At 38.2% G+C, this 144179-nt stretch overlaps 1 long non-coding RNA gene across 1 annotated transcript; it reads right to left on the bottom strand.

Annotated features, from left to right (window-relative positions):
* Positions 1-11925: 11925 nt before the first annotated feature.
* Positions 11926-56359, bottom strand: LOC127490341 (uncharacterized). The gene is made up of 3 exons (XR_016229693.1): positions 56156-56359; positions 14026-14189; positions 11926-12791 (listed from the first exon to the last, which is right to left on the bottom strand). It is a non-coding gene; the product is annotated as an uncharacterized LOC127490341 (long non-coding RNA).
* Positions 56360-144179: the final 87820 nt, after the last annotated feature.

Below are 144179 nucleotides of genomic sequence, written 5' to 3' on the forward strand. Positions count from 1 at the left end.
TTAAATAGTTAAAAGGATAAATACATTTTTCCTAATTAGATATTACACTAATATACATGGAATGAAGCATCATGTATTACCTCATAAACATGTGCAAGTTTTGTATCTGTTAAATTTTTAAATAAAAATTATAAATGAATATATATTATATTTATTTTTTAGGGAAACATAAAGTTTGATTTGGAGCTCTGAGAAATCTGGCAATAAAATAAAAACTAAAGAAACACATCATCAAACTAGTATTTATTTATTTAAAAATTATTTTTATTTGAAAGGCAGAGAGCGAGAAAGAGGTAGACATGGGTAGACAGACGGATCTTTCATCCATCAGTCTATACTCAAATGTCTGCAATAGCCAAGACTGGGCCAGGCCAAACTCAGGAGGCTTGAACTCTGTTCAGATCTCCCACAAGGATGGCAGGAATCAAAGTGCTGCTGCCTCTACAAGTACATACTAGCAAAAACCTGGAATCATGAGCACAGCCAGGACTCAAACCCTGGCACCCGGATATAGAATGCAGGAGGCTCAAGTAGAACCTAAGCATTGTACCAAATTCCCAACCAACCAATTTGTTTTAATGTTCTTTAATCTACTTCTCCAAATTTATTTAACAATAATGTCCCCTTACACTTTGAAATATCTGTTAACATCTTATTGAGTAGTAATATTCAATGGAGCACGATTTAGGAAATGTTTGTGTGTACATTCTTCATCTCTGAAGGGTGAAAAAAAACTACAATGGTTATTAAGAACTCAGAAGGTGAACACTCAGCTTGCATTATGATAGGGGTTGCCTTATTATTAGAATTGGCCAAATAATAAGTGAATGATAATAATGGATCAAAATATAACAAATTTTTCAGCACCATGTGAGCTATGAATTTACAATAAAGTGTTAGCAATGGAAATTATATAGACTTAAAGCCAAGTCCATGCAATTGCTGGTTACTTTTAAAATTCAGGACAGGTTTAAGAAATGAATTTGGGCCGGCACCGCAGCTCACTAGGCTAATCCTCTGCCTTGCGGCACCGGCACACGGGGTTCTAGTCCCGGTCGGGGCGCCGGATTCTGTCCCAGTTGCCCCTCTTCCAGGCCAGCTCTCTGCTGTGGCCCGGGAGTGCAGTGGAGGATGGCCCAGGTGCTTGGGCCCTGCACCCCATGGGAGACCAGGAAAAGCACCTGGCTCCTGGCTCCTGCCATCGGATCAGCGCGGTGCGCCGGCCGCAGCGCAACGGCAACGGTGGCCGTTGGAGGGTGAACCAACGGCAAAAGGAAGACCTTTCTCTCTCTCTCTCTGTCTCTCACTGTCCACTCTGCCTGTCAAAAAAAAAAAAAAAAAAAAAAAGAAGAAGAAGAAGAAATGAATTTGCAATAGAATATATAACACAAAATTTAAACTGATTATACATAGGTAAGAATTTAGAAAAATAATAAAAGCTAAATTTTCAAATGGTGAATAGTATCTTCATTAAATTTGGGGACAATTAACTTCCATTCAGAATAGTAGAAATGCCTAATGTGCACACAAAAATTAATTAGTGATTATTGATTAAAATGTAACAAGAAAATCAAAATCATAACAAGAAGAATAAGAAGATGAGCATATTTCCACAATTTGGTGCTAAAGTCTTCCCAAGCAGACTAATGTGATCAGAAGATCAACAAAACAATTCACAGGTATATATCCACTGTACTTAAATAGAACAGATGAGTGAAGTCATAAAAAACAAAATTTGTAGAGAAATAGAAATCTTTAAAAATATCTGCAACAGGAGCTGGTGTTGTAGCACAGTAAGTTAAGTTGTTGCCTACAATGCTGGCATCCCATTTGATGCCAGTTCGAGTCCTGACTGCTCCACTCTGATCCAGCTCATTGTTAATGCACTTGGGAAAGCAGTGGAAGATGGCCCAAGTGCTTGGGCCCCTGCTACCCATGTGGGAGACATGGATGGAATTCAAGGTTCCTGGCTTCAGCCTGGCCCAACACAGCCACTGTGGTCATTTGGGGAGCGAACCGGTGGACAGAAGATCTCTCTCTCTCTCTCCCTCCCTTCCTCTCTCTCTCTAAATACACACACACACACACACACACACACACACACAAGTATATCCCCCTATATAACGCTACCTTTCAAAGAAATACATAAATCTTTAAAAAATATTTGCGGCTGGTGCCACGGCTCAATAGGCTAATCCTCTGCCTGCGGCGCTGGCACACAGGTTCTAGTCCCAGTCGGGGTGCCAGATTCTGTCTTGGTCACTCCTCTTCATGTCCAGCTCTCTGCTGTGGCCCGGGAGTGCAGTGGAGGATGGCCCAAGTGCTTGGGCCCTGCACCCCATGGAAGACCAGGAGAAGCACCTGGCTCCTGGCTTCGGATCAGCGCGGTGCGCCGGCTGCAGGGTGCCTGCTGCAGTGGCCATTGTGGGGTGAACCAACGGAAAAAAGGAAGACCTTTCTCTCTATCTCTCTCTCTCACTGTCCACTCTGCCTGTCAAAAAATAAATAAATAAAAATTTTAAAAAAGAAAAAAAAATTTTGCAACAAATATAACTAATGGTTGTGCAAAACTTCTTAGAAATTTTCCAATTTCATAAGAATGAAGAACTCTCAAATTCATGATTTGTCTTTATAAAGGAAACTCAAGCATGCATTAGCATTTTGAAAAGAGGCTTGAGTCCTTTTAATTCGCATCTATTAGTTTGTCTTAATTAACAAGATACATGATTCTTAGAAATAGCAAGCATTTAAGAAAATAGGAACTCTCAAATATAACATTGGAAAAAGACTGTTTCTTATACAAAAAGATCAGAATTTAAATAATTCTTTCACTATAACACTCTACTACTAGAAATTTTCTCAAAAGAAAGAATTGGAAATATGCAGAATTGTATGTCTATATTCAATGAAGTCTTTAATTTTTAATTGAGAAAATGATAATTAATATGTGGGAGAATTTGTCCCACAGTTAAAATAACGTAGGTTTTGCTAACAAGGTCCAGCTGTACTCAATACTGAGGTCTCAGGCAGTGTGTTAATGTATCATGTGACCAAAGATACCCTAATAGTAGATATTGACCAAGTTGTTACAAGAGTTAAATTAGTTAATACATGTCAAATGCTTTCCAACTGCTAGAAACAGATGCACACACACATACATTTCATACATTCATACATTGACTCAGTGGAAAATTGTATAGTTCTACAGGCTAACTACATAAACCATTCTTTAATATGGAAAATGTTCATGATAGCTTTGTAAACCAAAAACAACTAGGTACATTAGGTACATTAAATATGCCACATTTATATTGTGTGCCCAACTATATATTATATAATTATGCTATATTTTGAAAACATGCTTATCAAACTACTTGTGATGATCATCTTAAATAGAGAGAAGGGAGGTGTTAGGTCAAGGAAAAGGACTAGGAACAAGAGACTCTCCTTTTCTACTTTATATACTCTATAATGTTTAAGGAAACAAATGTGTGCTATTTTATGAATCAGTAACAACAACAAAAGAATACTTAACATTGGAAAACGGATCAATGCCAAGCAACCCTATTTGGTGTATGTTCATGTAACAGCCCACAGTGCTCCCCATGAAGGTAGCACAGACTCCCCATGAAGGTAGCACAGATTATTGATATTGTGCCATATCTCCTCCATTTCAGATTTAAAAAATTTTTAGAGTGCACCCCTACACTCAAAGTTGAGTAAACCTAAGTTCACAGATCCCCACCTAGTAATCATTTTATTTAAAAAACTTCCAACAATTTTATTTCTCAATCTTAAGAACTGAATTCCACATGACTTAATTAATGCTATTACAGGATTAGAATAACATTTAATGACAAACTCAGGGGATGCCATTTAAAAATCATTTTTAAATCTCTTCTGACAAGTAAGACACTGGGTTGAGATACAAAGAGCTAGCTAATCTCAAAGCTGGAGGTTAATCCTAGGATTATGTGTTGTATGTTAATTTCATCATTTGACGAAAAAGACTTAAATGATGTTTCCATGTTTGCTTAAATAATCTCTCACTGAAGCCTTTCATTGAAATTTAATTACAACTGGATGATAATTCTCCTGTCAAGCCTGGAAAATTAATGTGGTCTTATTCAATTTCTGTTTTAAAAAGAAATGCAACTCCAATACTACCCACACCACTGAGGAGAAAGAACACCATATTGCACTTTGTGATTTCAGTACATTAAAAGGAGTAGCACTATGGGAATATCTCCTAGGGATGATTATTTGCTTGAAAAGGGAGTTTTCCATTCATTTAATAACAAAAATTTTCTAAAACTGGACCAATATTTTTGGAGTTCATAAAATAAAACCCTGATATTATTAGAACTAGTTTCTTTTCTGAGAAAAATCTTTCTAATGTTATATAAACTCTCATACTAACTTATTTAAAATGGATCATAATTCAGAGAAACTACTATATTTGAACTGTATCATTGAAATACATTTTGAATTAAAAATTTCTGTTTCATATCTGAAGAAGTAGCCTTTTGTACTGTACCGGACAAAATGATCTGAAGCCACTAGGTTAAGATAAGATTCTAGAACTACTGAAGTCCACTTTGAGATTTTATTTAAGTTGTCCCTAAGGTTTCTGCTTTCAATTCACTCTCTACTTTCTAAATATAATATAAGCATTTGATCAAAATACTTTTTATACTAGCCCTTTGTTCACCACCATTCTTGCCACTACTCTTCAATCAAAACCACCAACATCTCACAACTGAATTTGTGCTATTGTGTTCTTCAATACTTCCCTCCTTTCTGCAGTACTTGCTTCCTGTAGTCTATTTCAAAATTGATTCTTTTAAAATTTAAACTTGGGGCCAATATTGTAGGGCAGCCTGTAAAGCCACCACCTGCAATGCCAGCATCCCATATAAGCAATGGTTCAAGTCAGGCTGCTTCACTTCTGATCCAGCTCTCTGCTAACATTCTTGGGAAAGTAGCAGAAGATGGCTCAAGTGCTTAGGTTCCTGAACCCTTGTGGGAGACCCAGAAGAAACTCTTAGCTTCTGAGTTCAGTCAAGCCCAGCCATGGCCATTGTGGCCATCTGGAGAGTGAACCAGGAGATGGAAGATTTCTGTGTGTGTATCTCTCCCTCTCTAGTTAGCGCTGCCTTTCAAATAAATAAAATAAATCTTTAAAAATAAATAAAATTTAAACCATCATGATACTCTCCTGCACAAAATCACCCAAAGAGCACACTCCTCCCATGACAGAACAAATTCAATGACTTCAGATGGCTTGGGTGACTTGGCCTATCTATCACCCTTCTCTCATTGCAATGCCTCAGAATCACTGCCTTGCATTATAGTCCTAAAATACACCCTTACACTCTTCTACATGGGAAAAACAGCAACAGTTATCTCTATTGCTTACTCCACCACCTCATTTTGCTTTTTGCTTATATGTCACCTGAAGAGAGAACTCCTTTGACTGTTTTGTTTAAAATGAGATCATTCTTATCTCATTACTATCAGTGAAGACAGCTTAAGTGCTTGGGCCCCTACCATCCACGTGTAATAATACGTTTTTGCAGTTTCAGGTTCTTGATTTCAGCCTGGCCCTGCCCCAGTCTTTGTGGCCATTTGTGGAGTGAACCAACATATGGAAGACCTCTCTCTGTGTGTCTCTCCCTGTCTGTCTGTAACTCTGACTTTCAAATAAAAATAAAATAAATCTTTTAAAATTATTTCATACGCTAAGGCCATAAAATATTTTCTTCTGTTATCTTCTGTAAGCAATATTGTTTTCCTTTGCACAAAAGAGTCACAATGCAACCAGAATTGATTTACATTAAGAATGTTTTTGGTTTTTTTTGTTTGTTTGTTTGTTTTGTTTTATTTTTTTTTATTTTTTTTGACAGGCAGAGTGGACAGTGAGAGAGAGAGACAGAGAGAAAGGTCTTCCTTTTGCCGTTGGTTCACCCTCCAATGGCCGCCACGGCTGGCGCGCTGCGGCCGGCGCACTGCACTGATCCAAAAGCAGGAGCCAGGTGCTTCTCCTGGTCTCCCATGGGGTGCAGGGCCCAAGCACCTGGGCCATCCTCCACTGCACTCCCTGGCCACAGCAGAGAGCTGGCCTGGAAGAGGGGCAACCGGGACAGAATCCGGCTCCCCGACCGGGGCTAGAACCCGGTGTGCCGGCGCCACAAGGCAGAGGATTAGCCTAGTGAGCCGCGGCGCTGTCTTACATTAAGAATGTTTTAAGGTAGGAATCAAATTAGTCTTTTTCATGCAAACTTCTAACTATCCAAGTATTAATTATTATATTAATTTGAGAGAATTAAAATGCTTAAAACAATATTTAACACTCTGTCAAGGGAAAACACTACTCCTGAAACATGTACAGAACAAGGCTGAATGTAACTTATAACCTGCTAAACAAAGATGTTTACTTGTGGAACCAGATTCTCTTTAACAAAGCAAAGAGTTAAACTTATATAGGGTTTTTAGGTAGTATGGAGTTTAGTGATTGGCTAAAATTCAGAAACAAGGCCACCAAAGCTGATCTGTTGCTGATAAACATAATTCAGCAATGAGGATATGGAAGGAGGACCATTACACAAAATTAGGAACTAATTTTTATCTTAGTTGTGTTATTATTTCTATTTTTACATCAATTGGATAACAGGAACTTTAAAATTATAATTATTTTTGTGTTTATAAAGCAAAGAGACAGAGAGAGAAAAAGAGAGACAAAATCTCCCATCGGATGTTTCATTCTTCAAGTTATTGTAAGATCAGAGCTGAGCCAGGCTAAAGCCAAAAGCCTGGAAATCATTCTTGGTGTCCCAAGTGGATGTCAGGGAACCAAGTACTTGAATCATCATCTGCGGCCTCCCAGGATGTGTATTAGCACAAAGCTGGATCAAAAGTGGAGGTTTAGAAATGGGATGCAGGCATTCAAGTAATGTCTTAACCACTGTGTCAAACACCTGCCTCAGATAATAGGACCTTTTTTTTTTTAAAAAAAAAATTTTACTTGCAAGTGTATGGGTTAATATCTACCATGTAACTACATGTTTTTTTATTTACTTTTCTAGATCTATGTTTCCTTTCCCCCTTGTTGGCCTTTACTTTATTGACTGAGAAATTTTATCATTCCTTATATCCTCATTGTTCGTTTGAAATACATGCCTGTACAAACACACAGATATACATGTACCATTCTATTCAGTATGTACTCTGAGATTTTGAAATGTTTCTTTGAATTGTAAACCCTGGTGTTAATGCAAACAACTTAGAACATTTTAACAATGCTTACTTTATTTCTTAACTTTGTGATTTGGCAGCTGTGGGTCTTAAAATCTAGATGTATATTTTACATTCCACAAAGTGCTACCATTATTGACCAATACACTTAATATGCAGTCTGATCCACTCACATTGTCACCATTTTTGTGGAACTGTATTATACCTTGAGCCCTTGATTTTCCTTTTCTGATGATGTCATCTTACTGAGTGTGAATTTACTGATAAAGAGTTCTCCGTTTTTTGTTTTGTTTTGTTCTGAAAATGCCTTGGTTACATCTTCATGATTAAAGTGTGATTTTTTTTTAGTATGAAACCTAGTTAGATTTTCTGTTAGTATTTTAAAGACAGTATTGTCTTAGTTTGCTATTATTTTTAACTACTACCACCTATTTTTTGTCAGGAAGTCAGAAGTCAGTGTAATATCTATTATAGTGTAATCTCATTTTTTCACTAAACTTAATAGTTCTTGCGTTTGATTTTCTGCTGTTTAGTTCTGAAGGGCTCATAAGCAGATTTCTTTTTATTTATACTGTCTGGGTCTATAAGGTTTCTTCAGTCTCTGGCTTGATGTATTTTTATCATCACTGAAAAAAAATTCATTGTTTAAATATCCCTTCCTCACATTATCATTTTTTTCCTCCTAGAAACTTAACTGCACTAATTTATCATTGTATCCTCTTTGTCTCCTAACATTTCTTCTGTATTTTACATTTTTATATTGATTTTCCATTCTGGATGAGTATTTCTTACCTGTATATCATTTCAATATTTCCACCTTCAGTTATCCTTACTCTATGTTTATTTCAGTATGATTTTAAAATATACTTGAAAGGCAGAGAGACAAGAGGAAGTTCAAGTTTCTAGTTCACTCCCTATATGCTCACAATAGTTAGGGCTAGGACAGGTAGAAGCCAAGAGTCTCCCACATGTATGTCAAGGACCCAAGTACTTGAGCCATCTTCTACTACCTCTCAGTGTACATTAGCAGGAGTCACGAATAGGGATAGGAACCAAACTCAGGCACTCCAACATGGTATGCAGGCATTCCAAATGGCATCTTCCCTTCCCATCCTACCTTAACCCATTTTTAAACATATCCATCAAGGTCTTAATTTTAATGCATTTTCTGTATTTTGTTTATTTTAATGTATAATTCTAAAATAGCATTTTTAAAATTTTGTTTGTTGTGAAAATAATTTCTATCAACAAAAATTCCCTATCATCTTTTTCCTTCATTAAACACATAGTTACTTTAAACTCTTTCTCATAACTAACATATCTTAATCTTATAAAAGTTTATATTTGCTTGTTTTTCTTTTGTGTCTCATAGTATTCTGTGTCTAGTTATTCTTTATTGCATGCCAGCCATTATAGATGAAAAATTGTTTTTATAAATAACCTGAAGCCTAAAATCATAGGGTATCCTTCCAGACAGGATTTTTATTTGCTTTTTCCAGCTTCCTGGGAACACCATCAATCTAGGTGTAACTCAATTTACAGTGTCAGGTGACTCAAAGGTATATTTTATTCCCTACAAGTGCTAACCTATTTCTAGCTGGTGCTAATTCCCAGGAAGCAAGTGTTAGTGTTCCCAATGAAATAGTAGATAGTGTATCAGACACTCCCCTACTTCGAGAAGCATAAGATTTCAATTTTTGTACCATTATTGCTACATAAAACTGTCAAAAATACTTGTTTGGCTCTGGATCCTTATCTTAGATTGGAAAATGTCCATAGGAAAAGGTTTTCTTAGAGTTCAGGCTCACAGCCCTGTGAGATATGCTCATTCTTTCTGGTTTTGATAGCGGGCTTCATCATTAACAACTTTGTAACACTTTATGCCAAATATCTGCTTGTTGCTAATATACTTGTACAAGTTACCTATCAGAACCAGGTATTTAAAATTATTCAATTTTCCTATTATTTGAAATAAAACGTGGTCATATGGATGAGGAGATGAATGAAGAATCACATGCCAGTATTCTAGAATAGTGAGATGTAGTGAGACCAAGAATCCCAGATGATATACTTCTCAATTGACTCCATGTTACTCTAATCATGAGTAATGATTATTCCCACAACTTTGCCTAAAATATATTTTTAACTTATTTATTATTTTTTCTTTTTTTAAAAAAAGATTTTTATTTATTTATTTGACAGCTAGAGTTACAGACAGTGAGAGAGAGAGAGAGAGAGAGACAGAGTGAAAGGTCTTACTTCCATTGGTTCACTCTCCAAATGGCCACACCGGCCAGAGCTGAGCCGATCTGAAGCCAGGAGCCAGGTGCTTCTTCCTGGTCTCCCATGTGGGTGCAGGGGCCCAAGCACTTGGGCCATCCTCTACTGCTTTCCCAGGCCACAGCAGAGAGCTGGACTGGAAGAGGAGCCACCAGCACTAGATCTGGCGCCCATATGGGATGCTGGCGCTGCAGGCAGAGGATTAACCTAGTGCACCATGGCTCCGGCCCCCTTCTTTTTATTTGAAATGGCAGAGATACAATGAGAAAGGGAAAGAGACAGATGGAGAAAGATTTTCAGTCTGCATGCTCATTCCTCAATATTCAGGGCTAGGCTAGAAGTCAGGAACTCCAACCAAGTTTTCCCACATGTAGGTGGCATGGATGGAATTACTCAAATCATTACCTGCTTCCTCCCAAAATACACATTAGCAGGAAGTTGGATCAGAAGCAGAGGAGCTGGGATTCAAACCAGGTACTTGAATAGGGGAAGCAGTCATCTCATAAAAAGGGAAAGACTGATATTTCAATTAAGTTACAAACACCTCCATTGTTTAAGTTTACCTGAATTGGTCAATATTATTGGAATAGGACTGGTGTATTTGGTATGCTATTAGATATTAACTCAAAGTCCTCTGGAGGTTAAGTGGGGAAGGGAGCCTTGACATGTAGCATACTCCTAATTCCAGGGTCCACATTCTCCCACCACAGATGAGTAAGGATACTAGTGTGATATCATTTGGGAAAGAATACAACCAGCTCTTTTGAGCCAATATGAGCTAATGCCATTGGAGCACTAATTCCAACTGCACAAGTTTTATGTCTTCACATTTTACTTTAATTATATTCTTTCAAGAAGTTTGAACTTTCATAGCAGCAACTGAATTGTTAATGATTTCCAAAAACATAAAAATGTTGTCAAAGATAATCTCATTGTTGCGGAGGGAATTATGGGGTTCTTGATCATTTAATTAATTAATCAAAATATTTAATAACTGTTTATTTTATGTTAGGTAAATGTACAATTCTGAAAATACACATACGGTAACACAGACAAGATATTGCTTCAAAGACTTATATTGTTGTTGGGGGAGACAAACAACAATTGAAATAATCTGTTCTAATAAACTCAACTATGTAGGAGTTTATTAATAGAGTTGTGAAATTAGAAAGAAAGAATAGAAATCTCTAACATAAAATCTTTTTCTTCTATTTTCTCAGCCCTAAAATCTTATTTAGCGAGGATCTAATGCCTTAACTTATTTTGTGTAATTATGGAAACAACTATTTTGATTTATCTGATGAAGTTTCATGCCATTTCATAACTTTCTGAATTAAGTTGACCACAATACTAAAATGATGGAATTTAATGACATGACCATTGAGTAAACATGTATATTCTTTCCTCACCCTCCTCGTCCAGCAAGAAGGGAATAGATGTTTTCAGATCATTGATTTTTAATATTGAGAGGAAATGAAAGGTGATCAGATGTGACAAAAGTGGCTTCCTGTACGACTTGAAGGCAACATAGGCTCTTTTTTTTTTTGGAGTGGGACTTTTAAAAGAATTATTTCTAACAATATTTGCAGAAATACATATTATACCATGGACAAGACATGAATTAGGAATAGAAGCATAATTTATCATTAAGAAGCATTAAGCTATTATGTTGAAACAACTATCAATTAGCTTCCACATAATATCACCCCAGAGAAATGATTAAAGTCTTTAGTTCTTGATATAATAACCACATGCAAAGAATAAAATAGTTACTTATCCAAATGTTAAGCATTATAAATGTATTTTAAATCAGCCATGGATTATATTTATATTCTATATTTCACAGATATTTTCCTAAGGGAGATATGACAGTATTTTCTTATTTAGATATTTACATTTTGTAAAGCTTTCCTTTGACTTCAAAACCTAATTCCAGCCACTGGATTGGGAATATAAGTGCATGATTGTTATTTTCATTATCAAATTAGACAATATGTCTACTTCAAGTACCTCAAGATTATTTACAAACATTTATTGCCAAATACCTATAATGATCCTTTGAGATGTGTAAACTTGAAGTTATGCTAATTATAATTATAATCAAATCCCCATTGTAAACACAGAGATGAAAAATTTATTTACAACATAACATCTGCTAGGCTCTGAAAGTATATATGTTGAGGAGTGAGAGCAAACAATGACAGCAAGCTGGTGGCCAGCATGTCAACAGGGCTTGTGAGACTCTCATCCCTCTCCTTTAAGTGATTTACTCACAGAAGAAAATGAAAATGAGAATATGTGAAGCTAGGTTCATGAAAATTTTTATTTCACCAACAAAAATGACCAAAAAGCATGAGAATATATAAAGAAAGCCTATAAAAATTTTGGTAATACTAACACTATTCTTACTGTAGATTTATTGAGATGGAAGGAGAACACTAAGTAATTATTGTTTCATTCTTCATTCAACTATTAAATTAGAATATCAAAGCTGGAGTTGGCATTGTGGTATGGCAGGGTAATTCACAACTTGCTACACCAGCATCCCATATCAGAATGCCAATTTGAGCCCTGGGCTGTTGTGCTTCAGATCCAGTCCCTGCTAACGCGTGTGGCAAAGCAGCAGAGGGCCTAAATACATGGGTCCCTGCCACCCATGTGGGGAACCAGGTCCTGGCTTTGGCTTGGCCCAGTCCCAACTGTTACAGCCATTTGAAAGTGAAACAGGTGATGGAAGACCCCTCTCTCTTTCTCTCCCTCCATGTTCTGGCCACATCACTAGGTATACTCAATGCTATAGAGAAGATTCCACAAAGCCAAAATGATTTAATCAACATTTCATGAATCTCTAGTGAGAGGTGATCTGGATAACAAAAATCAGTAGGTCTGAGTAACCATTATCAAGAATAAAAAGGAAATTCACTATAGACCAGTCATTTACCTAAAATATCAACCTCAAAAGAAAATTGAACACAATACAACTTTAGCTAATGTCCTTTTTAGACATTTCTACGATTCCATTTGACAAAAATCTCCTAAAGTATGAGTTTTAAACAAGCAGATGTCTGTTTTAATGTGGGCATTTGTTCTTTGAGATTTTTACCAATATGGTCTCATATGAAGATTATGGACAGGAGTGATTAGTCGAGGAGACTAGTATGAGAGCCACTTTGATGGAAGGAGGTGAGAGCAGGTCACTTCACTAACACTGAAGAACACTATTCTTCTTCTGTTGGTGGCATCATGAGTCCTGGAGACTTTGGAAAAGAAGAAATGGTTGAAGGTAAATTGTTAACACAAAATCGGCACTCAAAGTAAATGCCCAGGTTTGGTGCCAGTAGGGAAACATGGTAAACTTATTTCAGCAGTTTTCTCCTGATAAATCAAGCTATTCACTTGACTGGCAGTTGTTACATATGTGCAACCTAACTTACTTCAGTAAGTGCCAGAGTAATTAAGTGAGGTAGAGTGATCCAATGGGCTCCCTGGCCCTAACATACTTTTTAAGGTACAAAAGTCAGGTTACATATGATTATATGGGAAAATGTGTTCTAATTAAAATGCATTGGTGGTGTACCTATGCCATCTTCCCTGTTATTCCCTATAATTTTTTTTTTCAAAGTAAATTTCCAAGTCCAGGAAAAATAGAAAACGAAGCTCATTATCTTGTAAATTGGAAACAGAATTTGTAAAACAAAATAACTTTCTTTAACTTTTTTGTTTACACATTCTAGATGGATTCTCAAAGCTTATTTACTTCCAAAACACCTTCTCCTATTTTCCTCTCTTTTTGTATCTTTCTGTCACAGCGATCTGTTAATTCATGGAATTATAAATACTTTTCCAAGTGCAAGACTTTTTAAAATTGAAAATTATTCTAACATCACTGAAGTCTGTAATTAAATTGCTGATAAAATTACTCACACAAATGCAAATTATATAAATACATATCATATATAATATACATACAAATACATATCATATCATATATTTTTCTGTATAATCTCTCTGATGCTACACAGGATGACTGATACACATCTTCAACAATTTATTTGCCTCAGGTTGGAGACAAAATCTTTTCAGCAGAAAAGAGTCTTGGAAGGACTGCTAAGCTTCATTTGGCAACAATTGTGATGTGTGACAGCACTTAATGAAATATCATATCTTTTCAATTAAAATTTTATATACTGAAGGTTTACTTAATTTACACCAAGTAAGTTTCAAGTCTAGAGCCTAGTGAGGCATCAGAGAATGAACTGTGTGCTATTTTGAAGCATTCATGTGGATACTTCATCATTATTTTTCATCATTTAGAAGAAACACTTTTCCCAAAGTAATAAATATTGAGAGAAATGAGTGTTCTATAATACAACATCTACTTTTATTTTAAATGATTTACCCATTTCTGAAGAGCCAAAAGAAAATAAAGCTTCATCAAAAGTCCTATTCATGCTTTCCAAACCAGAATTAATAGCCTGTCATTTTACTTACGCAGTTCTTTCAGTTCTGTGATTATGGAACAGCGGTTTTCTGATTTGTTTCTTCCAGTGTGGGCAGCTGATTGTTTACTGTGGTTAGCTGATATTTCTGTGGAAGGAAAGCTATCACCAATGCATTGTGGAATGTTCAGTCAGAATCCTGCCCTGTGGTTCTGTCTGAGAATCACAAAGGGGACAAAATATAGTCAGTGCCTCCTTTTTTTTTTTTTCAGTCACAATTAAAAAAGCAGCAGACGTACACATTTTATAAAACATTGATTAAATGCTTCAAACAATTCTCTTAGATAAAATCAGTAGATGCCAGCTTGTCATTAGGAGATTTTCCAGAACCGGAAAAGGCATTTTTAGATAAAATGAATGCTTTGTATTTATTTTTATTATGTCAATGCATGCATATATATGACAAGTTAATGGCCCTAGGAATTATCAAATTAGTAGATTTTGCATCTGTTGATTTTTCTACTCTCAGTCTCGCAGCTAATTTATTTAACTGCTCCTCATTAGGAGTTCTTAGCAAATAATTTCATCATTTAATTTGGTAGGCTTTTAATGCATGGTGAAATCCTTCAAACACTAATATCTTATTATGTGGTATTTATAACACTTTTGATTAAATTGGACTGAAGCTATTTTACTAATAAAGAGCGTTCACAGTTTGAATCCAGTTTATATTACCTTTTTTTTTTTTTTATTATTTGACAGGTAGAATTATAGACAGTGAGAGAGAGAGACAGAGAGAAAGGTCTTCCTTCCGTTGGTTTACTCCACAAATGGCCGCTACAGCTGGCACTGCGCCGATCCAAAACCAGGAGTCAGGTACCTCTTCCTTGTCTCCCACATGGGTTCGGGGCCCAAGCACTTGGGCCATCCTCCTCTGCTCTCCCAAGCCACAGCAGAGAGCTGGACTGGAAGAGGAGCATCCGGGACTAGAACCCGGCACCCATATGGGATGCCGGCACCACTGGCCCCTATAATATCTTTTCAAAAACCGAGATCAAATAGACTTTCCTCATTCCTAATACTATGATCTTTCTACTCTAAACTATGGCCTTGCCAAAGGAGATTTCTTACTGACTTGGCCAACTGGCCCTAAAACAAAAGTAAGGACAAGTACAATTGTTCCATTTGCAGCTTTTAAGCCACAACCATTTCTGTTTTGTGGAACAACAGCTCCAAATAATATATATATATTTTTGACAGACAGAGTGCACAGTGAGAGAGAGAGACAGAGAGAAAGGTCTTCCTTTGCTGTTGGTTCACCCTCCAATGGCTGCCACGGCCAGCGTGCTGCAGCTGGCGCACCTTGCTGATTCGATGGCAGGAGCCAGGTACTTATCCTGGTCTCTCATGGGGTGCAGGGCCCAAGTACTTGGGCCATCCTCCACTGCACTCCCGGGCCACAGCAGAGAGCTGGCCTGGAAGAGGGGCAACCGGGACAGAATCCAGCGCCCCGACCGGGACTAGAACCCGGTGTGCCGGCGCCGCAGGGCGGAGGATTAGCCTAGTGAGCCACGGCGCCGGCCAAGCTCCAAATAATATAGTGATTATCAAGTAAATATATTATTATAATTTAAAAAAAAGTATCAAAAACAACGCTCTGATTGCTGTTAGAAAATAGCCAGCTGGTGGACTAGTTGAGATACATTTACAAACAGGGAATAAGAAGTCAAGGCTGAAATGTTGCTGATAACCTATCTTTTGACCATATTTTCTGTGGTACTCACGAAGCTGACATTTTGCTTCATTCTCATTCTTTCTATTTCTTCATCTGGATGCCACCCTCCTCTCCACTCCCCTGCTTGTCTTCCCGGGACCTCTACTTATCAAGCCCACTGAAGAGGGAGGTAGCAGGTGCTTTTCATATTCTTGTCACCAAATGTGTTTTCCCCCTGCTAAGAATTTTAAAATATCAGTAACTACTTAAACCAATACACTTCCACTCAGTGCATTTTGTCATGTATTATCTCATTTGATCATGAGACTACCTTTGTGAAATAAACCAAGATGAAAACCACTTTGAGAGTCAGAGACCATTGAGGTTCAGCAAGACAAAGTGATCTCAAGGTCCCAAGGCTTGTCTGAGGTAAATCAGAAATAATGATTCAGATCTTCTGACTCCAAACTCTGAACTCTTTGAATCACATCTGTGAGAGCAGAGCACAGACAAGCTTCCTTTAGAAGTATTTACTTTTTGCTCTGTCTGTCCTCTCAGAAGAGGCAGCTATGAGCTGACTGCCCCAGGAGTACTGCCTTAAGTAGTTCCAACCTCTCAGGTCAGACTCAAGGGGAATGCCAGGATGCACTCTCCATTTTCTTACTTTTCAACTGAAAGATCACATGTAGGCTTTTTCCACAAGGAAAATGCCAGCACCAGGCTCAGTGGGACAGGAAACAGATTTAGTGTTGTGTGAAACTCAACACAATTCGGGCAGTGCTTTTTAAGAGAAAGAATACAAAATTATATATGTAAAATTAGGTATTAAAGTAAATGTTTATTTAAGGTGATTAAAGAAATTCAAACTAATTACAAACTTCTACAAAACTGAAACTACAATAACCAGAGAACTGATATGTTATTTATTTACTAACACATATCTGAAATGCTATTTTCCTACATTTTTGGATGATTAGCCTTTGATTGCTTCTTTATATAACAAGGATTCTGCCATGCAATTTTCAATAAATAAACTGAAAGACATAATTCTGTCTTTTCTCTGGCATGTTTTTCTTTCCTATGCTCAAACTCAGGAAACAAACTTCATAAGGCACATTTGTGTTGTGACGTACTTCTGGCCTCCATCTTTGTGTCATGGTGAGAGGGCAGAGTGAACGGAAGAGTATTGTGGGAAGATATTCCTAGACAGGTTAAATAAAGGTTAGTCAATTCTTCCCAGAGGAAGTGCTCAGAAACATCAGCTTAGGAATCACCTTCCCAAATAACCATCTAGCCAGAACTGGTAGCATAAACACACACACACAGTCAGGTTGGAAAATACTCTACACGCTCAGAAGAGAAGCAACAGCTTGTATGGTTCCTTCCCAGCCAGAGGAAGTGTGACAAAGGGAAGATTCTTTCTACAGAAACAGGGCAAAATGTAGTGTGCTTTCAGGAGCAATCCTATGGTAAGTCTCTGGCTTATCTTCCTTTACATTCATTCATTCATTCAGTAAACTCAAATACACACACACACATGCACACACACAAAACCTTCAATGTGCCAGACATATACCAACCAAGCATTAGAAATATAATTAGCATTCCATCTATAATACCTTAGAGCTTACCTTTCGCTGATGAATAAGGAAATTTTATTCCTGATAGATATAAAATCCTGTGCTAGGGGCCAGTGTTGTGGTGTAGAGCAGTTAAGCCATCACCTGAAATGCCCTGGATACCAGTTCCCATCCCAATTACTCCATTTCCCCACTAATGTGCCTGGGAAAGCAGAGAAAGATGGTCCAAGTGTTTGGGCCCCTGCAGACATGTGGGATACCAAGAAGAATCTACAGGCTCCTGGCCTTGGCCTGGATCAGCCCTGGTGGTTGCAGCCATTTGGAGAGTAAACCAGCAGATGAAAGCTCTCTATCTTTCCCTCCCTTTCTCTCTGCAACACTACCTTTCACATAAATCTTTTTATTTTATTTTATTTTTAAATCCTATGGGGGCCAGCGTTGTGGCACAGTGGGTTGAACCAAGGCCTGGAGTGCCAACATCCCACATGAGTGCCAATACAAACTCCAGCTGCTCCACTTCTGATCCAGTTCCCTGCTAATGCACCTGGGAAAACAGAAAGGATGGCCCAAGTGTTTGTGCCCCTGCACCCACATGTGAGACCCAGAGGAAGCTCCTGGCTCCTGACTTCAGCCTGTCACAGCCCTAGCCTTTGCAGCCATTTGGGGAGTGAATGAGCTGATGGAAGATCTCTTTCTTTGTCTCCCCTTTCTTTCTGTAACTCTACCTTTCAGGTAAATAAATAAATCTTTCCAACAAAGATGCATACAGACTGAAAGTGAAAGGCTGGAAAAGATATACCATGCCAACAGAAATGAAAAAAGAGCAGGCGTAGCCATCTTAATATCGGACACAATAAACTTTAACACAAAAACTGTTAGGAGAGACAAAGAGGGGCACTATATAATGATTAAGGGATCAATTCAACAGGAAGATACAACGATTATCAATGTATATGCACCTAATTACAGGGCACCGGTTTATTTAAAAGATTTGTTAAGGGACTTAAAGGGAGACTTAGACTCCAATACAATAGTACTGGGGGACTTCAATACTCCACTCTCAGAAATAGACAGATAAACAGGACAGAAGATCAACAAGGAGACAATAGATTTAAACGATACTATAGCCCAAATGGTTCTAACAGATATCTACAGAACTTTTCATCCTACAGAGAGAGCATTTACATTCTTCCTAGCCGTACACACAACCTTCCTAGGATTGACCACATACTAGGCCATAAGGCAAGTCTCAGCAAATTCAAAAGAATTAGAATCATACGATTCAGCTTCTCAGACCATAAAGGAATGAAATTGTAAATTAGCAACTCAGGAATTCCTAGAACATATGCAAACACATGGAGATTGAACAACATGCTCCTGAATGAACAATGGGTCATAGAAGAAAATAAAAGAGAAATCAAAAACTTTCTGGAAGTAAATGAGGATAACAGCACAACATACCAAAACTTATGGGATACAGCAAAAGCAGTGTTAAGAATAAAGTTTATATCAATAGGTGCCTACATCAAGAAATTGGAAAGGCACCAAATAGATGAGCTTTCAATTCACCTCAAGGATCTAGAAAACCTACACCAAACCAGACCCAAATCTAGTAGGACAAGAGAAATAATTAAAATCAGTGAAGAAATCAACAGGATTGAATCCAAAAAAAATTACAAAAATCAGCCAAATGAGGAGCTGGCTTCTTGAAAAAATAAACAAAATTGACACCCCATTGGCCCAACTAACTGAAAAAAGAAAAGACCGGAATCAATAAAGTCAGAGATGAAAAAGGAAATGTAACAACAGACACTCCAGAAATAAAAAGAATCATCAGAAATTACTACAAGGACCTGTATGCCAGCAAACAGGAAAATCTATCAGAAATGGATAGATTCCTGGACACATGCAACCTACCAAAATTGAACCAGGAAGACATCGAAAACCTAAACAGACCCATAACTGAGACAGAAATTGAAACAGTAATAAAGGCCCTCCCGACAAAGAAAAGCCCAGGACCAGATGGATTCACTGCTGAATTCTACCAGACATTTAAAGAACTAACTCCAATTCTTCTCAAACTATTCAGAACAATCGAAAAAGAGGAAATCCTCCCAAATTCTTTCTATGAAGCAAGTATCACCTTAATTCCTAAGACGGAAAAAGAAGCAGCATTGAGAGAGAATTACAGACCAATATCCCTGATGAACATAGATGCAAAAATCCTCAAGAAAATTCTCGCCAATAGAATGCAACAACACATCAGAAAGATCATCCACCCAGACAAGTGGGAAAAATTCAATTTCGCAAAACAATCAACGTGATACACCACATAAACAGACCGCAGAAGAAAAAACATACGATTATCTCAATAGACACAGAGAAAGCATTTGATAAAATACAACTGCCTTTCATGACGAAAACTCTAAGCAAACTGGGTATGGAAGGAACATTCCTCAATACTATCAAAGCAATTTATGAAAAACCCACACCCAACTGACATCTGGTACCAGACAGGGATGCCCACTCTCACCACTGCTATTCAATATAGTTCTGGAGGTTCTAGCCAGAGCTATTAGGCAAGAAAAAGAAATTAAAGGGATACAAATTGGGAAGGAAGAACTCAAACTATCCCTGTTTGCAGATGACATGATTCTTTATTTAGGGGACCCAAAGAACTCTACTAAGAGACTATTGGAACTCATAGAAGAGTTTGGCAAAGTAGCAGGGTATAAAATCAATGCACAAAAATCAACAGCCTTTGTATACACAGACAATGCCATGGCTGAAAAAGAACTTCTAAGATCAATCCCATTCACAATAGCTACAAAAACAATCAAATACCTTGGAATAAACTTAACCAAGGACGTTAAACATCTCTACGATGAAAATTACAAAACCTTAAAGAAAGAAATAGAAGAGGATTCCAACAAATGGAAAAATCGTCCATGCTCATGGATTGGAAGAATCAATATCATCAAAATGTCCATTCTCCCAAAAGCAATTTACAGATTCAATGCAATACCAATCAAAATACCGAAGACATTCTTCTCAGATCTGGAAAAAAATGATGCTGAAATTCATATGGAGACACAAGAGTTCTCAAATAGCTCAAAAATCTTATAAAACAAAAACAAAGCTAGAGGCATCACGATACCAGATTTCAGGACATACTACAGGGCAGTTGTTATTAAAACAGCAGGGTACTGTTACAGAAACAGATGGATAGACCAATGGAACAGATTTGAAACACCAGAAATCAATCCAAACATCTACAGCCAACTTATATCGATCAAGGATCTAAAACCAATCCCTGGAGTAAGGATAGTCTATTCAATAAATGGTGCTGGGAAAATTGGATTTCCATGTGCAGAAGCATGAAGCAAGACCCCTACCTTTCACCTTACACAAAAATTCTCTCAACATGGATTAAAGACTTAAATCTACGACCTGACACCATCAAGTTATTAGAGAACATTGGAGAAACCCTGCAAGATAAGGTACTGGCAATGACTTCCTAGATATGACCCTGGAGGCACAGGCAAACAAAGCCAAAATCAACTATTGGGATGGCATCAAATTGAGAAGTTTCTGTACTGCAAAAGAAACAGTCAGGAGAGTGAAGAGACATCTGACAGAATAGCAAAAAATATTTGCAAACTACACAACAGATAAGGGTTGATGACCAGAATCTACAAAGAAATCAAGAAACTCCACAACAACAAAACAAACAACCCACTTAAGAGATGGGCCAAGGACCTCAATAGACATTTTTCAAAAGAGGAAATCCAAATGGCCAACAGGCACATGAAAAAATGTTCAAGGTCGCTAGCAATCAGGGAAATGCAAATCAAAACCACAATGAGGTTTCACCTCACCCCGGTTAGAATGGCTCACATTCAGAAATCTACCAACAATAGATGCTGGTGAGGATGTGGGGAAAAAGAGACACTAACCCACTGTTGGTGGGAATGCAAATTGGTGAAGCCACTATGGAAGTCAGTCTGGAGATTCCTCAGAAACCTGAATAATATCCTACCATACAACCCAGCCATCCCACTCCTTGGAATTTACCCAAAGGAATTTAAATTGGCAAACAAAAAAGCGGTCTGCAGCCTAGTGTTTATTGCAGCTCAATTCACAATAGCTAAGACCTGGAACCAACCCAAATGTCCATCAACAGCAGACTGGATAAAGAAATTATGGGACATGTACTCTATAGAATACTATACAGCAGTCAAAAACAATGAAATCCAGCCATTTGCAACAAAATGGAGGAATCTGGAAAACATCATGCTGAGTGAATCAAGCTAGTCCCAAAGGGACAAATATTATATGTTCTCCCTGACTGGAGACAACTAACTGAGCACCAAAGGGGAAACCTTTTGAAGTGAAATGGACACTATGAGAAACAATGACTTGATCAGCTCTTGTCCTGACTATTGATGTACAATGTAATACTTTATCCATTTTACTATTTTTTGTTTTGTTCTAGTACTATTGGTTGAACTCTGTAATTAACACACAATTATTCTTAGGTGTTTAAATTTAACTGAAAAGTGATCCCTGTTAAATATTAGAGTGGGAATAAGAGAGGGAGGAGATGTACAATTTGGGACATGATCAATTGGACTTGCCCCAAATGGTGGAGTTACAAACATGCCAGGGGCCGGTGCCGCGGCTCAATAGGCTAATCCTCTGCCTTGCAGCGCTGGCACACCGGGTTCTAGTCCCGGTCGGGGCGTCGGATTCTGTCCCGGTTGCCCCTCTTCCAGGCCAGCTCTCTGCTGTGGCCCGGGAGTGCAGTGGAGGATGGCCCAAGTGCTTGGGTCCTGCACCCCATGGGAGACCAGGAGAAGCACCTGGCTCCTGCCTTCAGATCGGCGCGGTGCGCCGGCCGCAGCGCACCGGCCGCGGCGGCCATTAGAGTGTGAACCAACAGCGAAGGAAGACCTTTCTCTCTGTCTCTCTCTCTCACTCTCCACTCTGCCTGTCAAAAAAAAAAAAAAAAAAAAAAAAAAAAAAAAAAAAAAAGAAACATGCCAGGGGATTCCAATACAATCCCATCAAGGTGGCATGTACCAATGCCATCTCACTAGTGCAAGTAATGATCAATTTCAGTTCACAATTGATCACACTGATAGGTCTAAGAGTCAAAGGGATCACACATACAAGACTAGTGTCTTCCAATACTAACTGATAGAATCAAAAAGGGAGAGAACGACACAATATGGGAAGCGGGATACACAGCAGACTTATAGAATGGCAGATGTCCTAAATCAGCCCTTAAGGCATTCGGATATGGCTGAAGAGCCCATGAGAGTATTTTAAGCATGGAAAGGCAAGGCACTCTGGAAAAAAAAAAAAAAGACCTAAATGGAAGATCTCCATGAGTGAGATCCCAGTGGAAAGAACAGGGCCATCAAAGAAGGAGGTACCTTTCTCTGAAGGGAGGAGAGAACTTCCACTTTGACTATGACCCTGTCGGAATAAGATTGAAGTCCACGAACTCAAAAGTCTTCCATAGCCTTGGCAACTCATGACTAGAGCCTAGGGAGATTTCTGATGCCATAAACAAGAGTGTCAAATTGTTAAGTCAACAACAGGAGTCACTGTGTACTTATTCCTCATGTAGGATCTCTGTCCTTAATGTGTTGTCCCATGTGAAGTAATGCTATAACTAGTACTGAAACAGTATTTTACACTTTGTGTTTCTATGTGGGTGCAAACTGATGAAATCTTTACTTAATATATACTAGATAGATCTTCTGTATATAAAGAGAATTGAAAATGAATCTTGATGTGAATGGAATGGGAGAGGGAGCGGGAGATGGGAGGGGTGCGAGTGGGAGGGAAATTATGGGGGGGGGGCATTGTAATCCATAAACTGTACTTTGGAAATTTATATTTACTCAATAAAAAAATCTTTTTTAAAAAATAATCCTGTGGTAGTGTCACTCCCCCTCTTCATGGAGGAACAACACTAAACCCTGCCTAGGCTTCCTATCCGAGTCACGGCACCATTATGTCGCTCCCTGTCTTCGTGGAGGAACGACACAGGACCCTGCGCTGTTCTTTTTGTCTGCTCGGCCCTCCCCGGGTTTGCTGCTGGTTCTTCCCGGGTTGGTTACCGACCCTTCCACCTCCGTGGAAGGGCGGTTCCCCCTAGCCACTTTCCCCACTTCCGTGGGGGAGCGGCACACCGCCGGCCGGCTCTCTCGGGGGCTGCTCAGGTGTTCCTTCAGATAGATGTTCCTGGTGCATGTTGTCTCTCTCCTCCTTTATAGTCCTCTTCCACCAATCCCAACTCTGCTACCCACACGCCAAGTATGCTGCTCTCCTCCAATCAGGAGCAGGATCAGCTCCTGCAGGTCATCACTCAAGTTGGCGAGAGGCAGCTGCGTAGAAGTTGTTACTCCCTTCTCAGCGCCATATTTTGGGAGAGCAGATGCATAGAATAAGTCTTAATTCCAGTAACAGTCTAGTCCGAGTTGCTCCCCACAGGTAGGAATCCTAAATATTTGTAGTCTTGTTGGTTTAATGGAATTCTTGATTTCTGAATGTGATTTGAAGTTAACTGGAACATTACTTAGTTCTCATTGTCACAGGAATTGGTATCATAGACACATTTTAATCACTGACGTTTGGCATTTGGGCTTGTGTAATACAAAGAAAGTATTTATAGCAATAGTGGTGGTAACATTATAGAAGCAATTTAATCCAGAAATGAAATATCACTTCCCATGAAATCCATATGACAGTGCTAGGATGAGTTATCTACTATTTTTAAATAAATAGCATAACAGAAAAGCTTTAGATGCCAGCAATGCCTTGAGCAAATTGTAGATAATCACTCATATGGCATGTCATATTTCGGGGCACATTTTCATCACTGTTCATTTTGTTTGTCAGAAATACTTTATATTATAAACAAGACCTTCATCTTAAGGACCTCATTTTGTGATATCTAATTACCTTGCGAAGCTATAATCTTTTGTAAAGTCATAATTTATTCCTACAGAAATATGATTATGACTTCAGGTAAAGAAAACAGTAGAAACAGATGAAACTTTTAAAGTATCCTTTTTCATGTAAATATCTTCAGCAATAAAGTCAAAATTGTAGCTAAATATACTGTTTCTAAAATTTTCTCTGTGCCAGGTGCTGGAAAGTACACAGCTTATTTAAGATGTCTACAAGTGCTACTTCTGCAAGCCTTTTTTTTCCACTTTGATTTGGAAACTTTCAATATCTTACCCAATTTTTATCAGACTATAAATATTTTAAAGTTTCCAAATTCTAGTTTCATCCAAATGGTAAAATTTCTAGAGGACATATTTATGTTAGCAGCTTTCAAGATTAATTTATAAATTGCTGTGTAAGTTCTTGACTTTCTAATATTGCATATTTGAAACAGTAAAAAGGGGACAGGTGTTTGGCCTAGCAGTTAAGATGTTGGCTAAGACACTTTATGTCCTAAATTAGAGTACCTGGGTTTAATTTTCACCTCCAGCTCTTGATTCCAGTTTTCTGTTACTGGAGATACTGACAGGCAACAGTGATGACTCAACCAGATGGGTTCCTGCCACCAAAGTTAGAAAACTTAACTGATTCCCTAGTTCCCAGTTTTAACAAGGCTTAACCTCTGCGATTAGGGGCATCTGAAGAGTGACCCAGTGGATAGAAACTCTGCCTTTCCATCTGTCTCTCTGCTTCTTAAATAAATAATACAATAAACAAAACAGCAAATTATATGAACACAGGACTTAACATAAAAATCTCCTTACTATCATATCTAAAATGTTCCTTCTAAATCTTTATCATTGATTTTAATTTTTTTAAACTATGGATCTGTCCTACTTGATTCTTTCCCCTTCTCTGGAGTCACTTTCACACCTCTTGCCTGGTTCTCCAGCTGCATCTCTAATTATCCCTTCTAGATCTCTGTTTTGTGCTTATGCACTTTGTCCAATACCCATAGGAGGCCATCTCACATGCCCCCAACACTGACCTTTGCATTCATCTCTCTGACCCATACTTCTGTGTTTACCCCAGTCATATTACATTGGATGTGGCTGCTTGTCCAGGTTCCTCACATCAAACTCTTCCAGCCTTACTTTCTGATCAGTCCCTAAGATCTACTCCATGTAGATCACATCACATCCCACCAAAGAAGCTAATTTTAAAAAGCTTTTCTTTTCCTTAGCATTTCTTAATTTCTTAGTGGCCTTAACAGTTTTTCTCTTAAGGGGAAACTTTAAGTCATCTTTAAACTCTCCTTTTACCTCATCCTCAAATGTGTTCTGTCATTGTATCAACACAGTATCTTATTTTAAAATGTCTCCTTTCTCCCTGTTCTTACATAAGTGGGGCCCTCATAACCATCCAGTATATACTTCTCGGCCTGTCTTCTTGCCTCCTTGTTAATCATTCTGCCAGAATGGATGGGTTTCCCAAAACAGCCTATTGATCAGGCTAGCCCTATTTGAAGGGTATAATGTAATTCGCTATTTGCCATCTCATGGTTCCTATCTAATACCATTTTTCCAGTGCTATATACCAATATGATTTCTGACTCATTCCCATCCTATGATTTGTAATCCACTGTTATGCTCCTCAGATATTTTCCTATGGATCTCTCTTGGTTCATTCTGTCCCTCTATCCAGAAAGACATGATTCTTATCTCCACCTATTCAAATACTTTGGTTCCTTCGAATTCTACCAAAATTCCTTATTTCTGACTAAATTCACACACTTTGATACACTCCATCTCTAGTAATACCCTCTCATGATATTCAAAGTCATTTGTCAAACACTAATAAAAGGCTGAGGTTGCCTACAACTCTTTTCAACCTTGTCTCATGGGGTTGCAGCACCCTAATGAATTCATCATTCCAGCTGTGATCGCCATGTTGGGTCTTTCAGAACTCAGATTCTTCTTATGACCTAGATATGATTGCATCAGATTACTAGAAGGGAGGAGAAAAATGTCAGCTAGATTAACTCAAAGTCCAACCCAACCAGTTCCTGTCATATGAACTCAAGAACGTTACTCAAACTTTCCTGAATTGTTAATTCCTTATTGATTAGTGTATTAATATCAACTTTCTCCACATTAGGCTAACGTTATGGAAACTAAATTGATAATTTATGTGACAGAACATTGTAAAGCACTACACAAATGTACATAATATATACTTATTCATAACAAAATTCATGAGATATTTAATTCTAAGCCATAAAGTTAATTTAATAACTCATAAAGAGGAATAAATATTTCCACTGACTGGAGAGATATGCTTGCTCTTGAGGTAAAACTTGGATTAAAGGATCTAAGGAATGGTACAAATAATTACAAGGTTTTGGGGAAAGTAAAGCTTAAGGTATTTAAATGGCCTTAAGTGATAGTTTGCTGTGATTGTTGATATTTTAGGGAGGTGGTAGAGATAGGAATCCAAGGCTATTTTCTTCATACATCAGCCTTACCTTAAAATAGGAATTTGTGTTAGTTATATAGAAGATGGTTGTATTTTTGGCTATATTTATTTCCCATGCAGTAAGAGACCAGTAATATCACTGAAAATTAACCCATTAAGATAATATTTTCAGTTCTCTCAGAATGTGAGAATTAGACTACCTGAAATTATATAGTAACTTTGTGACTTACTGGTTATTTTATCTTGAGCAAGCGACTTCACATATTTGTATGCTTCATGTTTCCCATCAATAAAATGGGATAACAATGTACTTACATAATAGGTTATATTAAGAATGAAATGAATTAATGCATGAATTATAAGTCCTCAATAAAATTCATATGTTGCTTTATCACCTACATTGTTCCCCTTGTATTATAACCAACTTTTTTTTTTTGACAGGCAGAGTTAGACAGTGAGAGACAGAGAGACAGAGAGAAAGGTCTTCCTTCCGTTGGTTCACCCCCACAAATGGCCGCCCCGGCCGACGCGCTGCACCAATCTGAAGCCAGGAGCCAGGTGCTTCCTCCTGGTCTCCCCATGTGGATGTGGGGCCCAAGCACTTGGGCCATCCTCCACTGCCTTCCCGGGCCACAGCAGAGAGCTGGACTGGGAGAGGAGCAACCGGGACAGAATTCAGTAACCCTACTGGGACTAGAACCCGGGGTGCCAGCGCCGCAGACAGAGGATTAGCCAAGTGAGCAGCAGCACCAGCCCTATAACCAACTCTTTACAAGTCTAATCTGTTGTACTCCAAACTTCTTCAGGATATATATTCTCCCTTATAATTTATTAGCTTTTCAGCACCTCTCATAATGTTTTTTGCTTACTGCAAGTGTTCAATATGTTTGATGAATATATTTGTGGATACTTTATGTGTCTGTATTATTTTAAAAATTTATACTTTATATTGGAAGTTTTATAAGCCTACAGTTATATTGATACTTTTTTGATTTCTCTTAAATAACAACCACTGAATAAATATTTCTGATTGATTGTGCATAAAATGGATTCTAACATTAACATAAAGTCTGAATAATGAAGTGTGCTGGGCCAGTATTTTTATCCCATATTCTCCTTCATCTTTTGCCATATGCCCTCAGCTCCTAAAACATCAATTAAGGGTATCAATGAACTCAACTGTGCCAACTACATGGAAAGCCCACTGTAGAAGCATTACAAATATCATCACAGAAATAAACACTTCGGAGAAAATAAAATATTAATTGGTACTTCATTAAGACTCTGGAAGAAACTGAATAGCATAAAGATTTAATAAAAAGGCACTGGGTGTAATATGACAGAAAAGAAAGCTATGAACACATGACTCTTTCTTCAATGAGTAGAGACTGAGAATTTGAAAGGATGGCACTCACTGATGCTCTGTCTTCTTCAAGAACATAAAACACTTGCTTTCTTCCAACGGTATCATGGGTAATTATTGATAGTACCACCCTGCAATGCATAGCATTATCACAAGATTAATTTTTCCTTTATTTCATGTAAACTTATTTTGATATCATTTTATTCTGTAGAGCAGGGTTTGTAGTCATGTATTGGGGAATTCAATTCTTTTTCTGACTTTAAAAAAGAAATACCATATTCTCTTTTTCCTCCATTGTACTTTGTAGCTACAAACTGAATTGGTTGTTAAGAATGTATTTACATGTATATCCCACAAAATACAACACACCTTCAATTAGACCATGAGCTAACTGCAGGCAGAAGTTCTATATCCATTATGCTTATAAGTACTTAGGACCATATCTGGAACACGCTGGATATTTAATAAAATGAACATAGAGACAAATACATGTTCACCAAATGCCACGTGCTTGGAAGCTTCAAATAGATTTAAGAACTAGTGCTTGCCTACAGAATTCCAGTAATAATAGTATTTGGTACGAGGGTAGCCCCCATATGACAAAAAAAAAAAAACCCACAATAAAATTGGAAAAATCATAAAAAAACTCACAATAAAATTGGAAAAATCATAGAGATAATGGAGGCTAGCATTTTCCAGTTCTATTCATGGACATTATTTCCTCCAGATAGCACAGATGATCCCAAGCATGGGACAAAGGTCTAGCAAGCTGAAGAAGCAGATATAAGAATTAGGGTTTCAGAAGCTGCAGCAATTATCCTGATAGGGAAAAACAGAAAACTGATCTGGAGTTGAGGTACATTCCAGAGGTCTGTGCAGAAGTTCCCCATGAATTATTGGCCAAAGTCTGGGATGCGAAACTACCTGAGGTTTATCAGTAGTGACTACTATAGGGCTGAGGGATTAGAGGCCCAGCATTTATGGGAAACTGGAGTTTTATATCAACCAGAGAAGACCAACATTCATACCATCAGCTTCCAGATGAATCAAGCAAAAGGCAAATACATGGCTTAGAAGTGAAATCTATACTCTAGAGTAAAATTAACTGTATGTCCACTATAATAACATTAAACACAAATTAAAAACCTCTAAGATAATTTATACTATAATGACAAAATTTTAAATTAAAAAATGTCAATACCATGTGTTGGCAAGGAATTTGAACAATTGAAACTATCAAATATTGCTAATGGAAGTAAAATAGTAGGAAAATGCTACCCCAGTTGGAGAAATGACTTGGAAATTTCTCATATATTACTTCACTATGACTCAGTAATTCTATTCAAAGAAAAGAATATACTAATTTTCCTGTAGAAAAAAATTTCACATAAACATTTATAGATGCTTCATTCATAATAGCCATAAAACAAAATGCAGCTCAAACAAATCAGCTATCAACATGTGATTAGGACAGTGGAATAATACTTAGCAATAAAGATGGTATAAATCTGCTATAGATTAATTTTACAGACATAGCAATAAGCAAAGGAAACCAGAATTTAAAAGATCATAATGGCTATTTCAATCACTTGAAGTTTTTTTCTTTTTTTTTTTCACAGCTATGACTACATGATGGTGATGGGACACTGCAGGATATGCTAGGGGAGAGGACTAACAACTAACGTACACAAAAGTACCTGGACTTCAGAGATAACTGAAATAGTTCATAACATGATAGTGGCTTATTACATAGGTATAAATATTTGTCAAAACTCATTGAACTTTCCATTTAAAAATATGTGCATTTTATTGTAAGTTACACTTCATCAGAGTTGATGTGAAAACAGGTTTTTATCTGTTTGATTTTTCAACTCTGTCCTGTGAGTAAAGGAACACTTGCCAGCGGTCCAAAATGGCTGAATAGTAAGAAGCCTCACTGGCATCAGCCACAGAAAGATCAGAAAATCAAGGAAGGGTTACATTCCGGCGGAAATGACTAACAAAAATTTTCTTCAGAGACATGACAGAACAGAGACTGGGAGGCCTCAAGGAAAAAGGACAAACACACCAACGTGGCCAGAAAGGCCATCAGCCTACCCTGCATCTGTGCAGCTGGCTGCGTTTGGAGGGTGCCACTTTCAGGAGACAAGGTAGGAAGAAGCTGGCATTCAACACTCTCACCAGCAGTGTTAACTGAGGGAGAATGCCACAGTCCCCCACAGCCTTTTAAGTCCAGTCTCGGGAGCTGACTGTGGTCTTCGCTGCTACTTTGCTCTCAAAAGGGAAGAAACATTGCCTCCTCCTTCCCACTCTCCCAAAGCACCAGTTTCAATAGGGTGTGGCGGAGTCCTGCCAAACTGTGCTCTGACTCTGCAGAGAGCAAGCGATCAGACAGCAAGCTGCTACCAGAAGCAGCATCAAAACAATTTACAGGCAGAGAACAAACTCAATCCATCTGGCACTAAGGGAGTTCTGGGTGTAAGCCCAGGAGCTGTGCTCACTCACTCAATGTGATCCAGAAGAGGGGTATGTGATCATGTGATCCCCTCAGCTTCTTGGGGCTAACATCCACAGTAGCCCATAAAAATACAGAACTGACCTGAGAAAGTTCCCTCTGCACCTTCTGACTCACGGTGCTGGGAACCCCAAACACAAACTCAGGCATCACCATTGCATGCTATATGAGAGCTGGAGGCAGTGTCATCTGTGCCTTGCGGGACCTGGACTGTTGATGTTAGTATTAAAATTTTTGGAGTAAATCACACTCGTGGTATCTAGAGCATACTGCTGCATCATTCTGCTTCCTGCAGGTGATTGTCACCATCCCCAACACTTGGCTCCCACCCTGGGGTATCAGGGTAACATCCCCACTGCATCCTGAAACACCAGAACTATTACAATCAGTACTAATTTCCTCAAACCCACTGGAATCTACCAGGTGGAACCTAGGGAAAAATTTGTCTGCATTTCACCTCTCTGGATACGTACCTACCCATGCAAAATCTCCTGTATACCTTGTAGTCACATCGCTTCTCGGCCTTTTGGATAAGATCAAGTGTAGTACCTTGTAGTTACCCTATAGGAATGGAGCAGAGTTCAATTCACATCCCCTAGTACTGGGACTAGGGATTTTGGTATTATAAGCCTCAGCACCAATCATACCCTCCTAGCAGTATCTAGCCAAAGTTCCATCCACATCACACAGTCCTAGAGACACAGCAATTGATGCCACCTAGACCCTACATCAATCAGACTTGTCAATTTCCTTCAGTAGGAAGAAGGCGGCCCTGGCTATCACAATACTCAGTATAACTGACATCCAACTCTCTGGGGACTGAATATCCACACAATTGGAAGCCTACATTCAACTCAATGTCACACTTCTACCCCTACAAACTGCTGTAGACTAGATCACTCCATCACTTACAGTCACTGCTGACATTGATTAAAGCAGACTAAATCACTCACAGTTTGTACTTCTGGGCTCACTAGAACCAGAACCAAAGCAACAAGCCAGTGATACCCTGCAGTGCATCTAAAGCATAAACTCTTTTCAAATAAAACCTACTCCTTAAAGAAGGGACTTTATACCAGATGTACAAATGTCAGCATAGGAGCACAGGAAACAGGAAAAAGCGAGGTAGTATGACACCTCCAAAAGAATACAATAGTTCTCCAGAATGAGATCCTGATCTGAAAGAAACCTATGAATGCCAGAAATAGAATTCAAAATGATGATATTAAGGAATTTCACTGGGCCAGCACTGTGGCTTACCTGGTTAATCCTCTGCCTGCGGTGCTGGCATCCCATATGGGTGCCGGGTTCTAGTCCTGGTTGCTCCTCTTCCAGTCCAGCTCTCTGCTGTGGCCTGGGAGGGCAGTGGAGGATGGCCCAAGTGCTTGGAGCCCTGCACTCTCTTGGGAGACCAGGTGGAGGCACCTGGCTCCTGACTTCAGATTGGTGTAGCTCTGGCCATAGCAGCCATTTAGGGGGTGAACCAGCAGAGGGAAGACCTTTCTCTCTGTCTCTTTCTCTCACTGTCTAACTCTGTCAAATAAATAAATAAAAAAAAAGAAGTGCAAACTACAATTTCTTGTTTGTGAGTTTTTAAAAAAACAGAAGAAAGGAACTTCACTAACAGTAACCTATCAACAAAATGACAGGTATAAGTTCATATATATCAATACTAATCTTGAATGTAAATGGATTAAATTCACCAGCCAATGGATTTCAATTGGTTGAATGTATTGAAAAAAAAAAAAAAACAAGAAACTTATTTCATCAATAAAGATACACATAGACTGAAATTGAAGGAATGGAAAATGATACACCAGTCAAATGGAAACTATAAACAAGCAGGAGTATTACAAACTAATAAAAGGATTGATTCAGCAAGAAGATATAACAATCATAAATATACATACAACCAACACAAGACCACCTAGATTTATACAGCAAATACGATTAGACTTAAAGGGGAAAGATACACTACAATACAATAATAGTTGGGGACTTCAACACAGTGCTTTCATCAATGGACAGGTCATCCAGGCAGAAAATCAACAATGCTATCAAAGTTGAACCATCCTATTAAGCAAATACAGCTAACAACATCTATAGAACATTCCACACAACAGCTAAAAAACACACATTCTTCTCATCAACACATGGAACATTCTCTAGTTTATGCCATATATTGGGTAACAAATCAACTCTCAGTAAATGTAAAAAGATTAAAATCATGTCATGTATTTTCTCAGATCAGAAAAGGAATAATATTAAACATCAATAATGAGAACAATAAAGCATTTATAAATACAAGGAAATTAAACAAGTGCTAGTGAATGATGAATGGGTCACTGAAGAAATGAAAAAGGAAATCAAAAACCTTAAAACAACAACAAAAAAGAAGGTCTATCAAGTCACAAATGTAAGATACAACAAAAGCACTAATAAAAGGGAAGTTTATAGCATTAAGTACTTATATTTAAAAGAAAGAAAAGTCTCAAGTAAATAGTCTATTGATACATCTCAAGCAATTAGTAAAACAAGAACAAATCAAACTCAAAACTAGCAGTAGGCAAGAAATGATAAGGATCAGGGCAGAAATAAATGAAATTGAAACTAAAAAAATACAAAAGATAAATGAAACAAAAACTGTTTTTTTGAGAAGATAAACAAAATAGCAAACCATTAGTCAGTCTGAGAATAAATGATAGAAACTCAAATAAATAAAATTAGAGATGAAAAAAGGAGACATTACATTAGATATTACTGAAATACAAAGGATTATAAGATACTACTATGAACAACTATATATTAACAAATTGAAAAATCTCAAAGAAATGGATAAATTCCTGGATACATATAACTTACAAAATTTAAATCAAGAAGATATAGAAAATCCAAACAGGCCCATAATAAGCAATGAGATTGAAACAGTAATTAAAAGTCTTCCATCAAGGAAAATTCCAAGACCTGATGGTTTCACTACATTCTAAAACACATTTGAAGAAGAACTAACTCCAATACTTTTCAAAACTTTCCAAAATATTGAACTGAGTGTAACTCTACCAAACTCTTTTTACAAAGGCAGCATAACTCTGATACCAAAAAAAAAAAAAAAAAAAAAAAAGACACAACTCAAAAAGAAAACTACAGACCTGTATCCTTGATGAGCATAGATGCAAAAAGTTCTCAACAAAATACTAGCAAACTAAATCCAATGCCACATCAAAAATATCATACATAACAATGCAGTGGGATTTATTCCAGAGAAGCAAGGGTGATACAGCATTCTAAAATCAATAAATGTCACAGGGGCCTGCGCTGAAGTACAGCGGGTTAAAGCACTTGTCTGCAGCACTGACATCCCATACGGGCACTGGTTCGAGTCCCGGCTACTCCACTTCAGATTAAACACTCTGCTATGTCCTGGGAAAGCAGTAGAAGATGGCCTAAGTCCTTGGGTCCCTGCACCTGTGTGAGAGACCCAGAAAAAGCTCCTGGTTCCTGGCTTTGGATCGGCACAGCTCCAGCCGTTGTGGCCATCCGGGGAACGAACCAGCAGATGGAAGACCTCTCTCTGCCTCTCTCTCTCTCACTCTCTCTCTCTGCTGTGTAACTCTTGCTGTGTAACTCTGACTTTCAAGTAAATAAATAAATCTTTTTTAAAAAGTCATAAATCACATCCACAGAATGAAGAACAAAAACCATGTAGTCATCTCAATACATGCAAAGAAGGCATTTGATAATATTTAATATCCCTTCATAATACAAACTCTCTTAAAGTTAGGTAAAGTATGAATAGAGCAAAAGTTATAAAGGTTATATATGATAAACCCACAGCCCATATTATACAGAACAGGGAAAAGCTGAAGTAATTTCCCCTCAGATCTGGAATAAGAAAAGGATTCCACTGTCACCACTCATCAATATAGTATTGGAAGAAAGTATTAGCAAGAGCAATTAGAGATGAGATAGAAATTAAGGGCATCAAAATTTGAAAGGAGGAAGTCAAAACATCCATGTTTGCTGATTACATGATGTTGTATATGGAAAAACCTAAATACTCCAACAAGAAAGCTGTTAGAACTGATAAACCAATTCAGTAAAGTTTCAGGTTACAAAATAAACATACAAAAAGCAGGAGCTTTTCTATACAGTACTAACTCACTGAGAAAAAGAAAAACAGAAAAGAAATCCCATTTACAAAAAAATGAAACATTTGGGGATAAATTTAACCAAAGAAGTGAGAGATCTTTACAATGAAAACTATAAAACATTGATGAAAGAAACCATCAAGGACACATGGAAATGGAAAGATAGTCTTGCTCATGGATTGGAAGAATTAAAATTTTAAACAAAATAAGCTAAATAGCAAATTTACGTGTCTCTTAATACTTAAAAATGAATATAAAATAATATAAAACCCAATTCTGGGACAAATTGTGCTGACAATAATGACTATGGAAAGTCAAGAAGGTGAGAAAATTTGGAAGGGAGGTGAAGGCAATCCTAAATGAATCTTGAAAGACATATGAACTATAAATTGGACATGGCACCCTCTCTAGGGAAAGGAGACAATCATCTGAAAAAAATAAATGGAGATTTAAATTAATCGGAGTATTCCTAAGAGAATGAAGAAATGAACCTGAATCTGTGCATTAGCAGGAAGCTGGAACTGTGAGCAAAACCAGGACTCAAACTCAGGTATTCTGATATGAGATGGTGGTATCCTAAGTGGCACCTTAACCACAATGCTGAGCATCACCACAGTAATAAATAATATTCAGCACTAGTGATAAGTTGCATTATTGAATTCATCAATTAATAGAATCATGAAATCTTATAATACTCTGTAATAATATATTAATGACCAGATAATATATTAATTTAAGAACTAAATGTAATATATTGGAGTACCTAAAATGTAATATATTGGAGTGAAATGGGTGTTTTGAGAGACAATGATTGTTTAAAGCACTTGTCTCTTCTGTTGAGGAATAGGGGTTTTTTTCTTCATACTATTTATTGAACTCTTTTACTTAGTGTAGGGTTAACTTTATGATCATTTAGTAAACTGAAAGTAGATCTTTGTAAAAATTAAGAGTGGGGATGGGAGAAGGTGGAGGAAGAAGGGTTGGAGCATTGGTGGGAGGGATGCTAGAGTGGTTTGTATCACTATGTTCCTAAGTCTGTATTTATGAAATATATGAAACTTGTATAACTTAAATACAATTTTTAATAAAGTGAAAAAAACGAACCAAGAGATGAGAGTCTAGATTATAGTACTATCAGTGAGATTGCAAATCAAAAAATAAATGAGTTTGTATGAAATAGCAGAAGAATTTAAATTCATTTAAATCAATAAATATTTTCTGGTTATTTTTTCTAAGCACCCCTACTTTTACCACTCTAGTCCTAGTAAAGCAGTCCCAGTCAATGATCATCTACTTAGTCTTCTTATTTTTAATCTTTCAATCCATTATCCCTGACTCCCACAACAGCTCACACAAATTAAAACAAGCTCTATTCAAAACCCTCTAATGACTTCTCATCACCCTAACAAGTCAAATCTAAAATTTTTACTACAGCCAATACGGGCCTTCACTATCTGTGCTTAACTAACTCCCAGGATGCATTTCCCATCACTTTTCCATGGTCCATAATGCTTGGACTATTTTGGCAACTGTGCTGTGATCAGACTACACCACCACTTTCTATCCCTATGCTATTTACCAAGACTGCTTTTACTCAAAATGTGTAGAGGTTTGTTTAATGATTCCTTCAATGTTCAGTTCAAATGGTACTTCCCTAGGGACGACTCTTTCATCACTCAATCAAAAATAAGATCAAAATTCATTCCTTCCCTGTTCTCCTTATTCTGTTTTATTTTTCATCAGAGACTTCATATCTCTGTTGATACATGCTGCTTAATTGCCTGTTTGTGCACTGATTGTCTGACTCTTCCTCTAAGATAAGCTCCAGAACCACACTGTTCTTGTTCACTAGTTCAATCTTGATTCTCCAAAGTTCTTTCTGAGTGAATGAATGAATTAAAAAAAAAAAAAACTAGATCCAATAGTTACTAACTAGATGAACTTAGAAAAAGTACTTAAATTTTGTGTCAAAATCATCTTTGTTTTAATGAAGATAAATATAAGACTATACTACTCGGGGTTTCATGAAAATTAAATTGAAGAATATATTTGAAGGACCCAATATAGTGAAGCCCAGATTAATCTGTGAATAAATGGTAGTCTCCACTGACTCAACATAGCAAATGCATTTCAGCACCTTGAAGATGACGAGTTTTAAGGTTCCATTATCAGTATGCTTTTTTCAGAATTCACATCTGTGTAGATTGTACAGCTATTGAAGGCTGAGAAAGCCAACAGAGAAAGTTTTTAGCAAAGTTCCAGAGCATAAAGCTCCTTTTTCATTTGTTTGATTCTTAAAACAGACTTAGCTCACATGCATTCTCCATAGAACAACCACTTACAGAGCATACACTTACTGGGATTCCTTGAGGCAAACTAGCTATACACTTGCTTAAGAGAAAATGAAAAAAAAAAAAGTATCACCTTTCATGTCAGTTCAAGTTGCTAGCATTTGGTTCTAATATGATTCCAAGTATATAGAACGGCAAGCTGTAGTAAAGACATTTACAAAAAAGTTTTTGACTATGCCAAAGATGAAAGATCACTTAACTCCAGTCACTGAGAGAGAATGAAAGTGAAAAATCTTAGTATGATTAGAACAATTGTTCAGATTTTGTGGAAACCCTTAAAAGGTTTCCAAATGACACTCTGATAATAACTGTTCTATGTCGTGTTTGTTTATTTATACCCTACACTGTGTCGAGGGTAGATTGCAAAAAAGTAAGAAGAGATTCCAGAAGGTGAATTCTCTGTTCCATACCTACAGAGAAGTTGGAGGATTCAGGTTCTAGTCAGGAGATTCCATAGATAACAATTGCAGATAAATTTACTAGCAGAAAGGGAGAAATTTTAAAAAGGATATGTTTTCGATTCTCTGGTTTACACCGCTAGGTGGATAATTGTGTTTGTCAATGAAACATGAAATAAATAAATGAATAAAAAGAACCATTTTGGAGAGCATGATCATGAGTTTAGTTTGACCAAGTTGAGGTTGAAGTGTTTTTGAGACATGTTTTTTTAAAAAAAGGATCCAATAGTAGCTAGCAATACATGTCCAGAGCACAGAACAGAGGTGATGGCAACAGATGCACATGCTAATCAGTAAAACTGCTGGTAGGTAGAAGTTTGCCTAGGAGAGAATATACAGAAAATAGAACGTAGAACCAACACTTACAGAATTCCTAAATATAATGTTTTAGATGACAAGGCCAAATTTGTATGCAAAAAGAGACAGGATAGCCACAGAAGTATTATTAGGGATTATTAGGGAATAATCAAGAGAGTCAGATTCATGAGAAAATAAATATTCAAGTTATCATTTTTCTTTTATTTTCTAAGGCTGCCCTGAAAGTGAAGAAACCAGGGACACAAATATCAAGTTACATGAGTGTATGACTAAACACAAACGGAAACAATCGTAAAGAAACTAGCTGTTCAGAAACCACAAATGGACCATATGTAAAATTGTTACCTGAGAGCTACCGTCATTACATGACATTAGGCAACACAGATAAGAGAGATTGTGGATTACACATTCACTCCTTCCGACGAGACACAAGGGAAATCACATGAAGATATTTCAGTGTGGATTAATAGTAGTGGATCTTTTAGAGTTAATATAGAAGTACAGAATCTGAGTCGCATTAACCATTGCATTTCTCTATGCATAAAGTCTGCATGTGCTAAAGTCTTAAATTTATTTAGAAATTATGATTCAACGTAAGCTAGAATGCACTCCCCCCATGAAATTCATACAGCAGCATAGATGAGGATTGCACCAACTATTGGCTAACACCTAGGCATTGATCACCTTGGAAGAGAGGATGTAAGGGTATGATTAATGCCACAGAGGTGATCACCCCCTCCTTTTTGCTAAAAAGAGATCTGAACTTAGGTGTCATGCTCAACTTGGGTGTCACCCTGGAGAACTAACCAGACCACACCCAACACATACCACTGGGTATTCACTTGAAGAGCAGATAATCCACTAAGCCACAAAAGCATAATTCAAAGACAAAAGCCATCAGAGGAAAAAAGTCAACAAGTATTTCCACAAATGCCTAAAAATAAATGAAGAAATTCAAGAAACAAGAATAAAGAAGATAACATGACCCCACCAAAGAAGCATAACAACACTTTAATATTAGAAGGTGAAGATGAAGAGACTGATGAAATGTCTGCAAAGAATTCAAAAGATTAATCAAAGGATTACTCAAAAGCAATGAGAAGCAAATTCACTAATAAAAGAAATCCATACATGACATGAATGAAAAATTCTCCCATGAAATTGAGATTTTTGAAGAGAGACCAAAATGAAATATTAGAAAATAAGAATAAATGTGTCAAATAAAAAATGCAGTGGAAAACCTCAACAACAGACTTGGTATGGCAAAAGAAAGATTATTCAAGCTAGAAGATAAATCACTGGGGCTGGCGCTGTGGCTCATTAGGTTAATCCTCCACCTGCGGTGCAAGCACCCCAGGTTCTAGTCCCGGTTGGGGCGCTGGATTCTGTCCCAGTTGCTCCTCTCCCAGTCCAGCTCTCTGCTGTGGCCCAGAAAGGCAGTGGAGGATGGCCCAGATCCTTGGGCTCTGCACCCACATGGGAGACCAGGAGGAAGCACCTGGCTCCTGGCTTCACAGCGGCCATTTAGGGGGTGAACCAACGGAAAAGGAAGACTTTTCTCTCTGTCTCTCTCTCACTGTCTAACTCTGCCTGTCAAATAAATAAATAAATCATTGGAAACTTTTCAGACCAAAAAAAAAAATAGACATTAAAAAAGAAAGCTCAGGATCACTAGTCATCAGAGAAATACAAATCAAAACCACAATGAGATTTTACCTCACCCCAGTTAGAATGGTTCTCAAATAGAAAAAACAAAACAAAACTAAACAATACATGCTGGAGAGGATGTGTGGGGGAAAAAGTATCCTAAGCCACTGTTGGTGGGAATGTAAACTGGTGCACCCATTGAACAAGACAGTATGGCGATACCTCAGAAATCTGAAAACAGGTCTACCATATGACCCAGCCATCCCAAACCAAAAGAAATCAGCATCTGAAAGAGTTATCTGTACCCCCAGGTTCACTGCAGTTCAATTCACAATAACTAAGATATGGAATCTACCCAGATGTCCATCAACTGATTACTTGTTAAAAAAAAATTACAGCGCCAGCGCCGCGGCTCATTACGCTAATCCTCCACCTAGCGGCACCGGCACACCGGGTTCTAGTCCCGGTCGGGTCACCAGATTCTGTCCCGGTTGCCCCTCTTCCAGGCCAGCTCTCTGCTGTGGCCTGGGAGTGCAGTGGAGGATGGCCCAAGTGCTTGGGCCCTGCACCCCATGGGAGACCAGGAGAAGCACCTGGCTCCTGCCTTCAGATCAGCGCTGTGCACCAGCCGCAGTGTGCCAGCCGTGGCGGCCATTGGAGGGTGAACCAACGGCAAAAGGAAGACCTTTCTCTCTGTCTCTCTCTTACTATCCACTCTGCCTGTCAAAAAAAAAAAAATTACAGCATATATAAGTAATGGGATACACTGAACAGTGAAAAAAAATTGAAATCCTGTCTTTTGCAACAAAATGGACACAACTGGAAACCATTATATTTACTGAAATAAACCAGTCCCAAAAGACAGATACCATATGTTTCCCCTGATCTGTGGTAACTAATAGAGCACCTAAAATGTGATGCTTTGGAGTGAAATTGATGTTTGGAAACTTGATGATCGTTTACAGGCCCTGCTTACTGTTGAGGAACAGTTTTTTTGTTTGTTTGTTTAATTCATACTATTAGTTGAATAAGGAGGGAGCATGGATAGAAGAGAGGGTTAGATGGCATATCTCTATGTTCCTGAATCTGTAAGAAATACATGGAATTTGTATACCTTAAATAAAATTTAAAAAAATGAAAAGAAAACTTCTTAGCAAATTAATCTGATCCTACGTAGCACATTTGCTATGGAAATTAATGGACTTAATGTACATATTAGCTAACAGAATGAATCAGAAAGAATAGGAAGCAAAAGCAATAAACAAAAATAGAGGAAGAAAAGAGCTGAGAATTTCCTTTCTGCATAGCACAGGAAGATCAGCTAACATGTAGCAGCAAATATCTGGGCACATTAATTCTGTGCCAAATAAAGACAATTAATTCAGATAAAAAGTGAAAAAGGGAATACTTATACATTGGGGACAGTCATGTGTAAATGTGTAATTTCAATACAACATGACTAGATGTCTAGTGCCTTTTTTTTTTTTTTTTTTTTTTTTAGTATTTCTCTTTCCATTGATTTTAGGAAAACGTTCAAGGAGTTTAAATACTCTAAGACACAGCAAGGGTTGTTAAAAGACAATGGAAAAACCTCTCCTAGCATTGGAAAAAATTAAGACATGACCTAGAATCTAGAGCAGAGGAAGTTACAATAAAACTTAGTTCCACAAGAAATGGCAATGATGTTTCAGAGAAATCTAGTTATTTTGATGACAACTTAAGTTGCCAGAAACAGAAACACCAGAGATACTGACTGTAGTTTTGATTTGGCTTAATTGACAATGAAACAGACACCTAACAGCAGACAGATTACAGGTAATAGCTAAAACAGAGAAATAAAGGAAGCTATCAAAAGAAGGCAGACGAGGCCAGTGCTGTGGTGAAGTAGGTTAATCCTCTGCCTGTGGCACTGGCATCCAATATGGGTGCTTGTTCAAGTCCCAGCTAATCCACTTCTGAGTCAGCTTCCTGCTATGCCTTGGGAAAGCAGTGGAAGACAGCCTAAGAGCTTGGGCCCCTGTACTTTCATGCGAGACCCAGATGAAGCTCTTGGCTCCTGGCTTTTGATGGATCCAACTCTGGCTGTTGCGGCCATATGGGGAGTGAACCAACAGATGGAAGAATTTTCTGTCTCCGCCTTTCATTGTTTATAACAATACCTCTCAAATAAATAAATAAAATCTTTAAAAAAAAAGTTCATGGAACATTTCTAGCAATAGTCCCTAGTATATTTAAATTTAAAAAATAAAACACAGAGGCTTCTCAATTTGATGTATTCCCATTTATTAATTTTGGCTGTGATTGCTTGTGCCTCTGGGTCTTTTTCAAGAAGTCTTTGCCTATGTCAATTTCTTGCAGGGTTTCATTAATGTTCCCTAAAAATTTGATGGTATCGGGTCATAGATTTAGGTCTTTAATCCATTTTGAGTGGATTTTACTGTAAGGTGAAAGGTAGAGGTCTTGCTTCATGCTTCTGCCTGTGGAGATCCAGTTTTCCCAACACCATTTGTTGAAGAGACTGTCTTTGCTCCAGGAATTGATTTTAGCTCCTCTGTCAAGATAAGTTGGTTGTAGATGCTTGGATTGATTTCTGGCATTTCTATTCTGTTCTACTTTTCTACAAGTCTGTTTTTTGTGCCAGTACCAGGCTGTGTTGATTATAACTGCCCTGTAGTATGTCTTGAAAGCTGGTATTGTGATGCCTCTGGCTTTGTTTTTGTTGTGTAAGATTGCTTTAGCTATTTGGGGTCTATATTTGGTGTTTCTATATGAATTTCAGCATCATTTTTTCTATTATCTGAAAAGAATGTCCTTGGTATTTTGATTGGTATCATATTGAATCTATAAATTGCTTTTGGAAGTATGGACATTTTGATAATATTAATCATTCCAATCCATGAACTTGGAAGGTTTTTTCCATTTTTTGGAAATCTTCTATTTCTTTCTTTAATGGTTTGTTATTCTCATCATAGAGATCTTTGATATCCTTGGTTAAATTTATTCCAAGGTATTTGATTTTTTTTTTGTAGCTGTTGTGAATGGAATTTATCTAGAAGTTCTTTCTCAGCCATGGCATTGTCTGTGTATACAAAGGCTATTGATTTTTTCTGTATTGATTTCATATCCTGCTACTTTACTAAACTCTTCTATGAGTTCCAATAGTCAGGAAAGTGAAGAGGCAACTGACAGAATGGGAGACATTATTTGCAAATTATTCAACTGATAAAGTATTAATAACCAGAATATATAAAGTGATCAAGAAACTCACCAATAACAAAAGAAAAAAAACTAAGTGAATAAATGGGCAAAGGACTTAAACAGACATTTTTCAAAAGAGGACATCCACATTTCCAATAGACACATGAAAAAATACTCAAGATCACTAGCCATAAGGGAAATGCGAATCAAAACCACATTGAGGCTTCATCTCATGCCAGACAGAATGGCTTTCATACAGAAATCAATAAACAACAAATGCTGGTGAGGATTTGGAAAACGGTACCCTAGTCCACTGTTAATAAGAATGTAAACTGGTAAAGCCACTATGTAAAACAGTATGGAGATACCTTAGAAATCTGAATATAGTCCTACCATATGCCCCAGTCATCCCACTCCTGGGAATTTACCCAAGAGAAATGAAATCAGTATAGGAAAGAGTTATCTGCATCCCCATGTTTATTGCAACTCAAGTCATATAGCTAAGACATGGAGTCAACCCATATGCCTGTCAACTGAAGACTGAATAAAGAAATCATGGGATATGTACACTATGGAATACTGCACATTGGTTAAAAAATGAAATCCAGTCATTTACATCAAAATGGAAAGCATCATACTTAGTGAAATAATCCAGTCCCAAAGGGACAAATACCATATGTTCTCCCTGACCTGTGATAACTAATATAGCACCTACAATGCAATCTGTGGAAATGAAATTCACAGTTTGAGAAGCAATGACTTGAACAGCCCAATGGCTTGAACAACTCCTATAGTATAGATTTATTTACTTCTTTGAGTTGTTTACAGGAAATTTGTGAAGGCAACTCCTACATAGGGTAGTAGCATATTCTAATGGAGATACACCACCTAGAATGTTCTTAATATGTTCAATATCAGAACTTAAGAAGAAATAAAATTAGAATGACTGTCACAGATATGCCTCTATGTATTTACTTAGACTGTTGCTTTGGTTCAGGAACAAATGTAATTTTTAGCAGGTCTCTTGTCAATCAATCGATCTTGTAGTTGTGCTACGATCTTGTAGCACAGCGCATTTTACAGTACCAGGAACATGGGAAGAGTTTACTAAACATGTGCAAACCAGTCAATCCAAAAAGAATAAGATGTTTGAAGTTCAGTCTTCACTTAAAAATTTCAGTCCATGTTTGACTTGTGATGTAGCAACAATAAATCCATCGAGGATTAAGCGACTGTGAGTAGGTAAACATGTATAAAAATAATGGGATGGGAGAATTGATTACTGTTTACAGCCTTTGTCTCTACTGTTGAGGAACAGTGTTTTTTTTTTTTTTCTCCTTACTGTTTGTTGAATTCTTTACTTAGTGGAGGGTTAATCTGATGGTTATAAAGTAAACTGAAAATATTTGACTGTAAAAATTAAATCAGAAAGGAAGGATGAGGGAGGGAGGGAGGGAGCATGGCATGAAGGAGGGTAGTGTGGCAAGTATCACTATGCTCCTAAACCTATATATATGAAATACATCAAATATGTTCACCTTATTTAAATAAAAATAAATAACTAAAAAAGATAATGGCAGGGCTGGCCAGTGCTGTGGCTTAGTGCCCTGAAAGCCACACCTACAATGCCAGCATCCCATATGGGCACCAGTTCGAGTCCCGGCTGCTCCTCTTCTGATCCAGCTCTCTGCTATGGCCTGGGAAAGCAGTAGAAGATGGCCCAAGTCCTTGCGCCCTGGCACCTGCATGGGAGACCTGTAAGAAGCTTCTGGCTTCAGACTGGCATAGCTCCAGTCTTTGCGGCCATGTGGGGAGTGAACCGGTAGAAGGAAGATCTCTCTCTCCCTCTCTCTCTCTCTCTCTCTTTCTCTCTCTCTCTCCCCCTTCTGCCTCTCTATAACTCTGCCTTTCAAATAAATAAATAAATCTTAAAAAAAGATAATGACAGCGCATACATGTTGCTACTGGAATCAGTGTGAGAGCCATAACATAACCTAGGCAAAAGCTAATCCAAACAGAAAATGTTTGATTTGTGTTTTAAACACTGAACAGATATTTGCCCAGAAAATGAAAAATGGTTAAGGCAAGCTAGGTAGGGAGAAAAAATAATGAAAGATATAGCAAGACAGGAGAGAATGACATATCTGGGAACCAACAATACTCTGCATTGCTGAAACAAGATACTGGTTGAGACAAAGAAAACTTTAGCCTGAAGAGGTTGAATGGAAAATACTAGTAGATGAACATCCTCATATGCTATAGAAACAAGGTTGAGCTTTTTGTGACACATCTGTAAAAGAAAGATTTGAACACTATTTTTAAAAACAGTATCATTTGTGAAGGTTTAATAGATAAAAATGAAAAAAAAAAGTGAAATGGAGTATACAGACCACATTTAGTGCTGTCCTCAACCCCAGAAAGGATGGAAAGGAAAGAGCAATTGAGAATGAAAGCAACACTGGGGAGGTAGAATTGAGACAACCCATCCATCAGACACACCTGCCTAGCAAAACTGCCACCACAAAAGCTTCAAGTCACCTTCCCATGGGAGGGGAGAGGAGACTTTTATGATCACACTCTCCTGTCTTCCTATGACCCTTCCAAAATTAATTAATCACCACAGGCCTCTCTTCTATTTATCCACAAGCTGCTTGTCAGAAATTCCACCTCAAACTTTTTCTTGATCTACACTTTCTGTGAGTTTTCATTCTCTTTTATGGCTTATCTAAGACCCATATGCCTATGACTCCCAAATACCTATCTTTAATCCTGTTTCCTGACCTGAGATTCTGGCTGGACTTTCCTACTTGCCTGTCTCCATATCTCCAACTCAGAATGGTAAAATTGTGGCATTAGGAAGGATTTGAAAGAATTTGCTCCCTATGTACACATTGTACCGACAAATACAAAATACAACCCCATGAATGTTTTATTGCTTTACCTAAGTTAGTCTTTCTCCTCAATATCTGAAATAGACATAGCATCTAAATGTCCTAATTCATATTTCTTCTGGGCCCCATTACTTAATTTGATATATGCATTGACTCTAGTGAGACTCTGTACTGCAGGAAAAGCACTACCTTAGACACTTTAAGAAATACAAAAATGAGGCTCCAGTGCTGTGGCATAGCAGATAAAGCTGCCGCCTCCAGTGCCAACATCCCATATGGGCACCAGTTCGAGTCCCAGCTGCTCTACTTCTGATCCAGCTTTCCGCTATGGTCTGGGAAAACAGTAGAAAAGATGGCCCAAGTCCTTGGGCCCCTGCGCCCGCATGGGAGACCCAGAAGAACTCCTGGCTCCTGGCTTCGATTGCTGCAGCTCTGGCCATTGTGGCCAACTGGGAGACTTCTCTCAATCTCTCTGCCTCTGCCTCTGCCCCTCTATAACTCTGCCTTTCAAATAAATAAATAAATCTTTAAAAAAAAAAAGATGTGTAAGACACTTCCAATACCTTATAATAGAGTGCAGAGCATAAGTACATGCAATAACATACATCAAAATATAAATACTCCATGAAAGCTAAAAAGAGGTAAAGAAGTTTAAATGAAAGACAGTGGGTTTTCTTTGTGTTGTTTCTATATTTTTAAGATATAATATGCATTTGTAGGTTTCTTCATAAATTGAACAGTACTCCCAATAATCACATACTAAACTTTTGATAGGCGTATATGTAATCCCTTGTCAGATGAAAGTTAAAAATTAATCTCAGATCATAGCTGGAGTTTTGTGTATTTTTCCCAATAAAAGAGTATAAATTCTTTAACTCTAAGTCTGGGAAAACACAAAGAGGTAGATGCCAGTAAAGCAATCTGAGCCAGAGTCGTTAGTATGTTACCAAAACCACACTACTGAGCTTGAGACAAGTGGTCAGGATTTCTGCCCATACTGCTGCAACACTTAGCAAAGTCTTGAATTCAGAAAAAACAGCCTGCTTGTTGATTTCAACTGCAATAGCCATGAAAGAGAGTCAGACCTTGAATCGCAGCATTCCACAAAAGTGTTTTCTGTCTTCTCTGAAACTTCAGGTTCAGAAATAATTAGGGAAGCAAAGAGAACTGTAGAGCTCACTAAAGTGAAATGCATGTATATCACTGGGCACCTGCTCAGCTTGTTTGTAGAGAAAACACCTATCAGAAAAGATGTTACTGCATGAGACCCATGAAGTCCTCTTATGGACTGTGGGTGATGGTAATAAGGAACAAGAGTTCAGCAAGAGCTGCTGAGAATTTAAATTTTAAAGATTCTGATTGCCATTTTCCTGTTATACCCTCTGGCTCAGAGAGAGAGGAGGAAAATTACAACAGAGAAAAAGCAACATCAACCCTCTGGGTTCTCCGTAGCTCATCTACCTGAAAAATTCAAAGCAGCAGAAAATCACATACTCATTTGCAGGATAGTAGGAGACCTAAAGGGAAAGTGCCCCAAGTCACAACGAAAAGATGAGGCAATAAACTTCAGAGGAGAAATTACAGGCAAGACCTCATGATATGTTGTCCCTCCTGATATCATTACACACAACATAACTACACAAAGACACCACAAAACACAGAATGAAAAATTCCAAGAGGTGGCTTGGGATATGGCAGCTATTTTCAAACCTTAAGGAGAATCTGAATCACCTGGAGAACTTTTTGCAAGGCAGATTCTGATAGGTATCTTCTGGGATGGGACCAGGGATTTTGCATTTTAACAAGTTTCCAGGTGAGGCTGCAGATTCTGTTGACTCAAGGACCATCCCCTCACGAGTTATTAATAGAGGGAAACTTCATCAAATAAATATGGATTGGAAGCTTCCCCATTTTCTCCACCAAAAATATACAACCAGTCTTACAAATTTCATAATCTGCATCCAAGAATGCTAACATGACTGGGCCTCCAGTCCAACAAAATGGGGCATTAATTATATGCCTAAAATGCGTTCTCATAAATAATGTACATGAAAATGGTTTTATTATAAAGAAATCTATAAATATATTATTGTTACTTGAATACACAGAAATATAAAATGATTTATCTTAAGCAATGTCACTGACAGCAGTGATGAGAAGTACATAAAGGTTTCTTCTTCAGAAATTAAGTTGCTTCTCTGGAGACAACAGCTTGCATCTATACCAAGGCTTCCTAAGCCTTGCTCTCCTATTGAAATCACCTGGGGAGACTTGAAAAAACTACTGTTATCTGGGCACTCATCATCCCATCCCAAAATTCAGATGCAATTGGTCTAAAGGGGCCCTTAGGCCCCTTTGAAAAAAAAGTAACTCTGATACATAGTCAGCATTGAGAACCACTGTACCCTTGAATGGAATGATTACTGTGTTGAGCCAGTTGCAAAAGTCAGTGTAGTACTGCATGAATGGGGGAAAAAAAAAAACTGGAGGGTTAGACATCCCCACTGTAGAAAAACTGATTTCCCCACCAAAAAGATATACAAAGAAAATGGGAGCAACCGTTGACAGTGGTAATTGGACTTCTCTCACTGTTGGTTTGTTACCATCCAGCTCAGCCTATAACTGTTATAACTAACTGGAAGAGTAACCCTCTTCTAGTGTCATTGTTAAGAAAGGTTCCTTTAAAGCAGTATCCTTTAAAAATGACCTCCTAACACAGTGTCTTGAAAACTTATTACAAATTAACAGAAGAATCTGTGATACCAGCTACATAGAATCTTTAACTGCTATCAGCATTTTGCTTTTGTTGCCATTGTCATTCTTGACCTTAAAACAGTGCTTTATAGACTAAGGGCCTAGAAATTTCAAATTTGAAACAAAATGCTAAAAAAAAAAGACAAAAAGAAACAAAGAAGTGTGTCACAGGAAGAAATTTCCATAACAAATAGGTGTGGAGGACAAAAATTCAGTAGAACAGAAAGCACCTGGCCAAAGGACATATGTAAGGAGCATAGCCCTTTGTCCATGCCCTCTAGGAAAACATGACAGACCTTTATCCATAAAGTGATCTTGAATACAAAGTCTCAGGCCTGTCAGGGGCTCTGCAGGGGCTCATGAATTTAATAATACTGAGACACAAACCAGTCACTGGGATAAATCTCATTTTGGGGAAAAAAACCCAAAATGTAAAAATATAGAAATATGAATTTATAAATCTCCATATATGGTTGCTTTCTCGTTCATGAAATTCAAGATATAGGTTTGGTAGTGCAGAATAAAATGTGAACTTCTAATATATTTTGAGTGCTCTCTATTTGAAAAACCAGTGTTCAGTTGTTTATATGTACTATTTGAATTATCACAATAACTAACTGGGGCAGACACTGTTACTCTTATTTTATACATGAGGAAACTGAGGCAAGACCAGCCACTTGCCCACTAGATGGCATATACCAGGATTTGAACTTAGAGGGTTTAATACAAGAGACCACTGTTGTAACCATTCTATGCTGAGTCTACTATGTCCCTAGTAGGACCCTCATTAACTAGTGAAATACAAAGACTTTCTTTAAAAAAAAAAAAAGATTTATTTATCTATTTGAAAATCAGAGTTATACAGAGAGAGAAGGAGAGGGAGAGAGAGAGAGAGAGCTCTTCCATCGGCTGGTTCACTCCCAATTGACCGCAATGGCCGGAGCTATGTGGATCTGAAGCCAGAAGCCAGGAGCTTCTTCCGGGTCTCACACATGGCTGTAGGGGTCCAAGGACTTGGGCCATCCTCCAATGCCCTCTCAGGCCACAGCAGAGAGCTGGACTGGAAGAGGAGCAACTGGGACTAGAATTGGGACTAGAATTTTTCTCTTCTTTTGTTAACTTCTAAATTTCTTACATGTCTTCATTTTCTCATCATCCAACTCATTTCTTGGGTCTCTGGACTAGTGATATCTTCTATCTATCTGTCTTGTCGTTTATCCCATTCACAACCTAGAAATATAACGGACATAGTTTTTGATAAATATTGATAAATACGTAAATGGGACAACATGAATTGTTTCTCTTAGTGGCCTCTATTCTTTCCGTTTTTTACTTTTTTCCATCATTTTTTTTTATTTTTGAGTTAGAAACTAAAAAACTAAAAACTAAAAAAAAACTAAACAAATAACTAGGAGCAAGATAAATGAGCCATCTTTACCATGTAAATATGCATCTTAATCTCAGCTCCTTTCTAATTTATCTTCATATACTCTTCTGAAAAACATGTTATCATGTTTTGAGCTAATGCTCAAATCTGAATCACTGCTTTTGTCCTCTCTCTGGAATTCTTTTAGTCTCATTTATATACCTATTGTTATTAATACTGGCTCCTGGCTTCGGATATGTACAGCACCGGCTGTGGCGGCCATTTGGGGAGTGAACCAATGGAAGGAAGACCTTTCTCTCTGTCTCTCTCTCTCACTGTCTATAACTCTACCTGTCAAATAAAAAAAAAAAAAATTTAAAAAAAAGAAAATGCAAGCAAGAAAATCTCAGAGGATTGGAATTACATGACTTGGAGTATAAAGAGGTGGGATGATACTTAGAAAGAGAAAAACCTGAGGAGAAACTACATCAAGAGAGGTGTGATAAGAATACAGTAATGGGTGTGAGGAGGCAGAGGTTAGATATAAAGACACCGGTTGGGACTCCTACATCCCATATCAGAGTGCCTGGGTTCGAGTTCTGGATCCACTCCCTATTCTAGCTTCCCGCTTAATGGGGACCCTGGGAGGCAGAAACTGATAGCTCAAATAACTATTTCTCTGCCACTCATGTGGAAGACCACTCTGAGTTCCAGATATCTGGCTTAGGCCTTGTCCAGCTACCCCTCTTGAGGATATTTTGGGAACAAATCAGCAGATTGGATTCCTCTCTCTGTCTCTCTCTCTCTCCAATAAAACATATTTTAAGGTAAAACCCTAAAGTAGAAAGCAAAGTCAATAGAAGCAGGATTGGTCATTTGAGGACAATCATGAATACATGAAATACAGAAAGAAAAGAGTACTAAAGGTGCCTAAAGAGTTGTGAGTTATTTTCAGCCTGAAATAATATCTTATTCATTCCTGAATCTCTGGATTTATATAAAATATCTTTCACTGAAAATTTGCATAGTTTCAATTGTGTGAAGAACAAATGTTTTGGATTCTTCGGGGGAAATGTGTGGAGGAGGTGCTGAATTTGAAGAGTCTTATTGTATCAGTTTTCACAGGATCAAGTCTAACTGTTTATCATGACACACAATGCCACTCTAAACCTGGCCACAACCTAACTTTCTATACCTTCTTCCTTCATCTTTACCCAAAGGCCAATTCTATTTTTGCTAAACTGTTACATATGCCTGAATTTTTAAGCTAATATATTTGCTGTTCATATAATCTGGATGGTATTCTAGGTGGGATGTTGTAGCATTTCATCATGAATGTCTGCAAGACCCAATTCATCTTCTGAATCCCCTGGGCTTTGAAACTTTGCTGTTTTCATCAAAGAATTAAACACTGACTAATCTAGGTCCATTTATCACATTATACACACTGTATTTAAAACACTTATTACATTGTATCTTCATCATTTGTTGGCATGTCCAAGGAGCTTAGAATCAGAGACCATGTTATATGCAACTTTAAACACTTAAGAGTCTACCACTACAATGCCTGGGATTTAAATGAATGAACAACACATCTAATAACTTGATTTTTGTAATGCTACTTTATTGGGGGAAATTTTCAATATATGATAGATCTAGTAAGATCATAATTTTAAATATATCACAAATCCATTAGTATAAGTCTTCTATGTTATTTACTAAAATGACTATTGTTGACTTTAGCAACCATACCTAAGAAAGATCAAGATTTTATTTCTGGTAAAAAAAAATATGGAAAACACACTCAAAACTTTGTCCACATGTTAAGTCAGTCCACTTCAAAAGAGAGAAGTAATGTCAGCAAAATGGCTGAGTTGGCAGTTTCACATTCCCATTATTTATAGAAATAGAATAAACAAATGGGAACAACCAGAATAAATTTAGTTTGAACTCTGGAAAAATGTCAAAATTTTACATCAACCAAGCAAATGCTAATGCAAGACAAAAGCAACTAGAAAACATCTGTTGTATTTTTACCTGCCCTTACCCCAACCCATTCTCAGTTTGACAGTGGTCTTGAAAATGGAAGTCAGTATTTCTAGTGTGGGGAACTGGTACCTCATTCTTTAGATAGCAGAACAGATCTTAATGAAAACAATGATGTTTGTCTGTCCTGTTGGATCTGTTTGAAGCACTGACTCCTCTTTGTAACACCTATCTAATTCAGATTCACTGAGGACCCAAAAATGATAGACTCAAAACATTGTAAGATGAATGAAAATCAACAGCCGTCTGCAATAAAAGCTCATGATTGAGACATACAATACTTATCCTCATCATGCTCAAGGCGGAAGGCATACTCACAAAAGAGCCAAGAAGACCCTGAACTTTCCATCTTTGACTGATCTCTAAGCTCAGCACAGGAAGTGAAGGCCATGACAACAGCAAATTATCTGGTTAAGTGCTGAAGATGTGCCACAGCACACAGCCAGTTTGCAAAGACTGGAATAGGTGTTCGTTATTTTTGCTTTAGTTCTTAGTGTTCAAGAAAATTCTGTCAACACATAAGCTGACTAAAAGGTAAAGGAAATGAGGCTTCAGGGAACACACTCATTGAGGAATGTAGTCATTACAAAAAGAGTTGGATAAAGAAACTAAACAAGCAGGCAGCTTGAGCTTTCAACAAGAAAGAAGACCCAACACTGAGGAAGGCAAAGAACCTTATGGCCGGAGTTACTATGTCATAATATTCAATTGTCTCGTTTTCAAAAAGAAAAATCACAAAGCACACAAAGTAAGAAGAAAATATAACTTATCCAATGTGAAAAAAAGTGATAAACACAGAATCCATCCCTAAGGAATCCCAGAAATTGGAGTTATTTATCAAAGACTTAAAATCAAGTGTCAAGTGAATGAGAAATGTTTGTGCTTATAACAATAGGTCAATATTTTGACATTATGTCTTGATAAGAGCTCTAAGTGTTTCTGATAAAGTGATGGATTGAGGTTTTCAAGTTCTTCATATCACTTTAACACAGCATGTCAAAGACTTGTGCAAAAACAACAATAAACATTTGGCATTGATGTCATCTGCTGAACGTACCATCCCCAAAACGTCCAAAATAAATATCCCTTGAGAAACAGAAATATTTTACTTTAATAGCTTAATTAAGAGCTATATTTCTAGAAATGTTTCAATATGTTCTAATTTGCTTTTTAAAATGTTTCCCTAAAGTCCTGAACAAATTCATATTTTCAAAAGTGTGCCACATGGGAGACCACGAAGAAGAACCTGGCTCCTGGCTTCAGATTTGCGCAGTGCACCAGCCGTTGCAGCCATTTGGGGGTGAACCAACAGAAGGAAGACCTTTCTCTCTGTTTCTCTCTCTCACTGTCTAACTCTGCCTGTCAAAAAAAAAAAAAAAAAAGTATGCTACAAAAATGATCCTGACTTACCCTGCAAGGAGAAATCACTATATTTTTAAGTACTTAGGCAAGGCAATAAACACTTTACTTTTTCATAACAACTCCCTGAAATAAATATAATTATCAGTCCTATTTTATTGGTGAAGGAAACCAGACTTAAAGAAGTTGAACAATTGTTCAAATATCTTGCACATAGATGCCTAGAGAGCAGAGATTTGAACACCTGTTGCCTTACTTCTGAGCTTATCTACACGTGCAATGTATGTCACAGATGCCTAGACTAGAATCACAGAGATAATTCAGAATATCTGTTTATTTTTACTCCATCTTTGTTAAGAAAATAAAGTTCATATTGTCATATTTTATAATCCAGTAAAAACAGAGAGTATTTCAAGAAGTCTGTACAAAATGGAATTCAAAGACAAGTTTGGGTAAAAATAATGTTTGCAATCCATGCACAGTTTCTTTGTATCACATTTTTCCATGAACTATCTGAATTTCCTGCCTATATCAAGTCCATGGTTTATGGCAGTATTGTGGATTTAGTATCAAATGCAATTGATATCAGGTACACTCAGTAATAAGAACCATAATTAACAACATTGATATATGCCACCATAACTATTTTAAACTTATTAATATGTGACTCATTTACCACTCAGAGCATTTACTATACCACATACGTTCTCCACTTCCAAAACAAAGAAAGCACAACTAGTTATTATAGGTAGTCCTTTGCCTTTCAATTAAAAAGGAAAAGAATAAGTCTATTTTGAACAGATTTCTTGTAGTCCACGACTTTCAAATAAGTTGGTTCAGCTGAAAATGTGAATGTTTTCAGTAACTGACATAATAAATGTAAAGAAAAAAATAAAAATATATGACATGTGTGTATGCATCTGATGCATTTTAAAATTAGACTAAAATAAGTAATAGTAAAAAAAATTGTTACACCTTGTCAATCAATTTGGTGGTGATAGAGCCAAGGTTTTCATTCTGAAACTCATTATTCTTGCCTTTCAACTTGATGATTTAAAAGTCCTAAATGAGAAGTTTTATTTGGATGGTAATGAGGAGAAACAGAGAAGTGGATACAAAAAGTCAAAGATACTGATGGACTGGTAAGGACAGAAAGAAACATTTACTTTTCAGGTAGAAATTGGACCCAACACAGGATGGGGTCAACCCCACTACAAAGACCACACTACACACAAACGTGAAGAACAGAGGCTGGTGCCATGGCACAGTATGTTAATCCTCCGCCTGAGATTCCAGCATCCCATATGGGTGCTGGTTCTAGTACCGGCTGCCCCTCTTCCAATCCAGCTCTCTGTTATGGCCTGGGAAAGCAGTAGAAGATGGCCCAAGTGCTTGGGCCCCTGCACCTGCATGGGAGACCGGGAAGAAGCACCTGGTTCCTGGCTTCGGATTGTCGCAGCTCCAGCTGTTGCGTCCATCTGGGAAGTGAACCAATGGAAGGAAGACTTTTCTCTCTGTCCCTCCCTCTCACTGTCTGCAACTCTACTTCTCAATAAATAAAATAAGTCCTTAAAAAAAGGTGAAGAACAGAGGTCATTAATGGACAGAATAACTCATCTGATGTAGGATTTTTCTAAAAAATAGTATTTTTCAATGAGGAATATTTTGTTGCAAGTGTTGAGAAAAATCCAACAAAGGAATATATTGATTTAAAGAGAAGAGATGAAAACTCATTGACAGTGAGCCCAGAGCAATTCACCCTCATAAATATCTGGCAGCATACAATAAAGGTGGCTTAGCTCCTCAGGAAATCTTATGTTCAGTCAAATATTTGCACCAGATTTTATTGTCCTTAAGCAAATACTTGTTAATTAGGATGACTATATAGTAATTGAGGTAACATTTATAAGTCTTTTTCTTGTCTGGTAAAAATGTCTGTGTACTAAAAGGGTACTCCTGCTATTCATTCTTGGCACTGGAAGATTTTTCTCATATCCAGCAACTTCAGAATGTGTCCTGTTGCTTTGGTTTTACTTATCCTTGTTACCCAAATGCATTTGGGAAAATTTATGAATCATCACTGAGTCTCAATGCACTAAGCCATTAATAAATAGTGTTATAGTACTGATGGTTTTTGAAGAATTCCTAATGTTGAGTGTTTCAGCTGAACTTTATAGCAGAAAAGACATTTTCAAGTTTTGATAAACAGAATATGCGTAAATTCAATCACATACCTCACCCCTTCTTTTTGTCCATCATGCTTGAGCTTAAAAAGTTCACATTTTTAGAAAGATTTCTTTTTCTTTCTTTCTCTCTTTTTCTTTCTTTTTGCTTTATCTCTCTTTTTTCCTCTCCTTCCTTCCTTCCTTCCTTCCTTCCTGGCAAGGACACAGAGAGAAAGAAAGGGAGAGAGAGAGAGAATCTTCCACCTGCTGGCTCACTCCTCAAATGGCCACAGCACCTGTGTCTGGCCCATCTAGATTTCCTACAGGTAGCAGGAGTCCCAGTACTCAGGCCATCTTCAGCTGCTATCCTGAGTGCATTACTAGCAAGCTGGATCAAAAGTGAAACCTAGACTTAAACCAGCACCCAAATAAGATGCTGGTGTCATAGGCAGTAGCCTAACCACAAAGGCAGCTCCTAAATTCACATTTTTGCAGGGTGGTTGAGGGAGTGTGTAGAAGAATAAACTGCATACACACAAAAAGAATGCTGGCATGGGAATGTTTACCCCACAATACCAGCAAAGCAGGAGTTACATGGTTTGTGCTAGACTGCCTGTTTGTCATATTTAATCCCATTGTAAAGTACATATCAGTACATTTCATTTCTCTAGCACATTTGTGAAGACAGGAAGGCAAGCACTGAGGAAGGCAGGGGGCAGGAAAGCAGTAAGGTTAGAAGGAAGGATGGAAGGAAGAGAGGAAGGAAGGAGGGAGAAAGGGAGGGAAATTTTTCTTCACTGTGTTCTAAAAATAAAGATGGGCAGTTACGGGCAAGGACGCTTGGCCTAGCCTTAGGATGCTTGCATCTCACCTTGGAGCACCGTGTTCAATTTTCAGCTTTTCTCCTCACTCTTCCTTCCTGCTGGTGTAGATCCTGAGTGGCAGCAGTGATGGCTCAAGTAATTAGGTTTCTTTACACATGTGGGTGACCTGGATTATTGAGATCCTGGTTCTTGGCATTGGTCTGTCCCAGCCCTGGCTGTGAGAATGGAAGCTCATTTGCTCTCTCTCTCTCTCTCTCTCTCTCTCTCTCTCCCCGCTCCCTCTCCTTCTCTTTCTCTATCTCTCCGACCCTCCTTCCCTCTCAAACACATTTTAAAATTGTTAAAAGGTAGGCAGTTGAGCAGTTTAATCTGTGGAAATCAACTTTCACATTCCTTTTAGGTGATTCTAAATTTGGCTTCAAGTAAGACATTGTAATTTCTCCAGATCGCTCAATTTTTGTTTACTGGCCCAAATCCTGAAACATAATATTTCCTATAGAGAATTCTTTGTTCAGATGACTACCAGCACTTGCTCTTGGTTGCCTAGACTACAGGCAGCTGAGATCAAGGGCTCTTCCTCCTCCCCTCTGGAGGAGGCTGCTCCTAAACTGGGCTTTCCAGGGCCCCAAAATCCCCTACATGCAGTACAACTACTCTCTTGCATATTTCGGTAAACAACTGACACCTTAACTAAATGGTTTGGTGACTGAGTAATCTGATGATCTTTTCACTGACAAAACTGTTCTTGCAAGTGTGTTATGAAGAAGGGTTAATCCCCTTCTCTGATTTTGATCTTTCAAAGTGGGATAAACTAGTAAATTTTACAGCTTCTACCAGGAACTACTACTACTACTATTACTACTTCTACATTTGGACCTTATGGACTAATTTCAGAACTTCCATGTCAAGCATAACATGATTTTTTTCCAAAGAGATTTTTGTTTATGTTACAGTTTGGAATAAGATATTTATTAAGTAAATGTTGGTACAAGAGAAACTTGAGGTAATTCATACTTAACAGAATAGAGCCTAAATTTCCTCTATTGCAAGAATTTCTGATGATTTTCTAAATAAATCTTCCTGAAGAAATCTCTTGTTCCTGTGACAATTTTTTATTAAAGTTTGTGACATTTAACACATTGTACCCTGTTTTAAAATTATTCATTATAGTTGATCTCTTCTAAAGGACTATAAATTTCTCAGGGTGGTGGCTTCACTTCTACATGATCCTAAAGCAGTTTAACAATGCTTAGAAAATAACAGTTGTGCCATAAATGTTCATTAAACATACATGCAAGTAAATGGTTGGTTCTCAAAGGAACACTGACCCCTAGTTTTACTATGTGTATGCTTTGATTTTTCCTTTTTAAAAATCCCAGGTTTCATGTAACTTAGAGTCAAAGATAAGCTATGGTATATGAGTAAGCTGTGCCTTATGATTCTTTGAAAATAAATCAAACCACTATCTTCACACTCCTTAATGAGCCGATACCACCAGCAGGTACCAACAAATGCAGCCTTCTGTTAGCGCTGGCTGCCATGTCACTCTCGGTCACCTTGCAATCACCTTGCAGTCTTGACTGATGTCCAAACTTCTGGATCATGGCCCACCATCTGGACTTCTGTCTTCCTCCAAGTGCACTCGTCATACAGGCTGCTACTCAGTTTTCATTAGTGACATTGACCAGACCAAAATGTCCTACTCATGATCATTTAAATTATGTTTCCCCATCAACAGCAAAAATTGCCAAGCACCCTTCACTCTAACCTTCATCTCAAGTCTCAGTTTAACAATATGTTACTTGTATATTAAACATTAATGTTGTTAGAGGTTTAGCCAAAGAAATAGCCTCTTTCTACATTTTTAGGAATCACATTTTTAAGAAGGAGACATTGACAGAGCAAACGAAATCCTTGAATGGCTAAGGTCAGAGCTGGAATGCTACAGTCGTGCCAGCCAGCCAGCTGCTTATGACTTTCCACACATCAGCAAGTTCCCCTCATAAAAGGTTTATAGCTCAAGCCAGGATGTTTTCAGACAAACCTAAACCAACACCACACAAAAAAAGGAAGGGGCAAATAGTGTGAGACCAATTAAAACAAATTGGTAGTGAAAGCAACAGCTGGATTGCAACATGTACTGTTCTGTTATTGGCATGTCAACTGGGTGCTTTTTAGAGAAACTGGAGCTGCCTGCAGGAAAAGAGAAACCAGCACCCTAATGGGGCTGGGCAGCCATGTACACTCAGGCATTCCTGCACATTTACTCCAGAAGGATTTTCACTTGCACAAATGAAAACCTGTGCAAGGAACTTGTCTGTGTAGTAGAGCCTCCAACTGGAATATCAGCACAGGGAATAGCAACCCATTTTAGCGTTGAGTCAGAGCTCATGTGGCAAATGCTGATATAACAGTAGAGGGCAGCCTGTGCACCCCGAAAAGTACTAGCTAGTCGAATGTCCTAGGTCTTGGGTCCAGTGTTGTCACAAGAGCCTGTTCCCTAATACATCTCGAATACCCCATCTGCATAGTGGGAAAATACTACCTTCTTATCTCTGCTCTTCATCTTAAAGATGACTTGTGAAAGAACATACAAAGACACTTCTGAAAATTTCAAATATTACCCATCATATAAGAAACCCTTCCTAAATGGCTGGCTGTAGAATTTTTGAAAGTCCAAAGGCTGTTACGGCGTTTACAGTGTTTACAGATGGGTCCTCCAATGGAATGGCTGCCTTCGTGGCAGATAACCGTTCCCATGTTTTTAAAACATCTTATCAGTCGGCCCAGTTGGTTGAGCTGTATGCCATACTTCAAGTCTTTACACAGTTTTCCAGTCAGGCTGTAAATATTTATACTGATAGTGCATATGTAGCTCACTCCATTCCGTTGCTTGAAGCTTCTCCTTTCCTTAAAACAACTTCCAACGCTTTCCCACTTGATCTCATCAATTGTTCCTTCCTTGGGGAACCAGGGACACAATCTTTCTACATACTCAAAAAATGCCTTTAGGTCCTTATTTTTAACTCGAACTCCTCGTGTCTTGAGGGCCTCCCTGAGACTTGAAATGAACATTTCCAGTGACGATCATGCCTGTCCCATGGCCGTCATTTACCTTGCGCCATCTTCACTCCGCAGCGTCTTCCTTTTTTCCATTGGTTCAGCCCCCAAAGGGCTGTGCTGTGCCAATCCAAAGCCAGGAGAAGGTGCTTCCTCCTGGTCTCCCATGCGGGTGCAGGGCCCAAGGACTTGGGCCATCCTCCACTGCCTTCCCGGGTCACAGCGGAGAGCTGGACTGGAAGAGGAGCAACCGAGACAGAATCTGATGCCCCAACCAGGACTAGAACCCAGAGTGCTGGTGCTGCAGACGGAGGATTAGCCAAGTGAGCCACACCGCCAGCCAAATCCTTTGCTTTTAAACACTACCCTACAATCCTTCTTTTCATTTTCTCATTATAATGCAAAAAGACGTTAAAATGGGACTGAATCCCAAAGACCAACAGCAAAATAATATGCATCAAGGTACTAAAGGTACTAAACATGGATCTCTTACTAGAATCAAGCTCGGGTAAGTTGGGTCTTTGCCCAAGAAAGCAGTTTTGAGAGAATGCACCAGAAGATGCCAAGTCCTGAGCACAGAAACTTAACTGGCCATTCCAAGAAAATGCTCTATTCCCTCCTAAGAAGTGGGTCCTTTATGGGAGATTGGAGTTTCTATAATTCTAGGGAAGCATCCCATGAAAAGCATCATCTATGGACAACTATGGAGCCCAGAAAGGGCATCATGCAAGTTCAAGGAACATTAATGCACAAAAATGTTTTCTGCTACACACCTCTCCTCCATCCTCTCATTCTAACTTGGCTGTAGTCAGAGACTGAAGTGAGCACTGACACACATTGGGTACTAAGGGAAAAAAAATCCCATTATAGCAGGTCCCCCACTGAATGAAAGGAGTTGTGTCAATGAGGAATTAAGTAAGGGATAATTTTTATTAAACTTGTGATCATTGTGACCCGGGGGTTTGAAAAAATCTATATCCAGAATGCTCAAGAAACTAGAGAAACTTCCCATATTTTCATTAAATGTCAGAAAAGAACTAAATCCCCAAGGGAGTTTGGAGTTAAAGAAGAGAAAAATTGAAGTCACTTTATGAATTGCTTCTCTCTTCAAAATATGCAGTTACACTTTCCTGATTCTAGGAGTAGGAAAATGGCTAGAGTTTAAGAGACACTGTTGTCAATGAGACATGGAGTATGGTATGAAATAGGTGCTTTAGAAGAATAATACTTAGGGAATGAATGTAGGATCAGAAAGAATCTTTTATGGAGGTCAACATATCCCCAGCATAGGACCAAGTCCTCTGAAGGGAGTAAACTCCCTTGTAGACATTTCATGAATCGGCCTCCAGCAACTGTTCTTAAAAACCAAGTGCCCTTCAGGTATCTCTCTGCCTCCTTCCAACTTCTCTTTCTCCTTCCTGTTCTTAGGAGAGTTCTGCTTACTTCTGTGAGTTGCCAAGTGCAAAGTAGACCATGGAATCATTTCCTCAGCCAAGATATATTCTTACAGATACATAGAGTCATGCATCAGGGTTTGAAACAACTGAAGATTTACAGAATAAAAACAAAACTAAAGCACAAATAAACACTGTACTGGTTTGAGAGAGACTGATGGGGAATCTATGCAACAGAGCGGCTAATATTTTCTGGTCTCCTTATTATGTCAGGAAACAAAAAGTGGACATATTTGCACTAAAAAGGAGTAAATTGAATGAAACGCATAGGCAGAAGGTGAAATTATACAGATATGTGTGTATGCCTGTATTTATATGAGTGTACTTCAAAAAGTTCCCAAAAAACAGCTTAAGAGATGTTTATTTTGACACAAGGAAATCTTTGAAACCATGCATTGTTTATACATAAAATGTATTTTCCATGAATTTTTTGGAAACTTCTCATGTTTACAAACACAAAACTGTTTGCCATGTTCATATATTATCCATTATTTGCTTCTCAGAGCAGCCTGTGAAGTAGTCAATATTATCCCAATTTTATAGATGAAAACATTGGCATTCAGAAAGGCTGTGTCATGCTTAGTGGTAGCAAAGCTGAAACCTGAGCATGAGGATCTAAAATGTTACTGCAACGTATTTATCAGCACTACACAGAGTTTTCTTCTCGGCAGATAATTAAAGCATGCATCCAGCATTCACCTCAGTGGAGGAGCTGATGAAATGGTCCCTTGGTGGCTCCAGCATCCTCACCCATGAGTTCTTTGTCATCTAAATGCTGCTTCTTTCTCATCAGTGAGCAATGTCATTATCATTGGGTAGTGGGGTAGTGCTGAGAGAGGGAAACCTTGTTAGCCTAAGGTAGCCCAAACAGAAGCTGGTTTCTTGGTTGTGTGACTTGCATAGTCTCATAGGGTCCAATATTTTTTAAGATTTATTTATTTACTGGAAAGGCAGAGTTACAGAGAGGCAGAGGCAGAGAGAGGAGAGAGAGAGAGAGAGAGAGAGAGAGAGAGAGAGAGAGAGTTGTTTCTGCTGGTTCACTCCCCAAATGGCCACAACAGCCGGAGCTGTACCAATCCAAAGCCAGGGGCCAGGAGCTTCTTCCAGGTCTCCCATGCAGATGCAGGGGCCCAAGGAAATAGGCCATCTTCTACTGCTATCCCCGGCCATAGCAGAGAGCTGGATTGGGGTTGGAGCAGCGGGGCCTTAAAACAGTACTCATATTGGGATGCTGGCACCTGCTATGCCACAGCGCCAACCCCCGGAGTCTAAGTTTTAAAGTGCTCTGTGCTTGCGATAATGCTCTACTGTCACTGTCTTGATATTTTCAGTAACTTTATGTTTGAACTTGTGTTTGTCCAATGGGAAAATGGAACATGGTCAGCACCAGATCAGTGCAATAAGCTTATCTTTCTGGTCCCTGATACTCTGTTAACTTGGAGCATTGGAGATGCATCATGAGCACAGAAATGTGGCAAGCTCACAATTCATGGGAGTTCAGCCAGGCTGAAAACAAGTGTTATGGTCTGAATGTTTTCCCCACCAAAAAATTTGTATACTAAATCTTTTCTCTGATATGATGACATTAATATGTGGGTGGGCAACTGGGATATGAGTAGATCAGGAGGGCTCTCATGAATGGAATTAATGTCCTTATAAAAAATGCCCAAGGGAACATCAATGCCTCTTCCACCAAGTGAGGAAGCATAAAGAAAGTACCACATAGGAAACAGGAAATAAACCCTTCCCAGATACTGAATCTTCAGGCCTTAATTGTGTACATCTACCCTCCAGAACTGTGAAAAATAAATTCATGTTGCTTAACAGCTGCTCAATCTGACAGCACAAGTATAAGGTAAGTGTGAAGTAAGCAAGCTAGGGCACTCACAGCTCAGAGAGGCTATGGTTTCGGTGATAATCAGAACTTGTTTCAAACACAGAAAAGAATACAACGCAGTTCTGAGACACAGGGACCAGTGAAATCTAGCATACTTTCTCACATTTGTAACTGACCTATAGTTTCTTTACCTTTCAGTCCTTTCTTAGCTACCAATAGGCCCCAGATAGAGAGTCTGGCAGGATGTGCATCTATCAAGTAAAATAAAAACAGCTGAGGGTCAGTGCTGTGGCATAGCAGGTAAAGCTGCTGCCTGCAGTGCTGACATCCCATATGGGCACTGGTTCGAGTCCCGGCTGCTCCTCTTCTGATCCAGCTCTCTACTAAGGCCTGGGAAAGCAGTAGAAGATGGCCCAAGTCCTTGGGCCCCAGCACTCAAGTGGAAAACTCAGAAGAAGCTCCTGGCTCCTGGCTTTGGATTGGCCCAGCTCCAGCCATTGCTGCCAATCGGCGGTAAACCAGCAGATGGAAGACTTTCTCTCTATCTCTCTGCCTCTCTGTAACACTGCCATTCAAATAAATAAATAAATCTTTCAAAAAAAAAAAAAAAACAGCTGAGTTGCATTTGTGCAGCATTTCCTCTGTTTTATATGTGTGTGCATGTGTGAGCAGGAACTGTATAATTATGGTAATACCACATAGGACCTTACTGCTTTCACATCTGTATTTAAATTGGCATTTGCCAATGTAAAGATGAATGGCAAAATGCATACTAATATTCAAAATGTAATTTTTCGGTGTAACATGAGAGCTCCAGCTTGCAGTGGGTGTGATGACAAAAGTAGGGGGCGGGAGGTTCTCAGAGGCTGTGGGCAGAGGTCTAAGAAAAAAAGGTAAAATATACTTTTTCTGTGCCTGGAATGGCACTAAATCACAAATAAAAAGTACCATGACAAAGCAAGAGTGAATGAGCTCACCAAAGAAAATACCTATCATGCACTTTCCCCACTTTTTAAGCAAGACCCACTAAGTCCCAGCAAATTAAGGGATTAGCCCCAGACAGGCAAAAAACACATTCTGTAGTCTTCAAAATGCAATCTCACGTTCTATACCAGTTTGACGGTTTGCAACCGGGTGGAGCTATAAAATACTGAAGTCAACTCTACCTATAGTAAAACAGTTCTCAGAAAAGGAACTTTAAAAGCATGCTCTTTAGCTGCAGGGTTTTACATTCTGTTTCTAGAACAAAGTCATTCTTCTTCATGTGAAAGTATCTGCTTCTTCATGTGAAAATACAGTATTAAGGTTGGGAATAGCTTACATCTTAAAGATTGGAAACACACATTTCCATTATGGATACAAGATAAAGAGTAAGACTTGCATTTGATGTTGGAGCTTCAGTTACAGTCAAATGGCATGGTGGATGACAGTTGTAACTGGTCTTTGGCCTCAGTATATTTTCTATAAGATTGAATTTGAGAAGAAATAAACAAAATTGAAACAAAAAAAATCAGCAAAACAAGGAGTTGTTTTCTTGAAAACATGAACTAAATAGACACACAATCAGCCCAACAAACCAAAAAAAGGAGACGACACAAATTAATAGAATTAAAGATGGAAAAGGAAATGCACAACAGACACTAGAGAAATAAAAGGAATCATCAGAAGTTACCACAAAGTGCTATATGGCAACAAACAAAATGGATAGATTCCTGGACACATACTACCTACCTACCTAAATTAAGCCATGAAAACATAGAAAATCTAAACAGACCCATAACAAAGATGGAAATTGAATAAATAATAAAGACCCTACCAACAAAGAAAACCCAGGACTGGATGGCTTCGCTGCTGAATTTTACCAGACATTTAAAGAAGAAATAATTCCAATTCTTCTCAAGCTATTCAAAACAATTGAAAGGGAGGGAATTCCCCCAAATTCTTTCTATGAAGCCAGCATCATCTTAATTCCTAAACTGAAAAAGATACAACACAGAAAGAGAACTACAGACCAATTTCCCTGATGAACATAGACACAACAATCCTCAATAAAATTCTGGACAATAGAATCCAACAACACATCACAAAGATCATTCACCTGGACCAAGTGGGATCTATCCCTGGTATGCAGTGCTGGTTCAGCATTCACAGATCAATCAATGTGCTACATCACATTAACAAACTGATGAACAAAACCATCTTGATAGATGAAGCAAAAGCATTTGATAAAATTCAACACACTTTTATGATGAAAACTCTAAGCAATTGGGTATAGAAAGAACATTTCTCAACACAATCAAGGCAATTTATGATAAACCCACAGCCAGCATCCTATTGAATGGAGAAAAGTTGGAAGCATTCCCACTGAGATCCAAAACCAGACAAGGATGCCTGCTCTGACCATTACTATGCAAAACAGTCCTGGAAGTTTTAGCCAGAGCCATTAGACAAGAAAAAAAATCAAAGGGATTCAAATTGGGAAGGAGGAAGTCAAACTATCCCGATTTGTAGATTTCATGAACCTATGTATAGGGAATACAAAAGACTCCATCAAGAGACTATCTGAAATCATGGAAGAGCTTGGTAAAGCAGCAGGATATAAAATCAGTACACAAAAACCAACATCCTTTGTATACACAGACAATGCCATGGCTAAGAAAGAACTTCTATGATCAATCCCATTCACATTACAAAACATTAAAGAAAGAAATAGAAGAAGATATATATATAAAAAAGGAAAAACCTTCCATGTTCATGGATTGGAAGAATCAATATCATCAAAATGTCCATTCTCCCAAAAGCAATTTATATATCAATGTGATACTAATAAAAATACCAAAGACATTCTTCTCATATATAGAAAAAATAATGCTGAAATTCATATGGAAACACAGGAGACCCTGAATAGGTAAAGCAATTATATACAATAGAAACAAAGTGGAGGCATCACAATACCAGCTTTCAAGACATACTACAGAGCAGTTATAATCAAAACAGCTTGGTACTGGTACAAAAACAGATGGAGAGACCAATGGAACAGAATAGAAAGACTTGAACTCAATCCAAGCATCTACAACCAACTTATCTTTGACAAAGGAGCTAAACTCAATCCTGGGGCAAAGACAGTCTCTTCAACAAATGGTGCTGAGAAAACTGGATTTCCACATGCAGAACTACGAAGCATTGCTCATACCTAACACCTCATGAAAATCCACTAAAAAATGGATTAAAGACCTAAATCTGTGACCCAATACCATCACATTATTAGAAAACATTGATGAAACTCTGCAAGATATTGGCACAGGCAAACAGTTCTTGGTAAAGACCCCAGAGGCACAAGTAATCAAAGCCAAAATTCACAAATGGGATTATATAAAATTGAGAAGCTTTTGTACTACAAAAGAAACACTCAATAAAGTGAAGAGCCAACCAAACAGAATGGGAGAATTTAATTAATTAAAACAACTATACAACTGATAAAAGATTAATAACCAGAATATATAAAGAGATCAAGATACTCAACAACAACAAAAAATCAACCCAGTGAAGAAATGAGCAAAGGACTTAAACAGACGTTTTTCAAAAAAGGAAATCGAAATGGCCAACAGATACATGAAAAAATGCTCAGAAACACTAGTCATCAGGGAAATGCAAATCAAAACCACAATGAGGGTTCACCTCACCCCGCTTAGAAAGGTTTACATACAGAAGTCACCAAACAACAAATGCTGGCAAGGATGTGGGGAGAAAGGTAGCCTGATCCACTGTTGCTGGGAATGTAAACTGGAAAGCCACTAAGGAAGAAAGTATGGAGAGAACTCAGAAATCTGAATATAGAGCTACCATATGACACTGCCATCCCACTCCTGGGAATTTACACAAAGGAAATGAAATCAGCGTATGAAAGAGTTATCTGCACCCATGTTTAACACATCTCATTCAAAGACTGGATAAATAAGTTATTGGATATGTACAGAATACTACAGAGCAGTTACTACAGTTACTACATTACGGAATACTACAGAGCAATTAAAAAAATGAAATCTGGTCACTTACAACAAAATGGATGAATCTGGAAAACATCATACTTAGTGAAATAAGCCAGTCCCATAGGGACAAATAGCATATATTCTTCCTGACCTGTGATAACAAAAAGAGTACATAAAACAAAATCAGTAGAAGTGAAATTGACACTTCGAGAAGCAATGACTTGAATAGCCCTTTCTTGACTGTGGTAGGACTTTTTTTTTTTTTTTTTTTTTACACTTTGTTGAACTCTTTACTTAACATAGAGTTAAACATATTTATATAAAGTCAATTGAAAATAAAAAGTAAGGGTGGGAATAAGAGAGGGAAGAGAAAGAGGGGTTAGAGTATAGGTGGGGAGGGCAGGCATTGTGGAAATAATCACCATGTTCCTAAAGTTATAATTATGAAGTGTACAAGTTTGTAACTGAAAGCTGTATAGTTCTCCATGCACCCCTAAAGACTTACCTCTAAGGGTGCAGTTTAATGACTTGCCATGGGACCCCAATGTGAAAGTGGTCATATAGGATTAAATGTTGAAGTGATCACATAGATAGGATTAAGTATTAAAGGGATCATACAAATATGATCAAGTGTCTAGTAATAATAATAGAGTTAAAAAAGAGAGAATGTTCCGACATGTAGAATCAAAATCAAAATGAAGTGAATGTGGCTAAAAGCTAATTGCAGGGCTCTTGCTTCTGTACATATTAGCTTTGCTTGCTAATGGCTAAGGTGTATCTTGTGAAACTATGTGGGCCCAAATTCCCAGGTACTAGGTCGACAGAAATATGTCCTGCACTGTTATCTTTTTTTTTTTTTTTTTTTTTTTGACAGGCAGAGTGGACAGTGAGAGAGAGAGAGACAGAGAGAAAGGTCCTCCTTTTGCCGTTGGTTCACCCTCCAATGGCGACCACGGCCAGCGCACTGCGGCCAGTGCACCACGCTGATCAGATGGCAGGAGCCAGGTGCTTCTCCTGGTCTCCCATGGGGTGCAGGGCCCAAGCACTTGGGCCATCCTCCACTGCACTCCCTGGCCACAGCAGAGAGCTGGCCTGGAAGAGGGGCAACTGGGACAGAATCCGGCTCCCCGACCGGGGCTAGAACCCAGAGTGCCGGCGCCGCAAGGCGGAGGATTAGCCTAGTGTGCTGCGGCGCCGGCTACAAGTAAACTCTTAACCAATGAGGCACTAAGATTAAATAACCAACATAGTATAATGTGATCTATAAAAGCAAAGACTTGGAGGAAGAAAGCAAGGAATACCAACAACGTCTGGTGGTGCACCTAAGAGAGTCAGTGAAACTGGGGTCACAGCAGCGTTCGGGAATAAGGGATCCATAGTGGAGAACACAGAACATGTGGTAACGTATTTATTATGAATCTAAGTTTTCATCAAGAACCTATGCAATGCCCATAAAGAATATGTTCCAGGTTTTTGTGAATCGCCAATTTGCAAATATCATTACAAAATTCCAATTTAAATAAAGAAAACGATAAATGAAAATATTAAGTGACTTCATCAAACTGTTAACAAGTCTTTACTTATAGCACTCAACCGGAAACCCTGATTCTCTGATTTATGCTTCAGGTGTTTGAAGTCAGGTTGTTCTCAAGGTCTTAATATGAGAGCTGCATAGTGATGTCTGGGGAAATCTACTACTTTAAACAAATCATTAAGGAGGAAGAGTTCAAATTATTTTACAAAGCAATTACAAAAATGAAACCAAAACATGAGGAGACTGCAATAAAAAGAAAAGTTTGGATAAATTTAAAATTCACTATGTTTTTTTTTTTTATTTAGTACATATAAATTTCCAAAGTACAGTTTATGGATTACAGTGGCTTCCCCCCTCTTAATTTCCCTCCCACTCGCACCCCTCCCATCTCCCACTCCCTCTCCCATTCAATTCACATCAAGATTCATTTTCAACTATCTTTATATACAGAAGATCGATTCAGTATATATTAAATAAAGATTTCATCAGTTTGCACCCACACAGAACATAAAGCGTAAAATACTGTTTGAGTACTAGTTGTAGCATTACTTCACATTGGACAACACATTAAGGACAGATCCCACATGAGAAGTAAGTACACAGTGACTCCTGTTGTTGACTTAACAATTTGATACTCTTCTTTATGGCGTCAGTAATCTCCCTAGGCTCTAGTCATGAGTTGCCAAGGCTATGGAAGCCTTTTGAGTTCGCGGACTTCAATCTTATTCTGACAGGGTCATAGTCAAAGTAGAAGTTCTCTCCTCCCTTCAGAGAAAGGTACCTCCTTTTTGATGGCCCATTCTTTCCACTTGGATCTCACTCACAGAGATCTTTCATTTAGGTCCTCTTTTTTTTTTTCCAGGGTGTCTTGGCTTTCCATGCCTAAAATACTCTCATGGGCTCTTCAGCCAGATCTGAATGCCTTAAGGGTAAAATTCACTATGTTATTAAGAGTTCACAAAACATATTATGTGATTCATCCAAAAATATGTTGAAAGTATGTTTGGCCAAACTCATTACCTTGTATCAATTTTTCAAAGAGCTCAGCAAACAGTATTTAACATATAGTATTCAATATCGTAACAGATATTTTCTGAATTACGTAGATGTGTAATTGACTTACTATTTGTGTATCACTATCTATATATGAACAAATAAATATATTTAGCAAATCTATATGTTTATATATTTATTTATGAAACACAATATAGAATTTCAGTATTACTAATATTTATATACCAAGCTATATAACATATATCAATGTGGAATTGATAAAAACCAATGTGTATAAAATTGTTAGATATATTTATATATTATATATAAAAGACATATGACATACATGAAAAAGATATTTAAAATATATAATCTTTTATACTATTAGAGAAAATTTTGCTGTATTGGAAAGGGAAAGTCTAGATTCAAAGTGCAGCAGCCATAAAAGACTTTCCATAAAAATCAAAACTACTCTCCAGAAATTATGGTCAAATTAAAGTCAAATGAAACTGAGAAACCAGAAAAATATTAGAAAATCATTTTGTAGATAAAATAATCATTTACTTGTGCACCTAGAAATCAAAATAGAATCTAAAGAGATAGTTCACATAAAGCAAAATTGATACAAAGAGTTGCTCAAATTCATATATGGTAAAAGAAATGCAAATAACACCTAGGAAATACCATATTTTACTTAGAATAACAGAAAAAGCTAAAAGTGCCACCACATACTTTAGTAAGATTGTATTGAGACACATACTCTTAGATACTTCAGGTATAAGTCAATTGGAAAATATCAACCAAACTTACAAATTTATTTACTATGGCTCCAGAAATCCCACTTCAGGAAATGCACTAATAAACATACCCAAATCTATTTACAATGATACATGAAAAATGTTATTTATTACAGAACAGTTTTCCAAAAGCCAAAAGTTTTAACTGCCCAAGTGGGCCTCTAAGCACATATAAATATGTAAAACTGATTTAGTGCCATAATAAAATACTACAAAGTTGCAAGAAAGAAAATAATACAGAAGCTCTGATCTAGTTTACTCTGGTGCATAAAATACCACCCCAAGCATACTGAAATAAAATAACCATCTTATTGTGTTTATGGATTTTTTGGGCTAAAAACTCAGAAATGATCTAGGAGAGACAGCTTACCTATTTAACAGGTATGAAACCTCAGCTGGGAAGACTTGAAGGCTAGGGTTTGACTTCACTGTAGTGGACTGGCATCAGGTGAAGGTTTGTTCCTTCATGTGTCTGGTGACTGATGCCAGCTTCTATAACCTTAGCAGAGGTGGGAGCCACAAAGAATAAATGTAACCTCTCCTTGATTGCTTAGGCTTTCTTATCGAATGGTGTTTGGGTTCTAAGAGCAGTATCTAAAAAGACAGCCATGAGGAGGCTGACTCACCTTTTATATCTTAGCTTATTCACATAGTGTCACTTCTTACATGGTTGCTAGCCCACCCAGATTCAAAAAAGGACACACAAATAATCACATGATTGGGAGAGTATCAATGAAACAACAGAAGAAAAATAAATGGGATGGAGGTATTGTTGCCATCATTATTTAAATATATAAACTCTATCACTAAGGGTTATAATTAAATTACAATTTAAATATATAATCTCCCTTACTAAGAGTTGCAGGATGCAGACTTAAGTGAAAAAGCATGGTATATGCTGCCTTTTATAAAAACAAAAGTAGGAAATAAGTTTGGATAAGAAAACACAGGAAAATCAAACAATACATTAACAAAAAATGCTAAATATTGTATGAGAGGTTTGGGGGAGATTATCCAAAAATAGGTAAACAAGGAAAGAGTAAAAAGTAGTTTTTCTTCTTTCTAGTTTTTTGAATCTTGGGAATGTGCATCTTTTGGAAAAAAATTAAAGTAAACATACTGACATATGCATAGTTGCACACATGCATAAGTAATTCTACTAGAAACATCATACATGTTTATGATATTTTTGTTTCACAAAGTGTTTCTGTATGTAAGCCTTTCCTGACACCCTGAGGCAAAGAGCGTAATTTTTGATCCAAAGACAATATTACTTTAAGATCCCTCTCTCTCTGTAACTGTGACTTTCAAAATAAATAAATAAATCTTAAATAAAATAAAAACTATCAATTTTTAGAAACAGGAAACTGTCTTTTGAGCATTCACACTTGCTTGGAGGTCAGCGATACTCCTCGGGAGTACAGAACTTGGAATCAATTCTCACTGCAATTCCTTGTCACCTTTGAAGGTCAAAGTATCAGTTAAGTGCGCCAGAACTGTGGTATAGTGGGCTAAGCCTCCACTTGTGGCACCAGCATCCCATATGGGCACTGGCCCTAGTCCTGGCTGCTGTTCTTCCAATCCAGCTCTCTGCTATGGCCTGGAAAGGCAGCAGAATATGGCCCAAGTGATTGAGCCCCTGCACCCACGTGGGAGACCTGGAAGAAGCTTCTGGCTCCTGGTTTGGACTGGCTCAGCTCTGGCCTTTGCAGCCACTTGGGGAATGAACCAGTGGATCTTTCTCTGTGTCTCCCTCTAACTCTACCCCTCAAGTAAATAAATAAAAATCTTTCAAGGTATCAGTTGATTTTCTCAGGTCTCTTTTCATCCCTCCCTTCCCTCTCCATAATAAGCAATCCCTATTTATTGTTACCCTGAACAGTGCTGTTTGCTATTTCAAATGCAATACATATTTTAAACCTCATAATGACACTGTAAAGAAGGAACTTTTATTATGCCAGTTTTACACATGAATTTGAAAATATCAAAAGATACACCCTGTCCTGTATGTGTGGTAGAGACAGGGCCTGTGAAGGTTTGGTTGGCTGCAAAATTTACAAGTATATTCCACAAACTCAAGACTTCCTACCCTAATGCCATAATATATAACCTTAGTGAAACTTCTCAAATACAGAAAAGGAAATTAAGGTTAAAGGAAAAAGCCATCAGACAAACCCCACACAGCTTCTAAGAGTGGAATCCAGAACCGCTAACTTCTGGTGACTGTGCTTCCTACTGCAACAAATGTCCTCCCTCAGAAACAGGGCATCCACTGTCACCTAACAACCTAGCTGCAACTGCCAGTGACAGGATGTGTTCCAATAAACCTCATTTTCAGGGGAGCTCACAATAGAGCTGCAACAGCCCAGTGGGAAGCTGATCAGCATTACAAAGGGAGAGAAATGGCCCACTTTCCCTGGGCTGTAGTAAGAGTATTGGGGCCCTACTGTGGCATAGCTGGTAAAGCCTCCACCTGCAGTGTTAGCATCCCATTTGGGTGCCTGTTTGTATCCCGGCTGCTCTCTTGGCTGCTCCACTTCCAATCCACCTCTCTGCTATGCCTGGAAAAACAGTAGAAAATGGCCCAAGTCCTTGGGCCCCTGCACTCATGTGGGAGACCCGGAGGAAGCTCCTGGCTCCTGGCTTCAGATTGGCACAGTTCCGGCCTTTGTGGCCAATTTGGAAATGAACCAGTGGATGAAAGACCTCTCCTCCCCGCCCCCCAATCCCCCATCTCCCACCCCCACACTCCTCCCACTCCCAAACCCACCCCCTGCTTCTCCTTCTCTCTGTGTAACTCTTATAAATAAATAAATAAATTTTAAAGAGTCTTAATTATGCTAATGCATTTAGAAAATATCCTTTATAGATGGTAGAGGAGCCTTGTAACAAACAACTCTGGAATCTGAGTGGTCTCTAAAATGGGAAAGACTTTTGTTTTGCAGATCATGATGTAGGACTCTCCTGGAGGAAGACTTTTCAAATGCTGCACTGTCCTGGACTTTAAGAAGGATGTCACCAGGAGCCATTTTGCCTCACTGAGGCTTCCTTTGAATCTGTCTAACAATTTACCTGATGGCGTGAAAGGAAGAGCATGCAGCAATAGCATTTCATTGATTGGCATTATGAGTGGTGACCGAGAACCTTCTCTGTGCCCTGCACCCTCTCTGGGCCCTAAAGCACAGTGGAGAAGCAGAGATGGATCAGACACAGTTGCTGACAGCTGCACATGTGGACTGACTGACTTCCCCATCAATGCCAATATCAAATGTACCCTACTTTACAGTCTCCTGACTTTTCTTTTTTTTTAAACTTTTATTTAGTAAATATAAATTTCCAAAGTACAGTTTATGGATTACAATGGCTCCCCCCCCTTAATTTCCCTCCCACTCAAACCCACCCATCTCCCGCTCCCTCTCCAATTCCATTCACATCAAGATTCATTTTCAATTCTCTTTGTATACAGAACAATTTAGTATATATTAAGTAAAGTTTTCGTCAGTTTGCACCCACACAGAACATAAAGTGTAAAATACTGTTTCAGTACTAGTTATAGCATTACTTCACATGGGACAACACATTAAGGACAGAGATCCTACATGAGGAATAAGTACACAGTGACTCCTGTTGTTGACTTAACAATTTGACACTCTTGTTTATGCCATCAGAAATCTCCCTAGGCTCTAGTCATGAGTTGCCAAGGCTATGGAAGCCTTTTGAGTTCGCTGACTTCAATCTTATTCCGACAGGGTCATAGTCAAAGTGGAAGTTCTCTCCTCCCTTCACAGAAAGGTACCTCCTTCTTTGATGGCCCATTCTTTCCACTTGGATCTCACTGACAGAGATCTTTCATTTAGGTCTTTTTTTTTTCCCCAGGGTGTCTTGGCTTTCCATGCCTAAAATACTCTCATGGGCTCTTCAGCCAGATCCGAATACCTTAAGGGCTGATTCTGAGGCCAGAGTGCTATTTAGGCCATCTGCCATTCTATGAGTCTGCTGTGTATCCCGCTTCCCATGTTGGATCATTCTCTCCCTTTTTTATTCTATCAGTTAGTATTCGAAGATACTAGTCTTGTTTGTGTGATCCCTTTGACTCTTAGACCTATCAGTATGATCAGTTGTGAACAGAAACTGATCACTTGGACTAGTGAGATGGCATTGGTACATGTAATCTTGACGGGATTATATTGGAATTCCCTGGCATGTTTCTAACTCCACCATTTGGGGCAAGTCCGATTGAGCATGTTCCAAATCGTACATCTCCTCCCTCTCTCATTCCCACTCTTATATTAAAGAGGGATCACTTTTCAATCAATAAAAGTGTGTGTGTGTGTATATATGTGTTTAGTTGCCAGTTGAGAGCCTAGTATTTTCCACATTTTTTAACACTAATCACTGCTGTTCCTAAGCAGGTTAAGAGGCACATTTTCAAAAATTAGCTCATGTTAAATTCCTCTAAGAACTGTTCCACCTGTAGTCAAAGCCTACTTGAGGATTATAAGTTAACAGCAGAGGAAGATGGCGGAATAGTGAGGGCGCGCACCGATAGTCCGGGAAAATTTAGTTTAATAAAAGGGGAGTTACGATAGCCTCAGAAAAAGGACCAGGAAAATATTGCAGAGGAAACTCTTCTGGATCTAGTGGCTGTGAATCGGAGGACCTACTGGGAGAACAAGGTCGCCCACCGCACGGAAGCCGAGCCACGGGAGCCACAGGGTCTGCGCACCAGTGCAGGAAGGGGAGTGCATGTCACACAGGCAACAGCGGGGAGAGTTGGGACGCCCAGGGCTCCAAGTCCACACATTGGCACTGGATGGGGAGGTGAGCTCAATAACCCGAGACATTGGCGGGGAAACAGGGGTCAGAATCCAGAGGGGAGCCGGAAAGTGCACCAGTCTCACTACCAGAGAGAAGGAAAAAAAAGGTTGGGGGTTTCTCTCTCCGCCAACCTTGCAAAGGTTGCAAGGCTGCAAGGCTTGAAGAGTTTGCAAGAGACAAAGAGCAGGCCCCCTCTCTGGATTTACATAACCACAGGGGAGAGCTAAGGAACTAAGTCACTACAATTCAGTCACCTAGGCAACCCAGTGGGAGTCCAGAGGAGAAACAGAGCCTGAACAGACTCTTTGGATAGAAGCCAGAGATTGGAAGCTAAATACCATCAATTCTGCACAGCCATGCCGTGCAGTATTACTTACTCCCTGAATAAAATAAATAAATAAATAAATATAGAGAGATTTACCACACATAACCTGAGGGTGTCACCTTTGCACACCCATAACACGGAAGAAACAAGCAGAGCTCTCAGGCCACACCCATCTCAAGCCTCCAAGGCTCCTCCAACAGCAGGCAGTCCACTTAACACAGACATAGTATAAAATAAAAAAAAATAAAAAAAAGCACAGTGACGAAAAAATAATTAACTATGCCAAGCAACAAACACAGAAATCAAGGGAACAAGATCAATGATGACACTATGATGCCTCCAAATAAACAAAACACCCCAAGCCAAGATTATGAAGACGATGAGATAGAAGAAATGCAAGATACGGATTTCAAAAAATTTATGATAAGAACATTTAGAAGTTTTCAAAAGCAAATCCTTGAACTACAGAAATCCTTATTGGACAGGATTGAAAATCTCTCTCGTGAAAATGAAATTTTAAGGAAGGATCAAAATGAAACTCAGAAACTAGTAGAACAGGAAAGTGTGATAGTGAAGAGAAATCAAAATGAAATGAAGAGCTCAATAGATCAAATGACAAACACATTAGAAAGCCTTAAAAACAGAATGGGTGAAGCAGAAGAGAGAATATCGGACTTAGAAGATAGAGCACAGGAAAACATACAGTCAAACCAAAGAAAAGAAGAGGAAATTAGAAATCTAAAAAATATTGTTGGGAATCTACAGGATACTATTAAAAAAACCAACATTCGAGTTCTAGGAGTTCCTGAAGGCATGGAGAGAGAGAAAGGATTAGAAGGCCTTTTTAGTGAGATACTAGCAGAGAACTTTCCAGGTTTGGAGAAGGACAGAGACATCCTAGTGCAGGAAGCTCATAGAACCCCCAATAAACATGACCAAAAGAGATCCTCACCACGACACGTGGTAATTAAACTTACCACAGTGAAACATAAAGAAAAGATCCTAAAATGTGCAAGAGAGAAACGTCAGATTACTCTCACAGGATCTCCAATTAGACTCACAGCAGACTTCTCATCAGAAACACTACAGGCTAGGAGGGAATGGCGAGACATAGCACAGGTGCTAAGAGAGAAAAACTGCCAGCCCAGAATATTATATCCTGCCAAGCTCTCATTTGTGAATGAAGGTGAAATAAAGACCTTTCATAGCAAACAGAAATTGAAAGCCTTTGTGGCCACTCGTCCAGCCCTGCAAAAGATACTTAAAGATGTGCTACACTCAGAAACACAGAAACACGGCCATCAATATGAAAGAAGGGAAAGGAAGAAAAAGCACCAGTAAAAGAGCATGGGAAGCTCAAAGCACATACTAGAAAATATCTTTGGGAAAATGGCAGGGCAAAGTCACTACATATCAATAGTCACATTAAACATTAATGGTCTTAACTCTTCAATTAAAAGACACCAATTAACTGATTGGTCAAGGAACACAACCGAACTATTTGTTGCCTACAAGAAACACATCTCTCTAACAAAGAGGCATGCAGACTGAAAGTGAAAGGTTGGAAAAAGATATTCCATACCAACAGAAACCAAAAAAAAAAAAAAAAAAAAAAAAAAAAAAAAAAAAAAAACAGCAGGTGTAGCCATATTAATATCAGACAAAATAAACTTTAATACAAAAACTGTTAAGAGAGACAAAGAGGGACACTATATAATGATTAAGGGTTCAATTCAACAGGAAGATGTAACTATTATAAATGTATATGCACCTAATTACAGGGCACCGGTCTATTTAAAAGACATGTTAAGGGACTTAAAGGGAGATTTAGATTCCAATACAATAGTACTGGGAGACTTCAATACTCCACTCTCAGAAATAGACAGATCATTTGGACAGAAGATCAATAAGGAAACAGCAGATTTAATCGACACTATTGCCCAAATGCATCTAACAGATATCTACAGAACTTTCAATCCTACATCTAAAGACTTTACATTCTTCTCAGCAGTGCATGGAACCGTCTCTAGGATTGATCACATACTAGGCCATAATGCAAGTCTCAGCAAATTTAAAAGAATTAGAATCATACCATGCAGCTTCTCAGACCACAGCGGAATGAAGCTGGAAATTAGAACTCAGGAAACCCCAGAAAGTATGCAAACACATGGAGACTGAACAACATGCTCCTGAATGAACACTGGGTCATTCAAGAAATCAAAAGAGAAATCAAAAACTTTCTGGAAGTAAATGAAGATAACAACACAACATATCAAAACTTATGGGATACAGCAAAAGCAGTATTCAGAGGCAAATTTATAGCAATAGGTGCCTATATCAAGAAATTGGAAAGGTACCAAATAAATGAGCTTTCAGCGCATCTCAAGGACCTAGAAAAACTGAAGCAAACCAAACCCAAATCTAGTAGGAGAAGAGAAACAATTAACACCAGAGAAGAAATTAAGAGGATTGAATCCAAAAAAACACTACTAAAAATCAGCCAACGAGAAGCTGGTTTTTTGAAAAAATAAACAAAATTGACACCCCATTGGCCCAACTAACTAAAAAAAGAAAAGACCCAAATCAATAAAATCAGACAGGAAAAAGGAAATGTAACAACAGACACCATAGAAATAAAAAGAATCATCAGAAATAACTACAAGGACCTGTATGCCAGCAAACAGGAAAATCTATCAGAAATGGATAGATTCCTGGACACATGCAACCACCAAAATTGAACCGTGAAGAAATAGAAAACCTAAATAGACCCATAAGTGAAACAGAAATTGAAACAGTAATAAAGGCCCTCCCAAAAAAGAAAAGCCCAGGACCAGATGGATTCACTGCTGAATTCTACCAGACATTTAAAGAAGAACTAACTCCAATTCTTCTCAAACTATTCAGAACAATCGAAAAAGAGGGAATCCTCCCAAATTCTTTCTATGAAGCCAGCATCACCTTAATCATTAAGCCAGAGAAAGATGCAGCACTGAAAGAAAATTATAGACTAATATCCCTGATGAACATAGACACAAAAATCCTCAATAAAATTCTAGCCAATAGAATACAACAACACATCAGGAAAATCATCCACCCAGACCAAGTGGGATTCATCCCTGGTATGCAGGGATGGTTCAACATTCACAAATCAATCAATGTGATTCACCACATTAACAGACTGCAAAAGAAAAACCATATGATTATCTCAATTGATGCAGAGAAAGCATTAAATAAAATTCAACACCCTTTCATGATGAAAACTCTAAGCAAATTGGGTATAGAAGGAACATTCCTCAATATAATCAAAGCAATTTATGAAAAACCCACGGCCAGCATCCTATTGAATGGGGAAAAGTTGGAAGCATTTCCACTGAGATCTGGCACCAGGCAGGGATGCCCACTCTCACCACTGCTATTTAACATAGTTCTGGAAGTTTTAGCCAGAGCCATCAGACAAGAAAAAGAAATTAAAGGAATACAAATTGAGAAGGAAGAAGTCAAACTATCCCTCTTTGCAGACGATATGATTCTTTATTTATAGGATCCAAGAACTCTACTAAGAGACTATTAGAACTCATAGAGGAGTTTGGCAAAGTGGCAGGATATAAAATCAATGCACAAAAATCAACAGCCTTTGTATATACAAGCAATGCCATGGCTGAGGAAGAACTGCTAAGATCAATCACATTCACAATAGCTACAAAAACAATCAAATACCTTGGAATAAACTTAACCAAGGACATTAAAGATCTCTACGATGAGCATTACAAAATCTTAAAGAAAGAAATAGAAGAGGATACCAAAAAATGGAAAAATCTTCCATGCTCATGGATTGGAAGAATCAACATCATCAAAATGTCCATTCTCCCAAAAGCAATGTATAGATTCAATGCAATCCCAATCAGTATACCAAAGACATCTCAGATCTAGAAAGAATGATGCTGAAATTCATATGGAGGCACAAGAGACCTCGAATAGCTAAAGCAATCTTGTACAACAAAAACAAAGCCGGAGGCATCACAATACCAGATTTCAGGACATACTACAGGGCAGTTGTAATCAAAACAGCATGGTACTGGTACAGAAACAGATGGATAGACCAATGGAACAGAATTGAAACACCAGAAATCAACCCAAACATCTACAGCCAACTTATATTTGATCAAGGATCTAAAACCAATTCCTGGAGCAAGGACAGTCTATTCAATAAATGATGCTAAGAAAACTGGATTTCCACGTGCAGAATCATGAAGCAAGACCCCTACCTTGCACCTTACACAAAAATCCACTCAACATGGATTAAAGACCTAAATCTACGACCTGACACCATGAAGTTATTAGAGAACATTGGAGAAACCCTTCAAGATATTGGCACAGGCAAAGAGTTTCTGGAAAAGACCCGGGAGGCACAGGCAGCAAAGCCAAAATCAACTATTGGGATTGCATCAAATTGAGAAGTTTCTGTATTGCAAAAGAAACAGGAGAGTGAAGAGACAACCGACAGAATGGAAAAAAAAATATTTGCAAACTATGCAACAGATAAAGGGTTAATAACCAGAATCTACAAAGAGATCAAGAAACTCCACAAAAACAAAACCAACAACCCACTTAAGAGATGGGCCAAGGACCTCAATAGACATTCTTCAAAAGAGGAAATCCAAATGGCCAACAGACACATGAAAAAATGTTCAAGATCACTAGCAATCAGGGAAATGCAAATCAAAAGCACAATGAGGTTTCACCTCACCCCGGTTAGAATGGCTCACATACAGAAATCTACCAACAACAGATGCTGGCGAGGATGTGGGGAAAAAGGGACACTAACCCACTGTTGGTGGGAATGCAAACTGGTCAAGCCACTATGGAAGTCAGTCTGGAGATTCCTCAGAAACCTGAATATAACCCTACCATTCGACCCAGCCATCCCACTCCTTGGAATTTACCCAAAGGAATTTAAATTGGCAAACAAAAAAGCGGTCTGCACCCTAATGTTTATTGCAGCACAATTCACAATAGCCAAGACCTGGAACCAACCTAAATGCCCATCAACGGTAGACTGGATAAAGAAATTATGGGATATGTATTCCTTAGAATACTATACCGCAGTAAGAAACAACAAAATCCAGTCATTTGCAACAAAATGGAGGAATCTGGAACACATCATGCTGAGTGAAGTAAGCCAGTCCCAAAGGGATTAATACCATATGTTCTCTCTGATTGGTGACAACTGACTGAACACCAAAAAGGAAACCTCCTGAAGTGAAATGGACACTATGGGAAACGGTGACTTGATCAGCATAGCCCTGTTAATGAACAACTTAATACATTATCCCTCTTAGTAGTTTTTTTTGTCTGTTCTACTTAATATGACTGGTTTAATTCTGTAACTATCACACAGTTATTCTTAAGTGTTGAAAATTAACTGAAATGTGATCCCTGTTAAACATAAGAGTGGGAATAAGAGAGGGAAGAGATGTATAATTTGGGACATGCTCAAGCTGACTTGCCCCAAATGGTAGAGTTAGAAACATACCAGGGGATTCCAATTCAATCCCATCAAGGTGGCATGTACCAATGCCATCTCACTAGTCCAAGTGATCAATTTCAGTTCACAATTGATCATAATGATAGGACTAAGAGTCAAAGGGAGTACATAAACAAGTCTAGTACCTGCTAATACTAACCGATAGAATAAATAAAGGGGAGAGTGATCCAACATGGGAAGTGAGATACTCAGCAGACTCGTAGAATGGCAGATGTCCTAAACAGCACTCTGGCCTCAGAATCAGCCCTAAAGGCATTCGGATCTGGCTGAAAAGCCCATGAGAGTATTTCAAGCATGGAAAGCCAAGACACTCTGGCACAAAAAAAAAAAAAAAAAAAAAGAAAAGAAAAAAAAAAAGAAAGATCTCTGTGAGTGAGAATCCAGTGGAAAGAACAGGTCATCAAAGAAGGAGGTACCTTTCTCTGAAGGGAGGAGAGAACCTCCACTTTGACTATGACCTTGTCTAAACAAGATAAGAGTCAGAGAACTCAGAGGGCTTCCATAGCCTTGGAAACTCATGACTGGAGCATAGGGAGATTACTGATGCCATAGACAGGAGTGTCAATTGGTAAAGTCAACAACAGGAGTCACTGTGCACTTACTCCTCATGTAGGATCTCTGTCCTTAATGTGCTGTACATTGAGATTTAATGCTATAACAATTACTCAAACAGTATATTTCACTTTGTGTTTCTATGGGGGTGCAAACTGTTGAAATCATTACTTAATGTATACTAAACTGATCTTCTGTAAAAAAAAAAAAAAAAGAAAGAAAGAAAGAAATTATCAGTTCCCAACTTGACTCTCACTGGGATTAAACATGACAATAGGTCTGATCTGATTTCATCATCATTTAAAAAAATCATCTATTATTTTTCACTTTATGTTTCTGTGTGGGAGCAAACTGTTGAAATCCTTACTTAATGTATACTAAGCTGATCTTCTGTATATTAAGAGAATCGAAAATGAATCTCGATATGAATGGAAGGGGAGAGGGAGTGGGAAAGGGGAGGGTTGCGGGTGGGAGGGATGGTATGGGGGGGAAGCCATTGTAATCCATAAGTCGTACTTTGGAAATTTATATTCATTAAATAAAAGTTAAAAAAAAATAAGTTAACAGCAGAGTAAAGCACCACTAGAGAACACAGTAGAAACTGCAAACTACTTTAGAAAAAAAAAAAAGTCATTTCTGATAGGATAATTAATGGTATTTAATTTATTTATCACTGCTAGTTTTATGTCCCATGGCAGAATTTCATCAAGTCAAGATAAATTTGTGCCTTCAAGAAGTACACTCAAGGTGATAATTTCTGATATTAGGGAATAATACCTAACAGAGCTGTGTGAATCATTAAATGATCCTAATACTTGGCATGCTTCTAAATAATATTTCCTAGCATTCTTGTTTTCCAAGACCTTGAAACATTACTGTCTGATTCTTCTTGGTCCAGCACATACCATAGGCTCAAACACAGAAAAATATAAAATAAAATGAACTGCTCTTCTTGAAAAACTGATACCCCAACAGGGGTATCAGAAACAGCCTTCTCTCTGAGCTGAGATTGATGCTCCCCTATGTAATCTACAGATTTATGTCTGATTTTTTTCTTTGCACAACACAATTCATGTGGTTTATTTTTAGTATGCATTATTCTGATATAACACTGCATATATGTATATATATGAAGTTATGTGTGTGTATATATATAATTTACTGTCAATACTTTTATGCACTCAAAGATGTAGCAATATATCATGAAAAGATTACACTGTGATGTCAGTGCTATCACTTAACAACTTATTTTTTAATAAGTGATAAACTTTTGGATAAGATATTATAATCGGTAGAATGGGGTTAATTGTACTGTGCCCTAATTTCCTGTCAAAATTTTATATGCCACAAATGAAAAAATTCATGTGAGAACCCTTTAAAAAATCACAAATCACAGTAAATTTATAAAGCTTTATTATCTAAAATGACTAAAGTTTTGTTAATAGTAATTCATTAAAACAAGCTATCAGTTTGTTAGTGATGCTTCTCACTAATCTTAGAGAACGTGTATTAATCAATGTTTTCCACAGAAACAGAACCAAATGTGTGTGTACATGTGAATGAGAGAGAGAGAGCAAGAGAAGAGAGGAGGAGTTTCTTTCAAGAACTTGGCTCCTGAAGTCGTGGAAGCACGCAAAGTCCAAAATTTGAGAGTAGGCTGGCGGGCTGGTGATCCAAGAAAGAGTTGTAGTTTCAGTCCAAAAGCAGCCTGTTGAAAGAATCCCCTCTTTTTGTAGGCACCTCAGTCTTTTCCTCTTGGACTTTCAAATATCTGATGAGGCCCATTCACATCATGGAGAGTAAATTGCTGAATCTACATTCTACTAATTTAAATGATAACCTCATGTAAAGGATACCTTTGTATCCAATATGGCTTTATAACACCTTTCATCTTCATGAATTAACTTCTAAATATAAAAACTAAGAGGAAACATCAAAATATAAAACTGGATATCCCTTGGGGTTGCCATCAAAATAGTCAGGAAAGACCAAGCTCTTGACTTTGTTTTGTTTGGTTTCTCAGGCTCTCAAGTTAAGCCAATCTCGGGCTTTGAACCTAATCCAATGTAGACACTCTGGTGAACCTCTTCTCCAGCTTTCAAAGCTCAACCAGAATGTCTCTAATTTATTTTCACTCCTGTTTTCAGACTCATATCCACAATTCAAATGGACCTACTAATAAAGATAATCTACCTCAGATTGAAATTTAGGTTAACTACTTAAAGGCCCAAGATTAAATCCCCTTCTCATAGTTTTTAGGTAGATACTTGACTGCAGTTAAGGAACATATTATTTCTCAGCCTTTTTCTACAGTTGGGTAGCAATTTGGTCACTGGGATACATGCAGAAATAGTGTGTGAAACTTCTGGGAAATTTTTAAAGATTTGAAGCATGCTTTTTGTCATCTTTATGTCTGTCCTGGTGACCAGAATTTGGGTAAAATGACTGAAGCAGGATTAGCTTTTAGGGACAATAAGATATCACAAGGAATGAAAACCTGATGTAATCTCAAGTAAAGTATACAACTAATCCTGCAGAATGAGTTCTAGGGCATAAACCTCACCATAAAATTGTCCTCCCCAAGACAAGCCACGCTGTTCTGCATACTGCTTATAGCTCAATCATTTGTTGTGGGCTCCCCTCAGAAGGCAGATGCCCTTTCTGGGAAATATAACGGTCAATATTCCAGACTGGAGGGTCAACTGTGAGTTTCAATTATCCATAGCAGGCTTAGCATTGGGTGCAATGAAGAAGATTAGGTATGATATCAAAACACCTGTAGTGATTAAATGAAGAGGACAATGAGTCAAGGAAAATCCACTCATGCAAAAAATGTTGAATAAGAATGTATAATACGTTAGATACAATCAGTTTCTTCTGTCACATGGGATCATTATTCTGATAAAATGTTTGCTCTCCATCTTCACTGCATGTTTTCACTCTACCTTATAGTAAAGCTCCTTGAGAGACTACAATTGCCATCTCTACTTCCTCACTTCCCATTTCCTACTTAGCCTACCTCTGTTATACACCAAATCAAAAGGCCTGGTCTTAATTTTCACTTAAGCAGTATTTGTCAGTTAATCATTTATCACTGAAATATTTTTTTGCAATAGTGCCATTGGCTTCTAGCACAACAACCACTGTTTCTTAACTCCATCCTCCTCAGTTTCTTAATTCTAAATGCTAATGTTCTAGCCTTCCCTTCTCCTTCCCCATCTTTCTCTTCCCAGTCCTCTGGTCTCTTTTCTTCACACTCTTCCCTAGAGAATATTATGTAGTCACATGGATTTAAGTACCTTCCCAACTGGCTACTGATTTTATGGGTCTAACATTTTTTCAGTCTTTTTTAGAAGCATCTTTGGCCTTCATATGCCTCATGTCAGTAGAAACACCTCTATACCAAGTTATTTCAAGCAAAAATGTCTACAGGTACTACCTCATCTCTTTGGATGCAAAGCTTTCCCCCAGCTGTAAATCTCTGTTCTATATTAAAATGTCTTCCAAAGTTTTATTTCAAGTTCTGATCTTACCCTGAGCTCAGGATTGCTAAATCCAACTCCCTATCTGGTATCTCCATATGGATATGTAACAAGTTTGTTATTATGACTTAATATACTTAATATGACTTAAACAGACCTTGTAAACTTGCCCATAGCCTGATCCATCCTTAATATTTCATGGCTCAGTAAATTCACAATTCATCAACTTTACTCAAATCTAAAACCTAGTGGTCAACTTTAATCCAGTTCTTTCCTGTCATTCCACATGGAATTCTGTAGCCAATTTTGTTTACTATCAAAATCTACCCAAGATTTGGCTACTTATGCTTCTAATGCCATCAGTTTGGTCCTTCATTATGACTTACCTGGACTCATACAGTAGCCTTCTACTTCTTCTTTCTTGTCTCCCAATTCCACACTTAGCTTCTCACAATCTTGTCCACACTAACCAGAATTTTCTTTTAAAATAACCAGATTAAGTTGTTGTCCTGCTCCGAATTCTCCAAGGTCTTCTCATCACACTCAGAACAAAATCTAAACTCTTTCAGGCCTCACCCTGTCCTCGGTGCTGAGAAGATGTGACTGCTTTTCTCATACTCCTTTCTGCTTCGCTTGCTCTGCTCTAAGTAAGCTGACCTCCTCTCTGGCCTTTGCAACTCTTTTCTGCTTGGAATGGTTGTTCCCCCAGTGTTGCTATGACTCAATTCTTTCACTTCCCTCAGGTTTCTGATCTATCTGGAAGGGCTTTCTTAGTCCATTTAAAACTTATCCTCATTACTATCTCTAACATTTTTAACATTGTCTTTAAAAGTAAAAGTAACAGTACTTTTTAAGATTTAATAGCAACAAATCTGTTTGTTTCTTATACATCTCTCCCAATAGAATACAAATTTCATGAATTATAAAATATGTATCTTCCCTGTTTTCCTTTCTTTTCTAGCAAAGCACAGGGTAGGTGCTAACTAAAAAGTTCTTTAATGAATGAACCAGTAAATGTTAGCTACCAAAGTATTATTTATTAAACACTTAATAAAGACTAGATTCTGCACTAAATATCCTGCACACATTGTTTTTTTCTTCTTATTATTATTTTAAATATCCAATGTAATACTCTCTTGATTAGTTTGAGCTACTGAAACAAAAATACCATTGACCAGGTGGCTTAAACAACAGAAATGTCTTCCTCATAGTTTTGGATGCTATGAAATCCAAGATCAAAGTGACAGCCAATTCAATTCCTGGTGATGAATGTCTTCCTGGTTACATCTTCACATGGTGGAAGGTTATATGGAAAAGTAAGCCCTCTGCATCTCTTATAAGGGCACTAAATCTCATCATGAGGGCTCTATTCTTGTGACCTAATTACCTCCAAAAGGCTCAGTCTCCAAATACCACCATATTGGGATCCAGTTCCAACACAAGAATTTTAGGGAGATTAATATTCAGTTCATACCAGGTAGGTTGTTCTAGTACCCTTTTAAATATATGAAAGCTGAGTTTTCCCCTGATTCTCTCAGAGAGAAAGTAGTTGGGGTACTTCAAGCTCAGACCCTTAATCACAGGGTTGTGATATCACTCAGATCTCTAGGTTCATTGGGTGGTGAAAGGGTAGGAAGAGTAGTGCTTGGTGGAGAGATAATGAACTGAATACGGGCCGATTAACTCTCTTGTTCCTAGGGCATTTAGTTAGAAATAATGAGCGCAATGAATGAGTCAAAAGTCAGAGCTAGAAGTTAAGAAAATAGATTATATTTAAAACTGTGGCTTTGGGAGAGTTCTCAGGTTGAGCAAGTTTTAGAAACATGCTCAAACAGAGAAAAAAAATGGTGCAATACCTGTAACTAATGGAGATATAAGAAACATGAGTGCCTACTGTATCACAGCACACTCCTATGAAATATCCCCAAGGAAGGATTTCCTGTCAAGAAGATATGTTATGATGAATCATCAGAATATATAAAAATTCAGAGCTTAACTATTCAAGATGCCACAAGACAAGATCTCATCATGATATTGGGAAAACTACTTAATCTTTCTAAGCCTTCTTTTTGACCACTTTTTTTGATTTTAAAAAATGATCATGAGATAACTATAGTCATATCAAGATGGCTATATTTATAATTTGAAACTCATTACAAATTTTACAAAGACCAATCACTCCAACTTTCCCCTATAGAGAAAACTGGGCTTCTACATGGGCCAACTGATACGTACATTTCATTGAGCTCTAGTATCAATGCAAAGGCATAATCACAACACAAGATTAAATCCCACCTCACCATCTCCTTAGAATCTTTAGTGTTCTGTTTCAAAGGCTTATCTTTGTAAACTTCAGAGCACTATACTTTTACATATATTATATACACACAGATATTTTACTTAAAATATTAAATACACATATATATGAGTATATAATATATATATCAAGTGTTCACAAATGTGTGTATGTTTGTAGATGAACTGTTTAGAAACAGACTGTCATTTCATAGAGCTTACATTGTAGGATGTTTCTAGGAAGTTAATATGACAGAGTAGAGTCTAAGTTAAACATATGTTAAATATGTACTGAGTGCCTTTTATCCCCATAACACAGAAATAAATCCAACTTATTTTTCAGTGCCCAGTTGAAATGCTATCTTTTCTATGAATCCTGTCAGCATTTCTGATACAATTGGAAGTCACTTTTTCCTCCTTTCAGATCCATAGCTGTGCATTGTTCATTTACTTATCTCTTCATTCAACATATAGTTAATGAACATCTACTCTGTACACAGGTAGATACCCAAGAGAAAGTTGTTCAGTAAATGAATCAATATTACTTGGATATTAGATGAGAAAATACTGTTTATCACATACTTAGTAAAGACCAGAATGGATTAAGTGTCCTAAATGGAATTTTTTTTGACAGAGTTAGACAGTATGAGAGAGATAGAGAGAAAAGTCTTCCTTCCGTTGGTTCACCCCCCAAATGGCTGCTATGGCTGGCGCTGCGTCGATCCGAAACCAGGTGCCAGGTGCTTCCTCCTGGTCTCTCATGCGGGTACAGGGCCCAAGCACTTGAGCCATCCTCCACTGCCTTCCCGGGCCACAGCAGAGAGCTTGACTAGAAGAGGAGCAACCAGGACTAGAACCTGGCGCCCATATGGAATGCCGGCGCTGCAGGCGGAGGATTAACCAAGTGAGCCACAGCGTTGGCCCCAATGGACTTTTTTTATTCCACAAAAGTCCACCATGGTAGGATTGTTTAGAAGACTGAGGATATAGTAGCAAATAAAACAGAGAATGTTCTCTTGAAGTATATCATCCATGAGAATAATTAGACAATAAACAAAATAGATATATGAAATTTGAATAATATATGATAACACTGATAAGTGTTATGAAGAAAAGTGTGATTACGGGATAGAGGGGCTTAGTGATATAAATTTAAATAGTAGGTTGAATATGAGCGCAGTACTGCATGAAGTGAAGGGGTAGAACTAAAAACATGTCTGATGAAGAGTATTCCATGTAGAGGGCAAATGCAATGTAAAATCCTGAGGCTAGAGCACACGAGTGTGGTGAAGAGCAGACAATAGATAGAGACAGAGAAAATTAAATTAGAAAGTGAGCTAAGAAGTAGATTCTGTAATATTTTGTAGGTCAAGTCAAGGAATTTGTTAAGAACATAAAGTGATGCTGCCTTCAAATTTAAAAAGTATTTCAATTTCAAGATGACAGATTTAGTATGATATATCAGAGTAGGAAGAAGGTTATATTTCAAATCAAAAACAAAGAAAAATCCAAAAGACAAATAAACATGAATTTCTTTCTCAAACCAAGTTATGAACAGCCTTTAGGCTTATTTGTAAAATGAGGACAGCACTGTCCAAAGGAAAGAGTGAGAACAACACAGTCCAAAATAGCTAAGAGTTAAGCTTTAACACTGGCACACATTTCTGAAATCCTTTCCACATGAAAAAAGCACCTTGGAGAAGGAAAGGTGTTTCCTATGCCAGAAGCAGAAAGGAAAAGAATCTGGCTGTTACTTTGTTGATAAAAATCACATATCGCAAGAACAAACAAATCCACCAGAAAATGAATCAATCAGCAAGGTGTATAAGAAAAAGGTAGGCATGAATTATCAGTGTGCTTCCAGTACTGACCAGGAAGCACAGTGTCCTAGGAAGATAAAATGATGCAAATAGGCCCAATTCTCCCTGTTGACAATACAGATGTATGAGACCATGGGAGCCTGATGCCGTTAAATTTTAGGAGTCATTCAACCAGCCCTCCTTATTCTGAGTCCATGCTCACGACCTGCCTTCTGATAATCTAACTTCCCAAGGTGTTTTTCTACAGAAGAGAGTTTTCTGGTGTGCTGGGAAGCTACATTTTACTCTATAAATTACAGCATTGGCATTCTGGATTCTATACTGTATTCTCCTGTGGATTTAGTTGATGTGAATCAGCATGTATAAGTCCAGTACAGCTCTAGAAAACTGACACTCTCTGCTTTCTGAATCTGTAAGACTAGAGGTCAGACCATGGGCTGTGATGAACTCAGCAAGTGATGCCCTGCTGGGGAAAGCTTGTAACTAGACAGCCACGCACACCATTTTTTAACTTCCTCACTATCAACTTCAAAAGAGTTGTGTAGTTTCAATGAAATAATGTATTTGAAAATGTTTAGAAAACTGTAAAGTCCTTTGGAGAAACAATAAAAAGTACGTAGAAGATGGTAAGAGGAATTAGCTGAATATATACTCTATCTTTTGCCCAATTGGCTGTTCAGGATCACCTATAGTCTAGAAGAAAAATCCTCAGGGGCTGGCGCCATGTCTCACTTGGTTAATCCTCCGCCTGTGGCGCCAGCATCCCATATGGGCACCGGGTTCTAGTCCCGGTTGCTCCTCTTCCAGTCCAGCTCTCTGCTGTGGCCTGAGAGGGCAGTGGAGGATGGCCCAAGTGCTGGGCCCCAGCACCTGCATGGGAGACCAGGAAGAAGCACCTGGCTCCTGGCTTTGGATTGGCACAGCACTGGCCATAGCAGCCATTTGGGGGGTGAACCAACAGAAGGAAGACCTTTCTCTCTGTCTCTCTCTCTCACTGTCTATAACTCTACCTGTCAAATAAAATTTAAAAAAAAAAAAGAAAAATCCTCAATCTACGATGATGGGGTTACGAGCCCCACGTAGAAATTCAAACTCATAGAGACAGGTTCAGAAATTAATACTTTATCTTTCTTTGAATATTTTTCTATCAGGGCTAGAAATTCTGGATTTTCCTTTTAAGATGCAACATTACAATAAAAAAAAAAAAACTGGCCTCACCACTGACTCATGTGACTTACCTGTGTGTAAGTGGATGGATAAGTAGAGTACTTAGGACGTACTTATCAACAGGCCCAACTGCATAATTTGTAGGGCTCTCTGCAAAATGAAAATGTGGAACCTTTTGTTTAGAAAGCATGAAATAGTACTGTAAGAAGTCTTAAAATACAGATATTTATTTCTTACTTCCCCTGTCTGTCTTTTGACTTATGGTGCTTTTTATTTGCTATTCAATGTTATTCTAAGAATAATCATTTTTTAAAAATTTTAACATAAATTTAATCATCCACTTTTATATTTTGCGATACCAGCTTTAAGTGAAAATATAAAAGAATTTAACTCACTTGTACAATACTGAAATTATGCAATTCTTACAGGCTAGACTAGTATTTTTTTCTTTATAGAACAGAGAAATGTATTTTTTTCTTTATAGAATAGAGAAATGTTGCACAAAAATAACTCAGCTGATTTCATTTCATGTCTTGATACATGCACATTATACTGACACTTTCTACCTTCAGTGTACTGATGAACAAAGATAGACTGGGAAAAAAACTATGATTTTTTTTCCCTTTCCTTCTCTCTAAAAAATTTTATTGGTTTTCATGTTGTTTGAACAACAGAGAGACAGAGAAAGAGCCACAGATACAGACAAAGAGATATCTTCTGCCTGCTAGTTCACTCCTCAAATGCCTATAACAATCATGATGGCCAGGAGCCCAAAACTCAACTCAACTCAACTCTGGGTCTCTCATCTGGATTACAGGGAGCCAAGCACTTGAGCCGTCACTGCTGACTCCCAGGTCTGCATCAGCAGGAAACTGATCAGAAGCAGAACTGGGATTCAAACTAGGCACTCTAATATGGGATCACAGGCATCCCAAACAACAACCTAACTGCTGTGCAAAAAGCTTGCCCTTCTGTTTCCTTCTATGCTATCCTTTTCTGCATAAGGGGGCGGCTAATTAATCGGGGTGGGGGGATGAGTATGAAGGAGGATGATTTTTTTTTTACTTCGTCATCTATGCTTGTCAGACGCCATTGCCTTCTTCCTGCCTTTGAAGAAAGCTCTGGTTTGAACAGAAATCACGGTGTCTTGGGGCTGTTGGCACTCTCACATAGTCAGTCATAGACAAAGCACATTTAACTATGTAACATTCAGTCTCACTGATCTCTCAGGCATTTGGGTCCCATGAAATTCTGTGCTCACATTACATCACAGCTGTTATGTGATTTGCAGAAAGAAAAAGCAAAGCAGATGTGCATGGCAAGTGTATCTTCTATGCCTAAAATCATTAAAATATAGTAATAAGAAATTAAGAATTTTAAGACAGCAAGAGCAAAATATTAACTCAAGCAGTAGATTGTTCTATGCATTATGAAGCCAGCTCTTCCAGGCACAGCTTTAAGAAAAAATAATTATATTTTCATAACAACCATATGAGGTTAGCATTATAATCATCTTCCATTTCAGAAAGAGGGAACAGACACAGAAAGGTTAAGTATACTATTTAAGTGCTAATAAGAGCTAAGAAGTGGCAGATCTGGGATTTGAACCCAGGATTTTAGGCTCAAGAATTCATGATTTTAACCAGTACACACTGTTGCTTCTCCTTAGAGGCATTGATTTATAATTCAATTCCAAGTTTCTTTGGCTCCTTTTCCCTGCCTTATTTTTAAAAAATCTTTAACAGACAATTCATATTCATCATAAATGAACTCATAGATATTGCAGGCATTTACTGTAATTGACTCTAGTTGATGTTAGCAGCTATAATGAATAATGATAATAGCTATCTTGGAATGCTTTCTATGGGCCCAGCAATTTGATGAGGAGGTTGTTGCTATTATCTGCCCTTATGGACGAGAACATAGAGGCCTAGAGAAATCGAGTAACCTGTGTCAGACTCAGATAATAAGTGGTACAGTCAGGATTTGGCCTCAGACAATCTGACACCAACACTCATGAACTCACATAGTTTGTCATAGTGCTATGATTCTCCAGATGTCCATTTTAATGGTGTCAAGGGTGAGCAACCAGGATCAGCCCTGTAAACAGTTTCCTTCTGCTAGGATTTTGTTCAGTCTCACAGGCTCAAAATTAGAGGTATAATTTAGAGGCAAAAATAGAGTCTGACATTCAAATCTCTATCCTAGTGCAAACTTGTTGTTTTCTACTAAGAGCTTCTTCTGTTTGAAAAAATTCAAATAGTTTTAAACTAAAACAAGATGCCAGAAATATAAAAGAACCATAAAATTTAAGGATATTGCCTTTGGAGAAACTGTATCTCTAGCATATATACTCTAACCAAAGAGAGGTAGTAATTGGATGAACTGTCTTAACTGAATCTGATAAAGGAGAAAGCTGAAGTCTTGGTCTTACTTCTGACATCCATTAACACCACATAATTCTTTAAACAACCTTGAGATCAAAAGACACAAGCATAAAGCTGGAAAGCTCCCAGATCTGTCTCTAAAAGAGTTTTCTATTCAAAAGCTTCTTTCAGATAGTATAATTGCTACAATAGATCACATAATTAAATAACAAAAGCATAATCAGGATAACCATTTACAAAAAAAAAAAAAACTTACTAAATTAGGTAATATAAAAAAGAAAAGAAAGCCTGAAGAAATAATTTTGGTCTAGGACATAAAATTAACTAGGGAGCTAAGGGACTGTTAAAGTCCAGAAGCCTTTTGTAATGATGAAAGACTTTTAAATTCCTGGCAAATTTTCAATGTGCATAAAGGAAAATTAGGACTGTTCCTCCTAACGGGTTTTTAATTATAAAATAATTTTATTTAAAAGTAGCTAAATTTTTTTACCTGATATTGTATATTTTACAAATAATTGAAGATCTATTCAAGAGCACTTGGTTTTCTTGTTAATGTTCACTTAAGGATCACAACGTTTTACAGACATTTAAAACATAATGAAAACGTAAACTTATCAAAAACACACACACACAAACAGGAAATACAGGGATAGAGAAGTGTACTTGCTGGTGGAAAAAGGCATCCATGCACTTCCCTATTCCTCTTACTGAATCACACAATTTGCCTATTTTCTGTGTTTTAAATAGCAGCTGCCTTAGCTATGGTGCCCCAGAGAACAGAGCCAGAAACAAAATCCTAAGTGCAAACGTATGAAACTGACGAAAGGATTAGGAATTAACAGTCAAGAAACTGGTACAGAGAAGTGAGAGGAATATAATAATGTGTTATGGAGCTGGTTGTTGGCCACTGCTACTATGGGGAACACAGTATGCTAACTGACAAAAAGAAAAGGAGAAGTCATATAACATCTATCTCAAGTCACTGACTCCCTGGGGGAAAAGGGAGGTGTGTAGTTATTCATTGGCAGTTATTCTGTGGTCAAAGCACCATGCCTCCCAACAAATGCACATAGATACATGTGTAGTCACACTCACCCACTTCAGGATTCCACATGTAGATCAAGTAGGTCCCAGTGGATGTCTCATACCCCTGCGAATTAGAAACTGCAGGTCAGGAAGCCAGAAGCAGGCACTGGACAGGCCTGACACGCTGCCAGGGAGCTCCTGCCTGAGCCAGGGAGAAGCCTGCATGGAACATGTCACGCAGCTGTGGTTGAAGTAAGAGGTGTGCAGTGGATTTGAGCAGTGCCCACGAGGAGCCCAATAGACTGGCCAAGTTCACTTCAGATCAATTTCTACTCTGTGTTCCGAGCAGCTGTTTTACAAACATTTTGGTGACATAGATAAATTCTCCCACTGTCTTCTTAAAGTAGTAAAGAAAGTATGCTAAAGCGGCCGGCGCCACGGCTCACTAGGCTAATCCTCTGCCTGCGGTGCCGGCACACCAGGTTCTAGTCCCAGTCGGGGTGCCAGATTCTGTCATGGTTGCTCCTCTTCCAGTTCAGCTCTCTGCTGTGGCCCGGGAGTGCAGTGGAGGATGGCCCAAGTGCTTGGGCCCTGCACCCGCATGGGAGACCAGGAGAAGCACCTGGCTCCTGGCTTCGGATCAGCACGGTGCGCCGGCCACAGCTCGCCGGCCGCGGCAGCCATTGGAGGGTGAACCAACGGCAAAAGGAAGACCTTTCTCTTTGTCTCTCTCTCTCTCTCTCTCACTGTCCACTCCGCCTGTCAAAAAAAAAAAAAAAAAAGTATGCTAAAGGAGTAACAAATGTCCCTTAAATTGGATTTAAATTTTTCTTCTTCTTCAATCTCATATCATCTATCAACACCTTCCTCTCTTTTCTAATGAGGTCAAAGCTGGTCCCTTCCCATAGGGTTGCTGCTCACTGGATGCAGTCACATCACTGTCAAGTTCAGCCATCTTGCCTCTGCCTGAAGCATTCTCTGTTTTCGGTTGTACTTGTTTGCTTAGGCACCCTCTGCCTTAGACTGAACAATTTTTGCTTCCAATAGCATCTTTCTTCAGCTTCTTCACTTTTCTGCACTGACATTCATCATCTTCTCTAGTCTCACTGTCTCTTTCTTCTCTTAAAAGGAATGATTTCCCCACGGTCCTGATCTTCATCCACAGAATTTACTCAGAGATGCATTAATATCTGTCTTCCCATCAGAGGACATCCTCTTCCTCATTCCCAACCTTCTACCCACTCCTTCAGCTGTCTCCTCTCCGAAGCTCAAATAAAAGTGCTGAAACCAACATCTAAAACAGAGTCTGTTCTAACCGAATTTGCAGCCTTCTCTATGAAGCTGTGTCTCCTAGTTCTGTTAATAACACATTCATCCTTGCAGTTTCCTAGGTGCTAGGCCCTGTTTATTAGCACCCTACTAAGTCTTATGTTATTAAGAATAATATGAATTTATTCTAGATGTTTCTCAAAAAGAAAGAGCATTGGATTCTCTTGCTTTTAAATAAGTCAATAGAAAATGCACCCAGACTCCCTTGAAGGTCATCTGCATCTTCACGTTAACTTCACTTCATCTTAACTGTCCCAAAGATGAAGACCTTTTGGATCTAGAAAAGTCTGAAACAACAACAAAAAATCATCACCTTCCCGCTAATACACATTCTGGGAAACAAAAGATGATGGCTCAGGTACCTTTAAACTATTTGGGAGACCTGGATTGAGTTCTGGTCTCCTGCTTTGACCTGCCCTAGGCCCTACTATTGCAGGCATTTGAAGAAATGGTCAGCAGATGGGATCTCTCTCTCTCTTTATGCGTAGCAAGTAAATAAAATAAAATAATTTTTAAAGTCTAAGATGCATTCTTCTATATTTTTAGATGATTTATTGATCATCTCCATACTCATATATACAAAGAGACTTCAAAAGTTCATGGAAGGTACTTGAGGGGTTCCCACGATGGCAGTATAGCAGGACAATCCAAGTCACATGGGGCAAAATAGATAGTTAAAAAAGAGAGAGGATACATGCCAGACATTCATGATGGGAAGCCCAGGACACCAACAGAGAGTGGGCAGGTTCAACGTGAAGGAGAAAATAAGAGAGGAAAGCAGAGTAGGCACAGCAGAAAAGTGGAACTGGGAGACTAGCACCAGCCCCCAACAGACCAAATTAGAAGGCAAACTGTGGGACCATGGAGCTACAGACAGCAGCAGGAGGAGAAGCTTGGCAAACTGTGTTTGAAGATCCACACAGGAAAAAAAGAGGTGGTATAAAGGGACACATAGAGAGGTCAGGAATCCCCATGCCCATCTATGTCCCTCCCTCCCCCTAAATGGACCTGAGGCCAGCTGCAAGACATATTGTTTACTTATATGTTTTAATGTAAGTAGGGGACTACCATCTTTGCCTCCTGTGCACATGCCCATCAATTGCAGGAGCCACCTCACCACACTCCTCACCCAGGAATGAGGACCACAACATTTCAGAATAATTTCCTCCCCACCATGCAAGGTATACAACAAGAAGTCCTGAATATAGAAAACTCAAGCTCATTCCACATGTGAGAAGCAAGCTGAGCCCCAGTAGGCAGGGGTCTGTGCACCAGAGCTCATACCCGCCCCCATCAGGCTTGAGAAGTGAGCTGGGCTCCAGTAGGCAGGGTTGCATATTTCCACTTGCAATGCACAAATAGAAGCTCAGATCACAGGGAAACCTCACCATAAGTACAAAGATACAAACTAAAGAGAAAAGAAACAAGACAAAAAAAAGAAAAAATATACAAATGCTGAAAAACAAAAGAAAAACTTTAAATAAGAATAAAGACATTATTAGTCCCTCCAAGGAACACTACAACTCTTCAATAATAGAAGATGAAGATGAAGAGATCAAGGATCTGCCAGAAAGAGAATTCAGAAAATTGTCAGACTACTTAGAAGCAATCAGAAACGGGGCAGCACCTAGGTTCATTTGGTTAATCCTCCACCTGCGGTGCCAGCATCCCATATGGGCACCAGGTATAGTCCTGGTTGCTCCACTTCCAGTCCAGCTCTCTGCTGTGGCCCAGGAGGAGGGCTGTGGAGGATGGCTCAAGTGCTTGGGCCCCTGCACCCACATGGGAGACCAGGAAGAAGCACCTGACTCCTGACTTTGGATCGGTGCAGCTCCGTTCATTGTGACCATTTGGGGAGTGAACCAATGGAAGGAACACCTTTCTCTCTGTCTCTCCCTCTCACTGTCTGGATTCTATTTCTCAAGTAAACAATTTTTTAAAACTTTTATTTAATAAATACACATTTCCAAAGTACAGCTTTTGGATTACAGTAGCTTTTTTGTCCCAAAACTTCCCTTACACCCAAAACCCTCCCATCTCCCGCACCCTCTCCCATTCCATTCACATCAAGATTCATTTTCAATTCTCTTTATATACAGAAGATCAATTTAGTATATATTAAGTAAAGATTTCATCAGTTTGCACCCACACAGAAACACAAAGTGTAAAGTACTGTTTGAGTACTAGTTATAGCATTAATTCACATTGCACAACACATTAAGGACAGAGCTCCTACATGAGGAGTAAGTGCACAGTGACTCCTGTTGTTGACTTAACAATTTGACACTCTTGTTTATGGCGTCACTATTCACCCTAGGCTCTTGTCATGAGTTGCCAAAGGCTATGGAAGCCTTTTGAGTTCGCCAACTCCAATCTTATTTCGACAAGGTCATAGTCAAAGTGGAAGTTCTCTCCTCTCTTCAGAGAAAGGTACCTCCTTCTTTGATGGTCCGTTCTTTCCACTGGGATCTCACTCGCAGAGATCTTTCATTTAGGTCTTTTTTTTTTTTTTTTTTGCCAGAGTTTCTTGGCTTTCTATGCCTAAAATACTCTCATGGGCTCTTCAGCCAGATCCGAATGCCTTAAGGGCTGATTCTGTGGCCAGGATGCTGTTTAGGCCATCTGCCATTCTATGACCCTGCTGTGTATCCCGCTTCCCATGTTGGATTGTTCTCTCCTTTTTAATTCTATCAGTTATTATTAGCAGACACTAGTCTTGATTATGTGATCCCTTTGACTCTTATATCCTATCATTATGATCAGTTGTGAACTGAAACTGAACGCTTTGACTAATCAGATGGCATTGGTACATGTAATCTTGATGGGATTGAATTGGAATCCCCTGGCACGTTTCTAACTCCACCATTTGGGGCAAGTCCAATTGAGCATGTCCCAAACTGTACATTTACTCCCTCTCTTATTCCCACTCTTATATTTAACAGGGATCACTTTTCAGTTAAATTTAAACACCTAAGAATAATTGTGTGTTAATTAAAGAGTTTAAACATTAGTATTAAAAGAACAAAAAAAATACAAAAAGGGATAAAGTATTCAGTTATTCATTGACAGTCAGGACAAGGGCTGATATAGTCACTGTTTCTCGTAATGTCCATTTTACTTCAACAGGTTTCCTTTTTGGTGCTCGGTTAGTTGTCACCGATCAGGGAGAACATATAATATTTGTCCCTTTAGGACTGGCTTATTTCACTCAGCATGATGTTTTCCAGATTCCTCCATCTTGTTGCAAATGACAGGATTTCATTGTTTTTACTGCTGTATCATATTCTATAGCTTTGTTTTTGTTGTACAAGATTGCTTTAGCTATTCGAAGTCTCCTGTGTCTCCATATGAATTTCAGCATCATTTTTTCCAGGTCTGAGAAGAATGTCTTCAGTATTTTGATTTGTATTGCATTGAATCTATAAATTGCTTTTGGGAGAATGGACATTTTGATGATATTGATACTTCCAATCCTTGAGCATGGAAGATTTTTCCATTTTTGGGGTATCCTCTTCTATTTCCTTCTTTTAGATTTTCTAATTTTCATAATAGAGATCTTTAACATCCTTGGTTAAGTTTATTCCAAGGTATTTGATTGTTTTTGTAGCTATTGTGAATGGGATTGATCTTAGAAGTTCCTTTTCAGCTATGGCATTGCCTGTGTATACAAAGGCTGTTGATTTTTGTGCATTGATTTTATACCCTGCTACTTTGCCAAACTCTTCTATGGTTCCAATATTCTCTTAGTAGTGTTCTTTGGGTCCCCTAAATAAAGAATTGTATCATCTGCAAAGAGGGATAGTTTGACTTCTTCCTTCCCAATTTGTATCCCTTTAATTTCTTTCTCTTGCCTAATAGCTCTGACTAAATCTTCCAGAACTATATTGAATAGCAGTGGTGAGAGTGGGCATCCCTTTCTGGTACCAGATCTCAGTGGAAATGCTTCCAACTTTTCTCCATTCAGTATGATGCTGGCTATGGGTTTTTCATAAATTGCTTTGAATGTATTGAGGAATGTTCCTTCTATACCCAATTTGCTTATAGTTTAAATCGTGAAAGGGTGTTGTATTTTATCAAATGCTTTCTCTGCATCTATTGAGATAATCATATGGTTTTTATTCTGCAGTTTGTTAATGTGGTGTATCACATTGACTGATTCGTGAATGCTGAACCATCCCTGCATACCAGGGATAAATCCCACTTGGTCTGAGTGGATGATCTTTCTGATGTGTTGTTGCATTCTATTGGTGAGAATTTTGTTGAGGATTTTTGCTTCTATGTTCATCAGGGATATTAGTCTGAAATTTTCTTTCAATGATGCAACTTTTTCAGGCTTAGGGATTATGGTGATGCTGGATTCATAGAAAGAATTTGGGAGGATTCCCTCTTTTTTGATCATTTTGAATAGTTTGAGAATTGGAGTTAGTCTTCTTTAAATGTCTGGTAGAATTCAGCAGTGAATCCATCCGGTCCTGGGCTTTTCTTTGTTGGGGGGGACTTTATTATTGATTCAATTTCTGTCTCAGTTATGGGTCTGTTTAAGTTTTCTATGTCTTCATGGTTCAATTTGGGTAGGATGCCTGTGGCCAGGAATCTATCCATTTCTGATAGATTTCCTTGTTTGCTGGCATGCAACCCTTTGTAGTAATTTCTGATAATTCTTTTTATTTCTGTGGTTCTATTGTTACATTTCCTTTTTCATCTCTGATTTTATTCTGTAGTTCAAGAATTTGTTTTTGAGAACTTCTTAATGTTCTTATCATAAATTTTTTGAAATCCATATCTTGCATTTCTTCTATCTCATCATCTTCAAAATCTTGAATTGGAGTGTCATGTTCATTTGGGGGCATCATAATATTTTCCTTGTTCTTGTTTTCTTGGTTTCTGCATTTGTTGCTTGGCTTTGTGGAGATATTGTTTGGTTTCTTCTTTTTTTTTTCCTCAATGTGGTCGCTTTTCTCATTATGCTATGACTCTAGATTAAGTGGACTGTCTGCTTTCAGTGGATCTTTAGAGGCTTGTGATGGGTGTGGCCAGAGAGCTCTGTTCAGTTCTTCAGAGTTAAGGATGTGCCAAAGGTGACACACCCAGGTTTGGCATGGTAAGTCTTCTCTCTCTCTCTCTCTCTCTCTCTCTCTCTATATATATATATATATATATATATATATATATATTTTAATTCAGAAGGGAAGTAACTCTACACAGCTGAGCTATTCTCCTTGAAGGCAATCAGTATCTGAGTGCCGGTTCAAGTCCTGGCTGCTACACTTCCAATATAGCTCTCTGCTATGGCCTGGGATAGCAGTAGAAGATGGTCCAAGTCCTTGGGTCCCTGCACCCATGTGGGAGACCCAGGGGAAGCTCCTGGCTTCTGGCTTTGGTCAGCTCAGCTCTGGTTATTGCGGCCAATTGGGTAGTGAACCAGCAGATGGAAGACCTCTCTCCCTCTCTCTCTGCCTCTCCTCTCTCTGTGTAACTCTGACTTTCAAATAAATAAATAAATATTAAAAAAAAGTGCTGAGTCTATGACCTGGTAGCACCAAATTATTAGAGAGCATTGGGGAAATCCTGCAAGACATTGGCACCTGCAAAGATTTCCTGAAAAAGCTCTCAGAGGCACAGAAAATAAAAGCCAAAATTAGCAAATGTTATTAAATCAAATTGAGAAGCTTCTGTATTGCAAAAGAAACAGGAAAGAGGCAACTGAACCATCTTTTACTTCTATTTTCCACAAACTTTTTGAAGCACTCTAGTATATATACAGTCAACCTTCCACAACTGTGGATTCTGCAGATCATAGATTGAAAATGTTTTTAGGTCTCCAGTGGCTTCATCTGTTCTATACTTGTACAAACATTTTATTTTTTTATTTCCCCTAGACAATAGACTGGTATTGCATTCTATGTTACAAATAATTTAGATAAAATATGGGATGTTATACATAGATTATATGCAAACACTGAGCTATGCTATATTAGAGACTTGAGGATGCATAGATTTTGGGGACACATGGAGTTCCTGAAACACACCACTCATGCATACAGACAAATGACTATATGTAAGTATATATAATTATGTCCATATATAAGACTTTGGTAATACATTACAAGAATAATACAATATATGCAACATCACAGAAATCTTTCAAAGTATCAGATATAGTTCTAATACATTGTTTATAGTAGTTTGCACAAAAATCTACATATACATTGTATTACTGATAAGTTTTTCCCCGTTAATATTGATGTGATGAACCTTGTAAATAAGCCTTATATACAGAATTCTTTATGTAGAAAAGATTACAAGAGAAGTAATTACTGGGTCATACGGGTATATGCAATTTCTGTGGATGTTGAGAATTGCTCTCACACTTCAAAGAATTTTATGGGCATGCCATTTTCCCCACTTTTAGGCAGCAATAGATTTTATGTTCATTTTAATATTTACTAGTTAAAATGGAAAAAGTGAAATCTATTGCCTATATTTGTTTTCAACTACTAATGTTCTTGTGCATTTTTCATTACTTTGACAACATATTTTCATTGATACAAATATTTTCTTAATATCTGTTGCCACTTTTCTATTGTTTATACTTTGCTTATTAATTTTGGAGTCTTGTATAGTATAACCATTAGCCTTCCTCACATTATTTCCAAATTTATTTTGGATTTATTCCCTTTGTTTATGTTACTTTTGCCATAATGAGAGTTTTAAATTTTAAATACTCAATTAGTTCTCTCTTTTCTTTCATGCCATTTAGGTGTTGGAAAACTTCACTTCCTCTGAAATATTTAACCTGGTAGATTTTTCTTATAAGATGTTTATTTTATTTTTATATTTAAATATTTAAGCCAATAAGAAATTATTTTTAGTATATGGGCTGTTGAAGAAAGTACTAGAAGTTATTTTTAAATGGTAGCAGAATAGAGCTCTTTTTTCCCAGAAATATTTTTTCTTTATGAATAATTAGTTGTTCTTATTTGTTAAATAATGCATGTATTAAATAATCCATTATTTTTTCCTCTTTTGTGAAATAATACCTTTGTCATATTTTAAATGGTCATATATACCAGGATCCACTTTTGGATTCTCTTAACCTTCTGTGTTTCCAACTTGTCCATTCCTTGGGCTAAACCATCATGATTTATGAGCAGAAGCTTTCTGTACAACAATAAATTTTAAATCTATAAGGCAAGTCACTTCTCACTATTATTCCTTCGGGAATTATTGAATATTTATTCTTATATATAAAGTTAAATATTATTTTATTAAGCAAAAAAACTACTAAGTTTCTAACTATAAAGAAATTACATATATGTATATAAATATATTTGCAGGTTTTTTTGACAGGCAGAGTTAGTGAAAGAGAGAGAGAGAGAGACAGAGAGAAAGGTCTTCCTTCCGTTGGTTCACCCCCTAAATGGCCGCTATGGCCGGTGCACTAAGCCAATCCGAATCCCAGAGCCAGGTTCTTCCTCCTGGTCTCCCGGGCGGGTGCAGGGCCCAAGGACCTGGGCCATCCTCCACTGCCTTCCCAGGCCACAGCAGAGAGCTGGCCTGGAAGAGGAGCTACTGGGACAGAATCTGGCACCCTGAACGGGACTAGAACCTGGGATGCTGGTGCTGCAGGCGGAGGATTAGCCGAGTGAGGCACGGCACCGGTTTTCAAGAAATTAATTTTTATACTGTTAAGTCTTCTAAGTTATATCCAAATATTGAACAATAGTCTTAGATTTTAGTATTATTGTGCATGAAAGTCTTACACCTCCTTGCTAAATTTTTTTTTAATTTTTATTTTTTTGTCAGGCAGAGTGGACAGTGAGAGAGAGAGACAGAGAGAAAGGTCTTCGTTTGCAGTTGGTTCACTCTCCAATGGCCGCCGCGGCCGGCGCGCTGTGGCTGGCACACCGCGCTGATCCGATGGCAGGAGCCAGGTACTTATCCTGGTCTCCCATGGGGTGCAGGACCCAAGCACTTGGGCCATCCTCCACTGCACTCCCTGGCCACAGCAGAGAGCTGGCCTGGAAGAGGGGCAACCGGGACAGAATCCGGTGCCCTGACCGGGACTAGAACCCAGTGTGCCAGTGCCGCAAGGCGGAGGATTAGCCTAGTGAGCCGCGGCGCTGGCTACTCCTTGCTAAATTTATTATTAAAAATGTATTGGTATTTTCCTTGTGAGGGTAGACTATCCCATTTTTCTTTGTAGGTACCGAATTCAATTACTTTATTTTAAATTTGATTAGGTTGAGTACTATTTTTCCAGAACTCTGTTTCTGTATAGTTATGTATTAGAATTGGCCAAAAACATGAAATTTTGAAGGTAGAAATGAAGCAAAAGCCACTAAACTCTGAACAGACACACAGTTGGTTCCTGTTTGTATTTGTTCTTTCCCACCTCTCCTCTGAACCATTGGTCCTAATGATAATAAAGACCTTCCAGCAGTATTTCATTGTGATCTTCACTGGCTATGAAGAATCAACAGTCATTCACTGACATCTAAATAATCATCCATGAACTTCTATACAAGTCTCTTTCATGGTTCCAACTACAGTAACCAGATAGACCTTGCTTCTTGGTGTGCAAGCTGAGAAATCCCTTCTCAAAGTCAGTGAATTGTTTTTCTCTGCTTATTCAACTCTCCCTTTGATACCTTTACATTCTAAGATTATACTCAGTAATGTTTAATTCATGTAATAAATTTCTTCTTTCATAATATTCCTAGTAGTTCCACTTCACTAATTGAAATATGATTTACTGTCAGGAAAGTACATTTTTTATGTTCATATTATACCCAACCACTACTAAATTCTATCAATTTTCTTACATCTTTCTAAAATATCTCACGTTTTCCAATTCAATTTTTTTATCAGTTCTTCTCTTCCTTTTTCTTTTCTTTTCTTTTTTTTTTTTTTTTTTTTGACAGACAGAGTGGACAGTGAGAGAGAGAGAGAGACATAGAGAAGGTCTTCCTTTACCATTGGTTCAGCCTCCAATGGCTGCTGCGGCTGGCGCGCTGCAGCCAGCACACCGCGCTGATCCGAAGCCTGGAGCCGGGTGCCTCTCCTGGTCTCCCATGCGGGTGCAGGACCCAAGCACTTGGGCCATCCTCCACTGCACTCCCTGGCCACAGCAGAGAGCTGGCCTGGAAGAGGAGCAACCGGGACAGAATCCAGTTGCCCCGACCGGGACTAGAACCCAGTGTGCCAGCACCACAGGTGGAGGATTAGCCTGGTGAGCCGTGGCTCCTTTTTCTTAATATTTTTTCTTTTGACAATTGATCACATTTGCTGGAACTTCTAGGATAATATCAAATTAGAGAAAATCCAATTGTGTGAGCTACCAGAATAGTAAAAAATAGGAAACCAGTTCCTGTGGGATCTTTGGAGAAAGTTTTCTGCTCCCTAGTTCTCTCACACTCCCTAAGCCTCATGTATGGCAGCACGCAGCCTGTCAGCTCAGTCCCTTGATTTCTGGCTAGGGTATCTGACATAATCATACAAGGTGATGATCATACCTTCTATTCCTTAACATCACTACTCACATCCAGGACAAGCTTCATGGGTGTGTGATCTGAGCAGACACATCAAGCCCTGAACAAACAAGGCCCCTATGCTGGCTTAATGCTCTTTTGTCATTAAAAAGTCCTAATAATTTTTGGTTAAAAGTTCCTGTGTATGTGTTTTATTTATGCTAGATGCCCAAAACATGAGCCATTCTTGCTCCTACATAAAGAGTCAAGATCTCAAAGATCTTCATGGTTCACACCCTAGTTCCAATCAGATCAGTCTAGACTCTGATTCACACTAGCTTTTACCTCTTGGAATCCCACAGCACGTAATGCATTTCTTGTATCCAGAAGTGTGTTTTCACAGCAGCCATTTGACCAATATGAGACAACTGACTAGCACTGGGAGGCAAGTATTAAAGGATTATGAACAGGTCATCATTTCTCTAAAATTCCTTGCTGAATCTTTAATGTGGAAACATCAGGCTACATAATTACTAGAATTATATATGTATATACAAAAAGAAACTGAATGACTCTAACCTTAGAGAGGGTTGGAATAATCCATTATCATGATGAAGAAAGAGAACTGGTTCAGTGGAAATGAATGAATAAAGGAAGTATCAGAAGAAGACCAAAGAACTAAAAGATTAATGGCAAATAAGACAGATTCATACTGAATAAGAAAATTGATATTTTCCTTGTTGTATAGTCTGTCAAAGATAATTAAATGATGGTGCCAAAGATCAATAATAAAACTCCCACAATTATTGAAAATGTTTCTTTTAACAAATGTCCTTTTTAACAAGTAACGTAAATATACTTTAAACTGCCATCCAAAATTAAGCTTTTAAATTTTTTTTCTAGATCACTCTGAAACTGCAAGAATCTTTGTAAAACATTATATGTATGGAGATCTTAGCAACTCTCCTCTCCTACTGCTTAGTAGCACTTCGTCTTCTGCTCTTAAAAGCCCACAAGATTCTCCTGAATCAAGTTGTATATGGGCTTACCCATATTTCTTATTCTACATAATCATCATTTGATTCCCAATCAATATTTTGCAATATGTCTTTTGCATATTATTTTTAAGTTATCATGGACCATAATTAGGACCATGAAAAACCCTTTCAATTAATGATAAATCTCTACAAACCATTGCAAAATTAATCATATGAGACTGGGCCAGATACAAGAAGACTTTATCTTTGGAAATCTGAACTAGATTTAGAGACTGATCACTTCAATTTATAGATCCCCTGGCTACAAAAGTGTGGAGGAAGAGGAGACAGAGAAAGTGAAAAAGAAAAGGAAAATGAGAATAAGGTATAACAGAAAACATTTTAAGTATTTACCACAGAGGGAATTTAATTCAGGGAACTGGTTACACAGGTGATGGAGAGGCTGAAAAATTCAAGTAATTTAGAGATTAGAAACAGTAAAAGTCACCATGCCCCAGTACTGGACAGAGGGAGCACAAGGCAGGGTTACTTGAACCCAAAGGTCATGGATACCCAGCTGGAAAAAGGAGCATGACAAACCTATTCTATGCCCAGGGCTTAGGATCCAGGCCACACAGATTCAGAATTCAACACAAGAGAGAACAAATGGGAGCCATACGGGTGTTTATATGTCCTTTACTCAGAGTGAGAAATGCACAAGGCACAGCCACTTGCCCCCTACAGTGATGAAGCCACAGGAGATATCCACCTTCGTGTACATGGCAGCAGGCACACACACACACACACACACATCTACACAAAGCCATACACATCCACATACACCAGTAGCTACATTCACCAAAAACTGTATACAGCCACAAAGCCACAAAACCACACAGCCACAAGCAGCCACACACAGACAAGCTCACATGTGTCTACACCCATCCATAGGCAACTCTGTCTAGTCATGACCTCCAGTTGCTTACATGTGTTTACAGTCAAAAGTGGCCCAGAGTCAAACTGTTATATGACAGGGCTGTGTCCAGCTGCCAAGCAGATTGACATGCTGGTTATCATGGCGCCAGTTACCACAAAGACAGAGATATTGGAGCACAGAGATAAGTGAGCATGGAAAAAACCTGTGGCCACTTGATATCTTCACTTCCCAAATTCATCTCCTCAACACCTGTCACTAGGTAGCTGGAGTCATAAAGGCTCTAGACCAGTAAGCAACATCACTGGAGGCAGAATAGTCATTAAAGTGCTACCTGTTCTCACATTCCAGATTTCAAGAAGTACATATTTGAGTGAACAGACTTAGAAATCAATTGATTTGAAAGATGGGATATGCAGCCTGTAAGTGTCAGCTTCCCTGGGACGTAGTGCACATGAGCAGCTAAAAAATTTGGATCTGAGATATGGATCTAGCAGGTACATGTACAATAGAAAAAAAAATCATAACTCCAACTGGATTCAAGCTCTTGTGTTCGAGGTTCATGATTCACAGCTATAGCCCAGACAGGAAATGAGAAGAAGCATAGTAATACAGCTACTGATGAAGAAATTCTATTTTTATACACAAGATAGAGAGAAAGGAGAACTTATTCAATACTATTCACTAAGTAAACTGTAATCAAAAGACTGAAAAGGCCAATAAATAATCAAACACGAGCACCTGGACATCATCTCACAGGTGGATGATAAAAAGGGAGAACAAGAGCCAAACTGGCAATGATTCCTGGAAAGTGAGGGACAAGGTAAAATACTCAGTGTTTGAGGACAATGAGCTTCCTTTTGAGATGGCTGAATTATTCTGATGAAAACCAAAGGACTGAGTTCCATACAAAAGATGATAAATAAGTTAGTTTTATTTAATCTCAAATTCTCAATTGATCTATGAATATGGACATTTCCTATGAATGCTAAGTCTGAAAAGAGAGATGAGTTAAAAAAAAAAAATCAACCAATCATGACTTCTAAATGCACCACTAATCACTTCCCTTTATATTAACTTGTAACTGGTCTGTACCTAGTGTCTTTTATAATTTCATCTATCCAGGTTTTAATGTTCTTTATAAGCTGTGAACACAAAAGGCAGTTTTATGTTGACATTACAGGTTTCAAATGATGCTTTGTAGAGTCCTGACAGTATCTGCATCCACATCACTTGAGACACATGAGTGTTTGATGAGAATACGGGGTGGCAAGGTACACAATTACGCTTATCATCATACCTCAGCTGATTTCTATGCATACTTCTTCTTTTTTTTTTTTTTTTTTTTTTTTTTTTTTTTTTTTTTGACAGGCAGAGTGGACAGTGAGAGAGAGAGACAGAGAGAAAGGTCTTCCTTTTGCCGTTGGTTCACCCTCCAATGGCCGCCGCGGCCGGCGCGCTGCGGCCGGCGCACCGCGCTGATCCGATGGCAGGAGCCAGGAGCCAGGTGCTTTTCCTGGTCTCCCATGGGGTGCAGGGCCCAAGCACCTGGGCCATCCTCCACTGCACTCCCTGGCCACAGCAGAGAGCTGGCCTGGAAGAGGGGCAACCGGGACAGAATCCGGTGCCCTGACCGGGACTAGAACCCGGTGTGCCGGCGCCGCAAGGCGGAGGATTAGCCTAGTGAGTCGCGGCGCCGGCCTCTATGCATACTTCTTAGTGAGAAATGATAAATGCCAGGTTCTTTAAGGTTTTCTTTGGTGTCACCCTAGAAGGAAGGAACAAGAAAGGAGACAACATGAATAGAAAGTTCTAAATCTCCAACCATTTACACATCTCAGTAAGAAGTTACATATGGGCCTTCTATAATCACATTGGGAGAATTTATTTTGTGGTTAAAAAAGGATGGCAGAAAGAAATGATAGATGATATATGATGATAAGAGATGATAGGTAGATAGAAGCACAAACCTGTAAAATTTTAATAAAAAATGCTAGCTAGCTAGCTAGATGATAAATATATGCTTACATCCATATATACATATATACATACATATATAAATAGAAAACAGAATAGACCTACACAATTTTCTATTAACTTTCCTTTAATCTGGACCCATTCCAACGATTTCTACTTCCCTGTCTTGTTAGTTGTCTGAAGTCTCCTCTGATTTTTTGTTTCAGTCTCATATCTATCCTGGCAGGCTGTAGATTGTCTTCAATATACTCATTGTTTTATCATTTTCAAAAGACACGTTTTCTCCACTTCAGTGTTATGGTCCTGTGTTACTTCCCACAACTCCTCTAAGATTGTTGACAGTGATTTTCTTTGGCTGGAAGGAAGCTGTGTGTGTGTGTGCGCGTGTCTCACACTCAGCATTGTCCTCTACTGTGTTTTTATTTAGATGTGGGTGTGGGGAGGTTGAGGGTAGGGGAAGAGGGTCAGGAGGGCTTCATGGTCTTTGAAGTGAGAGCTTCCTTTTACTTTCTTCTGTTGCCTCTGAGAGCATCAAGTCTGGGGGCCTGAGCACAAGACCGGGGACTGCCAGAGTGTAAACCTGGAGATGGATGGTGGGTGACCCCCACGCCCCTAGCCCTTTTGTCTCTGGGAGCTGCCTCCTTCAGAGAGAAGGAGGTGGGGGGCTATGACTTGATTGTTAGTTTCTGAGTTTTACCAAATAAAGTAGAGTCTAAGACAAAAGTGAGCACAAGCCAGGCATAATCAAAGTACTAGGACTGAAAATTAATCAGGAATGTGCAACATTATTTACCACCCATAAGAAAAAGGTAAACACAATTTTCTTCTTATTTTGGTGTACATATGATTTCTAAGAAGAGTTATTTATTTGAAAGTCAGAGTAACAGAGAGAGGGAGTAACAGAGAGAGAAAGAGAGATCTTCTATTTTCTGGTTCACTCCATAAACGGTTGCAATAGCCAAGGCTTGGCCAGAATGAAGACAGGATACAGTGGCCAAGAACTTCACATGGGTGGCAGGGGATGAAGTACTTTGGTCATATTCTGCTGCTTTCCATGGCACATTTGCAGGAAACTGGATCAGAAGCAGAGCAGCCAGGACTTGAACCCACACTCTAATATGGGATGCCAGTGTCGCAAGCATTCACTTAACCTGCTATACCACAACACTGGCTCTCTTAGGTCTATATTTCTTTCAAGCCACACTGTAACTCATATTGATAAGAAAATTAGAAGAACAGAAGTTGAAGTTGAAAAATCTACCATTCTGGGGCTGGCACTGTGGCACAGTGGGTTAAAGCCCTGGCCTGAAGTGCCAGCATCCCATATGGGCACCAGTTGTAGTCCTGGCTGGTCCTCGTCCGATACAGCTCTCTGCTGTGGCCTGGGATAGCAGTAGAAGATGGCCCAAGTCGTTGGGCCCCTGCACCCATGTGGGAGATCTGGAAGAAGCGCCTGGCTCCTGGCTTTGGATCGGTGCAGCTCTGACCATTGTGGCCAACTGGGGAGTGAACAAGCAGATGGAAGACCTCTCTCTCTGTCTCTACCTCTCTCTCTGTAATTCTGTCTTTCAAATGAATAAAATGATTCTTTAAAAAAAAGGAAAATCTACCATTCTTATTGACCTGAAAACACATCATTATATACCTAATAGGGCTACTTATTCAACTTCTTATTGTAAATATGCCATTAAATATCTATACTGCTATTAATTTTTGGTAGATTTTAAACTTTCAAAACAAGTCCTTATACTCTTGGTGTTTCAGCTTTGTTATATAGCACTCATTCTGTCATTTATCCATAGTCTGAATAAATATGTACATTTAGATATTAACAAATGTTTTTGTGTTATATATGATACTAGATGTGTTAAATTAAATAATGAACACGATAAGGCCATTTTCCAACTTTTCACAATGGATGTGGAAAATTATATGAACAAAGTGACTGCTATATATTTTAAACTAAAAAAGACATTTAAAAAAGTGATACATTAGTACATTAGCAGGAAGCTAGAATCAGGAGTGGAACAAGGGCTAAAACCGAGGTGTTCCAAAATGGGTTGTCAAAACCCCAAGTAGCATTTTAATTGCTATGCTAAACACATACCCTAAATAACAGAAGAGCTGTTCAAGAGCAAAGAAAATTATAAGGAAACAATAATGATATGAGTCAATGTGAGACTGTCAATCCAAGAATAAAGAGATTTTCAGTAAGGAGCCAGGAGGCCTAAGTTTTACCACGATTTTAGAACTTATTTACTATATTGCCTTGGGCCAATCATTTAAATTTTTAGTAAAATTTGAAGACTTTCCCAAATAGGAGGGTCCCCAAGTCATAAACACAATTATTTTTATATCAGACATTTTAACATTCAGAGCTAGCAGATTTTTCAATGTTTTAATTTATTATTCATAAAGCATTGATTCAACTGACAGTAACTGAACATAAAGTATACTATACATCTGGGCCGGCGCTGGAGCTCACTAGGCTAATCCTCCGCCTTGCGGCGCCGGCACACCGGGTTCTAGTCCCGGTCGGGGTGCCGGATTCTTTCCCAGTTGCCCCTCTTCTAGGCCAGCTCTCTGCTGTGGCCCAGGAGTGCAGTGGAGGATGGCCCAGGTGCTTGGGCCCTGCACCCCATGGGAGACCAGGATAAGTACCTGGCTCCTGCCATCAGATCAGCATGGTGCCCCGGCCACAGTGTGCTGGCCACAGCGCCCATTGGAGGGTGAACCAACGGCAGAGGAAGACCTTTCTCTCTATCTCTCTCTCTCTCACTGTCCACTCTGCCTGTCCAAAAAAAAAAAAGTATACTATACACTATACATCTGGGACTGTGCTAGGTACATAACATGAAGATTCATCTATCCTTTAAAGTATGTGGTATATAAAATATACTTGCATTCAGGAACATATTAAGACAGAAATAAGATTAAGTATGGGAATCCTAAACTCAAAGATAGCTTATAAAGTTGTAACAGACAAATGTTAACATAAAATAATATTTGAACCAATGAAAACTGTTACTATATATTATGAAGAAATGAAAAAAAAAACATGAAATTAGAGGAAATGATTACCACTAATAAAAAAAATGAGATCTGAAAGAAGTAATGAAAGAAGTAAATCTGTATTAAATTTGAAGTTATAATTACTAGAATGCTATTGTTTTAATATACCTACTTTAATTGGCAACTGGTAATAGTATGTTGATTCTCTGTGGATACTTCCTTTTCTAACTCTGATTTCATACTAATTTGAATTCCAACATACAAGGACAATTTCTTGGTCAGATTCTCCTAGAAGGTGACACTGAGCCAAAAAAATTTGGGTTGAAGGGATTGATAAAAGAGATGTTGCCCTAGGAAGTAAAAAGAAAATGGGAGAAGGAAGAGAGGGAAGAATAGAAAGTAAAACAAGCAGGCAATTTCTGATGAAGTATCATCCTCAGCTTGCTACAAGAGACTTCTGGCATATAAATTGAAAGGGAACTGGGATTTTAAATGCCACACTAGTTTAGTAAATGGCTACATACTAACCTGGGATCACCATAGGTTCACAGATATTCATCTTCTCCCTTACCCTCCCTCTCTCCCTTCATGGGCCAGGTTAGCCCAGGGAAATCTAAAGATAACAGCTGCCATCAAGATTGCACATACCAATGCCATCTCACTAGTCCAAGTGATCAATTTCAGTTCACAATTGATCACACTCATAGGTCTAAGAGTCAAAGGGATCACACAAACAAGACTAGTGTCTTCGAATACTAACTGATAGAATAAAAAACGGAGAGAATGATCCAACATGGAAGTGGGATACACAGCAGACTCATAGAATGGCAGATGTCCTAAACAGCACTCTGGCCTCAGAATCAGCCCTTAAGGCATTCGGATCTGTCTGAAAAGCCCATGAGAGTATTTTAGGCATGGAAAGCCAAGATACTCTGGAAAAAGAAAAAGAGGACCTAAATGAAAGATCTCTGTGAGTGAGATCCCAGTAGAAAGAGTGGGCCATCAAAGAAGGAGGTACCTTTCTCTGAAGGGAGGAGAGAACTTCTACTTTGACTATGACCTTGTCTAAATAAGATCAAAGTCAGCGAACTCAAGAGGCTTTCTTAGCCTTGGAAACTCATGACTAGAGCCTAAGTAGATTTCTGATGCCATAAACAAGAGTGTCAAATTGTTAAGTCAACAACAGGAGTCACTGTGTACTTACTCCTCATATGGGATCTGTCCTTAATGTGTTGTCCAATGTGAAGTAATGTTATAACTAGTACTGAAACAGTATTTTATACTTTATGTTCTGTGTGGTTGCAAACTGATGAAATCTTTACTTAATATATACTAAATTGGGCAGGGTCTGTGCGCCAGTGCTCAAAGGGGAGTGCGTGCCACACAGACAACAGCGGGCAGGCTTGGGACATCCAGGGCTCCGAGTCCACACATCGGCGCTGGAAGGGGAGCGGACCTGCGTGGAGAGCGTGGGAGCCCACAGTTCGGGACACCAGCGGCAGACTCAACACACCAGCGCTGGAACGCGAGGTGAGCCGAACCTCAATAGCCCGAGACACCGGCAGGCAAGCGGAGAGAGGAGACTAGAGGGAATGACCCCCGGGGTGGGGGGGAAGTTCACCAGGCTAGCTGGAAGAGAGAGAGAGAAAAAAAAAGAAAAAGGTCACTGGTACGGACACGGGTTTCTCTCTCTCCGCTCACCTCTCAAGGGCGAGCAAGACAAAGAGCAGGTGCCATCTTGGACATACGTCATAAGCAGAGCGACCTCAGGTCTGCACCGGCCCTGAGCCTAGCAGAAAAACCTGACTCTGGGCAGGGCGAATTAACAGGAGATTAGGACCTAGTAAATTTGTGGTGCTACTGAACTGAGACTGTGAAAAAAGAGACGGTGGGGGAGAGAACTCACGGAATTCACATGAGCACTCTCCAGAGATGCTACAATTCTGTAACTTTGGCAACCCAGTGGGAGACTGAAGGAGAATTTGAGCCCACTCTGAGGGCCGAACAGATTCCCTGTGTGATCTTTGGGAAAGAGCTTCTGATCTCTGGCTCCTGTGGGTATATCATTTGCCTGCTAACTACCTCCAACTTCGTTCAGCTGTGCGGAATTACTTCCCTTTTGAATCAAAAAAAGAAAGAAAGAGAGAGAGAGAGAGAGAGATTTACCATGCCTAACCTGGGAGTGTCACCTTTGGCACACCAAACAGAGCTCTCAGGCCACACCCATCTCAAGCCCTAAGGCTCCATCAAAAACAGATAGTCCACTTAATCTAGAGTCATAGTATAACAAGAAAAAGCACCACAGTGAAGAAACCAAATATCTCCAATATGCCAAATAACAAACGCAAAAACCGAGGTAATAAAAACAAGGAAGTCACCATGACGCCCTCAAATGAAAAAGACACCCCAATTCAAGATTATGAAGATGATGACATAGAAGAAATGCAAGAAGCAGATCTCAAAAAATTGATAAGAACATTAAGAAGTTCTCAAAAACAAATTCTTGAACTACAGAAATCCTTAATGGACAAGATTAAAATCTCTCTTGTGAAAATGAAATATTAAGGAGGAATCAAAATGAAACGAAACAACTAGTACAACAGGAAACTGTGATAGTGACTGAAGTGAAGAATTCAATAGATCAAATGAAAAACACAATAGAGAGCCTTACAAACAGAATGGGTGAAGCAGAAGAGAGAATATCGGACTTAGAAGACAGAGAACAGGAAAGGATACAGTCAGACCACAGAAAAGAAGAGGAAATCAGAAATCTAAAACATATTGTCGGGAATCTTCAGGATACTATTAAAAAACCCAACATTCGGGTTCTAGGAGTTCCTGAAGGCATGGAGAGGGAGAAAGGATTAGAAGGCCTTTTTAGTGAGATATTAGCAGAAAATTTCCTAGGTTTGGAGAAAGACAGAGAAATCCTAGTACAGGAAGCTCACAGAACCCCTAATAAACACGACCAAAAGAGATCCTCACCACGACACGTTGTAATTAAACTCTCCACAGTGAAACATAAAGAAAAGATCCTAAAATGTGCAAGAGAGAAACGTCAGATTACTCTCAGAGGATCTCCAATCAGACTCACAGCTGACTTCTCATCAGAAACTCTACAAGCTAGGAGGGAATGGCGAGATATAGCCCAGGTACTAAGAGAGAAAAACTGCCAGCCCAGAATATTATATCCTGCAAAGCTATCATTTGTGAATGAAGGTGAAATAAAGACTTTTCATAGCAAACAGAAATTGAAAGAATTTGTTGCCACTCGTCCAGCCCTGCAAAAGATGCTTAAAGATGTGTTACACACAGAAACAAAGAAACACGGTCATCAATATGAAAGAAGGTAAAGGAAGGAAACCAAGGAAGGAAACCTCACAGCAAAAGATCACGGGAATTCAAAGCATATATTAGAACATATCTTTGGCAAATGGCAGGACAAAGTTACCACTTATCATTAGTCACACTGAACGTGAATGGCCTGAACTGTCCAGTTAAAAGACACCAATTGGCTGATTGGGTTAAGGAACAAAACCCATCTATTTGCTGCTTACAAGAAACACATCTTTCCAACAAAGATCCATACAGACTGAAAGTGAAAGGCTGGAAAAAGATATACCATGCCAACAGAAATGAAAAAAGAGTGGGCGTAGCCATCTTAATATCAGACAACATAAACTTTACCACAAAAACCGTTAAGAGAGACAAAGAGGGACACTACATAATGATTAAGGGATCAATTCAACAGGAAGATATAACAATTATCAATGTATATGCACCTAACTACAGGGCACCGGTTTATCTAAAAGATTTGTTAACGGACTTAAAGGGAGACTTAGACCCCAATACAATAGTACTGGGGGACTTCAATACTCCACTCTCAGAGATAGACAGATCAATAGGACAGAAGATCAACAAGGAGACAGTAGATTTAAACGACACTATAGCCCAAATGGATCTAACAGATATCTACAGAACTTTTCATCCTACAGCTAAAGATTTTACATTCTTCTCAGCAGTACATGGAACCTTCTCTAGGATTGACCACATACTAGGCCATAAAGCAAGTCTCAGCAAATTCAAAAGAATTAGAATCATACCATGCAGCTTCTCAGACCATAAAGGAATGAAGTTGGAAATTAGCAACTCAGGAATCCCTAGAGCATACGCAAACACATGGAGATTGAACAACATGCTCCTGAATGAACAATGGGTCATAGAAGAAATTAAAAGGGAAATCAAAAACTTTCTGGAAGTAAATGATGATAACAGCACAACATACCAAAACTTATGGGATACAGCAAAAGCAGTGTTAAGAATAAAGTTTATATCAATAGGTGCCTACATCAAGAAATTGGAAAGGCACCAAATAGATGAGCTTTCAATTCACCTCAAGGATCTAGAAAACCTACAGCAAACCAGACCCAAATCTAGTAGGACAAGAGAAATAATTAAAATCAGAGAAGAAATCAACAGGATTGAATCAAGAAAAACATTCCAAAAAATCAGCCAAACAAGGAGCTGGTTCTTTGAAAAAATAAACAAAATTGACACCCCCATTGGCCCAATTAACTAAAAAAAAAGAAAAGACCCAAATCAATAAAATCAGAGATGAAAAAGGAAATGTAACAACAGACACCACAGAAATAAAAAGAATCATCAGAAATTACTACAAGGACTTGTATGCCAGGAAACAGGAAAATCTATCAGAAATGGATAGATTCCTGGACACATGCAACCTACCTAAATTGAACCAGGAAGACATCGAAAACCTAAACAGACCCATAACTGAGACAGAAATTGAAACAGTAATAAAGGCCCTCCCAACAAAGAAAAGCCCAGGACCAGATGGATTCACTGCTGAATTCTACCAGACATTTAAAGAAGAACTAACTCCAATTCTTCTCAAACTATTCAGAACAATCGAAGAAGAGGGAATCCTCCCCAATTCTTTCTATGAAACCAGCATCACCTTAATTCCTAAGCCGGAAAAAGATGCAGCATTGAAAGAGAATTACAGACCAATATCCCTAATGAACATAGATGCAAAAATCCTCAATAAAATTCTCGCCAATAGAATGCAACAACACATCAAAAAGATCATCCACCCAGACCAAGTGGGATTTATCCCTGGTATGCAGGGATGGTTTAATGTGCGCAAGACAATCAATGTGATACACCACATTAACAGACTGCAGAAGAAAAACCATATGATTATCTCAATAGATGCCGAGAAAACATTTGATAAAATACAACACCCTTTCATGATGAAAACTCTAAGCAAACTGGGTATGGAAGGAACATTCCTCAATACAATCAAAGCAATCTATGAAAAACCCACGGCCAACATCCTATTGAATGGGGAAATGTTGGAAGCATTTCCACTGAGATCTGGCACCAGACAGGGATGTCCACTCTCACCACTGCTATTCAATATAGTTCTGGAGGTTCTAGCCAGAGCTATTAGGCAAGAAAAAGAAATTAAAGGGATACAAATTGGGAAGGAAGAACTCAAACTATCCCTCTTTGCAGATGACATGATTCTTTATTTAGGGGACCCAAAGAACTCTACTAAGAGACTATTGGAACTCATAGAAGAGTTTGGCAAAGTAGCAGGGTATAAAATCAATGCACAAAAATCAACAGCCTTTGTATACACAGACAATGCCATGGCTGAAAAAGAACTGCTAAGATCAATCCCATTCACAATAGCTACAAAAACAATCAAATACCTTGGAATAAACTTAACCAAGGACTTTAAAGATCTCTACGATGAGAATTACAAAATCTTAAAGAAAGAAATAGAAGAGGATACCAAAATTGGAAAAATCTTCCATGCTCATGGATTGAAGAATCAATATCATCAAAATCTCCATTCTCCCAAAAGCAATTTATACATTCAATGCAATACCAATCAAGATACCGAAGACCTTCTTCTCAGATCTGGAAAAAATGGTGCTGAAATTTATATGGAGACACAGGAGACTTCGAAAAGCTAAAGCAATCTTGTACAACAAAAACAAAGCCGGAGGCATCACAATACCAGATTTCAGGACATACTACAGGGCAGTTGTAATCAAAACAGCATGGTACTGGTACAGAAACAGATGGATAGACCAATGGAACAGAATTGAAACACCAGAAATCAACCCAAACATCTACAGCCAACTTATATTTGATCAAGGATCTAAAACCAATTCCTGGAGCAAGGACAGTCTATTCAATAAATGATGCTAAGAAAACTGGATTTCCACGTGCAGAAGCATGAAGCAAGACCCCTACCTTACACCTTACACAAAAATCTACTCAACATGGATTAAAGACCTAAATCTACGACCTGACACCATCAAGTTACTAGAGAACATTGGAGAAACCCTTCAAGATATTGGCACAGGCAAAGAATTACTGGAAAAGACCCGGGAGGCACAGGCAGTCAAAGCCAAAATCAACTACCGGGATTGCATCAAATTGAGAAGTTTCTGTACTGCAAAAGAAACAGTCAGGAGAGTGAAGAGACAACCGACAGAATGGAAAAAAAAATATTTGCAAACTATGCAACAGATAAAGGGTTAATAACCAGAATCTACAAAGAGATCAAGAAACTCCACAAAAACAAAACCAAAAACCCACTTAAGAGATGGGCCAAGGACCTCAATAGACATTTTTCAAAAGAGGAAATCCAAATGGCCAAAGGGCACATGAAAAAATGTTCAAGGTCCTTAGCAATCAGGGAAATGCAAATCAAAACCACAATGATGTTTCACCTCACCCCGATTAGAATGGCTCACATTCAGAAATCTACCAACAACAAATGCTGGCGAGGATGTGGGAAAAAGGGACACTAACCCACTGTTGGTGGGAATGCAATCTGGTCAAGCCACTATGGAAGTCAGTCTGGAGATTCCTCAGAAACCTGAAGATAACCCTACAATTCGACCCAGCCATCCCACTCCTTGGAATTTACCCAAAGGAGTTTAAATTGGCAAACAAAAAAGCGGTCTGCACCCTAATGTTTATTGCAGCTCAATTCACAATAGCTAACACCTGGAACCAACCTAAATGCCCATCAACAGTAGACTGGATAAAGAAATTATGGGATATGTACTCTTTAGAATACTATACCACAGTAAGAAACAACGAAATCCGGTCATTTGCAACAAAATGGAGGAATCTGGAACACATCATGCTGAGTGAAATAAGCCAATCCCAAAGGGACAAATACCATATGTTCTCCTGATCGGTGACAACTGACTGAACACCAAAAAGGAAACCTCCTGAAGTGAAATGGACACTATGGGAAACTGTGACTTGATCAGCATAGCCCTGACTATTAATGAACAACTTAATACATTATCCCTCTTAGTAGTTTTTTTGTCTGTTCTACTTAATATGACTGGTTTAATTCTGTAATTAATACACAGTTATTCTTAAGTGTTGAAATTTAACTGAAATGTGATCCCTGTTAAACATAAGAGTGGGAATAAGAGAGGGAAGAGATGTACAATTTGGGACATGCTCAAGCTGACTTGCCCCAAATGGTACAGTTAGAAACATACCAGGTTATTCCAATTCAATCCCATCAAGGTGGCATGTACCAATGCCATCTCACTATTTCAAGTGATCAATTTCAGTTCACAATTGATCATAATGAAAGGACTAAGAGTCAAAGGGAGCACATAAACAAGTCCAGTACCTGCTAACACTAACCGATAGAATAAATAAGGGGAGAGTGATCCAACATGGGAAGTGAGATACTCAGCAGACTCATAGAATGGCAGATGTCCTAAATAGCACTCTGGCCTCAGAATCAGCCCTAAAGGCATTCGGATCTGGCTGAAAAGCCCATGAGAGTATTTCAGGCATGGAAAGCCAAGACACTCTGGCAAAAGATCTCTGTGAGTGAGATCCCAGTGGAAAGAACAGGTCTTCAAAGAAGGAGGTACCTTTCTCTGAAGGGAGGAGAGAACCTCCACTTTGACTATGAGCTTGTCTAAACAAGATAAGAATCGGAGAACTCAGAGGGCTTCCATAGCCTTGGAAACTCATGACCGGTGCATAGGGAGATTACTGATGCCATAGACAGGAGTGTCAATTGGTAAAGTCAACAACAGGAGTCACTGTGCACTTACTCCTCATGTAGGATCTCTGTCCTTAATGTGCTGTGCATTGAGATTTAATGCTATAACGAGTACTCAAACAATATATTTCACTTTGTGTTTCTATGGGGGTGCAAACTGTTGAAATCTTTACTTAATGTATACTAAACTGATCCTCTGTAAAAAAAAAAAAAAAAAAGAAAGAAAGAAATTATCAACTCCCAACTTGACTCTCACTGGGATTAAACATGACAATAGGTCTGATCTGATTTCATCATCATTTAAAAAAATCATCTATTATTTTTCACTTTATGTTTCTGTGTGGGAGCAAACTGTTGAAATCCTTACTTAATGTATACTAAGCTGATCTTCTGTATATTAAGATAATCGAAAATGAATCTTGATGTGAATGGAAGGGGAGAGGGAGTGGGAAAGGGGAGGGTTGTGGGTGGGAGGGACGGTATGGGGGGGGAAGCCATTGTAATCCATAAATTGTACTTTGGAAATTTATATTCATTAAATAAAAGTTAAAAAAAATATACTAAATTGATCTTCTGTATATAAAGAGAATTGAAAATGAATCTTGATGTGAATGGAATGGGGGAGGGAGCGGGAGATGGGAGGGGTGTGGGTGGGAGGGAAGTTATGGGGGGGGGAAGCCATTGTAATCCATAAACTGTCCTTTGGAAAATTACATTTACTAAATAAAAGTTAAAAGGATAATAGCTGCAACATTATATGAAGAAAGCATACAAAACATATTCATGAGTTCAAAGGACACATAAAGAAGATCAGAAGGGATCTTTCCAGGGCATCAGTGGTGTTCACTACATGCAGAGATATGAATTAGGTCTGCCCAATAGCATATTCCTTGTCCTGGACATAATGAATGCTTTCAAATTAGCATACAGCCCAAGGCTGTCTAACTAGAAAGTTGAGAAGCATCCATAGAGATACTCACAAAAGTTGAATAGAAGTCTGGTGCTTCTGGAAGGCATCTTTCTACTATGAACAGACTATCTGCCCAAGAATGGAATCAAATGAGAGGGAGGCAGAGTGAACAGATAGTGAGTACAAGGTGGAGTATAGTTCATTATGTGAACCACTGTATCACCTGGTTTAACATCTGAATCAGAGTTTCTGTGATATGGCCATTAATTATTTCCTTTTTATCCTTGGACTAGTTTGAGTTTCTCTTACTTCTAATAAAAACAGTCTTATCTTTTACTCGTTGTTAATAATGTAATGGAGTTGATTCATTCTCTGAATAGTTTACTGAACTATGAGATCTTTACGCCTTGATTCTATGAAACCTGTTATTCTGATGTAAGAATCTCTATGTATATACTCCTGATAAAAGGGGCTATTACCATTGCTATGGGAAGAAAAGTATCAACTTAGAAGACAGACCATGCATCTTTCCTTGGCAAGATGGCTAGCTATGATCAATATCGAACTGTCTTACAACTGAATGTTTTTGGTTTACCCCTAGAAGTCTGAATGAAAGAAAAAAAAATGGTGTAGAATCTTTTAATTCCGCCCCCACCCCATACTGAAAGACAAATGGTCAGGAAGAGCTTCAGAAAAATTATAGTAAAGTTCACACCATAAAGGGAAATTCTTGAGCACTCAAAAGAACAAACAGGAAAGAGTCAAATAAAGAAATAGACAATGTGAAATTAGCAGCTCAAGATTGGGGAAATTTAAAATGTCAAGTTATAGATAAAAGAGAAAATAAGTAGATGTCTCTTGATATATATTTCAAATCATTCATTCATGTACTCTTTTAGTAAATATTAACTATAGTGATCAGCTACATCTTAGGCTTTGTATAAAAGGGTTTCTTTCAAAAAGTTCACAGAAAATGCTCTTTAAATGTTAATTCCATTTTTCCATGCTTATTTTGAAGTACTCTCCTACTAGATAATAAGGCTACAAAAAAGTTCCTGCATTTATAAAGCAAATTACCTTTCTCCTTCCTCCTTCTCTTCTCCATTCTCTTCATTTTTTGTTACTTCATTTATCATTATCATTACCTTCATTCTTTTCATTCATTATCATTACCTTCATTCATTATCATTACCTACATTCATTTTTATTATACTATTCTAAGATGGAAAAATGACATTCTGCCAAAAATAGTGACAGAAAGAAACGATATTACATACATATTATATATTCCAATTGAATCAAGATAAAGATATTTATAAAGGGGGATAAGTAAGAAACAATTATTTTCCTCACCAACAAAAAGACCTTAGTTGCCAAAGACCACAGAACAATACCAAACTCAGATTCTGTTATCAGTCACATATATTCATTGCTATTTGCTATCAGAACAATTATTAGAATTATGCTCAACTATATAAAGAAAAATTTGCTCAGGAATGAATATGCCATCTGAAAAAGAAACATAAACTGAAATGGAGGAATGTGGCCCCGGCATCTCATATGGGCACAGTTTTGTGTCTAAGCCATTCCTCTTCTGATCCAGCTCTCTGCTAATGGCCTAAGAAAGCTGTGGAGGGTGGCCAAAGTACTTGGACCTCTGTAAGAACATGGGAGACCCTGAGGAAGCTTCTGGCTCCTGGTTTTGGATCAGCTCTTCTCTGGCCATTGCAGCCAATTGAGGCATGAACCAGCATTTGAAAGACATCTCATTCTGTCTCTCCCTCTCTCTGTCTCTAACTCTGCCTCTTAAATGAATAAATGAATGAATGAATATATAAATAAGTAAATAAATGTTTTTTAATAAACGCAAAAACTGAAGTGGAATTGTTCTTAAACCATTATGTTAGCGTTGGGTTCCAAGATGGTGGAATAGGGAGGGAGCTTATTGGTCTAGTCCAGGAGAAGCTACTGTGGTCTCGTCTCACCTCCCTTTCCAGCACTGGTGCAGAGGCTCTCTGCTGTTGGAGTCCCAAGCTGTGGGAGCCCGTGCCCTCCACATAGGTCCATCATGTCCCTCTAATTATGGAATAGTTCCCTCTGCCATTTTTTCCCTAACTCTTCCCTGAGACTACACTATCTCCACTTTTATTAAAATATCTTCTCCTGGATTAGCCTATTGAGCCGTGGCGCTGGCCTAAAAATGATTCTTAATGAACAATGGGATGGGAGAGGGAGTAGGAGATGGGATGGTTTACAGGTGGGAGAGTGGTTATTGGGGGGAAGAACCACTATAATTCAAAAGTTGTGCTTTTGAAATTTATCTTTATTAAATAAATTTTTTTAAAAAAATTAGAAAAACATTATGTTAGCAAATAGCAGGGAAATAAATAAATAAAATCAATCATAAAACATAAATAAATAAATATATAAATAAATAGATAGATAGATACATAGATACAGTATCTAATCTGACCCTTGCTGGGTTAAGAAGTATTCATAAGGAGTCCATTTTTCATCAGCTTCTGTTTTTCTTCTGCAACTATGGTAGCTTTTTATAAGTATGAGCATTTTGTTTCTTTACATGTATTGAACGCATTTATAACATTTTAATATATTTTTCTAGTTTTAATATTTTGATCACTTTGGAGTCAATCTCTATTGATAGCCCTTTCTTTTCAAAACAAATCATAATTTCCTGGTTTTCAAAAGTGAAATAATTTTGGATTATGTCACAAAAACTATTTGTTGTAGAGGTAATAGATATTATATTCTCACAAAGAGTGTTTTTGTTTGTTCATTTATCTTAAAAGGCAATTAATTTGTACTTGAGCTGTAAATACCACCTTTTGGATGACAGTTCAAATTTCAACTCAGTTCTTCTCTACTTGGCTTTAGCTCATGGATGTTGTCTCATTCATGCATGTTTGAGGGGTTAGCCAGAGATAAGGGCAACATTTCTACCCGAACTTTAGTGTTTCCTGTATGATTCTTTCTTTTTGGAGTCTCTTTTCCATCTTCTAACATCTATGGTTATCCCAAACTGTGTGCTATGTTTCCTTAGGACAAAAAAATTGCATGATTTTTTCTCTGAGTTCAGATTCCTCTATCTGCCACCAAATCACTGACAATAGCTTGCTCTCAGGCTAAACATTGTGAAAGCAGAAAACTCAATCAGTGTTTTTTTCCTCCTATGCAACTCCCATATGTACTCTACTCACTTTTGGTCATTTCACATTCCACTCTCTTCAGAAAATTTTCCTTCCAATTTTACTCAATGTTTGATTTGGCAGTAGCTTTGTCTGTCAGTAAAGAAATGAAGTCCTCAATGTATCTTTTGAGGTTTTAGTTACTGGTATGGGAAAATATTGTAACTATTTTTAACTCTTGCTATTATTCATATCCTGTGGGGATTAAATAAGTAACAGATGTAAAAGTTTAGATTAAAGATATAAAATGAGTGAACAAGAAAAATCTGTTCACTTGTTGTGTGGTAAGTCCAACTATGAGTTCAAATATGCCTTTGTCAATTGTATTGATGTTTTACAGTTGGCAATAACTTCTAATACCATTGGAGTGATTATTTGCACATTAACACATTTGTAACATGAAGAATAAGGAGGAATCTGTATTACTATCTACTGATCAATCTTGAAATTATTTGCTTCATTTAATTTGGTGGTTTTCTGCCAGACTTAGAGAGAGCAAATCAGATATTTCCTCACAATCATTCTTCAGGCACTTCAAGAAAAAATACTTACAGTTTCTTTAGCATGAGGGACTGAAGGCCCTGCAAGATACAGACGTTATATGTGACAAAATAAACCTATACAGCCACTATATGGATCCGTGCACCAAGCTGAAATAACCTTTAAACTGACTGACATTCTGATTTGATAGTATCTTAAAGAGAACTCAAGTATAGGCCTGGACATGAATAGTTAAAAGTGTGGCAGGTTTTACTTGTAGTTGGAGAAATATTTGCCTATACCAGTGATGGCTCTCTCTTGAAAACAGAGATACCTGTCCCTATAACTTCTCTTTCAGACAGTGTAAATTTTCTGTTTTGTAGATTGGGACATCAGAGTCACATGTCAAGACTGATAGAACAGACCAGATAGGGTAGCTGTGTCTTAGGAAAGATAATTAGTTTCCTATTCATCACTTTCCACTCACCACTATCTTGCAGACTGGAATAGCTCAAGGTTGCCTCCTAGGGCCTACAGCTTGCACAAAATCACATGAGTCATGAAAAGTATGGAAAATATCGGTAGGTACTGCCTGAATCCAGTATTACTACGTGAAATAGTGAAATTCTGCCCCACTATAGCAATTTCTTATATCAGAGCCATTGACCAAAGTCATTAATATTCATTACTAATCCCCCAGTGTAACTCAAAGAGTTATCCAAACACCAATAGCTGGAAGTCAAGGCCATCTAAGCTCTCTACAATGTACTTGACCTTCTAAGTCTGCATGATGTTTATTCCTCTAGATTTTTCCTTTTGGACTTCTTAATTATAGGCTACTTTTCCCTTTGAGTTTCTTCAATTCACTTCATAAAATTATTGTCTTAATTTTTTCAATACATTCAGCCCAGGATGCACTAATTGTTGTGCCACTTTGCCAACTAATATCCTATTATCCTAACATGAGCAGGCCAATATAAGGTTGGTAACTTTGGTAGCTGATATCTTTCTAACTCCATGAAAATATAAACCCATGGGGTCAGGACATTGCCTGTGCTGCAAACTATACTATTACTCCACACCTAGACCAGCACAAAAAATTGGCACTTACATATATTTGAATTAATTAACGACTAAATAAGTGAATGAAATAATTCTAAATAATTCCTAAAGGATCTTCATTTGAAAATACTGTACAACTTTTCTCGCCTTCTTTGTCCTCTTCCCTTCTAGAAAAGTTACTTCTAAAGCCACAAGGTGAGGCAGGCCCAAGCAGTTGTCTACACTGAAAAGGGGCAAAATGAGGAATCTGCAATGATGCAGAATCACAGACTGAGGTGTCTGGGTTCCTGAACAGAGTGAGAGAAGGGTGGCCACATCCAAGTGGCGGGTTGTTGGCAGATGTGGGGTGTCGGAGCTCACACAAGGTGAGCTTGGTGCTCATGCTGGGAATCAGCTCAAGTGAGACAAGCAGAGCAGCAACACGTGGAGGCAGCTCACACCGGTGAAAGGAGCATGTTAACAGAGGCAGCCAAGCAAGTGCTGTCAGAGACCGTTAGGTAAAGGAAGTAATGCTCAGAGTTGGGGACAGCCTAGGACTGGGAGTCAGCCTGAGTGGGTGAGGTGGGTGTTCATGAAAGGTGGAGGGAATCATCCCGGTACAGGTTGTCAAAGCCCAAACAGAGAAGAATAGAATGGTTGGAGGCTCAGATCCTTTAGTGGCATCCATAGTTAGGGCAACTTGGCATGGAGAATCACTCCAAGACAGATGAGGATATTGTCCATGGAGGGGCGCAAAATGACCTAGGATGATAGATTAAGCACAAGTGAGGGTGAGGAGTAGATACATCGGAGTGAATACATCTGATGGTGGATTGGTAAACAGGCAGGAAGACATCTACAATACAACAAAGGCAGCAGAGCCAGGCTTCTCAACATCAGATAAAATTACAAATGTGAAGGGGCTGGCACTGTGGCGTAGTAGGCTAAGTACAGAGCTGACATTCTGTATAGGCGCTGGTTCTTGTCCCAGCTGTTCCTCTTCCGCTATGGCCTGGAAAAGCAGTGACAATGCCCAAATGCTTAGGTCCTCGGATCTGCGTGGGAGACCTGGGAGAAGCTCTTGGCTCCTGGCTTTGGATCATATCAGTTCTGGCCATTGTGACCATTTGGAGAGTGAACCAGTGGATGGAAGACCTTTCTGTCTTTCCCTCTCTCTGTAAAAATACCTCTCCAATAAGTAAAATATTATTTTTTAAAAAAGTTACAAATGTAGATAGGAGGAAGCCAGAATAAACTCTGTGCTCTGAGACTGGAACTGGAAGTATCTATATAAACTCAGCAACTGTAATACATGGAGATAAAGGCAATCAGATGTCAGTGTGTGCTCCTGCGCATATGTGTGTACACATATTAATACATTCTTCAGTACTGTTGACAGCAACAGCCCAGAGACAATGATACCTTCACTAAATGAGCACATTGACCACACAAAAATTTGCTTCTACATTCCATTCTCTACTGAAAATGAGCTTTGTGCTTCTTGAGGAAACCATAGATTTTAGATTCGAGGCTGGGGGCCGGCTCAGTGGCTCACTAGGCTAATCCTCCACCTGCAGCGCTGGCACCCCGGGTTCTAGTCCCGGTTGGGGTGCCGGATTCTGTCCCAGTGGCTCCTCTTCCAGGCCAGTTCTCTGCTGTGGCCCAGGAAGGCAGTGGAAGTTGGCCCAAGTGCTTGGGCCCTGCACCCGCATGGGATACCAGGAGGAAGCACCTGGCTCCTGGCTTCGGATCGGTGCAGCACGCGGCCGCAGCGTGCAGGCTGTAGCGGCCATTTGGGGGGTGAACCAATGGAAGGAAGACCTTTCTCTCTATCTCTATCTCTCTCGCTGTCTAAATCTGCCTTTCAAAAATAAATAAATAAAAAATAAAAAAATAGATTTGAGGCTGGGGAAATACAAGACTAGATCATAATATTGTTCTAGAAAACAAAAATTTGCTCCAAGAAATTAGGAAAATAAAAAGACACAGAAACTGGATTGAAGGGACTCCACATGGCTAAACTGGGGACAAAGTAAATATCAAAATAATAGATAATAATGCATTACTAAAATAAGAAACAGGCATCCATACAGATAAAAATAATTGTCTTCACTGAACATGTGATGAGGAACATGCTACTTAATGTAGCTCAAAGTTCCTTCCCACAATATATTTACTATCTACAAAGGGTAAAAGGCAGGTGCAAAATCCTCAGAGATGCCACCAAAGTCACACGGTCATAGTTAACATCACTAGCAACTGTGCTAATGGAAATGGTTCACCATCTGATGGGGTACAATAAGAAAAATGCATCATTATTTCTGTGATGTTCCTGCCAAAGCTACATGAACTGAGTTTAGTTGAAAAGAGAAAACCCTCAATTTGGGTCTTTATACTAAAAAAATACTGACCTGTGATCTTCAAAAGTAGAAAGGTTATAAAAGCTAAGCAAAGTCTAAGTGTTCTAGAAGTAAGGAGTATAAAGAGACACAACAACAGAATTTAACATGTGCTTCTTTTTTTTTTTTTTTTGAAATTTAATGCAGGGGAAATGAAGGTGTACAAACTCATTCTATCAGATCTCTTCCTTTTATGTCCCTTGCAGAGATCAGCCTGATGTACTCACAATAAAATATGGTTTTGAATCATCCAGAAACTCTTTCTCTGCTTTCATACAAATATGTCTGCTACACACATTGTTATCTTACACTCTTTTGTGTGTATACACAAGTGTATCACATATGTATATATCACATAGTATATTAAACACACATTTATATCAATAGCTAACAAATCATTAGCATGATTATGTACATCAGAAGATAATATACGGGGCCAGAGCTGTGGTAAAGCTGCCACCTGCAGTGCTGGCATACCACATGGGCGCCGGTTCAAGACCCAGGTGCTCCACTTCTGATCCAGATCTTTGCTATGGCCTGGGAAAGCAGTAGAAGATGGCCCAAGTCCATGGGCCCCTGCAACCATGAGGGAGACCTGGAAGAAGCTCCTGGCTCCTGGCTTTGGATCGGTGTAGCTGCAGCCATTGCAGCAAATTGGGGAGTGAACCATCCAATGGAAGATCTCTCTCTCTCTCTCTCTCTCTCTGTGTGTGTGTGTGTGTGTAACTCTGACTTTCAAGTATGTAAATAAATCTTTAAAAAAAAAGAAGATAATGTATAATTATTCTTGCATTGGCATCCATATTAATACAGAGTTATTCTGCTAGAACAAAGTTATTTAAAGAAGATAAAGGGGGCAGGTACTATGGTATAGTGGCTAAGCCTCCGCCTGTAGCACCAGCACCCCATATGGGTGCCAGTTTGTGTTCTGGCTGCCTCTCTTCCAAGTCCGCTGACTGCTCTGGCCTGGGAAAGCAGTGGAAGATGGCCCAAGTGTTTGGCCCCTGCACCAGTGTGGGAGACCTAGAAGAAGCTCCTGGCTCCTGGTTTCAGATTGGCTCAGCTCAGATCATTGCAGTCATTTGGGGAGTGAACCAGTGGATGGAAGAAACTCTCTCTCTCTCTCTCTCTCTCTCTCTCTCTCTCCCCCTCTCTGTCTCTCTCTGTGTGTGTGTGTGTGTGTGTGTGTGTATTCTACTTCTCAGATAAATAAATAAAATCTTACAAAAAATTTCACTGAATAAAAAATGAAAGAAAAGGCAAATGGTGAAGTACTATCTTCAGAGAATCACAAACAATTGTGTTAGACACTGCACTGGCCTTCTATGTAGGTTTACATTGCAAAGCTACTTTGTAATTCACAAACCTCTTTTTCTTTCCTCCTGGGCTCACAAGTAGAATAATTTCTCAGAGCCCTGTTGGCCTGAGTTCATCAATGACTGTGTGGTTCAGAACCCGCCTCTCCCTATAACCATTTCCTTGTTAAATGAACAAAACTAAGTTCCTACTTTTAAAGTCATTGCTAACAGATCTCCTTGCCGCAGCAGCCACCATCACCTAAATCAGGGTGTTTACTTTAAGATCTAGTGGGAGACCATAGCTAACTGTTGGAATTAGGTCCCTCAGCTTCCTTAGAGGTAAACATCTGCAGGACAAACCAGCTGTTCTGTTGCTAACATTAGCTGCCACTTACAGAATAAACTTTCTCTTCATTGGGCTAATGAAATAATTCATTTTTCTCCAACTGTCAATGAATGTCTTCCAGGAAGGGAGTGAGGAGAGGGGGAACGAGCAATCTGTCACATTTATGTCACGTTCTGCTCATCTATTTGCCACACTGCCTGTTATATATCCCCTGCAGAATGTCAAATCTAGTGCATGATAAAACATTCCCTAAAAATAATGTTGTTACTTCAGGGATTCTAGTCTAGTGTGTTGAATATAAGAAAGCAGAGAACCTGCCATGGAAGCAAGCAGAAGACTGAGCCTGGTTTAGGGGAAAGAGAGGGCCCTCCAGAGAATGTATCTGCAATGATCCCTCTGAATCCTTCAATATAGGTTACTTTCCTGGCTTGAGGCCACACCAGATTCCTGGGAGGGTCCGTCTTTGCCAAAGTTTGGGACTTCCCTTCAGACTTGCCAACAAGACATTTCATCTCTGTTGTTTTCTTCAGTTCAAATTAGCTTCAGCTTTCTCATTTGCAAAATAGGGCTAAAATACATATCTCACAGATTCATTTGATATTTGAGAGATAGATGTATGAGGATGTGCTCAAGATACCAACTGTTATACAATACAGATAAAGCTGAAATTTTATACATTACTTAAGCCAGGTTTCTTCAATGCAATAAACTCATCTAGCTACTAGATACATGTATTTTATCCTAATCAACTTTCAGAGTTTATGTTGATCTTCTGTCATGTACCTAAAGAAAAATAAATAATAGTAAAATGAGTAATTGACCTGAATCTTACCTTTCTGATATATATATATATATATATATACACACACACACTTGTATATACAAGTGTGTGCGCCTTTGTTTATGTATGTAATATATGCAATTTTTTAAAGTTGGATTTGACTATAACTTTCCTTTCCTTTGTAAATTGACAAATGTAGGTATCTTGGCTTAGGTTAAACCTTTTTTCCACTTCCCTATGTACAAAACAATAACCTGGTTAACTTGGAGACCCACTGTTAAATAATCATCATCATCATTATCATCATCATTAGCATACTAACACTAAAGTTATGTTTTACTGATTTTTACTATTCTCAGATATAGGTAATCAGAGCATTATTTTTTCTTTATAAAATTCTAAAATGTCTTGCAATATTTTCATTTTATAAGTGATTGAGTATCTTATTTGTCCAGGGTCAGACCACTTAGTACCAGGAGAGGTATTCAAATAAAGGTTTGTTATCTATATTTTCCTCTGTACAAAATGTCATACCATAATGGATCTTCAAAATGTATTCTTGAAACTTTAACTTTATTGCCACATATTTTGTGCCACAATCATTATGAGTAAATATACTTAAGGGATCAAAATGTCATGAACATACAATCTGAGGATAAAACCAGAAAAAGAGCAACAGAAAAGTCCAGAATACAATAATTGAATGAAAACACTCCATCTTGGAAATTGTAATGTGACATCATGTCATAAAAAAGATTTTACAATTAAAAAATAAATTAGTAAAAAATTGTTATTCATTGTGCCAGCATAAAACAGGATAAGGAACAACTGACCAGTGTTTCTTTTCTTGTTTACCTGGTTATAATCCTGGAATCAGAAGAGTACACTGTGCTATCATAGGGAACATATTATCCCTTAAAATTATTTTTTCTCATATTGTTATTTTTCTCACTAATCTTAACTTACAGCCACTGAATTCTTCTATTGGAAAAGGTCATGCAGAGCAGCTGACTCCCACCACCCCCAGAGTGAATACTTGAGGAAAGGGGTGTTATGTGAAAGGCACTGTAGAGAGAATTCTATTTCTGTGCATAAATAATTGACCTTTTTTTGATCAGCTTTGCTCTGACATTTGGCTCAGTGTCCTTACAAATGGCAAAGGTTGAGGAATGAATAAAATAGATTATTATAACTGCACAGCTGAGGATCAGTTCCAGGTTAAGAAAACACCATCTGCAAGCCATAGCCAGCATCAATCCCAATGGCTATTGCTCTTTCTGAAGAATACTGCCTGAATTAGTTATAACAGTCAACTTCCACCCAGGGAGGAAAGACAGGACTACACCAGACAACCGATCTTCCCTAATGTCTCAATTTGTCTCCCAACAAATTTCTTAATTGATTCTATTACCCAAGAGGTTTCCTTCCCCCTAATTCTTAGTATTAACTATCTACTCCAGACTATTTCTTTGTGCGGGTCTTTAAACTCTTTTCTTTAAGTGTAATCCCATTGTTAACATGAAAAGTAAAGTTTGTCTCTTTGTTTTGATTTTGACAAGTCTCCACAAGCCTTCTGGAACTCTCTGTAGCCCTCTTGATGAAACTCAGCATAACAGTCTTCACTGCTGAGTTCATCAGCTGGACTCCTGGTGAAATACTTCAGTAACACTGCCCTAACTCTCCAAACCTGGGAAATGGAGTAATTGTATAAATTGCTACTTTGTACATGACTCACTGTGTCCAAATTTGTTGCAACTTGAGTCCTAGGGAGCCAAATCTTTCAAATAATAATTGAAGCTAATCAGGATAGTAGTAAGTAGGCACAAGGATATTTATGATACTATTATATTTCATAACATTTCCATTAGTATGGATTATCTCAAGATTGCCCTCAGGCAGAAAGTTATTGAAATTACATGGTAAATATAGTTCTCCAGTACCCAACGAAATAATTACTGGAAATAGAAGCATTCCTCTTTTGTTTGTCAATTATCTTTCACTATCATCAAACATGTTTGCTAAACTGTGAGCTCAAATCTCTTCTTTCTTATATTATGCCTTATGTACACTATTTTCATATGTATTAAAGTGAGGCTAGTACTGATTCCCATGCTAATTGCTTACAATATGTCCTTGTTTCATCAATCTGCTAATATAGATTGGGTTCCTGACATTATTTAATGGGAATGAAGTGGCCATTATTGTTGAGATGCCAAAAAATGTTTAATATCAATGGTTTGTCTCTTAAAACAATAATAAAACTGGGTATAATAAAAAAATTCTGTGATCTAAAACATCTAATGTTAAAGTTGATGTACAGTATATAAGAAATTCCATTTTTCAGTAAGTGAAATTCCCCCTCCCATACATACACATATTTCATTAAAGTGCTACTGACGGAGCCAGTGTTGTGGAGCACCAGGTAAAGCTGACACCTGCAGTGCCAGTATCTCATATGGTTTCCAGTTTGAGTCCCGGCTGCTCCAATTCCAATTCAGCTCCCTGCTAACAATAACAGATGGCTCAAGTACTTGGGTCCTTATCACCCATGTGGGCAACCCAGAAGAAGCTCCCGGCTACTGGCTTCACTCTGACCCAGTGCTAGCCATTGTGGCTATCTGGGAAGTGAAACAGCAGATGGAAGATTTCTCTCTCTCTCTCTCTCTCTCTATATATATATATACACACACACACACACACACACATATATATATATTCTTCTCTGCATATTAACTCCAACTTTCAAATAAATAAATAAATCTTTAAAATGCTTCTGACTACTATTTGTTCTTTAATGATGCATATTTCCTTATATCCTTTCCATGGACCAATATGAGTCAACAAATATACAATAAACCTTAACAAATACATAAAAGTATAATATTCAAGCATGGGTTCTAGAACACACACAAAAATGAGTAATGAGGTTTTGCCCTCTATTGTCTCTTATCTTTTAACATCAGTTTTAACTGAAACAAAAATGGAGGGAATTTCATGGTTTTAGAAATTCCAGGCTGGCGCTGTGGCTCACTTGGCTAATCCTCCACCTGCAGCACCGGCACTCTGGGTTCTAGTCCTAGTTGGGGCGCCAATTCTGTCCCGGTTGCTCCTCTTCCAGTCCAGCTCTCTGCTGTGGCCCAGGAGTACAGTGGAGGATGGCCCAAGTGCTTGGGCCCTGCACCCCATGGGAGACCAGGATAAGCACCTGGCTCCTGGCTTCAGATTGGCACAGCGTGCCAGCAGAAACAACCATTTGGGGGTGAATCAACAGAAGGAAGACCTTTCTCTCTGTCTTTCTCACTGTCTAATTCTGCCTGTCAAAAAAAAAAAAAAAGAAAAGAAATTCTAGCTGATTGAATACTGAATGTTTATAATACTAGTGAAGATAAGGATCTCATGGGGAAAAAATCATTAGGACCTTCTAGACTCCTCTTGACTATATTTTCCCCTCTGTCATGATAAGCAGTTGTCTCAAAACACTATAGGTTAGGTCCCCTTTATCTTGTCCAAAAATATCTCTAGTACAAAATTTAAATACTTTTACTATGGTATATGAACCCTCATGATAAGTACATCCCTATATTTTGACTCCAATTTACTCAACTCAGGGGGAATATTAAAAGATAGCATGACCTGGGCACCAAACACCTAGAAACAAAGAGCAATAGCCCTGGAGCAGGAAGACAGAGGCTTCCTTCAGTGTAGAGTGATTGTCTTGTATTAGATATGGGGGAGATTTAAGGGAAAGGGACAGGATGGCCAGTTTGTCAGTGGGAAGATTACACAGGGGCTTGGAGAGGTGGCAATTTACAACTGGGATAGAAGCACTTCAACATTCGAGCCAACAGTTAAAATATGTGCCAGCAGCTTATCAGCTCTTCTTCAGTTGCTCCTCTTTCCCAACTAGTTAGTATTCCTGAAATGTTTCATAACTAACTAGTTAATATTCCATAAGCGTTTCCCACCAGCTAGTTAATATTCCTTGCACGTTTCATACCAGCAGTTAGCACTCCAGAAATGCCTCTGTGCAATGTGGTTCTCTCTGCTTGAATTGCCTTTTCCTCTCTCTCCTGGCCACTTGGATAAACAAGTTTTTAGGGTCATAGCCAGGCTTTATAGATGATATAATGCTTAACCTCTGTGCCTAGAACCTCTTCTAGAAGCTTTCCTGTTCCTATTCCTTTCTCAAACCACATGAAAGGTGGCACCTATACACCCTGACCCTATATCTCATAATGGCATCTTAGCATTTATTTGATTACAAGTCTTTCTCCATTACTGAAATTGTTTAGGGTGGTAAAGGGTGGTATTTTATCTAATTTCATTTTCCTGGCTCCCAGTAGCATATAAGTCCTCATATATATAATAGATCCACTCTATATGGCAGTCTAGTAAAATTAGAATCTTTTTCTTTAAACTTTGTCCATGTGCTGATTAAGGTAAATTAGTCCAGATGCAGAGTTTGTTCTATATTATTTGGTCACTGATTCTCAAATTTTATCATTCATCAGGGTGCACATTAGTAGGAAGCCGGAATTCCAAATGGAGCCTAGATTCCAACCCAGGCACTCAAATATAGGAAGCAGGCATCCTAAGCATCATCTTATCCACTGCACCAAATGCTGCCCTGGTTGCTCTTTTATTACAAAACCATATAGCAGAGTTTTGAGTATGATGGTATTAGTTTTAGTCTCTTTTGTTTTACTTTTTAAAATTAATTTGTAAAAATTTAAACCAAAATAAAACTACATATTTATCTATTGCACAGAAATGTGACAATAAATAATGCACTGTATATTTTTCTAAAAAGCTAGAAGAAAAGATTTTTAATATTTTTACCATAAATAAATTTTTTCCTTTTGTATTAACTGACATTCTTACTTACCAAGTGACAAATGCTCACTGTGACATTATGGAGTTGCTGGTTCTAATGGATTCCTCTCAAACTTTAACATAATTTTTGACCTCGAATACCACCAATTTTTTTGCAGGAGAAATTCTTTGTGGATAGAATAGATTAAGTGAACTGAATCAATAGGGCTATCTTACATGTGTTGTAACTGACAAAGAGAGATCTGATAAAATTTACATGATTTTTCTGGATATAGTACAAGACAACATAAAAAAGTTGAAAGAACTTGAATGAACGACAGTGATAATGACTTTACTAGTGATGATACAGCCTCACATACACACCCCAGAATAAAGATACTGATTTTCACTCCCATTCAGCAATAAAAATATTGAGGAAGGTAGCTCAAAGTACATCGGCAGGGTGCAGGTCATTAAGTGCAGTGGTTAAGTAACCACTTATGTCGTCCCTGTCGGTCCTGTAGGAGTGTCTGTGTTTGAGTCTCAACTCTGATTCCAGCTTCTTACTAATGTGCACCCTGGGAGGCAACAGGTGGTCACTCAAGATATTGGGTTTCTGCCACCCATGTTGAAAACCCAAACTGGTTTCAGCTTCTGGCTTTGGCCTGGCTCATCTCTGATTACTGTGGACATTTGAGGAGGAGTATTGTAGATGAAGATACTCTCTCTTTCTCTCTCTCTCTTTCTCCCTCTCTCTTTCCTTTCCTCTCCCCCTCTTCTAATCTTTCCTTTCAAATAAAATGAAAATAATGTTTAAAACATTTACAAGGATATATGCTGGCATTTTCCCAAAGCATTGATCCAGTGATGGGTTCCTGTTCTTTTCACGTAAGCTGATGGGATACATTGGCCCCACGTGATATGTGCCAGGACTGGGACTTAGTCCCCAGTCTCCTCACCCAGAAAACGACTTTGGTCTTCTTTCTATGTGTACAACCTCCTGTCAAGAAACTACATAAAGATCAACATAAAATGATCTCTGAATTAATATTATTTAGCATATAATCTGAAATATAGGTAACAAAAGTGCCACACCTTATGTAATCAAACTGTAGACTAGGGAAATTAATGTTTAAACTTATTCTCCCATTCAGTTAATTTTTTGTTGATAATCACTTTATACTTGGGCTATTCAGTCCAAATTACTAACTAAATTATTCATGTAAGAAAAAAAGTTTAATAAAGATAAAGAGTAGGGCTTCGGTTTCAGGACAGATCTGTGAGCAAATCCAAGATTCCCTTCCCATTATACAGAATTAACCACTTCATTCTTTTAATGCCACTGCATCTAAATGTTAACTTCAGAGCAACACTACCCTGATGGCATGCATATTTTTATTTCTAAATGCAAAATGAAACTGAATCTTATGCCACTAACTACATTGTGGATATTTTCACCTTCAATATGTCTATTGTTGAATTTTTGGTTACTCACCAATATCTGCTGAAACTATGCTTGTCAAGGGCTTTGTGGTTAATTGAGCAAATATTATAGTTCTAGTGAGTAAATAGTTGAACAAAAGTGGTAAGTGTCAATTATTAAAAATTCCAGTATAGTTTTCCAAACTCCCTGTTCTCCATCCACTGTGTTCAAGGGGAAACTACACCTTGAAAATACAGAACTGCAAAAGCAAAACTACCTTGATCATTGAGTCATCACATGGAGTGTAGCCCGTAAGGAGAAGCACTGGGAAGATAATTTAATTATTGGTGAAAAAAACACATTTGTATAATATTAGAACGCTAACAATTGAGTATCCTATATGAAATAGTATAAATTTAGACAGTTTTGAATGGTAAAATGTCCCAAAACAGCTGTATCTTTTTTCATCTGTAGGCCTATTTCTTTCCAATATCATACTTTCCATCAATCATTACTCTATTTATTCATTCTTTTTCATCCTTTAGACCTTCCATGTTTTGCCACATTTCTATCTCAGTAATACCACTCAGTTTTCATATATTTCTGGGCCAGACAGAGAACAAACAAATCTTGTGTTTTGCCTCTAGTGATACTAATCATTTAGAACAATTAGGAACATTATAGCCCTGGGATTTGTGACTTGGCAGCCTGCTGGTGCCCAACATAATAATTCCTCTCCTTGATGTTCAAGATTCTTATCCTCATTTCCTCTATACCCTCCTATACTTATCAGTCCACACTCTCACCCTCATCCTGGTTGCTTACACAAGTGGCTCTAGTTATACCTGGAGGCATATGATCTGGGTCCATCATCTCTCTCGCTCCTCAGCTATCACACTGGAATTCAATCCCATTCCTTCCATGAAAGCTTTCCTCATTTCTGTAATCCCATTGATCTATTCTTCTTCAGAACTCTTTTTTCCATGAGCAAATAGTACCTTATAGTTCACTGTCTAGTATTTCACTAATTTTTTGATTATATTACTAGTTCTTAAAAGGGAGTAGCTATGTTTCATACTGATTTGAATCTATCAGAATATTTAGCTCAATACAGACACAAACTGAGTGCTTAGTATTTGTTATCTGCTTATACCAATTGGTAGACCCTCATATGAAAATCAGTTTCTTTAGGGAAAGGTTTGTTACAACTTGCAAGACATCATCCTCCTTCTTGTCCCAACATCTCAGACCCTGAAGTCTTCCACCAGGAAAACTGGTTGAGAAATCAGTTATTCATTCATGAAAAAAGGAATTGAACAAGGGGAATATTGGAAATCTCTGAACTTTCCTCTCAATTGTGCTGTGAATCTAAAACTGGTCTACAAAAAAAAGTATTTTTAATGGTTTTTTAAAACCTTTGTACCAAGTGAATGTTCCCTACATTCATGGTAGAATATCACTGTCCATAACATTTCTGAGGATTTGCTTTCACAAACAAGTTCTATGCTTTTCTAATTACATATTGTCAGATAAAATATAAGAGCACTGTCAGGTTAGATTCATAAAATAATATAGATGGGCTTGCTCCATTACAGTATAGATGGGCTATGACGATGATGTAGATGTCATAGGTGATTTTATTTGCACTAGGTTCATTGCATTTTTTATAAAGTTGTATTTAAGATAATTGGTATTTTTCCATGCTCAAACAGGATTCTCTTTTGAGTTGCATCTCCCAGTGATGTTTGGTAATTATTATAGCATTTGTTTGTTTTAAAAGCTTTTCTATAAAGGTTTGTCAGTAATTAAATTCCACTGACCTGTTTTTCACTTCTCTTGTTTTTTTAATCTATTTCATCTCCTAGGCTCATAATAAGTAATTACACAGATAAATGATAAAACAGTAAAAGAAGAGAGTAGAAAAATCAAAGGGTTCAAATAATTTACATACAAGATCATCAGTCACAGAATATCTCTTGTAATGCCATCATGAGAGAAGCTCGCTAAATGCAGCTACAACACTACCAAAAACTAATTCATTTTCTCCTAATTAGTACACACTACTTCTTTGCAGAATCATGCTGAAATGTTTCCTATTCAAAGGCTTCTTTTTACATCTATCACTAATGAGATTCAGCAGATTGCTATCATTTCTCTAAAATGCTTTTCAAAATTTAATCGTGCCATTAATGAAGACTGCTGCTTCAACTTTAAAACTATAGGCCCAGATCCATTGCTTAGAGTCATCATTCATGTATACTCAAGTTTCTCTTTAGTCATAAATGATGTCAAGAGCCTTTCAAATCATGCATTTACTCATCAAATAGTTTTGAATCCCAATCCTTGTACTAGGTATTTAGGGCAAAAAAGTAAATAACATCACATGTTGAAATGGTAATATTTTGGATATGTTTGGCTAATTAAATATATTAAAATTTAACTTTTCATGTTTTTGATGCGATTGCTATAAAATTTAAAATTACATCATAAGTGACTTTCCTTGGTGCCTCACATTCTATTTCTATTTTACAATGCCTCTCTAAAACTTCCAGGGAGATAGACTTCTAAATAAGTACTAGAAAAAAGGCAATGAAGAATTAGATGAGGAAAATACTAGAACATATAGATTAAGAAGAGCCTTCAGTCTTGCTCAGATATCAGGATCCTTCTAGTGACCAGATTCACATCCAAGGAGTCTCAGAATGGAAGGGCTCTTTTGCTATCCTTTGGCCTACTGCAAATACTATTTAGCACTTATTACATGATATCTCAAGTATCTTAATTCAATAACAAACACATATTGAGCTAAACACTCCATTACTAGTGTCTTCATATCACTCATACATACCAATGCTCCTGATACAGAGCGGGTGTGCACTGAGTGATGGAAAATGCCTTCTGAAGAATTATGAACTAAAGTTAACAACTTGGGGTATCTTTGCATATTCCTGGCAGTCACCACAACGCACTACCCTCCTTGCTTGGGAACAGATACAGTATTTTGTTATTCATTTTTTACAGATGTCCAGCCTAGTGGAACTGATTGTTAATGGTACTATTGTCAACACCTCTTGATCAACTACTTTCTAATCCTCATACTTGCAAACTGCCTGCCATCTAATATGAAACATGGCAGCACAGAGGTGTGCTGGAAGTTATTCACCAGTAACAAATGTAGGCTCACACCCATAAAAAAATAGTGGACAGTGCTCTTGCATGGTAGACTACCATTTCATTTGGAGATTTGGTGTATTTTTGACAGACTACTGGACGATGCATTGGCTCCCTGAATATGGTTTATGTCCTTGCCTAATATTGTATCACTTTGTGGGCTGCTGAAGTGAAAAAAATCAATCACTGAAGTTAGTCTGTATTTCAGAAACTCCATGTTGTCTGGCAAAAGTTTGCATAGGCTTTTTTCTTTCTCTACACTTATACTCTGTCAGCCTCCATAAAAGGAAGTGTGAACCTCTTCAAATGCTCCTGGGTAAGTCCTTAAAAGGCAGTAACCAATGAAAATAGCTTCATATGATGACTTCAAAGTTTGATGGAAATCCTTCAATATTTATCTATGGAGACCCTGGAAGTAATTTTATTTTATTCTTTTAATTAACTAATGAGGAAACATGGTTTCCTGGGTGGGGGACTGTTAAATCAAATAACCACTTTTCATATTTTAACCACTGAATTGCTAAAAGTTACTGGCTATCTTATGTCAAATACACAGTAACTCAATGATTAAGCTAATCCATTAGAATATACTTATCAATGTTTCATGATAGCCCAAAACTTTGCAAATACTGTAGTGCACATGAAAAATTTCAAATATGGCTATTGGTATTTTGGAATTAAAAGTTAAGACGAATTAAAAAGTTAGAAGTTTTGGGCTGGTGCTGTGGTGTAGTGTGTAAAGCCACCACCTGGGTTGCCAACATCCCATATGGGTGTCGGTTTGGGTCCCAGCTGCCTCACTTCTGATCCAGCTCTCTTGATATGGCATTGGAGCACAGTGGAACATGGCCTGGGTCCTTGGGCCTCTGCATCAGCATTGGGTACCTGGAGGAAGCTCCAGGCTCCTGGTTTCAGATTAGCCCAGTTCAGGCCATTGCAGCCATTGGGGGGGGGTGAACCAGTGAATGGAGAACCTCTCTCTCTCTCTCTCTCTCTCTCCCTCTCTCTTTCTCTCTTTCTCTCTCTGTAACTCTGCCTTTCAAATAAATGAATAAATCTTGTTAAAAAAAAAAAGGAAGTTTAAGAACTATAAGATGAAGTGATATTTTCTATAATCTTTGATGTTGACAAAGTTCAGAGAAGAAAGTGACCATTGAAAAATATACTATCTTTAGATTTTTTTGGCTTTAGAGGTGTTTCCATTGAATTCCAGTGCCTCATCTCCTAAATTAACAACAGATTCATATGAAGAAGCATTTCCACTTTTTGCAGTATAGTAGGCAATTTTTTACTGAATGGCCTTCGGTTATTTAGCATCTAGTTCCTAAATAAACTATAAGTAATACAAATCTAAACGACTTCAAGGAAGTAACAAAAATGTTCAAGAGACAAAGGGAGCGAAGCATATGAGGCTCAGGAAAATTCCCAGGCCAAATCATGTAGAGAACCTATGAATATACTAAGAGGAGTTAGCATGCAAAATCTGGATAATAGGCACAAGTCTTGGGAATTACTAACAGAATTTTATCTCTGCAACATTATAATGAAGGCCAGATATAGGAGAATTGGGTCATTGTATTAAAATAATACAGAAGGTCAAAAATCCAGGAATCCTAGATTCTTCATCATGAGCTTTTCTGGGGTCTAAGCACTCCATCAAAAGAAACAGAAGTCAAAGAGAGCCATTTTCAAGGTAAAGCTCTCCAGTTTCATGTACCTTTGATATAATTGCTTCAGTTTTTTTTTTTTTTTTTTGATAGGCAGAGTTAGACAGGATTAGAAACTTAAACTTCTGATTACGATTACAAGACCAGTTCTCTCTATCACATATTCTTAATTCAGAGAGATGTCAAAATATCTTGTAAAAAAAATAATAAATTTTATCTGCAGAACTGCTGGACATTTACACCACAGTCAGTCATTACCAATACTTTCTTGCCACATTGCCATAAAATAACATTCCAAAGTAAAATGAGCTTGAGAATTAGTAAGAATCTGATATATTTTTTGGATATTCATTGTTTACTAAAGTCTCTGAAAAGTTGTATGTTATAGAACCTTTGTTTAATCATAAAATTCTTGGGGTTAGGTGGTGGTACAGCAGGTTAAGCAGCAAACCTAGATTCTGATATGGTTTGAGGCCTGGCTGCTACATTTCTGGTCCAGATCCTTGCTAATGTACATGAATAAGTAGCAAAAGATGACTCAAATACTTGGACTTCTGCACCCAAATGGAGGACCCACATGAAGTTCCTGTATCCTGGCTTCAGCCTGGTACAGCTGCAGCTGTTGTGGCCATTTGGGGAGTGAACAAGCAGATGGAAGATCTCCCCCTTCTCTAACTCTCACTCTCCCCACCCTCGCCACCCCTATCTCTTTGAAATTCAGGATTTAAATAAATAAAATAAATATTTTAAAAATAACAAAATTTTTAAAATATCATAAAATTCCCATAACTCTTTTGTTATGACTCCTGCATAGCATGTAATACCTAATGACAACCCAATGTTGAATTCACTCAGGAATTTTGGGTTTCTTCATTCGTTAAATCAACCAGCACATGGTTAGATTAATGAAATACAGGTAATAATATGGGTGGACTGGCCGGCGTCGTGGATCACTTGGGTTAATCCTCCGCCTGCGGCACCGGCATCCCATATGGGCGCCAGGTTCTAGTCCTGGTTGCGCCTCTTCCAGTCCAACTCTCTGCTGTGGCCAGGGAGGGCAGTAGAGGATGGCCCAAGTGTTTGGGCCCCTGCACCCACATGGGAGACCAGGAGGAAGCACCTGGCTCCTGGCTTCGTATCGGCACAGCACCGGCTATAGCGGCCATTTGGGGGGTGAACAAAAGGAAGGAAGACCTTTCTCTCTGTCTCTCTGTCTGTAATTCTACCTGTCAAATAAACAAATAAAAATCTAAAAAAAAAATAGGGGTGGATTAGTTTTGTTAAGTATTGAGAACCCAAGGTCTGCCCAAGATCACCATAACACTTGTGACCCCAACTCGAGATAATGCTTCTGCAAGAAAAAGGGAAAAACTTCAGGATTGTAGAGCAAAGGACTAAAGAAGTACTGAATTAAAACCAGTCATCAAAGACAGGCTTTGCCTACCTTACCATTTCATTATGATCAATTTCATTTTATTCTGTTTTCTCTTGCTCTCCTCTCTGATCCCAAAGAAGAGGACACCATTAAACTCTCCCTAAGATTGATGCCCAAGTATGCCACATGCATTCTAAATATAGGGGCGCTATCTCCGTCTTACAGATCAGAAGCATGAGAAAATGCCAATAACAGTTGATTAAAATGTCTGACTATGAATAAATAATAAATTAATACATTCTGTACCTTCTATACATTATAAGATTTAAAAGGAAAAGAAAAATGATCATCCCCAACAAAGTCTTATTTTTCCTATGACTGGAAAATCCTAGTCAAACAGACCTAAAGGATGGGCAAGGTTTGCATGAAGAACAATTATTGCATTCAAAACTACAAAAATCAATACATCAAGTCAGAAATATGAAGCAAGAAAACAGGTACTGGAGAAATCCTTATGTCTATGCTTTCCTGTCTATTATGAATTCCTCCAGGTAATACTAAGGACAGGTTTATAGAAATATTTTTAGTTTGTTTTATTAGACTAGGATAATACACCTTCCTGAATACTGGATTATTTGTGATGGAACAATTGTTTTGTCTATTATAGCCAGCCTGAGATATGCTGCTCAATCCTTTGGTGGCTCTTCCAAGTACTGATGAATCTGGCAGAAAGCAGTGTAAGCAAAAAGGCAAAGGTAAAAATACCGTAAAATTCATATCATTTAAAGTAGGAAAATATAACATCAGTTCAAATGACTATTTCAAAGCAATGGCAAAAGCAGAAGTATACAAATGTATATTTCTTTAAGTGCTTAAATGGAATTTGTAAAATGAACAAGTAGCAGAAGGACTTAAGGACAAGCACTACTGAAACCTCAAAACAAGAAAAATGCCAGATGAGATCAGAAACAACCTTTGTGCAGGACTGGCAGCTTTAGCTTAGTCAAATATACTATCTAAAGCCATGCTTCTGTTTAAGAAGCAAGCAGGCATAGACAAAAAGACAATGAGCAAAGATTTTGAGAAGCAGAGCTTAGGAAACATACAACACAAAGCACAGTCCTATTTTTGGATCTACCACATACAGATTTACTGCTGCCATGGCTCTCAGCCCTAAATTTGGGACTACAAAACTGATTTGGGAGGATTACTTTAAATAATAAGTCATATAGAGGTGTTTCTGATGTACTTGATGTCAAAATACTAACTGATATCCACCCCAAGACATACTCCACTTACACGTATACACTTATAGTTATTGCTGTTTGTGGATTATTACTAACTTTATTTGAGAAGGGAAGTACAAAATGTGAAAAACGTTTTAAATTACAGATAATGAAGATGAAGATATCCTACCATTACAAAAGATATAGACAGGCACTCTGTCTATATCTATATATTTGTCTTCCTTGTTAGGCAAATATCCAATCTTGCATTTACTATATTAGCAGCTTTTGGAAAACAACCTACAAGTTAATATTAATTTCAACTTGGCATTTGTAACATCAACTCTTGTTGGTATGACTTAGCTTCAAAATTTATGGTGGTGTCTCTATTATTTCCAACCTGGAGTACATCAGAGGAAAGATGGAATCAAGAGTTACCTGCCAGCTGCGTCACAAATTTTAGACATCATGAGTAAGAGAGAATTAAAAATAACACAGTTTTCACCTGCTTCCAAACATGATAAATGAAATAATAGATGAGTTGAGACTTTGGAAAAATCATGGCTATGAAGTTCAATCATTCATTTTCAGTGTCATTGACTAAGATGGTCATGAGTGGAGACATTAGAATTTCAGGAGTTCGTCTCATAAAAGGAATACCTTGAATTGAATTAATAGCTTTGTTTGTTTCCCCAAATAAAACTAGTTATATCTAGAATAAAATAATTATTGCTTTTATTGCTTCCATACAATTTAAGATTGTTTTAATTAAAAGGTAACCCTTTGATGCTTAACTTAGTTTCCTCATTTTGTTGGAGGAGCTAAGGTGCTGTCATACTGCCTTTGACTTGCGTATTGTTGCTATGCATTACATTCTCTAGGCACAGACACTTTCAGGGAATTTTCTCCTCCAGGGGACATTTGGGTACTTACAGCATCATTTGTAAGCCATACAAAATTATCAACTTAAAAATTAGCCTGCTATAGATCTTGAATTCAAGTCCTACCTAGGCTGCCTTGGAAGGGCCAAACCAATTGATTTTACAGGCCTTATTCAGCCAGCAGGTCAGACATTT

The sequence above is a fragment of the Oryctolagus cuniculus genome, chromosome 2, assembly GCF_051225735.1.
Source record: "Oryctolagus cuniculus isolate XC-2025 breed Fujian yellow rabbit chromosome 2, ASM5122573v1, whole genome shotgun sequence".
In the NCBI taxonomy this organism is placed as follows: Eukaryota; Metazoa; Chordata; class Mammalia; order Lagomorpha; family Leporidae; genus Oryctolagus; species Oryctolagus cuniculus.